At 42.8% G+C, this 121,896-nt stretch overlaps 4 protein-coding genes, 2 non-coding genes and 1 pseudogene across 10 annotated transcripts in view; 5 read left to right on the forward strand and 2 right to left on the reverse strand.

The window, feature by feature from the left end:
- LOC139543046 (retinol dehydrogenase 12-like) overlaps window positions 1–1,218 on the forward strand; it is an 18,129-nt gene extending 16,911 nt beyond the window's left edge. For both annotated transcript variants that reach the window (XM_071349161.1, XM_071349171.1), the window contains exon 6: window positions 345–1,218. In XM_071349161.1, the coding sequence (XP_071205262.1) occupies window positions 345–524 (180 nt within the window). In that variant the 3' untranslated portion in view covers window positions 525–1,218. The remainder of the gene's footprint in view (window positions 1–344) is intronic.
- Window positions 1,219–11,657: 10,439 nt separating this feature from the next.
- Window positions 11,658–28,117, forward strand: LOC139542998 (protein NLRC3-like; annotated as a pseudogene).
- A 2,426-nt stretch (window positions 28,118–30,543) lies between these two features.
- Window positions 30,544–35,848, forward strand: LOC139543151 (nucleolar protein 56-like). Its single transcript, XM_071349393.1, has 12 exons — window positions 30,544–30,656; window positions 31,560–31,649; window positions 31,745–31,859; window positions 32,103–32,267; window positions 32,484–32,682; window positions 32,950–33,137; window positions 33,425–33,576; window positions 33,767–33,867; window positions 34,231–34,379; window positions 34,626–34,747; window positions 34,981–35,112; window positions 35,356–35,848. The coding sequence occupies exons 1-12, from the start codon at window positions 30,654–30,656 to the stop codon at window positions 35,548–35,550; spliced, it is 1,611 nt and encodes a 536-aa protein (XP_071205494.1). The 5' UTR covers window positions 30,544–30,653; the 3' UTR covers window positions 35,551–35,848.
- On the forward strand, window positions 33,196–33,320 carry LOC139569024 (small nucleolar RNA SNORA26). The gene has a single exon (XR_011673860.1). It is a non-coding gene; the product is annotated as a small nucleolar RNA SNORA26 (small nucleolar RNA).
- Window positions 34,823–34,889, forward strand: LOC139569003 (small nucleolar RNA SNORD57). Its single transcript, XR_011673840.1, has one exon. It is a non-coding gene; the product is annotated as a small nucleolar RNA SNORD57 (small nucleolar RNA).
- Window positions 35,849–36,946: 1,098 nt separating the features above from the next.
- Window positions 36,947–74,410, reverse strand: LOC139543140 (ubiquitin-associated protein 2-like). 3 transcript variants are annotated; one of them, XM_071349381.1, is made up of 27 exons: window positions 74,330–74,410; window positions 68,733–68,870; window positions 62,093–62,170; window positions 61,174–61,284; window positions 57,675–57,843; window positions 57,126–57,215; window positions 56,921–56,987; window positions 56,686–56,783; window positions 53,439–53,497; window positions 52,546–52,616; window positions 51,539–51,704; window positions 48,739–49,030; window positions 48,346–48,602; window positions 47,769–47,962; window positions 47,217–47,481; window positions 46,825–46,861; window positions 46,558–46,726; window positions 46,249–46,279; window positions 45,857–46,133; window positions 45,584–45,675; window positions 45,149–45,199; window positions 40,325–40,415; window positions 39,692–40,072; window positions 39,491–39,595; window positions 39,143–39,213; window positions 37,636–37,818; window positions 36,947–37,342 (listed from the first exon to the last, which is right to left on the reverse strand). In XM_071349381.1, exons 2-27 carry the CDS (start codon window positions 68,826–68,828, stop codon window positions 37,247–37,249), a joined length of 3,597 nt encoding a protein of 1,198 aa, XP_071205482.1. In that variant the 5' UTR covers window positions 68,829–68,870; window positions 74,330–74,410; the 3' UTR covers window positions 36,947–37,246. The 3 variants fall into 3 exon arrangements, with proteins under 3 accessions (XP_071205482.1, XP_071205463.1, XP_071205471.1); XM_071349362.1 differs by having other exon boundaries at window positions 57,075–57,215; XM_071349370.1 differs by lacking the exon at window positions 74,330–74,410 and adding an exon at window positions 73,756–73,776 and having other exon boundaries at window positions 57,075–57,215.
- A 15,591-nt stretch (window positions 74,411–90,001) lies between these two features.
- On the reverse strand, window positions 90,002–121,634 carry LOC139564458 (DDB1- and CUL4-associated factor 12-like). 2 transcript variants are annotated; one of them, XM_071383995.1, is made up of 10 exons: window positions 121,213–121,633; window positions 109,974–110,264; window positions 109,522–109,794; window positions 107,926–107,986; window positions 100,232–100,425; window positions 100,054–100,119; window positions 99,623–99,785; window positions 95,467–95,478; window positions 94,701–94,879; window positions 90,002–92,876 (listed from the first exon to the last, which is right to left on the reverse strand). In XM_071383995.1, exons 1-10 carry the CDS (start codon window positions 121,270–121,272, stop codon window positions 92,718–92,720), a joined length of 1,458 nt encoding a protein of 485 aa, XP_071240096.1. In that variant the 5' UTR covers window positions 121,273–121,633; the 3' UTR covers window positions 90,002–92,717. The 2 variants fall into 2 exon arrangements, with proteins under 2 accessions (XP_071240096.1, XP_071240104.1); XM_071384003.1 differs by lacking the exon at window positions 95,467–95,478 and having other exon boundaries at window positions 121,213–121,634.
- Between the last annotated feature and the right edge of the window lie 262 nt (window positions 121,635–121,896).

A 121,896-nucleotide genomic window follows, 5' to 3' on the forward strand; every position in this document is an offset into this window, starting at 1 on the left:
ATTAAGGATGACTTATTTCCTGGCATATGACTAGCATTTGTTCACCAAAACAAAGCACTGCGCTATTGATGTATTTACTAGCAGTGGCTGTCTCTTTTATGCAGAGGTGGTTAGTGTGTGTGCGTGTGTGTGTGTGTGTGTGTCTTCTTAGGCCGGGATTCAATCTGATCAGCGCTTGATCCGTGTTAAAGTGCTTGACATTTCCGACTGAGCAGGCATCTGCAGCAATTAATGTGAACGGCGGAACATTGACTTTAAAATGTGCATAACTGACAGCGCGAACGGATTGAAACCCAGCCCTACTGTATACCTAGCCTCACCTTCTCCCATCTCTGTCCACACAGTCTTCTGAGGAAGGGGCAGTGAGCACCATGTACTGTGCGGTTGCCGTGGAGACGGAGGGAATAACAGGGAAGTACTTTGACAGCGACTGTTCCCTGGTTCTCCCTGCTCCCCTGGCCCGAGACCCCGCCCTCGCAGAAAAGGTCTTTGAGTTCTGCGAGAGATTGACATCCAAGTTCTGAGAGAGCGAGAGTTTATCTTGAAGTGTTTTATTCAATAGCAGACAAGTAAAATATAGTGTAAGGTTTTATAATCTGTGAAGGATACATATAAAGTTTTTTTTGTGTTTATGTGTGCGTCTTCAGTATTGTAGAGTCACCTAACAGCTCAGACACACCAATAATGTTTGCCGTAGGTCATGTGATATTTTCAGCTGACTGTATTTTCCTTCCCTGTGAGTAGGGACCTGCGTTTTGGTTAATCATGTCATATGACCTGGAATTTTAACCTTTTATTTGAAGCCTTTTCCAGGAATGAGAAGTAGACCAAAAATTAAAGCAATTGTCTGAGGATGGTGCTGGACCATCTGAGATATAAAAAAAGGGGACAGTTGTCATGTGTGGCTGCCGTGCTATGTTGTTGTCGTCTTAGGTCTCTATGTAGTGTTGTCTCTTGTCGTTATGTGTGTTTTGTCCTAAATGTTTTATTTTATTTTTAATCCTAGCCCCTGCAGGAGGCCTTTTGGTAGGCCATTATTGTAAATAAGAATTTGTTCTTAAGTGACTTATCTAGTTAAATAAAATGAAATATAAATGGTTAAAATTCAGGTCATGTGACGTGATTAACCCAAAGACAGGGCCCTAACTATGAGGTGTGTGTTTTAATGCGTGCCTGTGTGTGAAGAGGGAATTTTGTCAATAAACTTACTACCAGCAATGAGTGGTTGTTTCTTCACATTACATAGACACTGCCATCTAGAGGATGTGGTATGGAAGTGTGACACACGTATGGATACACAGCTATTTCACAAGACAAGCAAAGCTCTATTGAAATGATAATTTTCCTTTATTCATATAATTGAAACAAACTGGTCAATTATAGTAGATTGGCAGCTTTGATGTCTCCGGTGGTCTTCTGTCATTTGGCTGAGGAAGAGAAAGCACACACATGTTACAGCCTCAATACCTTTAAGCGCTGTACCTGCTTTGTGTTTTTACCTACAGTAGTACAGAGTTGCAGTAGTACAAAGTTTGTACATACATTGCACACTATACATACACTGAGTGTACAAAACATTAGGAACACAAACTGACCGGGTGAAGGCTAGGATCCCTTATTGTCACTTGTTAAATCCAGTTCAATCCGTGTAGATGAAGGGGAGGAGACAGATTAAAGAAGGATTTTTAAGCCTTCTTGAGACATGGATTGTGTATGTGTGACATACAGAGGGTGAATGAGAAAGACAAAAGATTTAAGTGCCTTTGAACAGGGTATGGTAGTAAGTGCCATCCGCAACGATTTGAGTGTGTCAAGCTGCAAAGCTGCTGGGTTTTTCACACTCAACAGATTCCTGTGTGTATCAAGCATGGTTCACCAACCAAAGGACATCCAGCCAACTGTGAGAAGCATTGGAGTCAACATGGGCCAGCATCCCTGTGGAACACTTTTGACACCTTGTAGAATCCATGCCCTGACGAATTGAGGCTGTTCTGAGGGCTAAAGAGGGTACAACTCAATATTCGCAAGGTGTTCCAAATTATTTTTAGACTCAGTGTCTATATTAAAATGGTCAAAAGAAAAGAAATTAAGTATTAAGACATTTAAGCTAGTCTAAACAAAAGTTCCAACTTAGTTTTTTGTAACTGGCTAAAGTTTGCACTTTTGGGACTATGCAATTGGTTCTGCCAGATAAGGAAATGTTTGCAAAAATATAAAATATTAAACCTGAAATATCACATTTACAGAAGTAGTCAGACACTTAACTCAGTACTTTGTTGAAGCACCTTCAGCAGTGATTACAGCCTTGAGTCTTCTTGGGTATGACGCTACAAGCTTGGCACACCTGTATTTGGGCAGTTTCACCCATTCTTCTCTGAAGATCCAGATATGTTCAATTGGGTTCAAGTCCAGGCTCTGGCTGGGCCACTCAAGGACATTCACAGACTTGTCCCGAAGCCACTCTTGCGTTGTCTTGGCTGTGTGCTTAGGATCGTTGTCCTGTTAGAAGGTGAACCTTCGCCCCAGTCTGAGGTCCTGAGTGCTCTTGAACAGGTTTTCATCAAGGATCGTTCATCTTTCCCTCGATCCTGATTAGTCTCCCAGTCCCTGCCGCTGAAAAACATCCCCACACCATGATGCTGCCACCACCATGCTTCACAGCAGGGATGTTGGCAGGTTCTCTAGATGTGACACATTATATTCAGGCCAAATAGTTCAATCTTCGTTTCATCAGAACAGAGGATCTTGTTTCTCATGGTCTGAGAGTCTTCAGGTGCCTTTTGGCAAACTCCAAGTGGGCTGTCATGTGCCTTTTACTGAGGAGGTGCTTCCGTCTGGTGGAGTACTGCAGAGATGGTTGTCCTTCTAGAAGGTTCTCCCATCTCCCCAGAGGAACTCTGGAGCTCCATCAGAGTGACCATCTGGTTCTTGGTCACCTCCCTGACCAAGGCTCTTCTCCCCCAATTGCTCAGTTTAGCCCGTGGCCAGCTCTAGGAAAAATCTTGGTGGTTCCAAACTTCTTCCATTTAAGAATTCGGCATTCCGTCAACGGGACAGCTGTAAATCATTCTGCGCGTGATGTCAAGATCGCAGGTTTTAGAGTAACAACAAATGTTGGTACATAGAAGTGTCTTATATCGGCTGAAAGCTTAAATTCTTGTTAATATAACTGCACTGTCCAATTTACAGTAGCTATTACTGCGAAAAAATGCGATGCTATTGTTTGAGGAGAGCTCCTAACAACAAAAGTTTTTTCACCGCGATAGGTTTGATAAATTCCCCTCTGAAGGTGAAATGTGTACTTACATTCTGAAATCTTGCTCTGATTTATCATCCAAAGGCTCCCAGAGATAACATGAAGTGTAGTTTTGTTAGATAAAATCCTTTTTCATATCCTTAAAAGGTCCATATATCATGCACGATCGATTTTGTATTTCCACTTGTTCAATTTGCAAAGAAAGGAATCTGTAAAACCTCACCCTAAACGTTGTTTCAACGACTCAAATTACGTTTGTATCTATTCCTCAGAGATCCTAGAAGGTAACAAGACTTCCCTATTTCATTAGAGGACACCATATCCTATAGGACACCATATTTGGTCAGAGAGCGACGCCTTCATGGCACGCCGATGACGAGAGCGGCCATCACTTTAACGAGTGTAGCTTTGTCAAATAAGCACCAATCGGGGTCAAACAAAGCTAGCTAGATAGCCAATGATCTGGGCTTTACGGGAGTATCCGGAAACCATGTATATGTTGTAAAATGTAGCTTTTAACCTTGTACGACAGCATGCCTTTTCATTTTGAACAAAAACTATAAGGATATTCAGAGTTATGAAGTTATGAAAACTGGTTGTTTTGCAAATGTTGAACTTATAATATGGCTACTAATACTTGTAAAGCTAAATCAAAGTCCAAGTATACAGATTTGACGATATTCTTGCAGAAAAATAGAATATGAATGTGAATGTCTCCTTCACGATTTGCCCAAATCTACCTGGGGACTTCACACTAAAGGTCTTGAGGATCAGTCATACTCCAAATTATCCATCTGAAACTTTGCACATACACTGCTGCCATCTTGTGAACACTATCGGAATTACAACCAGAGTGACGGCTATAACCGTGACCTTTCTCTTGCATTTCAAAGATGGTGGTATAAAAACACTGGTTGGTTTTTTCATTGTATTTTCTTCTACCAGATCTATTGTGTTATATTCTCCTACATTCAATTCACATTTCCACAAACTTCAAAGTGTTTCCTTTCAAATGGCACCAATAATATGCATATCCTTGCTTCAGAGCCTGAGCTACAGGCAGTTAGATTTGGGTATGTCATTTAGGAGAAAAATGTAAAAAGGTGGGCTATCCCTATTAAGAATGATGGAGGCCACTGTGTTCTTGGGGACCTTCAATGCTGCAGAAATGTTTTGATACCCTTCTCCAAATCTGTGCCTCTACACTTTCGTGTCTCGGAGCCCTACGGTCAATTCCTTCGACCTCATGGCTTGGTTTTTGCTCTGACATGCACTGTCAACTGTGGGACCTTATAAAGACAGGTGTGTGCCTTTCCAAATCATGTCCAATCAATTGAATTTACCACAGGTGGACTCCAATCAAGTTGTAGAAACATGTCAAGGATGATCAATGGAAACAGGATGCACCTGAGCTCAATTTTGTGGCCTCATAGCAAAGGGTCTGAATACTTACGTAAATAAGGTATTTCTGTTTTCTAAAATCTAAAAACCTGTTTTTACTTTGTCACTACTGTGTGTAGATTGATGAGTAAAAAAAATATTTTATCAATTTTAGAATAAGGCTGTAACATAACAAAATGTGGAAAAATGGAAAGGGGTATAACTAGTCAGTTGTACAATTGAATGCATTCAACTGAAATGTGTCTTTCGCATTTAACCCAACCCCTCTGAATCAGGTCAAGGGGTCTGAATACTTTCTGAATGCACTGTATATACACTACCATTCAAAAGTTTGGGGTCACTTAGAAATGTTATTGTTGTCCATGAAAACATACATGAAATTAGTTGCAAAATAAATAGGAAATATAGTCAAGACGTTGACAAGTTATAAATTATGAGTTTTAATTGAAATCCTTCAAACTTCAAAGAATCCTCCATTTGCAGAAATTACATCCTTGCAGACCTTTGGCATTCTAGTTGTTCATTTGTTGAGGTAATCTGGAGAGTTCACCCCATGCTTCCTGAATCACCTCCCACAAGTTGGATTGGCTTGATGGGCACTTCTTACATACCATATAGTCAAGCTGCTCCCACAACAGCTCAATAGGGTTGAGATCCGGTGACTGTCCTGGCCACTCCATTATAGACAGAATACCAGCTGACTGCTTCTCCCCTAAATAGTTATTGCATAGTTTGGAGCTGTGCTTTGGGTCATTGTCCTGTTGTAGCAGGAAATTGGCTCCAATTAAGCGCCGTCCACAGGGTATGGCATGGCGTTGCAAAATCGAGTGATAGCCTTCCTTCTGCAAAATCCCTTTTACTCTGTACAAATCTCCCACTTTACCTCCACCAAAGCAACCCCAGACCATCACATTGCCTCCACCATGCTTGACAGGTGGCGTCAAGCACTTCTCCAGCATCTTTTCATTTTTTCTGTGTCTCACGAATGTTCTTCTTTGTGATCTGTAGACCTCAAACTTAGATTTGTCTGTCCATAACACTTTTTTCAAATCTTCCTCTATCCAGTGTCTGTGTTCTTTTGCCCATCTAAATCTTTTATTTTTATTGGCCAGTCTGAGATATGGCTTTTTCTTTGCATCTCTGCCTAGAAGGCCAGCATCCTGGAGTTGCCTCTTCACTGTTGACGTTGAGACTGGTGTTTTGCGGGTACTATTTAATGAAGCTGCCAGTTGAGGACTTCTGAGGCGTCTGTTTCTCAAACTAGACACTCTAATGTACTTGTCCTCTTTCTCAGTTGTGCACCGGGGCCTCCCACTCCTCTTTCGATTTTGGTTAGAGACAGTTTGCACTGTTCTGTGAAGGGAGTAGTACACAGCGTTGTATGAGATCTTCAGTTTCTTGGCAATTTATTGCATGGAATAGCCTTCATTTCTCAGAACAAGAATAGACTGACACGTTTTAGAAGAAAGGCCTTTGTTTCTGGCCATTTTGAGCCTGTAATCGAACCCACAAATGCTGATGCTCCAGAGACTCTACTAGTCTAAAGAAGGCCAGTTTTATTGCTTTTTTAATCAGAACAACAGTTTTCAGCTGTGCTAACATAATTGCAAAAGGGTTTTCTAATGATCAATTAGCCTTTTAAAATTATAAACTGGATTAGCTAACACAACGTGCCATTGGAACACAGGAGTGATGGTTGCTGATAATGGGCCTCTGTACGCCTATGTAGATATTCCATTAAAAAATCTGCCGTTTCCAGCTACAATAGTCATTTACAACATGAACAATGTCTACACTGTATTTCTGATCAATTTGATGTTATTTTAATGGACAAAAGCTAGAGATGCTAGAGATGGCTATTTAACAGTCTGATGGCCTTGAGATAGAAGCTGTTTTTTAGTCTCTCGGTCCCAGCTTTGATGCACCTGTATTGATCTCGCCTTCTGGATGGTAGCAGGGTGAACAGGCCGTGGCTCGGGTGGTTTGATGTCCTTGATGATCTTTTTGGCCTTCCTGTGACATCGGGTGCTGTATGTGTCCTGGAGGGCAGGTAGGGTGCCCCCCGGTGATGCATTGGGCAGACCGCACCACCCTCTGGAGAGCCCTGCGTTTGGTGCAGTTGCCATGCCGGACTGTGATACAGCCTCACAGGATTCTCTCAATTGTGTATCTGTAAAAGTTTGTGAGGGTCTTAGGGGCCAAGACAAATTTCTTCAGCCTCCTGAGGTTGAAAAGGCACTGTTGCGCCTTCTTCACCACACTGTCTGTGTGGGTGGACCATTTCAGATTGTCAGTGATGTGTACGCCGAGGAACTTGAGGCTTTTCACCTTCTCCTCTCCCGTCGATGTGGAGAGGGGCGTGCTCCCTCTGCTGTTTCCTGAAGTCCACAATCAGCTCCTTCGTTTTTGTTGATGTTGAGGGAGAGGTTATTTCCCTAGCACCACTCCGCCAGGGTCCTCACCTGTAGGCTGTCTGGTCATTGTTGGTTATCAGGCCGAGTACTGTTGTGTCGTCTGCTAACTTGATGGTTGAGTTGGAGGTGTGCGTGGCCACACAGTCATGGGTGAACAGGGAGTACAGGAGGGGGCTGAGCCCACTCCCTTGTCGGGCCCCTGTGTTGAGGATCAGCGAAGTGGAGGTGTTGTTTCCTACCTTCACCACCTGGGGGCGGCCCGTCAGGAAGCCCAGGACCCAATTGCACAGGGCGGGGGTTCAGACCCATGGCTACAAGCTTAATGATGAGCTTGGAGGGTACTATGGTGTTGAAGGCTGAGCTATAGTCAATGAACAGCATTCTTACATAGGTATTCCTCTTGTCCAGATGGGATATGGCAGTGCGCAGTGTGATGGCGATTGCATCGTCTGTGGACCTATTGGGGTGGTATGCAAATTGAAGTGGGTCTAGGGTGTCAGGTAAGGTAGAGGTGATATGATCCTTAACTAGCCTCTCAAAGCACTTCATAATGACAGAAGTGAGTGCTACGGGGCAATAGTCCTTTAGTTCAGTTACCTTTGCTTTCTTCGATACAGGAACAAAGGTGGACATTTTGAAGCAAGTGGGGACAGAATACTGAGATAGAGAGAGATTGAATATGTCTGTATACACTCCAGCCAGCTGGTCTGCACATACTCTGGGGACGCGGCTAGGTATGCTGTCTGGGCCGGCAGCCTTTCGAGGGTTAACACGCTTAAACGTCTTACTCATGTCCGCCAAGGAGAACGAGAGCCCACAGTCCTTGGGAGCGGGCCGCGTCAGTGCCACTGTGTTATCCTCAAAGCGGGCGAAGAAGGTGTTTAGCCTGTCCGGGAGCAAGACAATAGTGTCCGCGACGTGGCTAGTTTTCCCTTTGTAATCCGTGATTGTAGTGACGTTTTGCCTGTTTGATTGCCTTACAGAGGGAATAACTACACTGTTTGCATTCAAGCATATTCCCAGTCACCTTGTCATGGTTAAATGCGGTGGTTCGCGCTTTCGGTTTTATGCGAATGCTGCCATCTCTCCACGGTTTCTGGTTTTGGTAGGTTTTAATAGTCACCGTGGGAACAACATCCCCTATACACTTCTTGATGAACTCAGCCACCGTGTCCGTGTATACATCAATGTTCTTCTCAGAGGCTACCCGGAACATATCCCAGTCTGCGAGATCAAAACAATCTTGACGCATGGATTCCAGTTGGTCAGATCAGCATTTAATAGACCTTAGCACGGGTACTTCCTGGTTGAGTTTCTGCCTATAGGAAGGGAGGAGCAAAATGGAGTTGTGATCTGATTTGCCAAAGGGAGGGAGGGGGAGGGCCTTGCAGGCATCCCGGAAGGGGGAGTAACAGTGGTCGAGCGTTTTAGCACCGCGAGTACTACAGTCAGTGTGTTGATAGAATTTTGGAAGCGTTTTCCTCAAATTTGCTTTGTTAGAATCCCCAGCTACAATAAATGCAGTTTCGGGATATGTGGTTTCCAGTTTACACAAAATCCAGTTTAGTTCTTTGAGGGACGTTGTGGTATCGGCTTGAGGTGGAATATACACGGCTGTGACTATAACCGAAGCGAATTCTCTTGGGAGGTAATACGGTCGGCATTTGCTTGTGAGGTATTCTAGGTCGGGTGAACAAAAGGACCAGTTTCTGTACGTTATCACAATCACAACATGAGTAGTTAATCACTCTTCTTCCTGGAGAGTTCTTTATTCCTGTCTGCACAATGTACTGAGAACCCGCTGGCGTCATGGAGCAGCCTCTGGGATAAGTTCAATTGCCCAGGGGGGTACCAACAAAGGATCCAATTTGGGAAAGTCGTATTCCTGGTTGTAATGCTGTTGAGTTACTGCCGCTCTGATATCCCAAAGTTTTTTCCGGCTGTATGTATTAACACAAAAAACTTTCTGGGCTAATAATGTAAAAATACTGCAAAGTTGCTTAGGAGCTAGAAGCAGAGCTTCCATGTCTGTCGGGACTCTTTTCCAAGTTTAAAATTATAAACATTCAACATTGGCCATGCTGTCAATGAAGCATGATTTGTGCCGCTCTCAAAACAACTGTTAACTCGGAACCTTGAAAACTTGACTTCAGTGAGTTCAAGACAACTGGGAAGTCGGGAATAAATTATCTTTGACTGGGAAAATACGTTTTGAACGGTCATCCAACTCGGAATTGTAAATCCAGCCTCCAGTTGTTTTGAAAGCACCATATATCCATAGAATGCCAGACTTTGATGACAACATTTGCCTACGAAGGACCGCCGCGCCATCTTCCTGTTCAAGTGAGCACAGCACAACAAGTCCAAAAATGTATTGTACGCTGCTGCATAACTTATGTAATATGCCAGGGAGATATGTATACTGTAGCTAAGAAAGTAATACTAAGTGTATGTTGTGTAGTAAGATGTTATGTGCCTCACCCTAGTAATTTGTTTGATTTAACCCCCTTTATTTATCCTACGGTTCTGACTTGGTACAGGGAGAACACTGAAAGAACGACCCATGTTCTGAATTCTGTCACTGTACATTTCAAAAGTGCAAACAAATAGTTATATCGACTACGTCTGTAGCTCGCTCATGAATGTCTTAATTGAAATGACGGATTGCCTCTTATCCACTTGTCGTCCCCTTATGCCATAGTTTGTACATCTCAATTGTCATTAGAAACCACATTTGTTTAAGCATGTCAGCCATATCAGCTATGTTTTCTTAAAAGGCAGTAAATGAGGCTGATTGAACTGTTTCGCTGCCAGACAAGGCTCAGCTGATAGCCAGGTGTAGTGATGGTAAGATGTTGGGACAGCTTTTGGGACAGCTTTATGTAGGCCCTAACAGTTTGTCACCGTTATCGTGCAATTCATTTATTGTTGAGGGTTGTGTTGTGTAATGGCTTTGCTGGCATGCATCCCATTTTTTTGGCCCCACCAAGATCTACATGCATGTAGCCTATTTGAAATTACGCTTGCTTCTTACATTCACCTTTTCATGTTAATTTAAATACTTTTCATTCAAATTCATATGGTTTGATTTCAATACATAAAAAACAATTAGTAGGTCGAGGTAGTCACAAAAAATAGATGGGTGTTGGTTAAATTGTGATTTTAATGAATGTAGCCAATTTGGAGCGGGAGTTTTTTTTCTTCCTGTGAAAGCGGAAATGTTTTTAGCAGATTGTAGAAACGGACCCGAGGCTTCATGAGCAATGGGATTTCCAACCGCTCAACTCCGCTCACTTGCTCTGCTGCCTACATGCCTACCTATACCTGGCTGAACCCCTTCCATCTCTCTCTCCCTCGCTAGTTTGCTCTTTCTTTGCCGTGAAAGATGCGAGAGTTTGTGTTCTCGAAATAGACTATGGAAAATACTTTCACCCGTTGCAAAAATACTGAAACGTAGGAGTCGATTACTAGCGGAATCGAAGCTTGGCATATACAATGTTGAATTCCACCTTGTAGTGCAGTCTTGTTTAGGCCTCAGCTCAGGCACCCCCATCTGGCGTTGTGTAAACTTTGGTTTTTCAGCACCTACTGTGCTCCTGTGGAAGTATTCCACAGCTGCTTTCACTTTGTCCACAGTGGGCTTCATCACCTTCAGAGCACCTCTTACAATCAGGTTGATTGTGTGGTTAAGACATGGATGACGGGGCCTTTTTAAAAATGTCATGGCTTTGGTTGTGTTAGCTGCATTGTTGCTAACACAACAGACCACTTTTCCCTCTACTTGCCATTCTCTGGCCACTCTCAACAGTTCCTCTGCCAAGTTCTCTGAGGTGTGTCTGTCGCTGAACTCAAAGACAGCTAGACATCGAAAAATCCTCAATGAAGTGACATGTAACCGACGTAAGAAGTGGTTACCCTTGATGTCCAGCAATCACTGGTAAGGCAAACTGCAGTAGCTTTTTGGACTCTTTCCCGCACTGAAGCCTGTGTGCTCTCATACAGTTGTGGAATTAGTGATTTTGAAAGTGTTTTCCTGCTTGGAATTGTGTACATTGGATTTAGACTATTGCTATAATTTCAATTTGGCCTTGTTTTGCTACAGACATAGACTTTGGCATAAACTGGTCCATAGACGACTGCGTTGCTGTGGGTCGCGGAGTAGGCCTACTTGACTGAGTGGATACATCTCCACGTGTGAAGGTGCTTGCTCCACCACTATCACTAGTAGGCCCACTAGTTTCTTGAAGCTGCGCTACAGCTAGCTTCACAGTTGGGTGCACAGTTCGCATATGCCGGTGTAGGTTGTGAGTAGAACCGGCTTTATATGAGATTTGTTTTGGCAAATTCTACACTGTGCTCTAACGTTGTCTACATGATTCAAATGCATCCAAATGCTACTGTGCTTCTGACTCATTTTCCAGCTGTTGTTTTCACAGCTGTTCTTCCTCTCTCCTCGGCTGCTAAGTGTGTGACTGTGAGTGAGTTGGCTCGGCCCTCCCTCACGCATCTTTGCTTCATTGGTTGACACTGCGTGTCTGATTGACAGGAACAACAGGTGAGGCTTTTAGTCTGAGCAGACAGTCAGAACGAACGTGTGCGCTTGAGCATTTAGGCCTGTATTATTTTATTTATTTTTTCGTTCTTTGAATTAGTTAATTCTATTCATTTAAATGTTTTGATTATTCATCTTTATTTTTTATATTTTTTATAAATAGATTCGGCTCTTCTGATATGCGAGCCGGCTCCCAATGTTCACCTACAAGAGCCGGCTCTTAGAGCCGAGTCGTTCGCGAATGACCCAAGACTGTATTCAAGCAGTCTTATTAATGTTTATCCGTCTTCGTTGTTTAATTTCAAATATTGATTTAACAAACTTATCTTATTGGTGAGTTATTGTTTTCTTACTTAAAACTGAAAATGTTTTTCTATATAAAGACTCACTAGGCTACCTTTTGTTTTTGGAAAATAAGTTATGGGCACATTCTAAAATGGCGGGTTGGACTGGAAAGTTATCCTTTGTAGAGGTTACTGGCCTTATTTTATGAAGCACGTATCACTGACGTCGAAATAATGTAGTAATACTTCAACTATGTAACGTTAAGTAGAAGTGCTCCGAAAATATTAAGTAGAAAATGTAAAGCTGCTTTCTGTCATTTGACAGACTCATTTGACCAACCTACTGACCGGTCCCTTACAACAAAGATTGCAGAAACTGCAGTCGACTGTGATAATTTGGACGCAGTAATTGCAGAATAACTGCAGTTATACTGCACTCTTACCGCAGTTACACTGCAAAATGACTTCAGTAAAAAAAAAAGCTGTGTTATTATGGACGCAGTATTCGCTGCTAACTTAGACTCTGACTGCAATCTTTTTTCGTAAGGGGTACAATAACAGTGCAAGTTAACGAACTCTCTGCTAGGAAGAGATGTGAGGCATAAAAACCTCTTGACTCCAAAAATTGGCGAAAATAGGTGAAACCAGAACAGAAGTAAGTAAATGTTGCATAACAACAAGCAACCCACATGACACAACCCAAAATATGTAATATCTGCCTGGTATAGCTTGTGACGTTCTTAGCATGTACATAGGTTATAGGGTACACCCTGAGCAAATACCGGTCTCAGGTGAAACGTTTAAGTAATATTTAACCTGACCTACAGTATTCCGTAAGATATTCAAAGATAATACAGCTCTTTATCCTATGTGCTGTAACTCTCAAGAGGCGTCAACCTGACAAATGGTCAAAGGTCAGTTTTTGCACAGATAAAAAGGGATTGTTCAGATGCCCTGAAGTGAAATGTACTGGATGTCAAAACAAGCAATGCAATGTTAAGGCATCGACTAAATCAAATTGATGGCCTTGACATTACTGTGTTTGTTTTCAACTAAATCAAACTGATGGCTATGATATTACTGTGTTTGTTTCAGCTTGTCACCATGGCACACTCCCTTCCTGACCTCTTGGATGACCTGGAGCAAGATCAAAAGAGTTGCAGCAATGATCAGGTGCTGGAGCGAGAGAGGGAGATGAAAAGGAGGTGAGTTGTTGTACTCTGATGAAACACCCACTGGAGAAGAGAATAACTGCATTTATACAAAACATTTACATCTCACAATACACAATAATTACCTATGACTAACCAAAATAAAAAGTGGCACACAAACACGCATATAATTGTCTCTCTCTCACCCCCTCTATTATTCTCTGCAGTGAATTGACGGCTGGTCAAGTCTGTCCAGTGTGTGAGTATGGGCTGAGAGACCCAGTCTCTTTTAACTGTGGACACAGTGTGCAGACAGTGCATCAGCAGCTTCAGGGACCAGCCTGGTCCATCAGGAGACCCTGCCTGTCCTCAGTGTGGAAAAAGACCCAGAACAACTCCTGAATGGAACCTACATTTGCAACAGCAATCTATTGTTAGACAACATGAGAGTAAGACAGCTTCTTTATATCAACATTTTACTTTGTGTAAGCACATCTACAGTTAACTGACGCAAAGTACAGAATCCAAGAAAACACAGGTTTGGAATAGGATCAGGCTGGGATTTTGTTTAAATTCCAGCCACTGTTGTTTGTAGTCTAAGACAGTGTTTCACACGCCCAGGCCTTGAGTACCCTCAACAGCACACATCTTTGTTGTAGCCCCAGACAAGCACACCTGATTTGGCCCCCCGAGTGGCGCAGTGGTCTAAGGCACTGCGTTGCAGTGCCAGCTGTGCCACTAGAGATTCTGGGTTCGAGTCCAGGCTCTGACGCAGCCGGTCACGACCGGGAGACCAATGGCGCGGCGCACAATTGGCCCAGCGGGGGCGGCTGGGGTGGAGTGATGGGTCGTTCGCGAGCGAGTCGGCTCTTGTAGGTGAACATTGGGAGCCGGCTCGCATATCAGATTAGCCGAATCTATTTATAAAAAATATAAAAAAATTAAGATCTAAATAATGAATAGAATTAACTAATTCAAAGAACGAAAAAATAAATAAAATAATATAGGCCTAAATGCTCAAACGCGCACATTCGTTCTGACTGTCTGCTCAGACTAACAGCCTCACCTGTTGTTCCTGTCAATCAGACACGCGGAGTCAACCAATGAAGCAAAGATGCGTGAGGGAGGGCCGAGCCAACTCACACAGTCACACACTTAGCAGCCGAGGAGAGAGGAAGGACAGCTGTGAAAACAACAGCTGGAAAATGAGTCAGAAGCAGTAGATGCATTTTAATAATGTTGACAATGTTAGAGCACAGTGTAGAATTTGCCAAAACAAAATCTCATATAAAGCCGGTTCTACTCACAACCTACACTGGCATATGCGAACTGTGAAGCTAGCTGTTACGGAGCTTCGAGAAACTAGCGGGCCTGCTAGTGATAGTGGTGTAGCCAGCACCTCCACACGTGGAGATGTATCCACTCAGTCAAGTAGGCCTACTCCGCTACCCACTGCAACACAGTCTTCTATGGACCAGTTTATGCCAAAGTCTATGTCTGTAGCAAAACAAGGCCAAATTTATATTGCATTGGCTAAAATGATTGCCACCGATTTCCAGCCATTTTCGATCATGGAGAACAGAGGTTTTAGAAATTATAGCAATAGTCTAAATCCAATGTACACAATTCCAAGCAGGAAAACCCTTTCAAAAATCACACCTCAGAGAACTTGGCAGAGGAACTGTTGAGAGTGGCCAGCGAATGGCAAGTAGATGGAAAAGTGGTCTGTTGTGTTAGCGACAATGCAGCTAACAACCAAAGCCTTGAAAATATTCAAATGAACCCATCATCCATGTCTTGCCCACACAATCAACCTGATTGTAAGAGATGCTCTGAAGGTGATGAAGCCCACTGTGGACAAAGTGAAAGCAGCTGTGGAATACTTCCACAGGAGCACAGTAGGTGCTGAAAAACTAGTCTACACAACGCCAGATGGGGATGCCTGAGCTGAGGCCTAAACAAGACTGCACTACAAGGTGGAATTCAAAATTGTATATGTTGAAGCGGTTTCTTGAGTCAAAGGATGCCATCATCTCTACCCTGGCCATTGTCAATGCACCTGTTGATGCTCTGACCCATGAGGAATGAGAGGTAACCACAGGACATGTGACAGAGTTGATGGACACCCTATGTTCATCAATGGACAGAAAGCTCCACAGAATGGAATATAATCACATGCTATCAGAAACCTCTGCTCTTGACCCCAGGTTTAAGAAGTTAGCCTTCAGTGATGCCAGAGCGATTGATGAGGCTCTTCAAAGAATAACCTCAGCAGCAGGGAGGGACAGCCCCAGCAGTCAGCTGGCTCAGACACCAGGGAAACAGGAAGAAGAGGGATCAGAGGGAGCAGAAGCACCAGCAGTAGTGCCACAAACGTCTGCTGTTTGGATGCTGTTTGACGAGAGAGCAACTGGGGATGCAGCACAAAGGAATCCCTCAGCTGATGCCACAATGGAGGTCCAATCCTATTTGGAGAAGCCCCTCCTCGAAAGATCTGCAGATCCTCTGAGCTGGTGGAGGAACAAGGCCTCTGTCTACCCACGGCTTACTAAAGTCATGACAGGGAGACTCTGCATAGTGGACACATCCGTTCCCTCTGAGAGGGTCTTCTCGAAAATGGGACAAATAATTACTGAGAGAGGAAACAGCATCAGCCCCTCAAGTGAGGCAGCTTGCATTTCTGATTGCAAATCTTTCAAAGCAAAATATGGTCAGCATTGCTGTGTGCTGCTGGTTATAACATGGCAATAAAGAAGAGAGAGAAAAGAGGGACCAGTTTAATGTTTTAAGTGGGATGCTGCAGTTTTGCACATTATTTATTTTTCTTTAAGGTGCAATATTATGTTGTTCAGATTGTATTCGTTTTGAATTGTTACATTTATATGCACTTTGTTTGTATACATTAAAAAGTTATACTTTAAATGCAATTGTTTAATAGCATTCTTTTTCATAACAAACCAATGCATTTTTAAATACATTGTGGTTAAGGTAGAGTATGATTTCATTTAATCATTTAATTCAAATTGGTGTTATAACAATCATAGTCAAACTATCGCAAACTGTTTGACTTGAAAAAATTTAAAACATATATTTTTTTAAAGAGCCGTTTGGGAGCCAAAAGACCGGGCTCTTTTTGGTGAGCTGAGACAAACGAGCCGGCTCACTGAATGCCCATCTACTGATCCGGAATGACCATCACTACTGGGATGCCTTTGTCCCATCACACACTAACGACTCCTGTAGTGGGCCGGGCGCAGTGCACGCTGACACGGTTGCCAGGTGTACAGCGTTTCCTCCGACACATTGGTGCGGCTGGCTTCCGGGTTAAGAGGCCATTGTGTCAAGAAGCAGTGTGGTTGGGTTGTGTTTCGGAGGACGCACGGCTCTCGACCTTCGCCTCTCCAGAGTCCGTAAGGGAGTTGCAGCGATGAGACAAGACTGTAACTACCAATTGCATACCACGAAATTGGGGAGAAAAAGGGGTAAAAAAAAACAACCTCACCTGATTCAACTAATCATCAAGTCGAGGGCTCCCGAGTGGCGCAGGGGTCTAAGACACTGCATGTCAGTTCAAGAGGCGTCACTACAGTACCTGGTTTGAATCCAGGCTGTGTCACATCCGGCCGTGATTGGGAGTCCCAGAGGGCGGAGCACATTTGGCCCAGCGTCGTCCGGGTTTGGCCAGGGTATACCGTCATTGTAAAGAAGAATTTGTTCTTAACTGACTTGCCTAGTTAAATTTAAGGTTTAAAAAAAAAAATAACGAGTTGAATCAGGTGAGTTTGTCTGGGGCTACATAAAAAATGTGTGCTGTTGGGGATACTGGAGGAATGGAGTTGGGAAATACTGCTCTAAGAGAACCCGAGATCAATCTGAATAGTTGCAAACCATATGATGTGAGATTCTGTTGGCAAGTGGAGTCTAATTCCTTTTTTGTTTCAAAGCATGTGTTGAAGAGCACAGACCACCACCTCTCCCGACCTGCATCGCAGCTCACACTGGAGGCGTTAGCGTTGTCCCACATTTTGAAAACTCCAATGTAGGAGGCTCTGTAAACATCAATGTCACTTTGCAAGCTCAGATGAGAGGTCAGTTGTTTGGTGCTCTTATGTACAGAATTGATCAGTTTCTCACAGCAGAAAAATAATCCTTCAGCAACAGGAAATGTGAAATATTGTGTGGATTATAATTAATGGACATTTTTGTAGGGGTTGATATTTTGTAGTTGGGGCAAATAAAGTCTGGACTTGTAAAGTGGAAATTACAAACTTTGGAAGCATTTTTAAACCTTGAATACACTACAAGTTTGCAATTCCCGCTGTGCAGGAAATTTCAAGCAGCAAAAGGGTGAACAAATTAAGATCCTACACCTACAGTTCTAGTCATACGGATGGCACTATTGAATCAGTCACACAAAGAACTGTACAGTAGATATCATGTGCTGTATGGAGCTTAAGCCCTAATTGTCTTTTTCATTATATTTCCAGAAGACACATCCCAGGCTGCACAAAGCAGTGTCAGAAAACAAGGGTAAGGTGCCAAATGTTTAATTTTTTTATGAAGGGAAGAAAAACTGTATACTCCATCTAAAGCCTTATTGTCTTTTCCACAATTTACTTTGTTAGTATTTATGTCAAGTAAAATTAAGAACCCATCATGGTAGTACTTTATAATAACACCTGGTAAAAAAACTTTTATAATGGATTAGTTAATAGTTTATTCATCATTTATTAAGTATTATTCCTACATGTATACATTTTTATAAGATATTCATAAACAGTATTTTATCAACACTGTTATAAATGATTTATTCATGATTGAGATCCATTTTAAAGTGTTTGATAATTGTATTTTCATACTTTCTATATAATTTATTGACCAGATATAAATGACTTGTTATTGCAATTACAAACCATAGCTAGCTAAAGTAGGACAGCGTGGAGTAGCTAAATTAGTTATTTGAGTGAATCCAGAAAAGGACACTTATTGCATTTCTTTCTTTTGTAACCTTATCAGACATTTATCCAACATATTAGCTCAACACAAATCCTCAGATGTTTCCTAAACACACAAAATTTAATTGAATTGTCATTTGGTTACATTTAGCACTATACTAATGGTGTCCCAGATTATCTAACCTGCTGTCCCAGTCTACCAAATGCGATCTGAAAATAGGGTTTTGACCCAGCGTACACAAATGGCTGTGTCATGCCTCCTGGGAATATGATATAAAAAATTATGTGTGTGTGATTAGGAAACATCTTCAGGATTTCGGGAAATGTTTCATGTGTTGGGCTAATATGTTGGATAGATGTCTGAAGAGGTTACAGAAGACAGAAATGTCCCACATACTCCGAATTCACTAATGATTAATGGGTGTGTTTATAAATATTTATCATCAAGACGTACTAATACATACTGCAATTGATGACTGATAGGTTTACTTACAAAGCATTTGCTAATCATTAGTTAAGTCTTTTGCAGGCAATGATCTAAAGTGAGGACTATCTATACCTTATAAAACCCTAAGGCTGGCCATGCCATAAGTAGCCATTCCAGCAGTAGCTGATGCTCCACAAAATGACCTGAAATATGCCTCGCTTATCAACAGTAAAAGAATATGGACACAACACCGAAGGCGCGGAAGACACATTTCAGTTGAAGACATTCAGTTGTATTTTCGGCTGGCGCTAAGGAGGCGCAAGTGTTAAACGCACGTTAGTTTACAATTTTGTCATGTAAAAAACTGGTGCACTAGCATTTTCCACCCCTTATGCCAGGTTCGGCACTGAACCTGTCGGGAAAAAACCCTCCGTTGGTTATGTGTCTTAGGCCTAATATTATATGCCCACGGGGAGCAATTATGGTGCCTGTAACTTTATTTAGACATAACTTGTTTTAAAATTGTCTCATTTTATTAGAATTTGATTAGAACTATTATCTGTCTTTTTTAGGTCTTATCAATATTGAATGTAATCTTGCTCATTGATAAAGTTTGGCATTTTCATGGCTCAGACAAAAAAAGCTTTTTACAGTAGGCCTATGTCAGCGTGAATCAGAAGAGGCTGGTGGGAGGAGCTATAGGAGGATGGGCTCATTATAATGGCTGTAATGGAATGGATGGAACGGTATCAAACACATTGTTCCATTAATTCCATTCCAGACAATAAAATGAACCCTTCCTCCTATAGCTCCTCCCACCAGCCTCCTCTGATTCACACTGACTAGTGCAAATGCTATGTTTAACAATATATTTCCAAAATGAAGCCATGCAATTACTTAGAACAATGTGGACTCCAAACATGTTCAACATATTTAGCAAATATGGGATAGGCCTACTTTTATTTCTGTAGGCTATTTAACAAACTAGGCTATAATGGACTAACATTCGAATTGGAGTTGATGACAACGCAATACATAAGACCGTAAATACACAACTTAATGCAACCACATATTTAGCCATGGAGCACGTTCTGGCACACCTACAACTTGTTTATTCATCAAAACCCAGCCCTTTCGCGCCACTGCCAGCTATTGCGACCTTAAACTTATAGCGCATAAAATGACCATTGCATTAGGTTCGTTAAAATAGAGCCCGAATGTTGAAGGAAATATTAACATTTTATTTACATAATCCAGATGTAGCAAAGAAAACAACACATTTTCTTTATCATTCTGTGTTGTGTCCGTATTGTTTTACGGTTAATAAATGTGGCATGTTTTAGGTCATTTTGAGCCCTTGGTGGAGGTGCTGCTAGAAACCATATAAATGATTTTATTATTCATGAATACATCATTTATAACAGTATTTATGAATTGGGAAAAATACAGTTTATGAATAGCTTACTAACATGTTTAAATGTAGGAATAGCTTAATAAATGATGAATAAACTATTTACTAATCCATCAAATGTTTTATTACCAGGTGTTATCATAAAGTGCTACCCTTGTCATGTATTTGTGTGTGTGCAATTGTGGTTAAAACACTCTCCCTTCCTCCCTCTCACTCTCTACAGTGAGTTGGGGGTCATCCATAATGCCAGCCATCAGTGTCCGGACACCTAAAACACATCCTTTCTGAAGCGCACTACCACACAAACTTGGACGCTTTATGGTGTTTCTCCCACATCCACTCATAATGCATTTAAATCAACAAAAAATGAAACTTAATTGACTCTTCTTTTTTTTTTTGAAGATAAACTACTGAAACAAAGACATTTCAATTAACATTTTTCCTTGTAGAGTAGCTAATGAGTAAGAAGTCTCATAAGTATTCAGTTTGATGATTGTGATGATTGTAAGGTACTAGAAGATTGAGGGCAACATTTTCATAGTGCAAAACATTGTGCAGATCGCAGAACTCATTAATCTTATTGTAATCTGGCAGCGTGATTTCATTTGAAACAATTTTAAAAATGTGCCTTTTGTAAAGAGGCAACTATTTATGCATTGCTCAGTTTACTAAACTCTAGTTAAATAATCGCCTCTTTCTAATTCACATTGTTAAAGAAATGTTCATGGCAGATCATCCTACACTAGCAGTATTGGAAGACTGCTGGGTATATAAACAATATCAAAAGAGGGTATTTGGCCCAGTGATTGGGAAAAGGGTAGATGAATATGGACTCCGGGACCTTGATATAGGGCCATCTGTGGCAATAGGAAATGTGCCACCATGGTTTTATACAAAGCCTTATGTTAATCTTAGCCTGATCAAAGAAAAGAAACAGTGGTTTGAAGAAAATATAGGAACAATAGTGGATCAATATATTGGTAACCAGTTTTATTCTTGCTTGGCAGTGTACACAGATGGTTCAAAGGAGTCCACGAATGGGAAGACTGGAGCGGGTGTATTCCTGAGTTCAATGTTAATCCATGCAACAAATTATTTATCTCTATATGCAACAGAAATGGTTGCTATAATTGTTGGATTGCAATGGCTAGAGGGGCAACCAAGAAGAATAGTAATATGTTCAGGTTCTACATCAGTTTTGTGCAGTTTAAGATCTGGGAAATTAGAACGTGAGGATTTATGGATAGAAATAATGACGATGTTGTTAGAGTTAACAAGAAATGCGATAGAGGTTCAGTTTTGTTGGATTCCTGCTCATACAGGAGTCAATGGGAATGATATAGTAGATAAAATAGCAAAGAAAGCAGTGAAAAATAATTTTGTGGATATAGGCCTACAGGTGCAATTAGAGAGAGGAGAGTAAAACATTCATATCAAACACTTGGATTGCTGTCAGAGGCAATGGGATGCAAGTGGTAAAGGGGAGACAGTTTTATAGAACAAGGAAATCTGTACGAGAGAAAATGTAATGGGAACAGAAAAGAGGACATTATGTTGTCTAGGAGGAGATTAGGACATATGGTATTGAATTATTCTGAAATTGATAGGGAACCATGGTACTGGTATGTGAGATGGGCGTATGGTAAAAGAAACGGTTGAACATGTAGTATTATGTTGTGAATTGTATGATGTAGAGTTAGTTTGCTAGGGTCTGAGGGGTTGGATGGGGATGGGATTTGGGTGGGGGGATGGAAGTAAAGGTTTGTAGGGCTTTATTTGATTTGGTTAGAAACACAGGGTTAGATAAGAGAATATCGATGTATTGGGAGGCTGTGACCGGTCTCACACTCCAGTACAGTAGGTGGCGGTGTATGCACCTTTCAGTTGGCTGCAATCCTCCAATACAATTTAAAGAAGAAACCTTTCCAAGTAAATCACAAGGCAATATTAAAACAAGGTTAACATTATTTTCTGCACTTTGCACAATGCTTTTGCACTACGGAAATGTCACCCCGAAAGATTTATCTTTATTTATTTTGGGCTTTTATATTCCTTTTCCTTGCAGTGGATGATGTGATGCAGAGAGTTAAAGAGGAGCATAAAGCCAGTCGGAAGGAGAAGTTTCAATTTGTTTTCGAGGGAAACACAGACTATGAAACTCCTCTCGAACGGATCTACACCAAGCTCTATATCACAGGGGGAGAAAGTCAAGGGGTGAATGATGAACATGAAGTGTGGCAGATTGAGAAAAGATCCAGGAGTAAAAAAGCAACAGACACTCCAATCAACTGCAATGACATCTTCAAACCCTTACCTGGAAAAGACCGACCCATCAGAACTGTAATGACCAAAGGTATCGCTGGAATCGGAAAAACGGTCTCTGTGCATAAGTTCATCCTAGACTGGGCAGAAGGAAAAGCCAATCAGGATGTGGATTTCGTCTTTGTTCTTCCTTTCCGTGAGATGAATTTGATCAAAGATGACCAGTACAGTCTTTCTGAACTTCTGAATGACTTCCACCCTGAACTTGCAGAGATAGAAGACACAAAGACATTTGCTGCTTGTAAAGTTCTGTTCATCTGTGATGGTCTGGATGAAAGCCAACTTGAATTGGATTTTCATAAAAACAAGAGGTTGACTGACGTTACAAAGACCTCATCAGTGGATGTGTTGCTTACAAACATTATCAAGGGGAATCTTCTTCCCAAAGCTCTCCTCTGGATAACATCACGACCAGCAGCAGCCAATCAGATTCCCCGTAAGTGCATCAACCAGGTGACCGAAGTACGGGGTTTCAATGACCCACAGAAAGAGGAATATTTCAGGAAAAGAATAAGTGATGAGAACCTTGCCAGCACAATAATCTCACACCTTACAACATCAAGGAGTTGCTACATCATGTGCCACATACCAGTCTTCTGTTGGATTTCTGCCCAAGTCCTTGTACAAATGATGATGACAAATGAGATTGGAGATATCCCAACAACTCTGACTGAGATGTACACTCACTTTCTACTCATTCAGACAAACCTGGCAAATGAAAAGTATCAGGGGCGAAATGAGGCAGATGCACAGAAGATCTTGGAATCAAGTAAAGACTTCATTCTAAAACTGGGGAGGCTGCCTTTGTTCAGGTGCTCAAATGCTAATCTCATGTTCTACGAGAAGGACCTGAATGAGTATGGCATTGGTGTCAGTGAAGCTGCAGTGTACTGTGGGTTGTGCACAGAAATCTTTAAAGAAGAGTCTGTGTTGTACAAAAAGAAGGTCTATTGCTTTGTGCATCTGAGTATCCAGGAGTTCTTTGCTGCTCTGTACGTGTTCCACTGCTGTGTGACAAAGAACGTCAAGGAGCTGGAGCCTTTCCTGAAAAATGAGCCAAAAGAATGCCCCTTGGATGAGCTTTCCTTGCACGGGCTTCTGCAGATGATAGTTGTTAAAGCCTTGCAGAGTAAGAATGGACACCTGGACCTGTTTCTCCAATTCCTTGTTGGCATCTCACTGGAGGCTACTCAAACTCTTACAATGCCTCCTGCCACAAAGTGAGAATGGCTGTGAGTCTGTTGAGAAAATGAGGAAATATTTTAGGGATCAGGATGTTTTATTAGGGGATTACTCACCCGAAAGATTCATCAACCTTCTCCAATGCTTGACTGAGATGAAAGACAATTCAGTACAATAATACATTCTAAAGTACCTTAAGTCAGAAAATAGATCCGAAACAGAACTGTCGGCGCTACATTGCTCAGCACTGACTTATATGCTTCAAATGTCAGAGGTGCTGGATGAGTTGGACATAAATAATTACAACACGGGTATCACAGGTCATCTGAGACTGCTTCCAGTTGTGAGAAACTGCAGAAAGGCAATGCAAGTATTAATGCAGAATTCACACATACCACATCATTATAAATAAGTATTTATCCAATTTTTATGATGTGCAACTTGTTCAGATTTGTATTATCATAAATTGACATTTTTGCAATGCTGAGGTCCTTTTTTTTTATACCTTTTTAGTTAGAAGCACTGGGATTTCATTTCTCAATGGCTTACCTGGAAAATCCAAATAATTCACAATACAGTGGTTAAGAGACCCTGATGTAACATCACAGGTTATATGAGTTGTATTTTCTCTATTCTTGCAGATTGTCTGGCATTGTACTCACAAGTCAGTGCTTTGAATTGCTGGCCTCCAGTATGCAGACTCACCCCTGAGAGACCTGGACCTGAGTAATATTGCGTTTCATGACAAAGAGCTGTTATTCTTTGCTGGATTGAAACCTCCACACTGGAAACTGGAAACACTAAGGTCAGTTATTTTGGAGAGGTCCAGATAAGATATCATGATAACAACCCAAAGAGTGACTAACAAACTGTTCAACAAAGTTTCAAATTGTCACCCTGAGAGCATGTTTTGAGAAATCAAACCGTAATGGGCACGCACATGATGAAAGCATGTCATTAAATGTGTACATGCTTTGTGTTCATGTTCACTTCACACAGATGCTTTCTTTGCTGAAATAAATCAATAATAGAGTAAGACGACCTATTTTTAATCACTTGATGTCTCTTTCTTTGTAGACTCTCAAGCTGTAAATTCACAGAAACGTCTTGTACAGTGGGGAGAACAAGTATTTGATACACTGCCGATTTTGCAGGTTTTCCTACTTACAAAGCATGTAGAGGTCTGTAATTTTTATCATAGGTACACTTCAACTGTGAGAGACGGAATCTAAAACAAAAATCCAGAAAATCACATTGTATGATTTTTAAGTAATTAATTTGCATTTTATTGCATGACATAAGTATTTGATCACCTACCAACCAGTAAGAATTCCGGCTCTCACAGACCTGTTAGTTTTTCTTTAAGAAGCCCTCCTGTTCTCCACTCATTACCTGTATTAACTGCACCTGTTTGAACTCGTTACCTGTATAAAAGACACCTGTCCACACACTCAATCAAACAGACTCCAACCTCTCCACAATGGCCAAGACCAGAGAGCTGTATAAGGACATCAGGGATAAAATTGTAGACATGCAACAGGCTGGGATGGGCTACAGGACAATAGGCAAGCAGCTTGGTGAGAAGGCAACAACTGTTGGCGCAATTATTAGAAAATGGAAGAAGTTCAAGATGACGGTCAATCACCCTCGGTCTGGGGCTCCATGCAAGATCTCACCTCGTGGGGCATCAATGATCATGAGGAAGGTGAGTTATCAGCCCAGAACTACACGGCAGGACCTGGTCAATGACCTGAAGAGAGCTGGGACCACAGTCTCAAAGAAAACCATTAGTAACACACTACGCCGTCATGGATTAAAATCCTGCAGCGCACGCAAGGTCCCCCTGCTCAAGCCAGCGCGTGTCCAGGCCCGTCTGAAGTTTGCCAATGACCATCTGGATGATCCAGAGGAGGAATGGGAGAAGGTCATGTGGTCTGATGAGACAAAAATAGAGCTTTTTGGTCTAAACTCCACTCGCCGTGTTTGGAGGAAGAAGAAGGATGAGTACAACCCCAAGAACACCATCCCAACCGTGAAGCATGGAGGTGGAAACATCATTCTTTGGGGATGCTTTTCTGCAAAGGGTACAGGATGACTGCACCGTATTGAGGGGAGGATGGATGGGGCCATGTATCGCGAGATCTTGGCCAACAACCTCCTTCCCTCAGTAAGAGCATTGAAGATGGGTCGTGGCTGGGTCTTCCAGCATGACAACGACCCGAAACACACAGCCAGGGCAACTAAGGAGTGGCGCCGTAAGAAGCATCTCAAGGTCCTGGAGTGGCCTAGCCAGTCTCCAGACCTGAACCCAATAGAAAATCTTTGGAGGGAGCTGAAAGTCCGTATTGCCCAGCGACAGCCCCGAAGCCTGAAGGATCTGGAGAAGATCTGTATGGAGGAGTGGGCCAAAATCCCTGCTGCAGTGTGTGCAAACCTGGTCAAGAACTACAGGAAACGTATGATCTCTGTAATTGCAAACAAAGGTTTCTGTACCAAATATTAAGATCTGCTTTTCTGATGTATCAAATACTTATGTCATGCAATAAAATGCAAATGAATTACTTAAAAATCATACAATGTGATTTTCTGGATTTTTGTTTTAGATTCCGTCTCTCACAGTTGAAGTGTACCTATGATAAAAATTACAGACCTCTACATGCTTTGTAAGTAGGAAAACCTGCAAAATCGGCAGTGTATCAAATACTTGTTCTCCCCACTGTAAGTCTTTGACTTTGAACAAAATGTGGAAAAAGTCAAGGGGTCTGAATACTTTCCGAAGGAACCGTATAGTCTAAGGCCTTCTCTGAAGGCTTTCAAGACCCTGCACTCAACCTCCAGCAGTCTGGTTGTAAAATCATGACCTCTCGCTGCAGTCTGTCATTCTGCAGCGTCACAGAGGAAGGCTGTGCTTCTCTGGCTTCTGCTCTGAGGTCTAACCCTTCCCATCTGAGAGAGGTGGACCTGAGCTTCAATCACCTAGGAGACTCAGGAGTGAAGCTGCTCTCTGCTAGACTGGCAGATCCACACTGTAGACTGGATAAACTCAAGTATGCTAACTGTGCAAAACTTGTCTTGGGTCCCACTCTCTCCAGATTTCTATGAAATATTACCTATAAATACAGTAGATTTGAAATAGATTTCCTTCCAAAACAGTGTCATTAAGTAAAATGTTGCTTTTCTATATACCCCTGCCTGACTTGTTCATCATCAACAGAATGGTTCTGGGCATATACCAGTCATTATAAACATTCATGACAAGTAAACAGCTGTGCAGCTTTCTACAGCTACTGAATATAATGAAGCATCTACGACTTTTGTAATGATATACTTTGTTTGTGCACCAGTCTTGTAACCACTGCCATAACTGACTGTTTGAGGAATCACTGCATTTCTCTTGTTGGTCTGAGAACAGACCGGTCCTGATATTGTGTTGCTTCATTGCTGCTCTACATACTGTAGTAAACGGCAACATCCGGTACTCAAACCAGGGTCTCCCAGCCCGTAGGCAAACCTGTAAACAACTATTCCAATAGGGTTAACCCAGTTGAGGTAGATTCGAATGAGTCTAATACCTAGGCAAGTGTCCTTACACCACAGGCGGTGTCCGTCACTAACCATTATTTTGCCTCTCCTACAGTTTGAACCAAAATGAAGAGTTGTGGTTTAAACCGGAGCTGCTTAAGAAGTGTAAGTGTCTTTGCTAATGATATTGCAATTCAATACAACTGCTATTGACCCGCTGGTTATGATAAGATTCTCTCTCCTTTGACTTCTCTTGCTTCTCCAGATGCCACTGAAGTCACGCTGGACCCAAACACAGCAAACAAATATATCTCACTGATTGGGGAAAACAACGCTGACATGGGTGGATGAAGAACAGACATATCCTGATGACCCACAGAGATTTGAGGAAATGCCACAGGTGCTGTGTAGAGAGCCTCTGACCAAACGGCATTACTGGGAGGCAGATTTGATTGGGAATTGTGACATAGGAGTGACATATAAATGTATTAGCAGGTGGGGAAAGGCAACAGATTGTAAGCTGGGAGCCAATGACAGGTCTTGGTGTATGTTCTTCGAAGAAAAGAACCGTTACCTTGCCCGCCACAATAATAAAGAGAATCATATTCTTTACCCAACCACCAGACCCGATCCCCAGAGAGTAGGAGTGTATCTAGACTGGCCAGATGGCACTCTGTCCTTCTACAGTGTCTCCTCTGACACCATGACCCACCTGTACACATTCCAGGCCACATTCACTGAGCCCCTCTACCCAGCTTTTGGGGTAATGGACTCATTAATGGACTCATCCGTGTCCCTTGTGGTTACCAGTAGTCCAGTGCCAGCTGAAAATCCTGCATAGTCTTGGATAAGGTACAATTCCTTATGTTGGAGGGTATTTTGTTTTATTACATTTTCATGACTGAATATGAATGATGGAAAAGTTGAAGGGGACATTATTTTTTCCATCATTGACAGTTGGCTTGTAACTTTGGGTTTAAAATAAAGAACAACTGTTGGTTGTTGTTGCAGTCATAGAAATGTAATGAATGAAATGGTAATTTGGTGGTGTAAAGTTCTTTCATATGACAGTGACAAGGGTTTTAATTTGCCTATGATTTGGCCATGTCTGTTTGTAAATAAATATTTGTGTTATCTCATAGTATATGCACAGTGTAAAGCACTAGCTAACTTTTCTGCCTGTTTGTCAAAATGCATATTAAGATTTTTTTTGGAATGGATTAAAAGACACTTGCTTCTATTTGAATTATCCCCTTGATTTCAAGTGTTGACAATCAGTAGACAGTGTTAGAATCGCAGAATCTTTAGCTCCCACTAACCCAACCCAGTGTTGGCATGGTGCTGAAATTCAACAGTTTTTGTGCATGCAGCATGACACACACACAAACTGCAGGAGCAGACCGCTGTCCTGGGGGGTTATATACAGTGCATTCGGAAAGTATTCAGACCCTATCACTTTCCACATTTTGTTACATTACCATCTTATTCTAAAATGGATTAAATAAAACATTTTCCTCATCAATCTACACACAATACCTGATAATGACAAAGCAAAAACATGTTTTTTTTTATTTTAGCACAGAAATACCTTATTTACATAAGTATTCTGACCCTTTGCTATGAGACTTGAAATTTAGCTCAGGTGCATCCTTTTTCCATTGATCATCCTTGGGATGTTTCTACAACTTGATTGGAGTCCAGCTGTGGTAAATTCAATAAATTGGACATGATTTGGAAAGGCACACACCTGTCTATATAAGGTGCCGGAGTTGACAGTGCATGTCAGAGCAAACCAAGCCACCAGGTCAAAGGAATTGTCTCTAGAGCTGCGAGACAGGATTGTGTCGAGGCACAGATCTGGGGAAGGGTACCAAAAAATGTCTGCAGCATTGAAGGTCCCCAAGAACACAGTGGCTTCATCATTGTTAAATGAAAAAATTTGGAACCAAACTGAGCAATAGTGGGAGAAGGGCCTTGGTCAGGGAGATGACCAAGAAACCAATGGTCACTCTGACAAAGCTCCATCTCTGCAGCACTCCACCCTTCAGGCCAGACAGAAGCCACTCAGTAAAAGGCACATGACCGCCCACTTGGAGTTTGCCAAAAGGCACCTAAAGGACTCTGTGACCATGAGAAACAATATTTTCTGGTCTGATTGTCAAAGACTCCAGTCACCCAAGTCATAGACTGTTGTCTTTGCTATCGCACGGCAAGCGATACCGTAGCGCCAAGTCTAGGTCCAAAAGGCTCCTTAACAGCTTCTACCCCCAAGCCTTAAGACTGCTTGAACAATTAATCAAATGGCCTACCAGACTATTTGCATTGACCCCACCCTCCATTGTTTTTACACTGCTGCTACTCACTGTTTATTATCTATGCATAGTCACATAACCCCTACCTACATGTACAAATTACCCCGAGTAACCTGTACCCCTGCACATTGACTCGATAGTGGTATCCCCTGTATATTGCCTCAGTATTGTTATTTGATTGTGTTACTTTTCTAATATTAAATTTTTTACTTTAGTTTATTTTGTAAATATCTTCTTGACTCTTCTTAAAACTGCATTGTTGGTTAAGGGCTTGTAAGTAAGCATTTCACGGTAAGGTCTATTCGGTGCATGTGACAAATAAAATTTGATTTGATGAAACCAAGATTGAACTCTTTGGCCTGAATGCCAAGCGTCACATCTGGAGGAAACCTGGCACCATCCCTACAGTGAAGCATGGTGGTAGCAGCATCAGGCTGTGGGGATGTTTTTCAGTGGCAGGGACTGGAAGACTAGTCAGGATCGAGGGAAAGATGAACGGAGCAAAGTACAGAGAGAGCCTTGATGAAAACCTGTTCCAGAGCATTCAGGACCTCAGACTGGGGCAAAGGTTCACCTTCCAACAGCACAACGACCCTAAGCACACAGCCAATACAGCGCAAGAGTGGCTTTGGGACAAGTCTCTGAATGTCGAGTCACCCAGCTAGAGCCCAGACTTGAACCTGATCAAATTTCTCTGGGAGACCTGAAAATAGGTGTGCAGCGACGCTCCCCATCCAACCTGACAGAGCTTGAGAGGACCTGCAGAGAATGGGAGAAACTCCCCAAATACAGGTGTGCCAAGCTTGTAGCATCATACCCAAGAAGACTCAAGGCTGTAATGGCTGCCAAAGGTGCTTCAACAAAGTACTGAGTAAAGGGTCTGAATACTTATGTAAATGTGATATGTTTTTTATTTTTAATACATTTGCAAAAATGTCCAAAAAACGTTTTTTTGCTTTGTCATTGTGGGGTATTGCGTGTAGATTGATGAGACAAAAAAAACGATTTAATCAATTTTAGAATAAGGCTGTAATGTAACAAAATGTGGAAAAAGTCAAGGGTGTCTGAATACTTTCCAAATGCACTGTACCTGGGAGTCTGTAGTGTCTGGAATAAACAGGGTATATTGGACTACATGGAAGCCAGTAATCAGAATGGTTAGTACATTTAGTACACTTAGGCTATACTACATTATATAAAGACCCATTGCAATCATGCATAAAGCCCATGGTAAGCCTCGCAGCATCGCAACCACAGACCGTATATATAAATCCCAACTCATCATTCATCAATCAACAAGTGGTGCCCGACATTATGTTAAATTCATTAAATCTCGCGATACAAAGTCGACCCCACCGTACTTCAGTCATGTGGCTGCGTGTTGGAAAGCAAGTGAAGTCTTTCTACAGTCGTGCAGCAGAGAAAAGGACACGTATAGCGTGTCGCAGCTGATATTTTGCAATCATGGTAATATTTTGATATTTTTGCACGACATTTGAATGTTTAACCATTTAAACACCAACAAATAACTACTATTTGTGGTTACACATGCTTAGGAAAATAAGATGTTCGTGGCAAAACTGCCATTTTCAACGCTGAACTAGCTAAGCTAACTAGCTAACGTATTTGGCATATGGATTCAATTTCAGGGTGGGAAGTTGACGAGCTAGCAAGTTAAGTGATTGCATAATGTGTCGTAGTAAAACATGTAACTATTGTATGCAGTAATTACTAGTTAACTACAGTAGGTAACGTTAACTAGTGTTCCCAGCAGAGAGGTGGGCAAATGTTGGCAGCCTCGATGGTAGGCCTCTGTCTCAGTGAAAATTCAGATTTTGCGAAAGGAAATCGTGACTATCACTTAATGAACATATTAAGCAAATAGATAACAAACACATGTTTATGAACATTTGTAATACACGGTCAGCATCTAATTTAATTCCCTTTACAAGGTGCGTAATGTTACTGCGTGTTGGTCCCATACAACACGTGGTTTGGCGCTGGTCTTGGTAAAGCATTTGGCACGGAAGTTCAACTAGGCTCACGTTACTTTTTGGGAAATACTATCAATTACCTGTATCATATCACATCGGCTGTGTCGTCTACTTGTGAAATGATTATTCTTGCCTAACATTGTTTAATTTGACCACTTGCCGTAATTTTACGCACCACGTGGATATTTCCATCATGGCTGCATACACGCGTGCAGCAGCGCTTTATCGCCCACGCCCGGTGTTTAAACAGGTTAACGCGTTTCGCTACCTACATTGTGATTTAATCATTTGGTTTCAGTCACGTTGTTTTTTTCTCTCCACGGTAGTTAAAATATGTAGCTAGCATTTAATAACCTGATGCGTATCTCTTCCACAGGTGCTGTTGCATGCGCTGTTCGAACATGCAGCAGGGTATGCGCTCTTCGTTGTTAAGGAGGTGGAAGAGATTGGCATGCTTTTGCCTCAGGTACGAATAAAAAATTTATCCACAAATAACATTTGACGCAGATATACCCATATTCGTTGACGGTTGGGGAGTTAATCTTTACTCCCACTCCCCAGGTTGAAGACTGCGTTCTAAACATTGGGAAATTCAATGGCATGGTGAGCCTAGCTGCTTTCTTCCCGTTCAAGTCGGCCCAGGCTGCTCTAGATAATATTAATGCCATATCAGAGGGTGAGTTGGTTGCTTTATTTCATTTACTCAATTGTAATCCAAGCTCAGATGTAATGATGTTAAATAAAATCTGTCAATCCACTGAATGACTGTGCTGACACCAATCATCAAACCTGAACTTCTGGGCCTGGTTAATTAATTATACCAGATGGCATTAGCCAATGTGTATGTTAACACACCCACAACTAATAATACTCTTATTTGTAGTCTATTATAATAAAAAAAAAAATGTAATTGTTTCAGGTGTGGTCCATGCTGACCTAAAGCTATTCCTAGAGACTAACCTGCCAATAGGGGGTAAGAAGAAGGCAATGCTGGGGGTAGGCGATGCCAAGATAGGTGGAGCTCTGCAAGAGGAGCTGGGCTTGGCCATCCAGACTGGAGGAGTGGTGGCAGAGATATTGAGAGGTGAGGACTCAACTTGGCTACAGTACAAGTTATTGTGTGATCTTTTAGGTTGACCAGTGTGCAGCTGGGGATGCCTGGCCTGTAGTGATGTCAAGATAATCAATCCCTGACCCTCGTGACGGTTTATACTGAAAATCTGAACGGCCGCCAATGACTCAGGTTGTGAAAATACCACCCTTGTGCATACTCACTGTCACTTACTGTTCTCCCCTGAAGGTGTGCGTCTTCACTTCCACTCCCTGGTGAAGGGGCTGACTGCCCAGGCTGCCTCCAAGGCCCAGCTTGGGCTGGGCCACAGTTACTCCAGGGCCAAGGTCAAGTTCAATGTCAACAGGTCCGACAACATGATCATCCAGTCCATTGCCCTTCTGGACCAGCTGGACAAGGACATCAACACCTTCTCCATGCGTGTGCGGTAGGTACAGCTGCTTTGATTACCAAGTCTCCCTCAAAGGAGATGTGGTACATAGTAGTAGACCCAACAACCATCCACTTACATTCTTGCTAACGGGACCAAATGATGTTTATACCAAATCTGTCAATCCCCTGAACTCTTCATGTTGAGTCTTCCATCGGTGCTGACGGTCCCTCAGTATAAATGTCAATTATGCCTTCAACCTGGTGGTTTTGACTGTCCAAAAATTCCCAACTTCTGCTCCCTCGTTCCCCTTCTGGTTTATAGTGAGTGGTATGGCTACCATTTCCCGGAGCTGATCAAGATAGTGACGGACAACTCTACATACTGCAAGATGGCCCAGCTGATTGGCAACCGAAAGGAGCTGAGCGAGGAAAGTCTGGAGAGCATGGAAGAGGTGGTGATGGACAGTGCCAAGGCCCAGTCCATCCTGGAGGCCTCACGTAGCTCCATGGGTCAGTAGCCATGTCCCACACTGTCTGTTATACGCAGGTATTAAAAACAGCCCCTTTTTTGCCCATCTAGGACCTTTAGGTGTCCTATATGACCAACACAGAGGGGTAGAGTATTATAGTTCTCTCATAAACCTGCAGTGAAGGCTCAAATCCTTCCTGCGGATCCTGTCGGGAGATACAAAATGTATATTTCAAACTTCCCTGTGGAGGTGTTTGTACAATGAACGCCTGTGTCCCTGGTATCAACGTTGCCGCTCTGCCTTTTCCCTTCCCGTGGCTTTTTGTAGGCATGGACATCTCTCCCATTGACCTGATCAACATTGAGAGGTTCTCTAACCGCGTGGTCTCACTGGCTGCCTACAGGCTGGAGCTCCAGGAGTATCTCCACTCCAAGATGGGCCAGGTGGCCCCCAACTTGGCTGCACTCATAGGAGATGTGGTATGTAGTGACCTTACAACTGTCCACTTGACACTAACGGGACCAAATGATGTTTATACCAAATCTGTCAATCCCCTGAACTCTTCATGTTGAGTCTTCCATCGGTGCTGATTGTCCCTGACACCTCTGCCACCAGTGACATGTTCACCGGCCAACCTCTGACATGTCGTCTCTTCCCCTCACCCTCTAGGTGGGAGCACGCCTGATCTCCCACGCCGGCAGCTTAACCAACCTGGCCAAGTACCCAGCTTCAACTGTGCAGATCCTGGGTGCTGAGAAGGCCCTGTTCAGGTACTGGGGCACCCCCTCCCTGCTGGGGAAACTGGCGGCTGCTGTGATGGCAGGGCTGGGGCGGAGCAGAGATGAGTGACCGGGGGTGACCCCCTCGGAGTGATCTCTCTCCGTTACGCACCCCCACAGTCTGAGCAGCCGCCCAGGGCACTAAGAGGTAGATTACTTGGCACTTTGTTCTAGTCTTGGGCCATGATAAAGAGGTTATGGCTGCATGGCTGTACTTTCATTGTTAAAATTAGGAAATGTCATGGCAACTAATACAAATTATTGAGTAATCAACACTTGCCTGTTGGGGAAACATTTGTTACCATAGCGAAGTTAACTTAAACTGGTAACCCAACAGCCATTCCCCGAACACAGGGCTCTGAAGACTCGTGGCAACACCCCCAAGTATGGCCTCATCTTCCACTCAACCTTCATTGGTCGTGCTGCTGCCAAGAACAAAGGGCGTATCTCCCGTTACCTGGCCAATAAGTGCACAATCGCCTCAAGAATCGATGCCTTTTCTGGTGAGTGATGGATGGGGTTTATCCTGTGAGAGCAGGGTGGCCTAGTAAAAGGTTGTTTCAGGGCCTGTTCATTATGACCCGCCTGGCATTATTTGCGATGATGTTCTTATTTTTCGTCAACAGTAATCCACCTCCGGGTGTATGATGGTGATGAGTTAAATACTGAGCAAAGCCAAGGTCTTGAGTATATTTTCTGGTGCCCCCTGCTGGCGAACAGTGTTATTGAGTTTCTTTCCAATCTGACAGATGTGCCCACCTGTGTGTTTGGTGACAAATTGCGTGACCAGGTGGAGGAGCGCCTTTCGTTCTACGAGACGGGAGAGGCGCCTCGCAAGAACCTGGACGTCATGAAAGAGGCTGTGATACAGGTGCGCTGACATTGAAATGGGATCTTTTTTGTGCGCGTTATTTTAGTACTTTCCTCAGGTGTTTAGCTTATTTGCTGTGAGTGATGATAACACTTTCCCTGACTAAAATGTGGAGGGTTTACTGATTTAATGAGCCTGACACTGCACTAAAGCACATCTCCGCTGCTTCTAGCAGCCCTAAGTGGCTAGTCTCCTAGAAGTATAACCGTGCTGTTTTGCTTACCCCCTCCTAGGCCGGAGAGGTGGCAGCTGAGATAAAGATCAAATTGGCGAAAAAGGAGAAGAAACGCAGGAAGCGGGAGAAGAAGCTGGCAGCCCTCTCCACTGGTGACGGCGAAGAGGGTGATGCCAATGGCGAGGCAGAGGTAATTATTGCTTCAGCTGTCCCGTCTAACTGAAGGCATGTTTTGATTTGAGATTTGACCCTTCCACATGGTTTTGTCTCAGTGTACGACATGCTAAACTAACTTGACTCCGAACCATTGGCTGGTCCCCTACAGTGGCCCAAATCACTGAAGTGAGTCGGACATTATAGCTCTCCATATGGAAATGAGCGTAGGCCATGGAGTAATTCTGAAACGTCCTAATGTAATGATCTATGTCTTTAGGCGACTGAGAACGGCGAGGAAAAGAAGAAGAAGCAGGCAGCGGAGGAAGAGGCTCCAGCAGCAGAGAACGGAGAAACACTGGCCAAGAAGAAAAAGAAAAGAAAGAGTGAGGCAATGGAGGTGGAGCCAGTGGCTGAGGAGGCTCCAGAAACCCCCCAGACCGAGAAGAAAAAGAAAAGGAAGAAAAAAGACTGAATAGCAGATTTGGCTGATTTTTTTCTTTAAAGTTCTGTACAGTTTTGTTGCTATCTTATTTTTAGCTTTCTACTTGAGGTTGTAAGCCAACTGACTTGTGTAATTAAGTTTCTCAATTTGGTTCTTTCCGCTCCCTAGTCTCAAAGTACTACAAGGCAGGTGAATATTCAGCTCAGTGCGTTGATGTTAATGTAGTAATCATCACACTTGTATGTAAATACTATCATGGACACTTTCTATCAAATATGTTCAATATAAATGTACTTTAAACCATTTTTCAAGTAAATATTATAAATGACCTGCCTGTTGTCTCTGAAATAATTCCACGTGTGGCTAGAATTGCAGCCAATTTGATATAAAAGGGGGTCATTATTCAAAGTTGTCTAAACCAGTTTGTCAACTTATCCCATTTACATTTAGCAGACACTCTTATCCAGAGCGACTTACAAATTGGTGCATTCACCTTATGATATCCAGTGGAACAACCACTTTACAATAGTGCATCTAACTCTTACGGGAGGGGGGGGGGGTTAGAAGGATTACTTTATCCTATCCTAGGTATTCCTTAAAGAGGTGGGGTTTCAGGTGTCTCCGGGAGGTGGTGATTGACTCCGCTGACCTGGTGTCGTGAGGGAGTTTGTTCCACCATTGGGGTGCCAGAGCAACGACCAGTTTTGACTGGGCTGAGCGGGATTGTTGCTTTTCTGTAATGGTTTGAAACTGGTGAAACACTTCAATTCGATGAAAAATATCCTGCTTGCTGCCCTGTAAATGAGGTCTCACTGAATACAGCTAATGGAATGTTGATGACATGAAAGCGTCTAACCTCACATTTTCCTAAGACATGGGCAGGAAGCTTAATTTAACAGTGAAATACCATGCTATTGAGTGAACATTTGGGCAGTCTTGATGCTATCTAGTGGCCAAAATCAATTATCCTGTACCATAATGCACATGTGTTATTCTACGAATATCACTTTACATGGGCAAGATTTCACCTGTATTAGTGTTTTCTATGCAACATTTATTTTGGTTCTAGGGGGGAATAATACAGAACTTTTATTTGTTGGACAATTGCAGTGAGCTCAAAGTATTGGGACAATAGTTTTTCATCCTTATTGGGTGAACCGTTTAAATTACAGTACTTTAGTCACAAGCTTGATGTAATCATTAGATTTTGGGGGGATGAAAATACCCTCTAACCTCAGTCATTTCAAATCGCTAGAGTAGAGACAAAACGCTATCCCAATACTTTCAGCTCGCTGTATAAAAGGTGGGGTAAAAACAAGCTATCAATTACCCTCAATAGAAAAGAGTTCACAGATGTGTGAAATTATGCTTAGCGGTAATGTACATCAGGTTCATGTGTGCATACAAAAATCATCCACGCCACATGCTTGTTCAAGTACTGTATATTCACCAACTTCATAATTACTTCTCCATGATATTTGATTCCTATCATCCTTCAAAAAAATCTTAACCAAATTTCATGTCCTACTAATACATATATACTGTATAAATACATACATAAATATATTTTACATACAACAGCCATACATTTTTAAAGGGGAATATTGAGTGGGGGGGGGTGGTAGTGTTTTAGCCTGGTGCTGTAAAATACTTTGTCCCCCCCCCCCCTCTGGTCTGATAAGTCAAGATAGGTGGGCATGATGCAGTGTGTACACACACAGCCCTGTCAGTTGCCCCAGTATGGGGAGCTGCCGTAGCTGGACTTGTTGACCTGGCTCTTCTGCTGCATGCTGCTAGACTGGCCTCGCTGGCTAGGACCTCCCTGCATACAGAGACAGAGGACAGCGTCACAGACTGGATATGGCCAGCACAAGTACCACACTGATATAGACATGTAAACCAGAGGTAGGCAAAGTGATGGCTAGTGTGGGTGCAGGCTTTTGTTAAAATAAAACTGATTCACCAAATCAGTCTTGATTGAAGACTTGAGTAGAATCGGGTGTTACTGCTTGGCTCGAACAAAAGCCTACAAGCACAGGGTAGGATTGCCCACCACTGATCTAACCAGTGTCTTCATGTTAACACAATGTTGTAGACTATGGGTGAATGTGTTACCTGTCCGTCCTGGGCCAGATGATGGTGCAGCATCTGGGAGTGGGGTTGCTGGTGGGCAGGCTGCAGGATGTGGAGGAAGGGGGCGGGAGCGTAGCCACCCGGGGCCCCTCCAGGACCCCCCATAGCCGAAGGCAGGTTGAAGGGAGGGGGAGTCCCCGCATGGAATCCCTGCTTATCAAAGGACTGGAAACAGACAATTGGAGAGCAAGGTCAGTGATTAGATTTATCTGGGAAAAAACGACCATGGAGAAAAAAAATACCATAACACCGTTATTAAGCTCTGACAAAGGACTAGAATTGAAATCATAACTGATAAGAGAGTATTGTGTTCGTGTATGATCCCAGGGAGATAAGCCCTGATGGACTAATGGGTATCGTAATGATGTACAATGGAAAAAATCTAAACGCAACATGTAAAGTGTTGGTCCCATGTTTCATGAGCTGAAATAAAAGATCCCAGAAATGTTCCATACACACAAAAAGCTCTCAAATTATGCCCTTATTTTTTTTTCTTCCCTTTGCCAAGATAATCCATCCACCTGACAGGTGTGGCACATCAAGAGGCTGATTAAACAGCATGATCATTACACAGGTGCACCTTGTGCTGGGGACAATAAAAGGCCACTAAAATGTGCAGTTTTGTCACACAAACAATGTAATTGGCATGCTGACTGCAGGAATGCTCATCAGAGCTGTAATGTTAATTTCTCTACCATAAGCCACCTCAAACAATGTTTTAGATAAATTGTCTGTCTGTCCAACCGACCTCACAACTGCAGACCATGTGTCAACATGTAGGTGAGCGGTTTAATGTCAACGTTGTGAACAGAGTGCTCCATGGTGTCGCTGAGGTTATGGTATGGGCGGGCATAAGCTATGGACAATGAACACAATTGCATTTTATCAATGGCAATTTGAATGCAGAGATACTGTGACGAGATCCTGAGGCCCATTGTTGCGTCATTCATCCGCCGCCATCACTTCATTTTTCAGCATGATAATGCATGGCCCCATGTCACAAAGATCTGTACACAATTCCTGGAAGCTGAAAATGTCCCATTCTACCATGGCCTGTATACTCACCAGACATGTCACCCATTGTGTATGTTTGGGATGCTCTAGATCGATGTGTACGACAGCGTGTTTCCGTTCCAGCTAATATCGAGGAATTTCGCAAAGCCATTGAATAGGAGTGGGACAACATTCCACAGGTCACAATCAACTCTATGCGAAGGAGACATGTCGCGCTGCATGAGGCAAATGGTGGTCACACCAGATACTGAGTGGTTTTCCAATCCATACTTAAAAAAAATATATATATCTGTGACCAACAGATGCATATCTGTATTCCCAGTCGTGAAATCCATAGATTAGTGCCTAATTAATTTATTTCAATTGACTGATTTCCTTATATGAACTGTAACTCAGTAAAATCTTAGAAACTGTTGCGTTTATATTTTGTTTCAGTATAAATAAAAATCTGAAACACAAACATAAAACATCTCACCTGGGTCTTGTTGTAAACACTTCCACTGATTTCTGGGACCCCGGAGTTGCCTGACGTCACAGAGATGCCGCCTAGCATACGATAAAATATTTAAATAGTTGAACAAACATTCGTATCACAGTCAAAAGCATGACTTAATGCCTCTTAAAATCAGAACAGCTTATGACTTTTGCCCAATACTGATATGAAATAATGTCATTGAAATGGCAATATTATTTATTTCACCAGGCAAGTTCTCATTTTTAATAATAGAAATACATTTTAAAAAACACCACAAGAGTTAGAACCGTTCAAGCATGGTAACGATATGGGGTCAGATGACCAGGATTTAATGGGAGGGTGATGTACCTTTACCGGGGCCTGTAGCAGCAGATTTGGCCTGGCTCTGGGAGGAGTTGCTATAGCCCTTGCTATAGTCTACTCCTGCTTGGCCCTGGGTCAGGTCCTCATACCCTGAGACCAAAACAACAACATACTGACATCAACTCTCTTTTCCACAGTGGTCAACTAGATTGTTGGTGTGTGTCTCCCTCTCTCACGGTAACCAACCTGAGCTGAAGGTGTGCTGGCCGTAGCCGCTGGGCTGCTGCTGCTGGAAGGGGCTGGCTGAGGGGTTTCCCAGACCCACACCGTGCTGCTTGGCTGGCCCCTGTCCCTGGGGCATGAACATGGTGTGGCCGTACTGGAAGGCAGCGCCAGGCATCCCGGGGTAGTAGGGCAGGCCTGTGTAGCTGTAGCCTGGCGGGAGGAAGGCCTGCTGCTGCTGGCTGTTGTGGTGGCCCTGGGGTTGGCCTTGAGGCTGGGGCTGGGGGGGTTGTGGCTGGGCCTGGTTCTGCCCTTGGCTCTGGCCCTGTTGGGGCTGCTGTTGGGCTGACAAGCTGCTAGGCGCAGGGGAGGTGGAGTCACCCCTGCCAAACTTTGTGACTTCACCTGCAGAGGAAGGGAAAGGAGGGAAGATTACCAAAAGCGTGAGACATGGTAAAGATGTCCCCCGGGGGTGTGTGATTGTACCTGTTACTATTTTAGCAGACTAAACATGAACGATATTCCCTTTATTATCCCCCTCAGCTCCATAGCCATGAAACTATTGTCAAACTAGTTTATAATTCCAGGACCTACTTCCAAAAGTTTCAAAACAGTTGACCAAAAAGGTTTGACAGTAGCGCTGCTAGAGTTGCTTACCTGAGTAGGGGTTATTGGCGAGGCTCCCATCTCTGCCAGAGAGTGCTGCGGGACCAGGGAATGTGATTCCGTAGTAATCCTGCAAAGAGGGCTTTACACAGAGAGAGACCGGATCAGTAACATAGAAATCCAAACCTGTCTAATTGGAATGAATGGCAGTAGAGTAGTAGCCTGGTTGCAGTCTCTGTTCAGCTATTACGTTCCACTGCTTGCCACTCCTGTCTCTTTGCCAAAGAGACTGGCCTTCCGGTAATCTTTAAATATGAACATTTATCATTAATGAACTTGAGGAGATCAGAGGATTTGATTCTGATTTGATAACCCTCACAGCTATCATCCAATCACAATGTTTATGCAAATTAGACTGATAGGAAAACATTCTAACTTATTTCATAGATATGATTGGAAACATTCTAACATTGGGCATTCTAATCTAATACATTTCATTGTAAACATAAACATTGGCGCGGGAAAAACAGAGGATTCGGATTCCCCTTTATTGCATTTTTAACACCAGCCAATGTGATCAAAACACACCAGAGCAGCTCTCGCAATTCAAACTTCCCCACCAGTTCACTGTGTGAACGCTGTAGCTTATTTTATATCTAGCAAGCAAGAACAAGGTGCTTTTTTCCCTCAAATCTATACAGTACCAGTCAAAAGTTTGGACACACCGACTCATTCAAGGGTTTTTCTTTATTTGTACTATTTTCTACATTGTAGAATAATAGTGAAGACATCAAAACTATGAAGTAACACATGGAATCATGTAGTAACCAAAAAAGTGTTAAACAAATCAAAATCGATTTTATATTTGAGATTCTTCAAAGTAGCCACCCTTTGCTTTGATGACAGCTTTGCACACTCTTGGCAATCTCTCAGACAGAAATACTCCTCAGCACCCCTCCACAGACAATCCCGCAGATGAAGAAGCCGGATGTGGAGGTCCTGGGCTGGTGTGGGTACACATGGTCTGCGGTTGTGAGGCAGGTTGGATGTACAGCCAAATTCTCTAAAACGACGTTGGAGGCGGCTTATGGTAAAGGAATGAACATTCAATTCTCTGGCAACAGCTCTGGTGGACATTTCTGTAGTCAGCATGCCAATTGCACGCTCCCTCAAAACTTGAGACATCTGTGGCATTGTGTTGTGTGACAAAACGGCACATTTTAGAGTGGTCTTTTATTGTCCCCAGCACAAGGTGCACCTGTGTAATGATCATGCTTATTAATCAGCTTCTTGATATGCCACACCTGTCAGGTGGATGGATTATCTTGGCAAAGGAGAAATGCTCACTAACAGGGATGTAAACAAATTTGTGCACAAACATTTGAGAGAAATAAGCTTTTTGTTCATTTTGAAAATCTCTGGGATCTTTTATTTCAGCTCATGGGATCAACACTTTACATGTTGCGTTTATATTTTTGTTCAGTATATATTGCTACTTCTGGGACACGCATTGTGATAGGCTACTGGTTCAGGAGCTATAAGAGGAAGAGAGAGAGGATGGAAGAGAGAGAGGCCAATGGAGATGCCAGCGTTTGAATTGTGCAAGAACGGAACAGTGAAGACAGAGATCTGTAAGTTATAAGTGAATTAGGCTGGGCTATTAAACTATCATTCGTATGCTAGCCTATATACACTGCTCAAAAAAATAAAGGGAACACTTAAACAACACAATGTAACTCCAAGTCAATCACACTTCTGTGAAATCAAACTGTCCACTTAGGAAGCAACACTGATTGACAATAAATTTCACATGCTGTTGTGCAAATGTAATAAACAACAGGTGGAAATTATAGGCAATTAGCGAGACACCCCCAATAAAGGAGTGGTTCTGCAGGTGGTGACCACAGACCACTTCTCAGTTCCTATGCTTCCTGGCTGATGTTTTGGTCACTTTTGAATGCTGGCGGTGCTTTCACTCTAGTGGTAGCATGAGACGGAGTCTACAACCCACACAAGTGGCTCAGGTAGTGCAGCTCATCCAGGATGGCACATCAATGCGAGCTGTGGCAAGAAGGTTTGCTGTGTCTGTCAGCGTAGTGTCCAGAGCATGGAGGCGCTACCAGGACACAGGCCAGTACATCAGGAGACGTGGAGGAGGCCGTAGGAGGGCAACAACCCAGCAGCAGGACCGCTACCTCCGCCTTTGTGCAAGGAGGAGCAGGAGGAGCACTGCCAGAGCCCTGCAAAATGACCTCCAGCAGGCCACAAATGTGCATGTGTCTGCTCAAACGGTCAGAAACAGACTCCATGAGGGTGGTATGAGGGCCCGACGTCCACAGGTGGGGGTTGTGCTTACAGCCCAACACCGTGCAGGACGTTTGGCATTTGCCAGAGAACACCAAGATTGGCAAATTCGCCACTGGCGCCCTGTGCTCTTCACAGATGAAAGCAGGTTCACATTGAGCACATGTGACAGACGTGACAGAGTCTGGAGACGCCGTGGAGAACGTTCTGCTGCCTGCAACATCCTCCAGCATGACCGGTTTGGCGGTGGGTCAGTCATGGTGTGGGGTGGCATTTCTTTGGGAGGCCGCAGAGCCCTCCATGGGGTCGCCAGAGGTAGCCTGACTGCCATTAGGTACCGAGATGAGATCCTCAGACCCCTTGTGAGACCATATGCTGGTGCGGTTGGCCCTGGGTTCCTCCTAATGCAAGACAATGCTAGACCTCATGTGTCAGCAGTTCCTGCAAGAGGAAGGCATTGATGCTATGGACTGGCCCGCCCGTTCCCCAGACCTGAATCCAATTGAGCACATCTGGGACATCATGTCTCGCTCCATCCACCAACGCCACGTTGCACCACAGACTGTCCAGGAGTTGGCGGATGCTTTAGTCCAGGTCTGGGAGGAGATCCCTCAGGAGACCATCCGCCACCTCATCAGGAGCATGCCCAGGCGTTGTAGGGAGGTCATACAGGCACGTGGAGCCCACACACACTACTGAGCCTCATTTTGACTTGTTTTAAGGACATTACATCAAAGTTGGATCAGCCTATAGTGTGGTTTTCCACTTTATTTTTGAGTGTGACTCCAAATCCAGACCTCCATGGGTTGATAAATTTGATTCCCATTGATAATTTTTGTGTGATTTTGTTGTCAGCACATTCAACTATGTAAAGAAAAAAGTATTTAATAAGAATATTTCATTCATTCAGATCTAGGATGTGTTATTTTAGTGTTCCCTTAATTTTTTTGAGCAGTGTATATTAGGCCTTGCCTACTACACTGAATCAAAGCGATCAGCATCTGTGAAATTCATCCAGAGACAAAAACAAGATCTGTCTGATGTGCCAATGAAATGAAGACGAACATCACCAAATGTGTCAGTTTAATTAAATGTGCAACAAACAAAAAAGTGTAGTGCCTAGGCCTATTTGAGACCCTGGCTGTTGACGTAGGCAACGGATCACAAAGCAGGGACTGGAGCTACTTTTCGGAAATGGCATTTTCAAGTGCATGCGCACTGTCCGGCAGCTCACATCAGCAGGAGGGGTAGCCTTATCATTAGGAGTGATGTCTAACGTGGATCGCTAAAATAATGATTATGATCACATTTATTCAACTTAAATATTAGGCCTATGGGGGACACCTAGACATTTGTCAGCCAAGCCCGAGTGATCAGTGTAGCCTTTTATCGTCCAGACATGTTGAAATATCTTCACGCTTAGAATAAAAACCACCAAGCTTCCATCGTCGACTCAATTGAATGAAGAAAAAAAAAAATCAGAATTACCGGGGGGAAGTTTGGAAAAACTAATGTCCATTCAGAAAGTTTCCTAAAGTAGCCTGTCTGGATTCCATCTCTTAATTAGAGGAGAGAAAAATAACATAACTGAAGTGAGCATAACACAATTGTAAAAATGTAAGCAAGTCCCGATCAGGAAATACGAGGAATGGCGACAAGTGCCAGTTTTGCGCTACTTTCCTCATTAATAGGATGTAACCGAAGCAAAAGTAGCTCGATTGAATCTTATGGACTAATACAGTATTTTCTGTATCATTATTTCTCGCTCTCTCTCTCAATACGGAGTCCTTTCTAGCCACTTTGAACAACATGATTTTGCATTGACACCGCCTTCTCACAAGGCAATGACCACAGCCTGTTATAACGGTATTATTAATTGTTGTTCTTCAAATTCAAATTCTATATTGCGCCAAATTTGCACGCAACCCATGTTCCATAACGTTGTCATGGAAAATAGAAATGCTTCCAACTACCAATCAGAAACTGCGCCGTAAATCCCCCCCTGTATATTGAACGTTGAGATTACCGAAAGGCCAGTCTGTTAGCTAAAAAGACTGGTACACAGACTAGTAGAGTAGGGTGTTCAATCAAAAACGCATCTTTTCACCTATTGGTAAACTTATGTGTAGATAATCCTCTAAGAAAACCATAATCCGTTCAAAAGTAATGTTTGTTTTTTTACCCTTGTAGGATGGCCAAAATTGGGCGACTAAATCAGACAAAAAAAGTGGTAAAAAAATAAATAAATCTGGAAAATAGCATTGCGTCAGCTAGGCTGGATGCTGTGCGAGAATTAAGGCCAACTGACAAGGCTCACTGTTGAACTTCTAGAATCCGGAGGACATAAAACAATATAGAGGTGAGATAGATATCGATTTTGAGACATGACATACAATATTTTTATATTTTATTATACACTTTTCATATTAATATGAAATTCCTGTTCTTTTTCATAGATTTCTCACAAAAACAATATGTAGGGAAGTGCCAAGTGCCAAGATGGAGGCAAGGTGGCTTCAAAACCGCGCCCCCTGTCAGTCATTAGTGCATATATAAATCATTGAGGCTCACCATAGGCAGTCTGGACTGTAGCATGTGGAGGTCCTCATAGCCGTAGATCTGCTGTGGAACACATGGCAAATACAGTCACTTGAATGGATCATACACCCAAATAACAAAATATGTTTCTTTACTTTGAAAGCAGGGAAAGGAAAAGCGGGATAACCTAGTCAGTTGTACAACTGAATGCATTCAACTGAAATGTGTCTTCCGCATTTAACCCAACCCCTCTGAACCAGAGAGGTGCGCGGGGCTGCCATAATCAACAACCACGTCTTCTGCGCCCGGGGAACAGTGGGTTAACTAACTGCCTTGCTCAGGGGCAGAAAGACAGATTTTTACCTTGTCAGCTCGAGGATTCGGTCCAGCAACCTTTCAGTTACTGGCCCAACGCTCTAACCACTAGGCCAGGAGAGACAGTGACACACAAACACACACAATAGTTACCGGGTAGGCAGGCAGCAGGCCTCCTGGGCCCATGATGTACTGGTTGGGCAGTAGTGGGGGAACCCCCTGAGACAGGTTAGGAGGAGCTTTACCTGAAAAACACAAGAACACACACTGCCCTCACACACTGCTATCTAGACAGAATTACAGTGTCACTTATAGTCTTTATGTTTGTGTTTTAATATGTAGGTGAACGTGACTGTACGAGTGTGTGTATACATTTGTGCGTGCGCACGTATATTCATGCATGTTTGTGTGTATGTTTGCGCGTACCAGTTGAGGAGGAGAGCAGCGGTGCGGTCCTGGGGGCCGAGGAGAGGTTCGATTGGGCCGTGGTCCCGTTGGCACTGAGCCCCAGTGCTTGGCTGGCGTGATGCCCGCTGCCACCCATGCTACTGACCATGCTGTTCATGTGGCTCATGGTGCCCATGATGTGATCCATGCCGCTGTTGACCTGGTGGAGTGACTGGGCTGGGGCCTGGGCTGGGGCAGAGGAGTAGGAGCCAGACGAGGCTGCCAGAGAGCTCACACTACTGTCTACACTGGTATACTACATAGAGAGGTAGAGTGAGAGAAAGAGAGAAAGTTAGTTACAGAGGAGGTTGTACTCTGCATGGTAATCTCTTAAAAGAAGTGTGTGTGTCTGTGTGTTGAACAGTACTCACAGTGAGAGAGGAATGACTAATGCTGCCATGGCTACAATGTAGAGAGAGAGAGAGAGAGAGAGAGAGAGAGAGCGAGAGAGAGAGGGGAGCGGGAAAGATACATTCATGAATGTCCTTAATATCCCCATTTGCCTTCTGCTCTTGATTTAGATATATTTACAATCAAGCATATTAATATAAATTGACCGAAGAAACTAACTGCATTTCTATCCTATAATGGCAAAACTTGGAATTCTGTATGTATAAATTGTCTGTAACTCACGTCAATGCAAGCACACATTCTAAGACGTAAAGGCAAGTGCGTGTTACCTGCTGAGTGGTGCCAGGCTGGCAGAGGGCATGTCGTGTGGCAGACTGGGGAGTGCTGAGCTGTGGGGGGGTATGGAGGAGTTCATGAGAGCAGAGGGGGCAGGGGCACTGCTGGTACTGATGCTCAGACAGGGAGACTCCGGCTTTGGCGTAGAGGAGGCTGACGAAGCTGGGGAGAGAAAGAGGGAAACAATCAATTAAAAAACACAAATCCTGAGGTCAACTGACAAAAAGAGCAGCACTGAATGAATTAAATGTGTAACTTACGGTCCATAGCAGACGTCCTCACACCGTTCAGACCGTTCTGTTGAGACGAGCAACAGTTAACATTGGATTCTTCACCCATGTCAACTTATCTTTATTATCCCAACAGTTCGAAATGCATTTATCATTCATATTTCATACAAAACAAATTATGTGTCTTATTATTACACAACCCAGGACACTGAGACTGTGTGGGAGGTCTGAGTCCTGTTCATTAGGGCACACCATAGCCAAAACCTTCTGCAAAAGAACACAAAAACAAGCGATTCTTATAGGACAAGTTCAGGTAGTCTATCCCGGTTTCTGGACGTTTTCTTCCATTTGGTGCCTAATGAATACCACCCTGTTGGCCTGCAGTGTTCGTTATGGCTTACATTAGCCAAACTTAGACTCACCATGATTGGCCCAGGTGCCTCTTTGCTCTGGGAGAAGGCCAGGTGTGAGTGAGGGGCCACAGGCCCACAGTCATAACCGCTCCCCACTGAGACAAAGGGAGACGTGGAAGAGGGCACCGAGGAGGAGATGGAGGAGGATGGAGTGGAGGAGCTGACTGTACCCATAGAGGGGGCCAGGCCGGGCATGGGCACCGATGGGGAGTGGTAGACGGGCTCAGAGGATGAGAGAGGGAGGGGGACGGAAAGAGGGGTGCTCATAGATTCACTGGAGACAAACCGAGAAGGAGGTTTAAGTTAAACTATGTCGAGACACTTTAAAATGTATAATAAGAAGACTTCGTATGGACTTCTAGGGTGAGCTAGCATGGTCTTCAATCTGTTGACTACCCCTGGGGTGTGTTCAGGAGTGCAAAATAACAGAATATACACAAGAAATTGTGCTGAAGAGATCAGACTGTCTGAGGCAAAATGTGGAATCATGTAAACTGGTTACTTTTTCTGTCTGTAACTTTCCCCTCACTGAATACACCCGCGGTGGAGATTGTGACCCACCTGAGGGGATTGGAATAGAGGCTAGTCTGGCTCTGTGGGGCCGGGGTGGACTCCCTGGAGCCCCCGGTGACACACGTCTCCACGGGGCCAAAGTCCGGCAGGGCCGCCTCCGAGCCAAAGTCCAGTGCTCCGAACTGAACGTTAAGACCGGGGACGTCGGCAGAGCCAGGCATTTCCACCGCCGACGAGGGGATCTGGAGTGGAGGGGAAAGCTGTTACTCAGAGGGGACTCATTGTCGGGAAACATCTTTATTATTCACAATCCTTGCATTTGAGAGAATCGGATTGTGTCAGGATCTGCACAGATTTGCTAATCTTGATCGCCAATCCCCTCAAACACCCTTAGCTTCTTCATTTAGAGCAGTGCTCTTCAACGCTGGAAATTGACCAATTAAGCATCAAGACCTTGATTAGATCAATCAGATGTGTTTGTACTCGCCTAAAACAAGAACCTTGATAGCCAAGGTTGACCATTCCTGTCCTACACACTGGGTGAAGCCCAATTCCTTCCTTGATTCCTCCTGTCCTTGAACTCACACAGGGAATCGAGGAAATATTTGTCTGTGGTTCCTTTTACCTTAGAGGTGGGAGGTATCCTTCGTTTCTGGGCCTTTAGCTGCGGAACGCGGTGCTGCTGCAGCGAGTTGCTGCCTTGAGGGTCCGGCCCGGCGCTGGGGGCAGGCTTTGCACCGATGGTGGCCAGGGGGCGTCCCTGGATGGGGGAGGGGGATTGGGCTGGGCTGGGCTGGCGAGCAATGGGCAGAGAGGGGGCGCCATGTCTCTGGGCCAGCTGGCTCAGCACCAGGGATGGCTCAGGCTGCAGCTTAAAGTCCCCTGGAGGGCGAACACACAAATACAGATCAGTCAGGCATACGGAACCACCACATACAGACACATGGCCATTTAACAAAAAAAGCAATATGACAGGTATTTGTCCGATAGATTATTTTGGTAAATCTGTGTTACTCACGGCTGAAGTGGGAGATGTGTGAGGAGGATGTGGCGCTGGGCTCTGGGGCCTTGATATCCCAGCTTGAAGTGGAAGGCGGTGGGAGAACAGGGGGGGCTCCTCCTAGCCCTGGGAGTCTACTCCCCAGAGAGGTGTTGCTGGCACCCTGAGTGCTGGGAGGGGGGGCTGCCTGGGAAGATGGGAGAGGACCCAGGCCCGGGCCCTTCAGCTGCTCCAAGATCTGGGCCCCCGGACTGGACTGACTCCTCTTAGACTGGCCCAGGTCCCCGAAACCTGCCCCTAGCACTGACGACTGGCAGACAGAAGGAGAGAGTTGAGTGAATGGGGCCCCATGTTAATACAAGCAAAATATGGCAACCAAGTAAGGGAAATACCACTTGACTTTTTCAAAATTTTGTTAGGTTACAGCCTTATTCTAAAATGGATTAAATTGTTGTTTTTTACCCCTTATCAATCTACACACAATAACCCATAATGACAAAGCAAAAAAAGGTATTTAAATATCTTAGCAATTTTTTTTTTTTTAATTACGGAAATATCACATTTACATAAGTATTCAGACCCTTTACTCAGTACTTTGTTGAAACAACTTTGGCAGCGATTACAGCCTCGAGTCTTCTTGGGTATGACGCTACATGCTTGGCACACCTGTACTTGGGGAGTTTCTCCCATTCATCTCTGCAGATCCTCTCAACCTCTGTCAGGTTGGATGGGGAGCGTTGCTTCAAAGCTATTTTCAGGTCTCTCCAGAGATGTTCGATCAGGTTCATGTCGGGGCTCAGGCTGGGCCACTCAAGGACATTCAGAGACTTGTCCCGAACCCACTCCTGCATTGTCTTGGCTGTGTGCTTAGGGTCGTTGTACTGTTGGAAGGTGAACCTTCGCCCCCAGTGAACCTTCGCCCCAGCACCCTGGAACAGGTTTTCATCAAGGGTCTCTGTACTTTGCTCTGTTCATCTTTCCCTCGATCCTGACTAGTCTTCCAGTCCCTGCCGCTGAAAAACATGCCCACAGCATGATGCTGCCACCATCATGCTTCACTGTAGGGATGGTGCCAGGTTTCCTCCAGACGTGACGCATGGCATTCAGGCCAAAGAGTTCGATCTTGGTTTCATCAGACCAGAGAATCTTGTTTCTTATGGTCTGAGTGTCTTTAGGGGCCTTTTGGCAAACTCCAAGCGGGATGTCATGTGACTTTTACCGAGGAGTGGCTTACGTCTGGTCACTCTACCAAAAAGGCCTCTGGAGCTCTGTCAGAGTGACCATCGGGTTCTTGGTCACCTCCCTGACCAAGACCCTCCTCCTCCGATTGCTCAGTTTGGCCAGCTCTAGGAAGAGTCTTGGTGGTTCCGAACTTCTTCTATTTAAGAATGATGGAGGCCACTGTGTTCTTGGGGACCTTCAATACTGCAGAAATGTTTTGGTACCCTTCCCCAGATCTGTGCCGCGACACAATCCTGTCTCAGACCTCTACGGACAATTCCTTCGACTTCATAGCTCGGTTTTTGCTCTGAAATGCACTGTTACATAGACAGGTGTGTGCCTTTTCAAACCATGTCCAATCAATTGAATTTATCACAGCTGGACTCCAATGAAGTTGTAGGAACATCTCAAGGATGATCAATGGAAACAAGAAGCACCTGAGCTCAATTTCGAGTCTCATAGCAAAAGGTCTGAATACTTATGTAAATAAGGCATGTTTTTTATTTGTAATAAATAAACATTTCAAAAAACTTGTTTTCGCTTTGTCATTATGGGGTATTGTGTGTAGATTGCTGAGGATTAGTTTTTATTTAATCCATTTTAGAATAAGGCTTTAACGTAACAAAATGTAGAAAGTCAAGGGGTCTGAATACTTTCCGAAGGCACTGTATATACAAAAGTATGTGTACACCCTTTCAAAGTAGTGGATTCGGCCAGGTCAGCCATAAGATCGAGCACACAGCCATGCAATCTCCATTGACAAACATTGGCAGTTGAATGGCCTTACTGAAGAGCTCAGGTGACTTTCAACATGGCACCAGCATAGAATGCAACCAGCACAAGAACTGTTCATTGGAAGCTTCATGAAATGGGTTTCCATGGCTGAGAAGCCGCACGCAAGCCTAAGATCACCATGCGCAATGCCAAGCATCCGCTGGAGTGGTCTAAAGCTCACTGCCATTGGACTCTGGAGCAGTGAAAACGCGTTCTCTGGAGTGATGAATCACACTTCACCATCTGGCAGTCCGACGGACGAATATGGGTTCAGCGCATGCCAGGAGAACGCTACCTGCCCCAATGCATAGTTCCAGTGAAGGGAAATATTAACCCTATTGCATACAATGACATTCTAGACGATTTTGTGCTTCCAACTTTGTGGCAACAGTTTGGGTAAGGACCTTTCCTGTTTCAGCATGACAATGCCCCATGCACAAAGCAAGGTCCATACAGAAATGGTTTGTCGAGATCGGTGTGGAAGAACTTGACTGGCCTGCACAGAGCCCTGACTTCAACCCCATCGAAAACCTTTGGGATGAATTGGAACGCTGACTGCAAGCCAGGCCTAATCACCCAACATCAGTGCCCGACCTAACTACTGCTCTTTTAGCTGAATGGAAGCAAGTCCCCGCAGCATTGTTCCATCATCTAGTGGAAAGCCTTCCCAGAAGAGAGGAGGCTGTTATAGCAGCAAAACAGACCAACTCCATATTAATGCCCATGGTTTTGGAATGAGATGTTCAACGAGCAGGTGTCTACATACTTTTGGTCATATGGTGTATGTATCTGAAAAGTTTTAAAGGGCACGAGTATGGCTCACCAGGGCGGCGTGTGCATAGCTGGTGCTGCCCGTGCCAATGGCCGACCCGTTGCGGGGGGGGTGATGGTGGGAGTTGGTGAAAACCAGGCTCTGCGTAGAGGGGGCATCCCCTCCTCCTCCTCTTCCTTCTCCCACTGGCTTCTGCAGCAGAGAGGGCAGGTCCAGACTACAAGAGACACATATCATTATTACAACAGATGATACTTTTTCTATTGCACACATACCCACTACGGAGAAAGTCTGATTAAAATCAACACAGTCATAACGGGGACCATGTCTCAAGGGAAGGATCCATACGCCCTTCCTACTTATTATGCACATCCAAATGTATCTACCAAAGCAGCTGGGCCAAACATATCACTCCATGGAATAAAACTGGCGAAGAGGTCAAGCTGTTATTTTGTGTACCACTGGGCTGATATTTTCCTCATATCTACACAACACCAAAAGCAGTGTTTTTATTTTATTTTTGATATACATCTTTTTTTTTTTACCCCTTTTTCTCCCCAATTTTGTGGTATCCAATTGGTAGTTACAGTCTTGTCCCATTGCTGCAACTCCTGTGCAGACTCGGGAGAGGCGAAGGTCGAGAGCAGTGCCTCCTCTGAAACACAACCCAACCAAGCCGCACTGCTTCTTGACACAACGCCCGTTTAACCCGGAAGCCAGCCGCACCAATGCGTTGGAAGAAACACCGCACACCTGGCGACCGTGTCAATGTGCACTGCGCCCGGCCCGCCACAGGAGTCGCTAGTGTGTGATGGGACAAGAACATCCCTGCAGGCCAAACCCTCCCCTAATCCGGATGACGCTGGGCCAATTTTGCGCCGCCCTGTGGGTCTCTCGGTCGCGGCCAGCTGCGACAGAGCCTGAACTCGAAACAGCATCTCTAGTGGCACAGCTAGCCAGCTTAGACCACTGCGCCACTCGGGAGGCCTCAAAAGCAGTGTTGATATGTGACGGGTGGGTGCCCTAGCTAGTCGTGCGGATGGTGAGCTGGGAGTTACCTTTGCCCAGGTGTGATGTGGTTCTGAGGTGCAGGTGCACTTGAGGCGGTGAACACTTTGGTCTCGGAGAGCTGAGGGGAGACAGAGAGTTATTGACAAATGTAATAGACCAAGTTGTGAGACATAAGGCTAACTATAGTTTTGTTAAACATTTTGAAGTCACACTGTATGAACTAGTACACTGTTGTGCAGGACTCTAAATTCAAACATTTAATTGGTATCACTGGTTTAAAAAGGTAAAGAGCACCAGAAAATACATTTTTGTTAAATCGATTGAGATATTGCCTATATGAATTCCAGCTACTTCTGAAGCACATGTTGTTCCCTAAAAACAAATATGTAACCCTGTAAATCCATTTGTTTATTATAAAAAGCTCAATTGTAATTGAAATGAAAATGAAAAAGTCATTTGTGGAATATTTGGTTTCTACATTATGTAAAATAACTATTTTCCTTTTGAGATGCATTACATTGAAAATTGTACACCGTCTCTTTAAGAACGTTTGTGACGACAACATGCAAGAGCTGTCATTCATTAATTGCTATGCTCATTGATCTCCTGAAGAAGCTATCCCTTTCCCGTCCTTCCTGTGCCCTCAAATGTTTGGATATACTGATAATGTTACCAGGTTGTTAGCTAGCTAATGAGGTAGTAAAAAGGTTACACAAATTATGTTGGTGATTTTTCTAGGAACACTGGTGCTCCCATTTTAAAATCCCAGTTCGCACACCAAAATATTAAGGAGCATGTGCGACCAAAATGGCCGCAGTTCACAGCCCTGGTCATGTATGTGTTCCATCTGGAAAATAAATATCCAAAATGTGAACATAAGACAAAGCTCCTTCCACCCCCTGACCACTACTACTCCCCAGTCCCCATTACCCAGACTCACACTCATCTCTTCGCTCCAGTCCTCAGCAGCCCAGTCTTCCAGAGTACTCCTCCAGGCCACTGCAGGGAGCACACCAGAGAGGGGTCAGAGCTCAGAGATGAATGGAAACAACACAGGGGCTTCTTGGAGAGGCGTTTGTGAACATGGACTGTAATTCAGCGGCATTGCTAGGGACATTTCCCTAGCAACAGTCTACAGGGTCCCATTAGAAATACAACAATAAAACATCCTGACCAATGAACACCTACCGGTCAAAACGTTGCAGAAAACTATACAAGAGAAAATGGGTCTTTCTATAAATAAAAAAGTGCCAATGTGTGACATCAGGGTAAACATTTCAAAATAGTTAGATATACAGCTTCACGTGTAGTTACAGAAATAAAGGTTTAAATAGGCACAATGGGACCATAAGTCCACCTAGCAACAACAAAACATCTATATGTGATTCAATATGTCACTTGAAATATGGACACCGCAAGTTTTTTTGTCTTGCCTAGAAGCAAGGTCCGTTTATGCATTTAGTCAACTTCTCTATCATTTATAGCCATGCTAAACAAACAGCTTCTATATTTCGGGTTGATATAATAACATAATACAATAATATAATACAATGGGTTCTGTCAAGAAAATATTGACAATATTAATAATAATCAATAATGAAATTAATATAATCAGTAAACACTTTAAGCATTGGTCTGCATGTCAGTCTGAAAATTAGCCGTCAAATGCTTGCTTCCTCCACTCCTTGCCTCTCCTCAAAAGTGCATTGGAACCCAAGGGGATGAACCTTCCTCTCAAAGCACATTGGGGAAGAAGAGGGGCGGTGAGAAATGGAGGAAACAATTGGAGAATCTCAATTGCATTTCCTTGAATATTCACATCCTCTCTCCTTGTCTCAAAACCCATTGGATAAGAAGTTGAGAGGGGAGGGACCTAGGACTGTTGCGGTGACCGTATTACCGCCACATTGGCGGTCACGAAGGCAGTCAAATTCCACGTGAGCGTTTAGTCACGGTAATTAGGCTTATCCAAGCCCTGACGCTGCTGCTGGTCATTAGTAGCCTACCAAAATTGCTATCTGCCTGGTACTCAGCAATCTATTGTCCCTCTAATCACTCAGACATCAATGCAAATCTAATCAAAAACTTAATGAGAGCCCATGAGCTCATGTTGCAACAACATTTCTATAGGATATGTTTTTGTTGATGCTAGTGGTTGTATTAATTTGGGATCTATCGCATCCCACAACTGTCCCAGACTGTTTTGAATATTTATTTCTCACGCAGATTAGAATAGGTTGACTTTTGTACTATGGGGGATAGTAGATTGACATAGGCTAGTTCTTTTTCTGTTCGTTAGGCCAACCTATCTTGTTGGCTGACGATAAGTAAATGTGGACAGTTCTTCCAACATCTTTAATATGCACCTCGGAATTGGACAAGGGCGTGCGCAGTTGCGTCCCTGATGTGTCTGTCTTCACTTGTAGCCTGTAAGAAAGACCTGATCACGTGATGGAGCCATGTGAGTGAGAGGTGATCCGGAGCGCGTAGCACTCAGGGAGAAGGGCACAATGGCCACTGGCCGCAAAAGGCATGGATTTTTTTAGGGGATGCCGCCATGAAATTCTAGGCATTATCAAGTGCTTGTCAAATTGTGAATGACGTAGTGTGTACAGCCTGCACAAAAAACAAAGCAGAACTCATGCCTTTCAAGAAACTTTTTTGAAATCATCATTAGCGGCCTTACAATGTATTAAGAATGTAAACATATAGGCCAACGTTTGTAGAACTACTAAAGTTAATGTAACTCTAAATTAAGCATGTAGGAATACTTATAAAACAAAAACGGCTCAATACAGAATAGCTGCATGTGCGCACTCCCTCAAATCATTTGGAGAAAATATCCTTTCTATTCAACATAAGGACAACTCCGATAATGCTATTCTGTTCTTCTGAAATAGACTACAGTTTCTTCATATCATGCTTCTTAAGACCTGTCTAAAATAAATAATGGATTTATTGTGAAGGTTTAGGCTATATTATATGGATTTATTACTTTTTAAAATGTAGACGTTCCAAAGGCCTGCATCAGTGGCTTGTAGGCTGTGTGTGGAAGCCAGGATATGCTAAATGTGTTTATGTTGATTAACGGTCAATTACCGTGAGACTGTCAGTTACTTGCTTGACAATCACCGGCTGACAACATTTTGTGACCAACACAGCCCTAGAGGGACCTTGACCTTCTCATTTAATGGGTTTTGAGAAAGAGACGAGAGGATGCGACGAATCAAGGAAATGCAATTGAGATTGTTTCCTCCTACTAAGCATGGCTGTGTGCTTGATTTTATACACCTGTCAGCAACGGGTGTGGCTGAAATAGCCGAATCCACTCATTTGAAGGGGTGTCCACATACTTTTGTAGTGTACTTCCATATACACTGAGTATACCAAACATTAGGAACACCTTCCTAATATTGAGTTGCACCCCCCACCCCTTTGCCCTCAGAACAGCCTCAATTCATCGGGCCATGGACTCTACAAGATGTCGAAAGCATTCCACAGGGATGCTGGTCCATGTTGACTCCAATGCTTCCCACAGTTGTGTCAAGTTGGCTGGATGTCCTTTGGGTGGTGGACCGTTCTTGATACACACGGGAAACGGTTGAGCATGAAAAACCCAGCAGCATTGCAGTTCTTGACACAAACCGGAGCGCCTAGCACCTACTACCATACCCCGTTCAAAGGCACTTAAACCTTTTGCCTTGCCCATTCATACTCATAATAGCACACATACACAATCCAAGTCTCAATTGTCTCAAGGCTTAAAAATCCTCCTTTAACTTGTATCATCCCTTTCATCTACACGGATCGAAGTCGATTTAACAAGTGACATCAATAAGGGATCATAGCTTCATCTGGATTCACCTGGTCAGTCTATGTCATGGAAAGAGCAGGTGTTCTTAATGTTTTGTATACTCGGTGTATACTTCCATTCATTTTTTAAACTGGTACCGGGCTACCTTCAGATGAGTATTGTGAGCGTCCTAGAGCAAAACAACTGACATGTAAGTGTTCCTGAGAGTCGCATCTTTCCGTAGAGGGGTCATATTAGTGTGTAGCCAAAACTGTTCGGGCGCTATAGACAGAAGTCGGCAGATCGGCAGTACCGACTTCAGCAAAACGAAGAACACCACTACTTTTTGAAGAACCCAGAGAGTTTCATGATCCTTCTCTGTGTGAAGCCTCACCTGTCCCATCTGTGCTGTTGCTGGCCCCTGACTCCCAAGCGTCACCTTGTGTGGTCCCTGTCCTCTGTTCTGGGGTGTAGTCTGCTGGGTTAAAGGTCCTGAGGAGAGAGAGAGAGAGAGAGAGAGAGAGAAAATGGGGGTAGGTGAGGTTTAGGTTTAAGAAGAACTGGTGTACGAGGAACCAGAAAAGGACAGTTGTGTGTGTACGAGTTTGTGTGTGTATTACAGAACTCACCCCATTCCCTGGGCTGAGAACCTGCTTCCCGCTGGTGCCCTGCCCCTTCCTCTGCCTCCAGATCCGACTGAACCACACAGACCCGCACAAGGTCAACACATAGTAAGCATAGCACCAGAAAAATTGTGTGAAGTTAAGAGAGCACTTAAGTTACCTGGGAGTGTTGACTGGAACATATGAGAAAGTGCCACTAATTGACACTCACCTCTACCCCCTCTTCCCCCCCTGCGACCTCGCTCTGACACTCTGTCCAAAGGGCCAGGGACCGCCTCCACACCATTTTCCTCTGGCCGCACTGCACAGGGAGACAGAGAGAGCGAAGGAGCGAGAAAGCGAGGTGGGGAGAGACAAAGAGGGAGACAGAGAGAGAGGGATAGCGATAGAGAAGGAGAGAGAAGTGGGGAGACCAACAGAGAGATGATTTAGTGATTAAGGTCAGTACAAAGCTATGTGCTGCCTAGTAAGCAATTCTGCTGAATAGTGCATTGATGACGAACTATTGCTTAATGACAAATTGGCTGGCTATTCATTCTTAGTAAGTGCTCTATGTAGTGTTCTCTAATCCAAAGTACCGCCAATGAGAATAAACACACTAACTGTAAATGTACTAACCACACCATGGTTGAATAACTCAAATCCTCGACAGCTTACTGACTTCTCATTCTTCCTGGCTCTTAGGTGATCAATTAGGCCTAGTGTTATAGTGCCTTGTTCATTGAAATATGCATAGAATTTGATTCCGTGGCCCCCTAACCTCTCTCAACCTGGCGGCTGCGGTTGCTGGCCCCCCTGCCTCTCCGATTGCTCCCCCCGCGGCCCCTGCTGCCCTCTCTCTCTCCTCCTCTCTTCTCCCGGTTCTCCTTGCCCTCCGTCGGGCCGTCCTTCGCTAGGGGTTTCTTCTTCCCAACTGTCTCCCATGAGGTCTGTGAGAGAGAGAGAGCGATAGAGAGCAAGAGAGAGAGAATATGTATGACCATAGAGACACAAATTTCCCTTAGATTACACAGACCCTACAAAGAATTTGAAAACAAACCCAATTTTGATCAACTCCCATATCTATTGGATGCAATACCACAGAGTGCCATCACAGCATCACGATTTGTGACGTGTTGCCAGAAGAAAAGTGAAGAACAAACACCATTGTAAATGCAACCCATATTTATGTTTATTTATTTTCACGTTTGTACTTTAACTATTTGCACATAATATGACATCTAAAGTGTCTTTATTCTTTTGGAACTTTTGTGGTGTAATGTGTACTGTAATAGTTTTTTTATTGTTTGTTTCACTTTTGTTTATTAGCCATTTCACTTGCTTTGGCAATGTAAACATATGTTTCCCATGCCAATAAAGCCCTTAATTTGAAAATTGAGAGAGAGAGCGAGATGGAGAGAGCGAGAGCTAAAGAGAGTGAGCTAAAGAGAGCTAGAGAGAGCGAGAGCTAGAGAGAGTGAGCTAAAGAGAGCTAGAGAGAGAGAGCTAAAGAGAGCTAGAGAGAGCTAAAGAGAGCGAGAGCTAAAGAGAGTGAGCTAAAGAGAGCTAGAGAGAGTGAGCTAAAGAGAGCTAGAGAGAGCTAAAGAGAGCGAGAGCTAAAGAGAGTGAGCTAAAGAGAGCTAGAGAGAGTGAGCTAAAGAGAGCTAGAGAGAGCTAAAGAGAGCTAGAGAGAGCTAAAGAGAGCGAGAGCTAAAGAGAGTGAGCTAAAGAGAGCTAGAGAGAGTGAGCTAAAGAGAGCTAGAGAGAGAGAGCTAAAGAGAGCTAGAGAGAGAGCTAAAGAGAGCGAGAGCTAAAGAGAGCGAGAGCTAAAGAGAGCTAAAGAGAGTGAGCTAAAGAGAGCTACAGAGAGAGCTAAAGAGAGTGAGCTAAAGAGAGTGAGCTAAAGAGAGCTAGAGAGAGCTAAAGAGAGCTAGAGAGAGCTAGAGAGAGCTATAGAGAGCTAGAGAGAGCTAAGGAGAGCTAGAGTGAGCGAGAGCTAAAGCTAAAGAGAGCTAGAGAGAGCTAGAGCTAAAGAGAGCTAGAGCTAAAGAGAGCGAGGGAGAGCTAAAGAGAGCGAGAGCTTGAGAGAGCGAGAGCTTGAGAGAGCGAGACCTAGAGAGAGCAAAGGAGAGCGAGAGAGCGAGGGAGGGCGAGGCACTGACTTTTGACCTCTCCTTATTGATCCTAATTTGCTTTGATAGAGAAAAAAGGGAAATGGAAGTGAGAGAAGGGGAGGGGATATGCGATAGGAGAGGAGAGGAAAGAGTGGCAAAGACCTACAGATTGCAGGAATAAAAGTTAAGTCAGATCCTACAAGTCTACAACTGCTTGAACTAGTCAACGTAAAATTTAAATGGACGGATGAAATCGACACGTATGTTTTTGGCCTCTATGTACTCCTCCTACTGCAGTGTCACAATGTCATTGACATATCAAAGGATGAATGGCCACAGGGCAGGCAGGCAGCAGTAGCTGATTATATCATGGGAGGATTACATACATAGGAGCAAAACGACCCACTTTCTATTTCAGGACTTCCAAGAAACAACAACAGCGTAACTGTGGCGGAGTGGAGATATCTCTCACTTCACCATCTGTGCTGCTGTGCTCTCCTCTGAAACGCCTCGATTATTTTACTACTGAATCAGGCGCTGACAGAACAAGTGACAAGTGTTGTTCATCCTAGATTCAGAGGCCATAATACTTTTTCTATTGTCCTCCTGTAAAAAAATAATAATAATCACAATATGCCTTTATTCAATCACCCAACATGCAACTGGACAAGTCCACCTGGCACAGTTGGCACAAGCCCCTATTTTTAGTTTACTTGGATAGATATGTGCACGGCACCCTTGGGCTTGATTGGAAGGGGCTGTGGCAAGGGTCAAGGGTCATTAAGAGATCCATTGCCTAAAGCGCATTTTTAAAAAGTCTTCAGGCTGATTCAATCCACTGTAGATAGAAGTATTGTATTAGGTACATTATGTCATCTGTCCATTACAAAACGTGAGAACATATTTTGGGGCGGCAGGGTAGCCTAGTGGTTAGAGAGTTGGACTAGTAACCGAAAGGTTGCAAGTTCGAATCCCCGAGCTGACAAGGTACAATCTGTCGTTCTGCACTTGAACTAGGCCGTCATTGAAAATAAGAATTTGTTCTTAACTGACTTGCCTTGTTAAATAAAGGTAAAACAAAAAAATAAAATTCCCATCCTATCAGATCTGTGCTCCAACTCTAACAGATGTAGATCAAATCAAGTTCTATTTGTCACACGCGCCGAAGACCTTAACGTGAAATGCTTACTTTTTCTTTCATTTAAGAATGATGGAGGCCACAGTGTTCTTGGGGACCTTCAACGCTGTAGACATTTTTTGGTACCCTTCCCCAGATCTGTGCCTTGACACAATCCTGTCACGGACAATTCCTTCGACCTCATGGCTTGGTTTTTGCTCTGACATGCACTATCAACTGTGGGACCTTACATAGACAGGTGTGTGCCTTTCCAAATCATGTCCAATCAATTGAATTTACCACAGGTGGACTCCAATCAAGTTGTAGAAACATCAAAGGTGATCAATGGAAACAGGATGAACCTGAGCTCAATTTCGAGTCTTATAGCAAAGGGTCTGAATACTTATGTAGATAAAATATTTTTTTATTTTTTTATAAATTTGATAAAAATTCTAAATACCTGTTTTCGCTTTGTCATTATGGGTTATTGTATGTAGATGGATTAAATAACTTTTTTTCTCATCAATTTTAGAATAAGGCTGTAACATAACAAAATGTGGAAAAAGTCAAGGGGTCTGAATACTTTCCGAATGCACTGCACGTGTACGTCAATATGCATGTGTGTGTTTTGTGTGTGTGTCTGTGTGTTGGAGTGTCAGCTTAGTATGTGTGAGAGTCCAGTGAGTGTACATCGAGTCTGTGCAAGAGTGGCTGCTACCACCAGCCACTCAACTCTCCTGAGTCAACAATGAGCATCACTAAACCAGAAAACTAAGGCAGAAAAGTTCAGCTGTTATGGTTCGTGTGACAGCTACTTCAGGGTCATATTTATTAGGAAAACAAAGCGTTTCTTATTGGACAAGTTCAGGTAGGCTAGTCCCTCCCTTTTTCAGTCAGTTTTCTTCCATTTGGTGCCTAATGAATACGACCCAGGTCTCAGGGAAGTTGAGGTGACTGAGCGACGCTAAGCTAGCGATGACTAGCCACCCGAAGGAAAGTGGCTGAAGGAAATTGAAAGGTAGCGTTAACGTCAGTCCCCTCTGCCCTACCGTATCAGAGGTGCTCTCAAGGAGGAAGTTGATAGCTCTGTTGACATCCTCGTTGCAGTCGTGGAGCGCTACCATGCACTCATCCTGGATCTTTCCTGTCACCTCCATCAGCTGTGGACATACATACACATCTGAATGATTTATTTGAATCCAATGAAACATAATAGAATATTAAGAACATCTTCCTAATATTGACTTGCACCCCCCCGCCCTCAGAACAGCCTCAATTCATCGGCGCATGGACTCCACAAGGTGTCGAAAGCACTCCACAGGGACGCTGGCCCATATTGACTCCAACGCTTCCCACACTTGTGTCAAGTTGGCTAGATGTCCTTTGCGTGGTGGATCATTATTGATACACACAGGAAACTGTTGAGTGTAAAACACCCAGCAGCGTTGCAGTATTTGACACAAAACCGGTGGGCCTACTAACATACCCCATTCAAAGGCACTTTTATCTTGCCTGTTCACCCTCTGAATGGCGCACACACACAATCCATGTCTCAATTGTCTCAAGGCTTAAAAATCCTCCTTTAACCCGTCTCCTCCTCTTCATCTACACTGATTGAAGTGAACTTAACAAGTGACATCAATATGGGATCATAGCTTTCACCTGGATTCATGTGGTGTGTCTGTTCTTAATGTTTTGCATACTCAGTGTACAATGACCCTGTCTATACAGACATTTGATACAAATACACTACACACACTGAGACACACACACAGACACACACACACTGAGACACACACACACTGAGACACACACTGAGACACACACACACACACACACACACACACTCTGACTTGACTGCACATGCAGTCACAGGTATTCTCTCTTAATGTGAAACAAATACCACAACACACACAGGCCATCATTCAGAGCTGTCACAATGGCCTCTGCGAATTCCTGCCCACTCACCTGGTTCACTTTATCCTCAAATTCAGCATCATTCTTGTCATAGATCATCTGGGCGAGTCGGATCTGCTCTGCAGTCGCCTGCAAAATGGATGAGAAGGAAGTGGGGGAGGTTATAAAGATGAGAAGAAGGAAAGGAACAGAGGGAGGAGAGAAGGAGAGGGAGAAGAATTGTTTTGGAGAAATGATTTACCACTTGAAGACCCGCTATGTATGATTGAGCAAGTTGTACTGTGTGCGTGTAAAATAGAAAAAGTAGCAGCCGGGGTGGTTCCAGAGGGGCTTGTCCCCCAGGTTAAGAAATGCTTGCCAAACAAGCTCTATTTTGGTGGCCTCTGGTACATTCTAATGCTAGATTGCATTTTCAACCAGCAACTATCAGGAAATAACACTGATCACATTTTTTCACACTTTTAGAGTGTTAGTTTCATCAGCTCTTGTACAATATGATACAGGAAAATGTCATTTTGACTGCACTGGGCCTTTAAAGAATACTTTAAGTCCTGACTTCCACCGGCTTCAAGCTTCCTTTTGAGAGGTATTTTCTCAGCTAACAGCAAGACAGGTATGATTGAAGAATGAAGCAGGTGTTAAACATGGGCTTTGCTAAAGAGAAAGCAGCAGTTGACTGCTCCATTGTCAACACTTTGAGTAAATCAGTAGACCTACAGTCAATGTTCCCTCTAAGCTGCGCGCGTAGTAGCCAAGAGACTGTCGCGCAGAAATATTAGCCCATAGAGAGAAGATCTAGAGCAGTGGTCACGTGTTTTAAGTCATGTTCAAAAAATAATAATCTGAGCGGTAGATCTCGGCTTGCATTTTGACTCAAAGTGACCACTGTTCTAGAGTTAAACGTTTCCCTTTACTGTGGCAATTGTGATCGAATCAATACAATATTAGCCACTTTCAATGCAAAACAAAACTATACAAGAGATTTTGTTGAATGCAGAACGCATCGGAGTAGGATTGTATTGCATTGACATGCACTACCCAGCCCATACTCTACACAGACCGGTGCGGCATAAACAATCAGAGCTCCAGTAGGCCTATACGCAAATAGACGGTTTGTTCATATCCTTTGCTGGTTAGTGAGTTATTAGCCCAGTTATAGATAATTTGTAGTTAGTAATAGGGGAGTGATAGAGCACAAAACATATACAGTACCAGTCAAAAGTATGGATACACCTACTCATTCAAGTGTTTTTCTTTGTTTTGACTATTTTCTACATTGTAGAATAGTGAAGACATCAAAACTATGAAATAACACATATGGAATCATGTAGTAACCAAACAAGTGTTAAACAAATCAAAAAATATTTTATATTTGAGATTATTCAAAGTAGCCACCCTTGATGACAGAATTTATGGCTTGCCATAACAAATACTTATTGACTCAAGACATTTCATATTTTAATTTTTAATTAATTTGTAACAATTTCTAAAAACAGAATTCCACTTTGACATTATGGGGTATTGTGTGTAGGCCAGTGAAACAAAATCTCAATTTAATCCATTTTAAATTCAGGCTATAACACAACAACATTTGGAAAAAGTCAAGGGGTGTGAATACTTTCTGAAGCCACTGTATATATCAATATCTTTCAAAATACCATATACAATTGCAGCCAAATATATTGTCACCCTTGCACTTTTCTTAAATAATATCTTATTTCTAAATGATATATTTAGATTTTTTTTTGTCTCCACACCTTATTGGATTTTCTACATTACAGAATACATTTTATTTCTGTAACCATCAGCTTAAATGTTTCATTTAGAAAATGAAAATGAAGACAAATGGCATGGATAAAACTATTGGCACCTCAGAGCTAGTACTTGGTTGAACAGCCTTTGGCCAAGCTAACTGCCGACAAATGCTTCTTGTAGCCTCAAATGAGCTTGCTGCACCATTCTACTGATGACCAAATTGAGCATTCACTCAAAATAACACCCCCCCCCCCCCTACAATCAAACATGGGGAGGTTTGATAATACTGTAGGGTTGTTTGCTACCTCTGGTACTGGGGGCCTTGAACGTGCACAAGTCATCATGAAATCAGCTGATTATCAGGTGTTTGAGTCCAATGTTCAACCAAGTCCAAAAATAGTTTTCCCATTGAAGATTGTGGGTCTTCCAGCAGGACAACAACCCTGAACACACATCAAATAGCACCCAGGAACGGTTCAAGATTTAACTATCGACTGCTCTGAAATGGCCAGCATAGAGTCCAGATCTGAATCACATCCAAGAACTTGTAGTAAGATCTGAAAACATCCGTTGGTTGAAGGCATCCCTCAAACATCGAATAATTTGGGCAGTTTGCTGCTGAATAGTGGGCCAAATTGCCAGTAATGGCTCAATGATGGCTACAATAAATGTCTTTCTCAGTTATCTTGCCCAAAGGCTGTGCAACTAAGTGGTAGCTCCTGGGCGCCAATAATTTTGTCCATCTTGCCAATAGTTTTGTCCAGAGAGAGTAATAATTTTGTCTGGAGAGCCTTGTCCATGCCTTTATTTTCTAAATTAAAAATAGCTAACTTAAGTTTCCAAAAATAAAATGTGTTGTGCAATGTTTTAACTCCAATAACAAGGTGTGGAGACCAAAAGTGTTTTTCAATTTTAACTTATTTCAGAAAAAAATTGGGAATTATTTAAGAAAAGTGCCAGGGTGCCAATATATTTGGCCACAACTAAGTATCATTAGCTTTTTAAAAATTAAATCCAGATTGATGCTCTCTCTCCACTAGTCCATCTAATGTTTCTGCAGTAAAGAGGATTCACCATCTTCATCAAATGTTTTCACAATTTATCTGCAGATAAATCACAAAAAAGTCTATCAGTATGCAAATTAGGTTGCCAAATTAACAGTTCTCGTACTGATGCAATTCGGTAGGCTACTGATGAGTAACTCTGATGAGTAAAATACCAGATGTGGAGGTCCTGGGCTGGCGTGGTTACATGTGGTGTGCAGTTGTGATGCTGGTTGGCAGTGGTGGAAAAAGTATCAAATTGTCATACTTGAGTAAAAGTAAAGATACCTTAATAGAAAATGACTTAAGTAAAAGTCACTCAGTAAAATACCACTTGAGTAAAAGTCTAAAAGTATTTGTTTTAAAATATACCTAAGTATCAAAAGTAAAAGTTTAAATAATTTCAAATTGCTTATATTAAGCAAACCAGACGGCATCATTTTATTTAAATATTTAATTTACAGATAGCCAGGGGCACATTCAAACACACATTTTTAAATGAAGCATGTGTGTTTAATTAATCCGCCAGATCAGAGGCAGTAGGGATGACCAGATATGTTCTCTTGATAAGTGCGTGAATTGGACCATTTTCCTGACCAGCTAAGCATTGAAATATAACGTGTACTTTTGGGTGTCAGGGAAAATGTATGGAGTAAAAAGTAAATCGTATTCTTTGGGAATGTAGTGAAGTGAAAGTAAAAGTAGTTAAATATAAATAGTAAAGTAAAGTACAGATACCACAAAAAAAACTACTCAACTAGTACTTTAAAGTATTTTTACTTAAGTACTTTACATCACTGCCGGTTGGACGTACTGCCAAATTCTCTAAAACTTAGTTGGAGGCGGCTTATGGTAAAAGAATGATCATTCAATTCTCTGGAAACAGCTCCAGTGGACATTCCTGCAATTAGCATGCCAATTGCATGCTCCCTCAACTTGAGACATCTGTGGCATTGTGTTGTGTGACAAAACTGCACATTTTAGAGTAGCCTTTTATTGTCCCCAACACAAGGTGTACCTGTGTAATGATCATGCTGATTAAATCAGCTTCTTGATATGCCACCCCTTTTTTTTCGTTTTTAAAAATGTATTTCACCTTTATTTAACCAGGTAGGCCAGTTGAGAACAAGTTCTCATTTTCAACTGCGACCTGGCCAAGATAAAGCAAAGCAGTCCGACAAAAACAACAGCACAGAATTACACATAAACAAACGTATAGTCAATAACACAATAGAAAAAATCTATGTACAGTGTGTGCAAATGTAGAAGAGTAGGGAGGTAAGGCAATAAATAGGCCATAGAGGCAAAATAATTACAATTTAGCGTTAACACTGGAGTGATAGATGTGCAGATGATGATGTGCAAGTAGAGATACTGGGGTGCAAAAGAACAAGAAGATAAATAACAATATGAGGATGAGGTAGTTGGGTGTGCTATTTACAGATTGGCTGTGTACAGGTACAGTGATCGGTAAACTAATCTGACAGCTGATGCTTAAAGTTAGTTAGATGCTTAAAGTAAGTCTCCAGCTTCAGTGATTTTTGCAATTTGTTCCAGTCATTGGCAACAGAGAACTGGAAGGAAAGGCGGCCAAAGGAAGTGTTGGCATTGGGGATGACCAGTGAAATATACCTGCTGGAGCGTGTGCTACGGATGGGTGTTGCTATGGTGACCAGTGAGCTGAGATAAGGCGGGGCTTTACCTAGCAAAGACTTATAGATGACCTGGAGCAAGTGGGTTTGGCGACAAATTTGTAGCGAGGACCAGCCAACGAGAGCATACAGGTCGCAGTGGTGGGTAGTATATGGGGCTTTGGTGACAAAACGGATGGCACTGTAAAAGACTACATCCAGTTTGCTGAGTAGAGTGTTGGAGGCTATTTTGTAAATGACATCTCCAAAGTCAAGGATCGGTAGGATAGTCAGTTTTACGAGGGTATGTTTGGCAGCATGAGTGAAGGAGGCATTGTTGCGAAATAGGAAGCCGATTCTAGATTTCATTTTGGGTTGGAAATGCTTAATGTGAGTCTGGAAGGAAAGTTTGGAAGTTTGTTAGCATGGTGTTCAAAGAAGGGCCAGATGTATACAGAATGGTGTCGTCTGCGTAGAGGTGGATCAGAGAATCACCCGCAGCAAGCGCGACATCATTGATATATACAGAGAAAAGAGTCGGCCCGAGAATAAAACCCTGTGGCACCCTCATAGAGACTGCCAGAGGTCCGGACAACAGGCCCTCCAATTTGACACACTGAACTCTATCTGAGAAGTAGTTGGTGACCCAGGCGAGGCAGTCATTTGAGAAACCAAGGCTATTGAGTCTACCAATAAGAATGCGGTGATTGACAGTGTCGAAACCATTGGCCAGGTCGATGAAGACGGCTGCACAGTACAGTCTTTTATCGATGGCGGTTATGATATCGTTTAGGACCTTGAGCGTGGCTGAGGTGCACCCATGACCAGCTCTGAAACCAGATTGCATAGCGGAGAAGGTACGGTGGGATTCGAAATGGTCGGTGAGCTGTTTGTTAACTTGGCTTTCAAAGATTTTAGAAAGGCAGGGCAGGATGGATATAGGTTTATAACAGTTTGGGTCTAGAGTGTCTCCCCCTTTGAAGAGGAGGACGACCACGGCAGCTTTCCAATCTTTGGGGATCTCAAACAATACGAAAGAGAGGTTGAAGAGGCTAGTAATAGGGGTTGTAACAATTTTGGCGGATAATTTTAGAAAGAGGGTCCAGATTGTCTAGTCCAGCTGATTTGTAGGGATCAAGATTTTGCAGCTCTTTCAGAACATCAGCTGTCTGGATTTGGGTGAAGAAGAAGCTGGGGGGGGCTTGGGCAAGTTGCTGTAGGGGGTGCAGAGCTGTTGGTAGGGGTAGTCAGGTGGATGGATAATCTTGGCAAAGGAGAAATGGTCACTAACAGCGATGTAAACAAATTTGAGCACAAAATGAGAGAAATAAGCTTTTGTGCGTATGGAACATTTCTGGGATAGTATTTCAGTTCATGAAACATGGGACCACTTTACATGTTACGTTTATATTTTTGTTCAGTGTAGCATGACATTTGTGTGTGTAGTCTTCAATGATAGACTGCGACAGAGCAGGTAAATGTTGAACCGGAATGCAAAACTGCGCTGAAAAGTTACTGGTCCTGTCGGGAAGTGACTGATGAGATCCACTGGCCCAACCTTTTTACTGGCCAGCGTTGTGAATGTTGGACCCTGCACGCGAAATAAAATAAATGAATGTGCCAGAAAAACAATATTCTAAGTGGATTGACTCATTGTCACCACATTATATGGGACCTGCAAATTCACGCCCTCTCCCTCAGTGTAAATAAATATGACTGCAACCACAGCGCACACACCCAGATGCCAAGAGGCAGTGTTTCCCTGTCACCGCTCACTTTGTGACCGACAGGCGCCTATCCTAATAATAGATCGCTAGAAGATGCATATTCATTCACAGTCACTTTAACTCTACCTAAATGTACATTGTACCTCAATTACCTCGACTAACCTGTGCCCCCTCACATTGACGCTGTACCGGTACCCCCTGTATATAGCCTCGCTGTTGTTATTTTACTGCTGCTCTTTAATAATTTGTTACTTTTATTTTTGATTTAACACTTATTTTTCTTAAAACGGCATTGTTGGTTAAGGGCTTGTAAGTAAGCATTTCACTGTGGTATTCGGCGCGTGTGACAAATAACGTATGATTTGATCTAGCAGGGGAGCGCTCTGCAGACTTATTTCTAAGAAGCAAACTGAAAAGTAGCCTAGTTAATTTAAGTGGAACATTTACACGGCTGAAAATCAGTCTGTAAATCAGTTGTATAGCCGACAACTGGCGCTAGTGGAAAACACATGTTGTGTGTGTGTGTGTCACTCACCTGGAGCTGTTTCTGTGGTTGAGTTGCGTGTGTGGCAGCAGGCAGCGCTTTGTCCCGAGTGCCCCGGGCTTTGTCGCCGCCCAACGATGTCATCATATACAGTATATACAAAACAATGTATGTACAAAATAGAAAAATCTGGAAGACAGGGAGAGGGCGGAGAGGGGTTGGTGGGGGGGAGAAAAGCGTGGATAAAAATTAATGTCACTTACATTATTTGCCCTATTCACTGCAGGCAGGTATAAGATAAGACAAATAGGCCTACTGTTATACGTTAGGCCTAGGTTGTTCAAATAGTCCTGATTCCCTTTGTAGTTTCTTCTGAGCTGAAATGCATTCCCTGGTGTGTGTGTGTGTGTGTATATACTCATGAGTAGCCTGTATCAAACACGTCCCCACATCAACACGGTTGGAGGGATTGTGCAATCCTGAGTGTCGGGTGCAACTGTTAAAACAGTGTAGAGTAAACGTGTATTTTGCATTGGTGAAATTATTTTGACGTGATATGAAAGTAGAGGGATTTGTCTATGTTTCTAGAACCTTACCATAATTGAGAATCAATTCACATTTAGCTAGATTAAGTATTTGACTGTTTTGGCTTAGAGACAAGTCGCCTTTAAACAGAACGTGTAGGGTCCTTGACTATAATGAATAACGTTAGGCTCCTTTATTCCATTAATGGGCTAGTTCTATATACAGTGCATTCGTAAAGTACTCAAACCCCTTCACATTTTCCACATTTTGTTACGTTACAACCTTATTCTAAAATTGATTAAATTGTTGTTTCCCCTCATCAATCTACACACAATGCCCCATAATGACAAAGCAAAAACATGGTGATTTTTTCTTCTTCAAATTTATTTTTTAAAAATACATATATTATAATAATAAAAAATGTATATATAATATAGAACATTTACATAAGTATTCAGACCCTTTACTCAGTACTTTGTTGAAGCACCTTTGGCAGCGAATACAGCCTCAAGTCTTTTTGGGTATGACCCTAAATCAAATCAAATGTTATTTGTCATATACAAATGGTTAGCAGATGTTGATGTTAGTGTGAGTGTAGCGAAATGCTTGTGCTTCTAGTTCCGACAGTGTAGTAATATCTAACAAGTAATCTAACAATTCCTCAACAACTAACTAATACACACAAATCTAAAGGGGTGAATGAGAATATGTACATGTAAGTATATGGATGAGCGATGGCCGAACGGCAAAGGCAAGGTGCAATAGATGGTATGAAATACATGTGATATGAGTAATGTAAGATATGTAAACATTATTAAAGTGCCATTACTTAGAGTGCAGTGTATAAAGTGACTAGTGATCCATTTATTAAAGTGGCCAGTGATTGGGGCTCCATGTTGGCAGCAGCCTCTCTGAGTTAGTGATTGCTGTTTAGTAGTCTGATGGTCTTGAGATAGAAGCTGTTTTTCAGTCTCTCGGTCCCAGCTTTGATGCACCTGTACTGACCTCTCCTTCTGGATGGTAGCGGTGTGAACAGGCAATGTGAACACTGTGTGAACAGCCTCCTGAGGTGTCTTTTATTGAAGAGGTTGAAGAGGCGCTGTCGCGCCTTCTTCAGCACACTGTCTGTGTGAGTGGACCATGTCAGTTTGTCTGTGATGTGTACGCCGAGGAACTTAAAACTTTCCACCTTCTCCACTGTTGTCCCTTCGATGTGGATAGGGGGGTGCTCCATCTGCTGTTTCCTGAAGTCCACGATCATCTCCTTTGTTTTGTTGACATTGAGTGAGAGGTTGTTTTCCTAACACCACACTCCGAGTGCCCTCGTCGTTGCTGGTAATCAAGCCCACTACTGTCGTGTCGCCTGCAAACTTGATGATTGAGTTGGAGGCATGCATGGCCACGCAGTCGTGGGTGAACAGGGAGTACAGGAGGGGGCTGAGCACGCACCCTTGTGGGGCCCCTGTGTTGAGGGTCATTAAAGTGGAGACGTTGTTTCCTACCTTCACCACCTGGGGGGGCGGCCCGTCAGAAAGTCAAGGACTCAATTGCACAGGGTGGGGTTGAGACCCAGGGCCTCCAGCTTGATGATGAGCTTGGAGGGTACAATGGTGTTGACTGATGAGCTGTAGTCAATGAACAGCATTCTTACATAGGAATTCATTTTGTCCAGATGGGATAGGGCAGTGTGCAGTATGATGGCGATTGCGTCGTCTGTGGACCTGTTGGGGCGGTATGCAAATTGAAGTGGGTCTAGGGTGGCCGGTAAGGTGGAGGTGATATGATCCTTGACTAGTCTCTCAAAGCACTTCATGATGACAGAATTGAGTGCTACGGGGCGGTAGTCATTTAGTTCAGTTGTCTTTGCCTTCTTGGGTACAGGAACAATGGTAGCCATCTTGAAATATGAGGGGACAACAGACTGGGATAGGGAGCGATTGAATATGTCCGTAAACACACCAGCCAGCAGGTCTGCATATGCTTTCAGGACGCGGCTACGGATGCCGTCTGAGACAGCAGCCTTGCGAGGGTTAACACGTTTGAATGTTTTACTCACGTCAGCCACGGAGAAGGAGAGCAACGCAGTCCTTATTAGCGGGTCGCGATGGTGGCACTGTATTATCCTCAAAGCGGGCAAAGAAGGTGTTTAGTTTGTCTGGAAGCACGTCAGTGTCCGTGACGTGGCTGGATTTATTTTTGTAGTCTGTGATTTCCTGTAGACCCTGCCACATACATCTTGTGTCTGCGCCGATGAATTGCGACTCCACCTTGTCCCTGTACTGGCATTTCGCTTGTTGGATTCCCTTGCGGAGGGAATAGCTACACTGTTTATATTCAGACATATTCCCCAACCTCTTTCCATGGTTAAATGTGGTGGGTCGCACTTTCAGTTTTGCACGAATGCCGCCATCCATCCACAGTTTCTGGTTAGGGTAGGTTTTAATAGTCACAGAGGGTACAACATCTTCAATGCACTTCTTTATAAATGCACTCAGTGAGTCAGCGTCTAGGTCAATGTTGTTCTCTGAGGCTGACCAGAACATATTCCAGTCTGCGTGATCAAAACAATCTTGAAATGTAGCTTCGGTTAGTTGGACCAGCGTTTACACACCTGTATTTGGGGAGTTTCTCCCATTCTTCTCTTCTGAGCCTCTCAAGCTCTGTCAGGTTGGATAGGGAGCATCACAGCACAGCTATTTTCAGGTCTCTCCAGAGATGTTCGATCGATCGGGTTCAAGTCCGGGCTCTGGCTGGGCCAATCAAAGACATTCAGAGACTTGTCCCGAAACAACTCCTAGGTTTTCTTGGCTGTGTGCTTAGGGTCGTTGTTCTGTTGGAAGGTGAACCTTCGCCCCAGTCTGAGGTCCTGAGCGCTCTGAACCAGGTTTTCATAGAGGATCTCTGTACTTTGCGCCGTTCATCTTTCCCTCGATCCTGACTAGTCTCCCAGTCCCTGAAAAACATCCCCACAGCATGATGCTGTCACCACCATGCTTCACCGTAGGGATGGTATTGGCTAGGTGATGAGCAGTGCCTGGTTTCCTCCAGATGTGATGCTTGGCATTCAGGCCAAAGAGTTTAATCTTGGTTTCGTCAAACCAGAGAATCTTGTTTCTCATGGTTTGAGAGTCCTTTAGGTGCCTTTTGGCAAACTCCAAGTGAGCGGTCATGTGCCTTTTACTGAGGAGTGGCTTCCGTCTGGCCACTCTACCATAAAGGCTTGATTGGTGGAGTGCTGCAGAGATGGTTGTCCTTCTGGAAGGTTCTCCCATCTCCACAGAGAAACTCTGGAGATCTGTCAGTGACCATCGGGTTGTTGGTCACCTCCCTGACCAAGGCCCTTCTCCCCCAATTGCTCAGTTTGGTCAAGCGGCCAGCTCTAGGAAGAGTCTTGGTGGTTCCAAACTTCTTCAATTGAAGAATGATGGAGGCCACTGTGTTCTTGGGGACAATCAATGGCGCAGAAATGTTTTGATACCCTTCCTCAGATCTGAGCCTCGACACAATCCTGTCTCGGAGCTATATGGACAATTCCTTCGACCTCATGGCTTGGTTTTTGCTCTGACATGCACTATCAACTGTGGGACCTTATATAGAGAGGTGTGTGCCTTTCCAAATCATGTCCAATCAATTGAATTTACCACAGGTTGACTCCAATCAAGTTGTAGATCAATGGAAACAGGATGCGCCTGAGCTCAATTTCAAGTCTCATAGCAAAGGGTCTGAATACTTATGTAAATACATATGTAAATACATATGTATTTACATATATATATATATATGTATACATATACACACACATTTGCAAAAAATCATTATGGGGTAGTGTGTGTAAATTGATGAGAAAAAAAAGTATTTCAATCAATTTTGGATAAGGTTGTAATGTACCAAAATGTGGAAAAGGTCAAGGGGTCTGAATACTTTTCGAATGCACTGTATTCACACACGTCCAAAACTACAATATATAAACTGAGAAGATCACATACTACCCTGCCTGGTTCATATCTGAGGACAATGCAGCTGCAGGTCAGTGGCTAAGTGACCATAGCTGCCATTGGCAACTTCCAGTAATGCAACAAAAAAAACACGGTCTCGATTATTGATTATCTGTAGCTGAAATGACAGCAGCATCAACATCAGGTTGACTTTGCGAAGGCAATACACTACCGAATAGCCAGCCAGGGCCTATATTTTTTTGTTTACAACTCTCATTCGAGCGCATTCCCATGCAAGATAATGTAATGAGATATTGTGTCAACTCGACAGAGATTTCCCTGCTGTTGTCCAATAATACAAGTTACCGCAGCTACGGGGTTTGGCATCATCCTCTAGCTGGTTACTCATAAAACATGTTTCATCTACACAATATATGACAAACACACTCGAATAGTAAACATGCATACATTTTTATATAACACTTGTAAAGAATCCGTCAAATGTGTGCAAACAATAGAGTACAGTGTTATGGATAGCTTGCCATAATATTTAGCTAAGTTATAATTAATGATAAAGAATGCATGCCTTTATATGACATTTACAATCACTTAACTGTTTAATTGTCTTGACACTTTTGATGTTTTTAACTTAAATGTAACGGCGCGCGTTTCAAATACACCACGGGTGAGGATTTTAGTCCTACTGTAAATGACAAATAATACACAAAAGTGACCGACAGTGGGACCCCTTTGTCCTAGCTAGCGAAGTATCTAGCTAACGTTAGCTAGTTAGCGATGCAGTTTCGGCAATCTACGGCAGATAAAATACCAAAACACGACGGGCTGACATTCCTGCTCACACGTTGAATGTTTAACGTTACTAACGGGGGTTCTTCCCAAGGGACAATCATAAACAGCCGTTCTTCGGGTATCATAACACGCTAGCTAACCACAAAGCTTTATCAATTCTAACGAAAATGGCCACACAGCACACAATCCAACCCCCGACATTACTTGTCGGGAAAAAGCCAAAAGAAAATAACGAATTAAAGACTGAAAAGCTGGTGTAAACAGACAAATGAATCGGTGACATTACACTTCAAGAGGGACAAGACTATGAAAGGGTTTACATTTGCTCAAGTATAAAGAAAAACATTGAGCGCCTGAACTAGATTTGCTTTTTATTACCTGCTAACACGATTCACTCAGCCAGCACAAGGTCACGTGATATACGGCGTTGCTGTAGTCGCCCTCCTCTGTGGTCGTGAAAGACAACTGCGCAGACGCGCGTGTTTCGTCCTCTTGGGGTCATTGACATTCACAACAAGCGATCGATTCGACAGTCTTTAATACAAAAATGTATTTTTTTATAGCCAGGGCCACCTATGTACACTTGGCATAATTGGTCAATAACACTTATTAGCTTATGTAGCTCGTGACAGAAACCCTGTCTGTACAATTAATTGAACTTCATAATGTACTGTAGGACTTACCTGAAGATACAGACCCTATCATTATGCTTGGTTACACTGAGCTGCACTGGGGTTTGAACGCATTCATGGTTAGATGTATTTCTTGAAACCCCTTCTCTGTTTGTAGGGTTTTCAGCCTTACATTCACCCACTATTGGCTTCATGTGAACTACAATTCCGACACTGTGTTTTAATGTTTAGAAACGTCAATAATCATCCATTTCAAACTGGTTTTCAAAACATATGCTGATATGCCCCTTATCTTAAAAAAAGGTTTCACTCCAGATACAAACGTATACATACGAACAACAACTTACAGACACACAAAAAATAACATCTCATCTGCCCAGATCTGCATGCTCATACCCCCATCCCTAGCGCCTGCATTATTGTTTGCCACTTGGCCTTAAATTGTACCAATTCATTTTTCTTGGTCACCCATGCCCTTTATCTTTAATATCAGCGAGAAATAATCTTTCAAATAAAAAATATACACTTACTGTGCAATTTTGCACAGATCCACACGGCTGTACGTGTGTGCCTACCTGGTGCCTCCAGATATTTCCGAAGCAAACTTCTCCAATGACGTCATCACGCTGCACCACTCTGTACAAAAGGCGAAAGAAAATGCAGCACGTGTCCCTACTCAATTCTAGTGCATATTAGAGTATCCTAGCATCCATATAGCATCCTAGAGCAAACTCAAACTGATATCGTCATTTAATATAGTAATTTTTTTGTTTTTCTCCTAGCATATTTTCTAATTTCTACTTATTTCTACTTGTTTTCATTTCTTGTTGTATATGTATTTTTGTGTTCTTCAATGTCTTCCTCAAATAATTGCTGCAACTGAAGCAGAGAATCTGAGAAGAAACATAGGGTTTTTAAAAGGTGCAGTCTTGGTTCAATAGCCAGTCCCAGGACTGCTAAACTAGTTTTTCCAAATGTGTCCCCTACCCATGAGACATTCATTTGTCCTGAGCGCCTCGCACTCCTACACAGTAAAACGGTGCCATGTGGGAGGAAGCGTATATGGCCATCTGCCACTCCTGTACATGTCAGTAAAATTAAAAAGGCCACCAAATGTAATAATATCGAATAAAAACACAGATTTTAAGGAGCATGTTACAAACTGGACTTTGGCTATGTGTAGGAACACTTTGTAGAGATGATCATTCAATTAAACAACTACATTCCTTATTTTGCCATTGCATTTCTTCATGGAAATTGTAAATGTATAGATTATTACCTGTTGGAAAGAACCGAGACAATCCAGCCAGACTACATGGGGAGATTAATCTTCTCCATTCACCATTGCCTCTGTGGCTGTGACAGTGAGCATCAGAATTGGGCAACAAGCTATTAAGATGACCCTGACGGCAGGCACCTTCAAATATGTCTCCCTTAAGGATTCGCCCCTGTGATGCAATTAAATTGTTGAACAATTACATCTCTCCAATGTTGTTTTTAAGTGTGATGTATGATTTAGCTGTTGGGCTCTCCTTTTTATGTTTGTGTGCGTACCATACAGTATTACCGTTTATCTGAAACCAGAGTTACTTTGGTGAAACTCATTGCATTAAAGACAGTAATAAAGAATGGTATGTTATTGAAAGATGTCACATGCTTAGGTATAGTTCTCTGCAGGGATGCGAACTATGGTGTCAAAGAATGTGTTAAGTGTTTACAGTTACTGCATGTACTTGAGTTGCATTATATGCTTGCAAGAGACAAATGACATCAATAAATTTATTTATTTTTTACTCTGAATGTCATGCAGTGCAACCTTGTCCACGGCCAGGAGGCATATCCTGTCCTTAATGGTCCTCAGCCAGGACCACCACTGGTCGATGAACAGGCTTTCAGGAGAGATAAAGATCAGCTGCACCGGACCATCAGGAATTCCTGCCCCCCAAAAAGATAAAACAAGTACATGTGATCGATAGATAGATCGATACAGATGTATTGTTGGATCTTACTCTGTGCAGTGTCCTTTGTCATGTCACCATGAACGGCAGCAGCAGACACTCCAAGGACCGTGTTGTTCTCCAGGTTGAAGCTGATTAGTAATTGCACAAAATCACTGTTGATTGTAATGCAATCATCCGGCAGTGAAGTGTAGGTGGAAAGTTTGTGCAGTAATATGGAACTGATTTCATGTCTACTTTAAGATACTTCTCTTTTTACTGCTGCTCTTTAATTATTTGTTACTTTTATTTTTTTTATTTTTTTGGTGGTATTTTTCTTAAAACTGCATTGTTGGTTAAGGGCTTGTAAGTAAGCATTTCACTGTAAGGTTTACTACACCTGTTGTATTCGGTGCATGTGATAAATACAATTTGATTTGATTCGAAATATGTTTAATTTCATGGCATTTAGAAATGTTGTCATAAATCATGTCTAATGTACATTCCACTATACGACATGTGCTCTCACCTTTTCCATTAATGGGCTAAAGAGCCCAAAACATGCACTGTTGCAGTAGCCAGTTGGCAAGAGTGCACAGACACTTTAGCCATTTAAGAGGTTCCTCAAGACCTCTTTTTGTTGTAGTCTGAGCATTTATATCTTGGAGAATGCTATTAAATTCTTCCTCTTACATTCCATTGTCATATGTCTGATTGAGGCTGAGTTTTTCTAAACATTGTTTAGGACCCATTGTGCTACAAATGCTACAGTAAGTGTATATTTTTGTTGACGTAAATTTTTCCTCGCTAATATGAAAGATATGCTCCTTATGTTTCCTAAACAGTAGTGCAAGCGATGCATGTTAACGTTAAGACCGAGTGTCAGGGCTCTTAACAAAATGCACCCCCTTAAAGAAGATACTACAGTCAATAGGCGCTTAAGCAGTTGGCGTATATGAATGGGTAGGTTACATTAAAGACATCGTGGAGCTAACGCAAGATATAGGTCAGAAAACATACCTCAATGGAGTGATGGGATATGCCACTGTACTCCAAATTTTACCTTTATCCACACTTATACATCAAGAAGATTGAAATACTGCAAGTTTTCTATGAAAACTGCCCTTTTCGTCCTCATGCTAGCTAGTAGTAGCCACAGCAGCCATTTTGGTATGAAGATGGAGCTGCAGTGGATAGCAACCGTTTTACGGGCTCCTGACCAATTATGCTATTTTGTGTGTTTTTTTATGCTGACCTTAACTTTTCTTGTAAATAATATTTCCGCCATCATTTCCTATGACAGGAAACAGCTTTCGGACATCCGAACAGCGATCACTAACCTCAATTTGGATGAAGACTTCTACTTCAGCGAGTCGGCAGCTGTGGATGTACTGCTTATTCCAGACCAAGCCCTAATCCCGGGACTTGAAAGAGGAAGAGACGGCACATGAGAGGCAAACAAGAGGGCTGCCTGACAAGACTACGTTGGCGAGTAAATAAACACCCTCTACCCTCCGTTCTATTGGCGAACGTACAATCACTAGAGAACAAACTGGACGAGCTTCGTTCTTGACTATCCTTTCAACGGGACCTGACGAACTGTAATATTCTATTTTTCTCGGAGTCGTGGCTGAACGAGGACATGGATAATATTTACTTCTAGATGGTTTTTCTATGCATTGTCAATACCAAATGGCAGCTTTGGGTAAGGTTAACGGGGGAGGTGTGTGTCTAAGGTCAACGGGGGAGGTGTGTGTCTCTTTGTTAACAACAGCTGGTGAGCAACCAAAAACAACAGTGTATCTGCATGGAGAGAGTCTCCTTGATGTATGGGGGAAAGGTGTGTTTATCCCCAGGACACACCCAAGCCCAGGTGTGTCCCATTTTGCTGACAACCCTCCCAGCTCCGCCCACCAACATCCTATTAAGGAAAACAAGAGCAGAGAGAAAGAATTTGGCAGACCGAGTGGGAGGGTCGTCACAATATCCCAACCAGAAGCCATGGATTACAGGCAACATCAGCACTGAGCTAAAGGCCAAAGTTGCAGATTTCAAAGAGCGGGACACTGCTCATAAGAAATCCCGCTACGACCTCCGACGAGCCATTAAAGAGTCACAACGCCAATACAGGACTAACATTGAATACTACTACGCCGACTGTGGCGCTCGTCGGATGTGGCAGGGCTTGCAAATTATCCCGGATTTCAAAGGGAAACCAAGCCGCAAGCTGTCCAGTTACGCAAGCCTACCAGATAACCTAAATTCCTTTTATGCTCGTTTTGAGGCAAGCAATACAAACCATGAATGACAGCACCAGCTGTTCCGGACAACTGTGATTTTGCTCTCCGTAGACGATGCGAGTAAGGCCTTTAATCATGTTAACATTCACAAGGCCGCAGGGCCAGACGGATTACCAGGAAACGTACTCAGAGCATGCGCTGACCAGCTGGCAAGTTTCTTTACTGAAATTTTCAACCTCTACCTGACGCAGTCTGTAATACCTACATGTTTCAAGCAGATCATCTTAGTCCCTGTGCCCAAGAACACCAAGGTAACCTGTCTAAATTACTTTTGCCCATAGCACTTACATCTGTAGCCATGAAATGCTTTGAAAAGCTGGTCATGGCTCACATCAACACCATCATCCCAGACACACTGGATCCACTCCAATTCGCATACTGCCCCAACAGATCCACATATGAAGCAATCTCTATTGCACTCCACACTGCCCTCTCCCACCTGGAAAACAGAAACACCTATGTGAGAATGCTGTTTATTGACTAATAGCTCAGCGTTCAACAATATAGTGCCCTGCAAGGTCATCACTAAGCTCAGGACCCTGGTACTGAACATCTCCCTCTGCAACTGGATCCTTGACGGTCCGCCCCCAAGTGGTGAGGGTAGGCAACAACACATCCGCCATGCTGACCCTCAACACGGGGCCCCTCCTGCGTAGCCACGCACGACTCAAACGCCATCATTACGTTTGCTGACGACACAACGGTGGTTGGCCTGAACACCGACAATGATGAGACAGCCTATAGGGAGGTCAGTGACCTAGCAGGACAACCTCTCCCTCAACGTCAGCAAGACAAAGGAGCTGATCGTGGACTACAGGAAAGGAAGGGATGAGCAAGGCCCCCTCCACATCGACGGGGCTGTAGTGGAGCTGGGCGAGAGCTTCAGTGTCCACATCACTAAGGAATGATCATGGTCCACACACATCAATAGTCCACACACATCAATACAGTTGTGAGAAAGCCACAACAACGCCTCTTCCCCCCAGGAGGCTGAAAAGATTCGGCATGGGCCCTCAGATCCTCAAAAAATTATACAGCTGCACCCTTGAGAGCATCTCGACTGGCTGCATCGCCGCTTGGTATGGCAACTGCTTGGCATCAGACTGCAAGGCGCTACAGAGGGAAGTGTGTATGGCCAAGTACAATGCCTTCGGAAAGTATTCAGATCCCTTGACTTTTTCCACATTTTGCTACGTTACAGCCTTATTCTATAATGGATTACATTTTTTAAATCCTCAGCAATTTACACACAATACTCCTTAATGAAAAAATGAAAATGGGCTGTAATTTTTTTCTGCCAATTTATAACAACACTTATTTACATAAGTATTCTGACCTTTTGCTATGAGACTTGAAATTGAGCTCAGGTGCACCCTGTTTCCATTGATCATCCTTGAGATGTTTCTACAACTTGATTGGAGTCCACCTGTGGTAAATTCAATTGATTGGACATAATTTGGAAAGGCACACACCTGTTTATATAAGGTCCCACAGTTGACAGTACATGTCAGAGCAAAAACCAAGCCATGTGGTCGAAGGATCTGTCCGTAGAGCTCCGAGACAGGATTGTGTCGAGGCTGAGATCTGAGGAAGGGTACCAAAACATTTCTGCAGCATTGAAGGTCCCCAAGAACACAGTGGCCTCCATCATTCTTAAATGGAAGAAGTTTGGAACAACCAAGACTCTGGCCGCCCGGCCAAACTGAGCAATCGGGGGAGAAGGTCCTTGGTTAGGGAGGTGACCAACAACACGATGGTCACTCTGACAGATCTCCAGAGTTCCTCTGTGGAGATGGGAGAAACTTCCAGAAGGACAACCATCTCTGCAGCACTCCACCAATCAGGCCTTTATGGTAGACTGGCCAGACGGAAGCCACTCCTCAGTAAAAGGCACATGACAGCCCGCTTGGAGTTTGCCAAAAGGCACCTAAAGGCTCTCAGACCTGATGAAACCAAGAGTCAACTCAAGGGAAAGATGAACGAAGCCTAGTACAGAGAGATCCTTGATGAAAACCTGCTCCAGAGCACTCAGGACCTCAGACTCAGGCAAAGGTTCACCTTCCAACAGGACAACGACCCTAAGCACACAGGCAAGACAACGCAGGAGTGGCTTCGGGACAAGTCTCTGAATGTCGTTGAGTGGCCCAGCCAGAGCCCAGACTTGACCTCGATCAAACATCTCTGGAGAGATCTGAAAATAGCTGTGCAGTAACGTTACTGTGCAGTAACGCTCTGCATCCAACCTGACAGAGCTTGAGAGAATGTGCAGTGAAAAATGGGAGAAACAACCCAAATACAGGTGTGCCAGCTTGTAGTGTCATACCCAAGAAGACTTGATGCTGTAATTGCCGTCAAAGGTGCTTTAACAAAGTACTCAGTTAAGGGTCTGAATATTTATGTAAATGTGATATTTCTGGTTTTTTTACTTATACATTTGCGAAACATTTCGAAAAATCTGTTTTTTACTTTGTCACAACAACAATTTAACCAATTTTAGAATAAGGCTGGAACCTAACAAAATGTGAAAAATGTCAAGGGGTCTGAATTCTTTCAGAAGGCACTGTATATCACTGGGGCTGAGCTCCCTGTCATTCCAGGACATCTATATTAGGCTGTGTCAGAGGAAGGCCATAAAAATGGTCAAAGACTCCAGCCTCCCAAGTCTAGTATACCCCATAGACTATTTTCTCTGCTACCCCATGGCAAGCGGTACCAATGCACCAAGTCTGGAACCAACAGGACCCTGAACAGCTTTCACCCCCAAGCCCTATGACTGCTAAATAGTTAGTCCGGGTAAACTATTGGTTAACTATTTAACTATCTGCATCTCAACTTTTTTGCACTAACTCTTTTGACTCATCACATACACTGCTGTTTATTATCTATCCTCTTGCCTAGTCACTTTACATGTACATATAGTGCCATCAGAAAGTATACCCCTTGACTTATTCCACATTTTGTTGTGTTAGAGCCTGAATTCAAAATGTATTAAATATATTTTTTTCGGACCCATCTAACACAATATTCCATGATAGCAAAGTGAAAACATGTTTTTCGAAATTTTAGCAAATGTATTGAAAAATAAAATTCACATAAGTATTCACACCCCTGAGTCAACACATGATAGAATCACCTTTGCAGTGATTACAGCTGTGAGTCTTCCTGGATAAGTCTCTAAGAGCTATCCACACCTGGATTGTTCAATATTTGCACATTATTCTTTATAAAATTATTCAAACTCTGTCAAGTTGGTTGTTGATCATTGCTAGACAGCCATTTTCAAGTTTTGCCATAGATTTTCAAGACAAAATTGTAATTCAATGTCATCTTGGTTAGCAACTCCAGTGTATATTTTGCCTGGTGTTTTAGGTTATTGTCCTGCTGAAAGGTGAATTTGTCTCCCAGTGTCTGTTGGAAAGCAGACTGAACCAGGTTTTCCTCTAGGATTTTGCCTGTGCTTAGTTCTCTTCTGTTTATTTTTTTTGTTATAAAAAAAAAATCTAGTCCTTGCCAATGATAAACATACCCATAACATGACACAGTCACCACCATGATTGAAAACATGAAGAGTGGTACTCAGTGATGTGTTGTGTTAGATATGTATTAAGAATATAGTTTGCAGTTTTACTTTAGTGCCTTATTGCAAACAGGGATATATTTATTCTGTACATGCTTCCTTATTTTCACAATCAATTAGGTTAGTATTGTGGAGTAACTAGAATGTTGTTGATCCATCCTCAGTTTTCTCCTATCACAGCCATTAAACTCTGTAACTGTTTTAAAGTCACCATTGGCCTCATGGTGAAATCCCTGAGTGGTTTCCTTCCTCTCCGGCAACTGAGTAAGGAAGGGCGCCTGTATCTTTCAGCCTCATATTGATACACCATCCAAAGTGTAATTCTAAACTTCACCATGCTCAAAGGGATATTCAAGGTCTGCTTTTTTTACCCATCTAACTATAGGTGCCCTTCTTTACGAGGCATTTGAAAACCTCCCTGGTCTTTCTGTTTGAATCTGTGTTTGAAATTCACTGCTCGACCAAGAGACCTTACAGATAATTATATGTGTATAAATAAGCATTTCGCTACACTATAAGCATTTCGCTACACTCGCAATAACATCTGTTAACCATCTGTACGTGACCAATAAAATTTGATTTGATTTGGGTGTAGGGTACAGAGATGAGGTAATCATTCAAAAATCATATTAAACACAGTCCATGCAACTTATTGTGACTTAAGCAAATGTTTTATTCCTTACTTAGGCTTGCCATAACAAATGGATTGAATACTTATTGACTCAAGACATTTCAGCCTTTCATTTTAAATCAATAAAATAAAACAATCTGTGACACAAAATCTCAATTTAATCAATTTTCAATTCAGGCTATAACACAACAAAATGTGGAAAATGTAAAGAGGTGTGAATACTTTCTGAAGGCATTGTATCTACACTGAACAAAAACATAAATACAACATGTTTCATGACCTGAAATCAAAAATCCCTGAACTTTTTCATACACACAAAAAGCTTATTTCTCTCACATTTTGTGCACAAATTTGTTTACATCCCTGTTAGTGTGCATTTCACCTTTGCCAAGATAATCCATCCACCTGACAGGTGTGGCATATAAAGAAGATGATTAAACAGCATGATCATTACACAGGTGCACCTTGTGTTGGGGATAATAAAAGGCCACTCCAAAGATGTCTCAAGTTTTGAGGGAGCGTGGAATTGGCATGCTGACTGCAGTAATGTCCACAAGGGCTTTGAACTGAATGTTAATTTCTCTACCATATGCTGCCTCAAATGTCTTTTTAGAGAATTTGGCAGTACATCCAACCAGCCTCACAAGCACAGAACAGGTGTAACCACGCCAGCCCAGGATCTCCACATCCGGCTTCTTCACCTGCGGGATCGTCTGAGGTGGGAGGGGGGGAATTGATTCTGATTGGCTAGCTCACAAGTGGGTGGGATATGCCCTCCAGGGTCCACTCGTGGCTGCACCCCTGCCCAGTCATGTGAAATTCATAGATTAGGGCCTAATGAATATATTTCAATTGATTGATTTCCTTATATGAACTGTAACTCAGTAAAATCTTTGCAATTGTTGCATGTTGTGTTTATATTTTTGTTCAGTAAATACTGGAGATATAGTACCAGTCAAAAAGTACCAGTCAAAAGTTTGGACACACCGACTCATTTAAGGGTTTTTCTTTATTTTTACTGTTTTCTACATTGTAGAATAATAGTGAAGACATCAAAACTATGAAATAACACATATGGAATCATGTAGTGACCAAACAAGTGTTAAACAAATATATTTGAGATTCTTCAAAATAGCCACCCTTTGCCTTGATGAAAGCTTTGCACACGCTTGGCATTCTCTCAACCAGCTTCACATGGAATGCTTTTCCAACAGGCTTGAAGGAGTTCCCACATATGCTGATCACTTGTTGGCTGCTTTTTTCTTCACTCTGCAGTCCAACTCATCCCAAACCATCTCAATTGGGTTGAAGCCAGGTCATCTGATGCAGCACTACATCACTCTCCTTCTTGGTCAAATAGGCCTTAGACAGCCTGGAGGTGTGTTGGGTCATTGTCCTGTTGAAAAACAAATGATAGTCCCACTAAGCGCAAACCAGATGGGATAGCCTATCACTGCAAAAGGCTGTGGTAGCTATACTGGTTGATTGTGCCTTGAATTCTAAATAAATCACTGACAGTGTCACCAGTAAAGCACATCCACACCTTGTCCTACATGCTTCAGGGAACCACACATGCGGAGATAATATGTTCACCTACTCTGCATCTCACAAAGACACGGCGGTTGGAACCAGAAATCTCAAATTTGGACTCATCAGACCAAAGGACAAATTTCCACCAGTCTAATGTCCATTGCTCATGTATCTTGGCCCAAGCAAGTCTATTTTTATTGGTGTCCTTTAGTAGTGGTTTCTTTGCAGCAATTTGACCATGAAGGCCTGCTTCACGCAGTCTCCTCTGAACAGTTGATGTTGACATGTGTCTGTTACTTGAACTCTATGAAGCATTTATTTGGGCTCCAATCTGAGCTGCAGTTAACTCTAATGAACTCTGGGTCTTCCTTTCCTGTGGCGATCCTCATGAGAGCCAATTTCATCATAGCGCTTGATGGTTTTGGCGACTGGACTTGAAGAAAATTCAAAAGTTTTTGAAATTTTCTGCATTGACTGATCTTCTTGTCTTTAAGTAATGATGGATTGTCATTTCTCAATGCTTATTTGAGCTGTTCTTGCCATAACGTGGACTTGGTCTTTTACCAAATAGGGCTATCTTCTGTATACCACCCTACCTTGTCACAACACAACTGATTGGCTCAACCGGATTAAGAAGGAAAGAAATTCCACAAATGAACTTTTCACAAAGTACACCTGTTAATTGAAATGCATTCCAGGTTACTACCTCATGAAGCTGGTTGAGAGTGTGCAAAGCTGTTGTTTCATAGTTTTGATGTCTTCACTATTATTCTACAATGTTGAAAATAGTAAAAATAAAGAAAAACCCTGCAATGAGTAAGTGTGTCCAAACTTTTGACTGGTACTGTATATCAAGATACTTTTGAACCTCTATCGCTGACTCTGCTGGTGGAAAACAGTAAATGCACTGAAGCGTACAGATTCCTCTCCTTTCCTGCCTAAGCAAGTTCTGTCTGACTCTGGCATCATAACTGGGAAGAATGGGATAAGTTATGCTTTTAATCATCATTTTATCTTGGCAGGTTTTTTATTTGAGAGAAATAGTGTCAATTGACTACTCTTCCCTCTGCCAGCCTCTAGCTGACTCGACGGTTAAGCCGTCAACTTCTAGTCAATCTTTGTTTTCAATTTAACAATTTACTATCTGTGATGTGCTAGATGCCTTAAGATTGATGTAAAAAAGAAAAATTGGAGTTGATATGCTTGATCCAATTTGCTGCAGCTCTCTGCCCCCCTGATTGCCGAATCTTATAAATTGTATTTTTAACCTGACGATTACAGTATATCTGGTACTATCCCCAAGGTTTGGAAGGCGTCCAATGCACTCCCCCTTCACAAAGGTGGTGACCCTTGTGAACAAAATAATTATCGTCCTATTTCTAAACTTTCTTGCCTCGCTAAAATTTTAGAATCTTTGATTAATTCTCAGCTAAGAACTTTCTTATCATTGAAATGTATTCTTAATGTACATCAGTCGGGTTTTAGACCAGGTCATAGCACTATCTCTGCTGCATCCCTAGTTATAAATTATGTGGTTAACTGTATGGATAAAAGGCAACATTGTGCTGCCCTCTTCATTGAGCTGTCAAAGGCTTTCAATACTGTTGATCACGCACTGATGATTCAGAGGCTGGTTTAAAAATTACTTGACATATGGAACTCAATGTATATCTACTGATGGTGTTAAATCAGGTTTCCTGGATATTACAAAATTTGTTCCACAGAAGTCAATTCTGGGTCCTGTACTTTTTACTGTTTACATGAAAAATATCGACTAATCTGTAAAAAATTGTAACCTGCACTTGTATGGCGATGATACTGTTGTGTATGCTATTGCCCCCACGGTTGACCAGGCTCTAACTGAACTAGAGTCTGCATTCATTATATTACAGAAAAACTTTATTGACCTGAAATTAGTACTGAATACAGGTAAAACTAAATACAGTATATGCTGTTCTCTAGAGCGCATAAAAATAAGTCTGATAATTTAAGCATACAGTTGAAGTCGGAAGTTTACATACACTTAGGTTGGAGTCATTAAAACTTTTTGAACCACTCCACAAATTTCGTGTTAACAAACTATGGTTTTGGCAAGTCGGTTAGGACATCTACTTTGTGCATGATACAAAGTTGTTTACAGACAGATTATTTCACTTAAAATTCACTGTATCACAATTCCAGTGGGTCAGAGGTTTACATACACTAAGTTGATTGTGCCTTTAAACAGCGTGGAAAATTCCAGAAAATTATGTCATGGCTTTAGAAGCTTCTGATAGGCTAATTGACATCATTTGAGTCAATTGGAGGTGTACCTGTGGAAGTATTTCAAGGCCTACCTTCAAACTCATTGCCTCATTACTTGACATCATGGGAAAATCTAAAGAAATCTGCTAAGAAAAAATTGCTACAAAAAAATTGTAGACCTCCACAAGTCTGGTTCATCCTTGGGAGCAATTTAACAAACACCTGAAGGTACCACGTTCATCTGTACAAACAATAGTACGCAAGTATAAACACCATGGGACCACGCAACCGTCATAACGCTCAGAAAGGAGACGCGTTCTGTCTCTTGGAGATGAACGTACTTTGGTGCGAAAAGTACAAATCAATCCCAGAACAACAGCAAAAGACCTTGTGAAGATGCTGGAGGAAACAGATACAAAAGTATCTATATCCACAGTAAATTGAGTTCTATACCGACATAACCTGAAAGGCCGCTCAGCAAGGAGGAAGCCACTGCTCCAAAACCGTCAGACTACAGTTTGCAACTGCACATGGGAACAAAGATTGTACTTTTTGGAGAAATGTCCTCTGGTCTAATGAAACAAAAATAGAACTGTTTGGCCATAATGACCATCGTTATGTTTGGCGGAAAAAGGGGGAGGCTTGCAAGCCGAAGAACACCATCCCAACCGTGAAGCATCATGTTGTGGGGGTGCTTTTCTGCAGGAGGGACTGCTGCACTTCACAAAATAGATGGCTTTATGAGGAAGGAACATTATGTGGATATATTGAAGCAACATCTCAAGACATCATTCAGAAAGTTAAAGCTTGGTCGCAAATGGGTCTTCCAAATGGACATTGATCCCAAGCATACTTCCAAAGTGGTGACAAAATGGCTTAAGGACAAAAGTCAAGGTATTGGAGTGGCCATCCCAAAGCCCTGACCTGAATCCTATAGAACATTTGTGGGCAGAACTGAAAGTGTGTGCGAGCAAGGAGGCCAACAAAACCTGACTCAGTTACACCAGCTCTGTCAGGAGGAATGGGCAAAAATTCACCCAACTTATTGTGGGAAGCTTGTGGAAGGCTACCCGAAAAATTTGACCCAAGTTAAACAATTTAAAGGCAATGCTACCAAATACTAATTGAGTGTATGTAAACTTCTGACCCACTGGGAATGTGATGAAATAAATAAAAGCTGAAATAAATCCCTCTACTATTATTCTGACATTTCACAATCTTAAAATAAGGTGGTGATCCTAACTGACCTAAGACATGGAATTTTTACCAGGATTAAATGTCAGGAATTGTGAAAAACTGAGTTTAACTGTATTTGGCTAAGGTGTATGTAAACTTCAGACTTCAACTGTATAAAAGCAATAGATACCATTAATAAGAAGGGCTAGAAGCATCTTATTTTTGTGAGCTACCGAGTCGCTAGGACATGCAAGTCCCATACTATTGTGGAGGACTTCATTCTTCCTGCTCCCATGGATATGGCTTGGACAACACTGGGGGAAAAGTCCCCCAAAAACTATACAATGTCTTCATCAAACAACACTGTTTCACGACACATCAGTGACATGGCAAGAGATGTTTTGAAACAATTACCGCTTCGCATACAAGCCAGTGAATTATATGCGTTACAGCTGGATGAGTCAACAGACGTGGCGGGCCTGGCACAGCTCCTGGTATATGTCCGTTACGTTTATGGGGGGTCAATTAAGGTAGACATCCTCTTCTGCAAGCCACTGGAAATCAGGACAACATGAGAGGATGTTTTTAAAGTACTGGACAGCTTTGTGACATCAAATGGACTTGGCTGGTCAAGATGTGTTGGTATCTGTACTGATGGCGCAAAAGCCATGACAGGGAGACATAGTGGAGTGGTAACGGGCATGCAAGCAGTTGCTCCCAACACCACGTGGGTACACTGCAGCATCCACCAAGAGGCTCTTGCTGCCAAGGGAATGCCTGACAGCTTGAAAGACATTTTGGATATTAAAGCAAGGCCCCTGAACTCTCGTGTATTTTCTGCATTATGCAATGATATTGGCAGCGACCATGTAATGCTTTTACAAGTGCTCTGGTTATCAAGGGACAAAGTATTAACTTTTTTTATTTTTATTGAGAGACGGGTGTAAAGTTTTCTTTACTGACCATAATTTTCACTTGTCTGACTGCTTGCATGATGACGAGTTTCTCACACGACTGACCTATATGGGTGATATTTTTTCTCACCTGAATGATCTGAATCTAGGATTACAGGGACTCTCCACAACTATATTCAATGTGCGGGACAAAATTGAGGCTATGATTAAGAAGTTGGAGGTCTTTCCTGTCTGTATTAACAAGGACAACACACAGGTTTTTCCATCATTGTATGATTTTTTTGTATGCAAATGAACTCAAGCTTAAGGACAATGTCAAATGTGATATAGCAAAGTACCCGAGTGAGCTGGGTGTGCAATTACGCAGCTACTTTCCCGAAACGGACGACACAAACTATGTTCGTTATCCCTTTCATGACCTGCCTCCAGTCCACTTAAGACATCTGAACAAGAGAGCCTCATCGAAATTGCAACAAGCGGTTCTGTGAAAATTGAATTTAAATCAGAAGCCACTGCCAGATTTCTGGATAGGGATGCGCTCAGAGCTTCTTGCCTTGGCAAATCTCGCCGTTAAGACACCGATGCCGCTGGCAACCACGTACCTATGTGAGAGTGGATTCTCGTGGACCTTTACTGATTGTTTTTTTTTTGACGGAAATGTTCTTTCTGCTTGCATTTTGTATTTAACCTGTGTACTTTCTATAATTTAGGGCTCATCTATAAATAAGACCATTGTCTCAGTATGACTCCCTGATAAAATAAATGTTAAACATTTTTGTTCAGTGTACCTCAATTACTTCGCACACCTGCACATCAACTCGGTACTGGTACCCCGTGTATATAGCCAAGTTATTGTTACTCATGCATTTATTCCTTGTGTTATTATTTCTCTCTTCATTGTTGGGAAGGGCCTGTAATTGAACATTTCACTGTTAGTCTACACCGATTGTTTATGAAGCAATGACAAATGCATTTATATTTGCTCTTCTGGCAACTGTAGGCCTACTGCATGCATCGCTCAATGACCAGCAATTTGAGTGATGAAAGAAATGCAGTGCTGCCCACAACATGGCACAAATACAATTAAATAAACCACACAAACAGCAATATGAAATAAGATAAATATTACATCAATATACTTTTTTTATTTGTATCATTATTTTCTTTAAAGATTTAATAGGGTGTTTTGGCTGTTGTTGATATCATACAATATCCTCAGGTTTAGTCATTTGTAAAAAAACAAATGAAAAAAACAAAACATGAGGTGTGTATAAAATAGGTCACCACCAAAGTAAAGGCAAAGGTCAGTCCACACGCCTCAAACATATACATAAAAACGTATGCATTTTACCCTATGCATTTCACACACACATTTATATATCAAACACTCTTTTAAAAGTGATGGTTATTTATTTGTTCAAATTATAGTTGTAATTGGGGTCTCGTTTTTGTTCTCGCATGATCATGAACACTTAAGAAAAGTTCCATGTAAAAAAGCTAAATAAAATGTCAGCATGCAACAGTCTTTCACAGAAAGACTAGAGAAAGGCAACAAATTAACTCAAATCTACCCTGCTCTTCACACATAAGGAAAAGAGCACCTACACTCATCCCTTGATACATACATAAAAGTATAGAAACTGACAAAAACGATGGTGCCTCCAGAGGTAATCAACTCCAACCCCTAAACCCTATGCACTTGTCCAGGGCCAGGTTTCCCGATAGCAATGGAACTTAGTATTTTAACGATGCAGCTTTCCAACAAAACGGCCAAAGATGTAACATGAGTTTCCCAAAACACAAAGCAGAGAGAACGTTCGCTAAGTGCGTTGTTGAGGCTTGTGTTGATGCGGATAGGATCTAAATAAAGACAGCGCTGTTCTCGGATCAGCGTTCTCCCTTTCAAATCATACCATTCAAATGATTCCACAATAGTGACAATGGATGAGCTCCTATTAGAAATCACCTATGGCTACAAACATTGAGGCGGCTTATTCTAATGCTTACCCTATAATGCACTAAATCAAGATTTGAAATCATGGGCCTCCCAAGTGGTGCAGTGATCTAAGGCACTGCATCGCAGTGCTTGAGGCAACACTACAGACCCGGGTTCGATCCCAGGCTGTGTCACAGCCGGCCGTGACCGGGAGACCCATGAGGTGGCGCACAATTAACAGACCAATTGGATATCATGAAATTGGGGGAGAAAAAGGGGTAAAGGTACCAAAAATAATATACTTATTTAAATCATTGCGCTAATGTAGACTACACATTAAATCTATTGAGGCAAAAAATGTAAAGTCGTGTATAAATAGCTAAACTCAATTGATAAATGTATTTCAATATATAGGTCTATATGTAGCCTAGTGTATTTATCATTTAATTCAGACATCTCGGTTTTCGTTTGAAGAATCTTATATCCTTCGCTTGTTGATAACAATTGCCAAGACATTGGCAACTTTGTATTTGTAGTCACATTCGTTCTGAAGTTATCAGTGGTAACAGAAAGACAGATAAACATCTTGATTTTATGTTGAGCGGAGATCTGTGTAAAAAAAAGTGACGCGGAAGGGCAAAAAAAACATTTAAAAAGACGCACTTTGCTGTTCTACGAGTGGTCTGAGGCAGTCGTTAAATAACTACCCTTTTCTTGTGCAACTTTAGTGACGATGGTTTTGGGAAACGGACATTTAACGATGCTCCTACGTAGGTTCTAACAACGAACCAAGCCTTAAGATGCATTGGGGAAACCGGGCCCAGACCCGTTACTATTGGGAATGTCTCAGCAAAAGGCCAACAACTCCACGTGGCCTAACAAGGGAATCCCTGGACAACCACTGCCATGACCAGACCACTAACTGGGGGAAGAACCAGAAGACATTGCGTTCCGCACGGGACTGGTGTTGAATACCCCTGCCTAAGACCATAGCTAAGGGTGATAGTGAGAGGGGGAAAATAAATAATAACGCTAATAGCAATAACAAGAACAAGTGTACGTTTTTCAAATCAGTCAGAATCTAAATAAAATAAGCAGTGTCCATGATTATTCAGAGCAGAACACCTATGTGTCATTTAGTATCTAGAGTCATCCCTCCTTCACATCAGTCAAAAAAAGAAGTGGCCGGCGCTATCTGATTGGTTGTACTCATCCACTGCTTCTTCTCACCTCAGGTCTGATTGGATCGTTTTTCCATCGCTACGGCTCTTTAGTTGCCATGGCACAGGGTGGTCCTATACCAGCCAATGAGCATGTCCTCTCTACATTTCTTAGAAAAGTGTAAGTATTCTCCTGTTTGTTCGAGCCTTAAGAACTTATTGTCCTCTTTTATATCACACCCCTTTTTTTTCAGAGAGAGAAGGGAAGGGGAAAAAGTCTCCCGAATGTCCACGCAAGGAAACTGTCGATGCCAGTAGGGCATCTGAAAGCAAAATAAACAACTTTCCTTAAGGGGAAAAAACAAAAACAAAAAAAAACTGTCCAATCCATGGAGTGTATGTGACTGTTGAAAATTGTAATAAAACGTTACACTTTCATTTGAGTTTCTCAGAGGCAGACCTCCCAGCTCGCTACAACATCACTGGTTAATCATCAATATATATTGATGGGGAACTGAAAGGGGGAGCAGAGACTAGGGAACTGAAAGACAGGACAAAGTACAAGGGAGGATGGAGGGATGCAACAAAGAGATGGTGACGAGATACATGTTGGTGAGGGAGGGAGGGAGGGACAACATTGAAGGGATGACTGAGTGAGTGTAACACCAAAAGGAGGAGCAGAGGGGGACTGGGGTGGGGTAAGGAGAGATGGCGAGACACGAGAGAAGGCTAGCTCCAGAGTCCTGCGTAGTTGCCGTGGAGGCCCGAGCACAGCGGTCCGCCGGCCACAAACAGCTTGGTGCCAGAGTCGTCGTAGCAGTGTGTGTACACAGCGTTGGGGAACGAGTTAATGTCCGAGAAGTAGCTCCTCCACGTCTCGTCGTGATTCTGGGGGATGAGAGAAAGAAACAGGTGTGAGAGAGGGAGGGTGTGGATGGCAGAAAAACAGAGGAAGTGAACACTGAGGGAGAAATTATTCTTATCGTTTTGTGCCAGGATCTTGTCAAGGCAGGTCCAAGAGAGACTAATCACTGAGGAGAGGTGTCACTTAACAGTTTACTTCCAGAATGTTTAAATATATCCTGTATAAGTTTATTGCAACGTTTGACCAGAAGATCTTAGTTTTCGACCCAACTTTCCACCAAAACCACATCTTCTTTTTGTGTAAATCTTAAATAAGCTGTTCATAAATATGTTCTGTTTCACGACGGTACTGTTTCAATCTAGAAATGCTATGGAGACACACGAGCCACAGCCAATATAAAGAAATCAGTCAATTCAAATAAATTCATTAGGCCGTAATCGCATGACTGGGAATACAGAAACGCATCTGTTGGTCACAGAAAACTTAAAAAAAGGTAGGGGCATGGATCAGAAAACTAGTCAGTATATGGTGTGACCACCATTTGCCTTGTCCAGCGCGACATCTCCTTTGCATGGAGTTGATCAGGCTGTTGACTGTGGAATGTCATCCCACTCCTCTTCAATGGCTGTGCGAAGTTGCTGGATATTGGCGGGAACTGGAACACGCTGTCGTATACGTCAATCCAGAGCATCCCAAACCTGCTCAATGGGTGAGATGTCAGGTGAGTATGCAGGCCATGGAAGAACTGGGACATTTTCAGCTTCCCGGAATTGTGTACAGATCTTTGCGACATGGGGCCGTACATTATCATGCTGAAACATCAGGTGATGGCGGTGGATGAATGGCACGACAATGGGCCTCGGGATCTCGTCACAGTATCTCTGTGCATTAAAATTTCCAGCGATAAAATGCAGTTGTGTTCATTGTCCATAGCTTATGCTTGCCCACACCATAGCCCCATCACCACCATGGGGAACTCTGTTCACAACGTTTTCATCAGCAAACTGCTCACCCACACAACACCATACACGCTGTCTGCCATTTGCCCGGTACAGTTTAAACAGGGATTCAACTATGAAGAGCACACTTCTCCAACGTGCCAGTGGCCATCAAAGGTGAGGATTTGCCCACAAGTCTGTTACAACGCCAAACTGCAGTCAGGTCAAGACCGTGTTGAGAACGACGAGCACGCAGATGAGCTTCCCTGAGACAGTTTCTGCAAAATTCTTGGGTGGTGCAAACCCACAATTTCCTTAACTGTTCATGTGGCTGGCCTCGACGATCCCGCAGGTGAAGAAGCCCGATGTGGAGGTTACATGGCCTGCGATTGTCTGTACTGTCAAATTCTCTAAACCGATGTTGGAGGCGGCTTATGGTAGAGAAATTAACATTAAATTATCTGGCAACAGCTCTGGAGGACATTCCTGCAGTCAGCATGCCAATTTCATGGTACCTCAACTTGAGACATCTGTGGCTAGTTGTGTGACAAAACGGCACATTTTAGAGCGGCCTTTTATTGTCCCCAGCACAAGGTGCACCTGTGTAATTCTCATACTGTTTAATCAGCTTCTTCATATGCCACACCTGTCAGGTGGATGGATTATTTTGGCAAAGGAGAAATGCTCACAAACAGGGATGTAAACAAATTTGTGTACAAAATTTGGAAGAAATAAGCTTTTGTGCGTTTGGAAGATTTCTGGGATCTTTTATTTCAGCTCATGAAACATGGGACAAACACTTTATATTTTGTGTTTATATTTTTGTTCAGTATAGTAATAGGAACTTAACTTGAAGTGTTCTGCTAAGAGGGGTATACTTTACAAAGTGGAATAACAAATAAAGCGTACCAGCCAGCCCTTCCCTGTGGTGAGTTTAAGAATGCCCTCCCCTGGGCGCTGCCGGAACCCGCCGGCCGGGCTGGAAGGGTCCTCCAAGAACCTCTGGGCTCTGATATCATAGAACAGCAGGGAGCCTTGTCCCGTGCCCACTGTCACTATGTGCTCATAGAAACTCACAGAGCGGATACCTGGGAAGGAGAGCAAACACACAGACAAGTTAAACCTCACTTTTAATAGCTTCATAAATGTAAAAAAATAATCTATCACTAACTTTCTGTTCAAAAGTACTGCCTCTGCACTTGTTTGTAATGCCGCATTCAAATGCTCCCCGGAATCTCGTATTTCCCGACATGAGTGCTTTCAAGTGCGTTTGAAGTCAAAAGAACCCTTCAACCAATGAGATTTTAGCTAGCTGGCTAACGTGGCTAATAATAATTTAGCTAGCTTTTCTTACGTTTACAATACAACCAAACTATCTACATTATTTACATTAAAATAATGCACCAATAATGTAAATTGCTTAGTTTTATCTTTGGTTGAAAAGGTGAAAGGTCAGTGATGAAATGCCACAAGTCGTTAACTCCGGTATCATAATTTTCTCCCGACTTTCCCACTCGTAATCCCGACTTGGAAGGCCATTCAAGTGACATTTCTGAGTTGGAAACTCATATTTCCCGATAATTCCGACACCACTTGAAGGCAGCATAAGTGCAGGGCGGGTCTTGGAGAATGTTTGGGTTTTGTTTTGCTTCTTGGTGGAATGTGTTTGTAGTACCTCGTGTTGCCTCTGGAGAAATGAAATGAAATGAAAATTAAAAAGAGTTGACAGAACATTTGTATGCTATTATGTTGTTTACATACAGCGCATTCGGGAAAGTAGTCAGACTCCTTCCCTTTTTCCACATTTTGTTACGTTACAGCCGTATTCTAAAATTGATTAAATTGCCCCCCCCCTCAATCTACACACAATACCCCATAATGACTAAGCGAAAATATATTCAGACCCTTTGCTATGAGAATCAAAATTGAGCTCAGGTGCATCCTGTTTCCATTGATCATCCTTGAGATGTTTCTACAACTTGATTGGAGTCCACCTGTGGTAAATTCAATTGATTGGACATAATTTGGAAAGGCACACACCGGTGTATGTACGGACCCACAGTTGACAGTGCATGTCGGTGCAAAAACCAAGCCACGAGGTTGAATACATTTTCCGTAGAGCTCCGAGACAGGATTGTGTCAAATAACAGATCTGGGGACGGGTACCAAAACATTTATGCAGCATTGAAGGTCCCCAAGAACACAGTGGCCTCCATTATTCTTAAATGGAAGCAGTTTGGAACAACCAAGACTCTTTCTAGAACTGTCCGCCTGCCCAAACTGAACAATCGGTGGAGAAGGGCCTTGATCAGGGAGGTGACCAAGAACCCGATGGTCACTCTGACAGAGCTCCAGAGTTTCTCTGTGGAGATGGGACAACCTTCCAGAAGGACAACCATCTATGCAGCACTCCATCAATCAGGGCTTTATGGTAGAGTGGCCAGACGGAAGCCACTCCTCAGTAAAAGGCACATGACAGCCCACTGGGTTTGCCAAAAGGCACCTAACCTCTGATTCTCTGGTCTGACGAAATCAAGATTGAACTCTTTGGCCTGAATGCCAAGCATCACGTCTGGAGGTAACCAGGCAACCCTCCCTACGGTGAAGCATGGTGGCAGCTAGGGTTGCACATTTTGGGGAATATTCAGAGGTGGAAACCTTCCGTGGGAATTAACAGGAATATGGGAATTAATGGAAAAATATGCAAATTAATACTATTTAAATATAAATGTTTCTTGCATTGGATATATTTACAATATCATATGGAGACCGAAACATAAACCTTTTACCTTATCATAAGTAGACATAATCGCAAATGATTAAATCCTTCCAATAGAAATAAAAAAACGAATTGAACCTTAATTAAATGACTTGACTCGTCACATGGGATGATTTCACTGAACAACAAAAGGGAATATTGAATGATCCCCAACGATCCATCGCATCTCCCAAAAACATTTTTCAACATACATCTGTAAAATGATAGTCTAGAAACTAAAGTTTTGATTGTCTTCCTCTCAGGCTTCCAGGTGGTTGATGAGATATGTTGGCACGACTGCCATATTGCATCTCCATCCCAAAGCCCTTGCTTGGCAGTGTACTTCGCCAGACTGCCAAGAACCTTGCCCTCATCCAGGCCAAGGTGGCGAGACAAGGTAGCGATGACACCATAGGCCTTGTTGATCTCCACACCAGACAGGATGCTCTTGCTAGCATACTTGGGGTCCAACATGTACTCTGCGGCATGTATGGGCTTCAGGCAGAAGTCTTCACACTTTTTGATTTCTTCTCTCACATCTGCAAGCATAGTCTGAACATCAGACAGGATGGCATTGTCTCCCTCAATCCGTGCAATGGCTACTGCTATAGGTTTCAGGAGTTTCAGGCTGCTTACCACTCCCCCAAAATACATCATCCAGGAGGATCCTCTTGATGGGGCTGTCCATATTGGCAGTCTGTGCTATGGCCATTTCTTGGAGCGACTCCTTCCCCTCTAGGAGACTGTCAAACATGATGGCAACACCACCCCAAAGGGTGTTGCTGGGCAGCTTCAATGTGATGCTCTTATTCTTCTCACTTTGCTTGGTGAGGTAGAGTGCTGCTATAACTTGATAACCCTTCACATACCTAACCATTTCCGTGGCTCTCTTGTAGAGTGTATCAATTGTTTTCAGTGCCATGATGGCCTTGAGGAGCAGATTCAATGCATGAGCAGCACAGCCAATGGGTGTGATGTGAGGGCAGGACTCCTCCACTTTAGACCAAGCTGACCTTCATGTTCACAGCATTGTCTGGTCACCAATGCAAATACCTTCTGTGGTCCAAGGTTATTGATGACCGCCTTCAGCTCATCTGCAATGTAGAGACTGGTGTGTCTGTTGTCCCTTGTGTCTGTGCTCTTGTAGAATGCTGGTTGAGGGGTGGAGATGATGTAGTTTATTATTCCTTGCCCACGAACATTCGACCACCAATCAGAGATGATTGCAATACAGTTTGCTTTGTCTATGATTTGATTGACCTTCACTTGAACTCCGCATACAGCAAATGAGTAGATAAAGCATGTCTGGTTGGAGGGGTGTATGCTGGCGAAGAACATTCAGAAATCTCTTCCAATACACATTGCCCGTGTGCATCAGAGGTGAAGCTGTTGCATACACAGCTCGAGCAAGACATTCATCAGCATCTCTCTGACTATGTTCCTCCATTGAGTCAAAACCAAATCTTATTCCAGGAGGACCATGAGCTGTTGCTATCGATAAGGTGTCTGGTTCATCATTTTCACCTCGAATAGAAGTAGAGGGACTTCTGTCAGAGGTTGCTTGTTCTGAGCGCTGAGGGAATTTTATGCACTTGGCCAGATGATTCTGCATCTTTGTTGCATTCTTCACATATGATTTGGCACGGTATTTGCAAATGTACACAGCTTTTCCTTATACATTAGCTGCAGTGAAATGTCTCCACACATCAGATAGTGCCTGTGGCATTTTCCTGTAAAGATACATTTAAAAAATAAGTTAAAAAAATACAATTCCATGTACAGATAAATAGTTAAGCAGTTCTATTAAAACAACTAATTTGTAAGATAAATGTTTTAAAATGAAACGTGTATGGAAACAGGTCAATTAACACTCCTCAGTTAAAAGCCTCAAGCAAGATAAAACCCACATGGTAGCAAAAACTAACTGGCAGAAATTGTTAACAAGTTAAAAATGACTTAAACACACTTTGCCGTAGGCTACTATTTGCTAGTAACAGAAATGTATATCTTATAAAATATATTCACCCCAACCAGTTTTGTAATCAAAACTTACCAGATAGCATGTAGTCCTTGGCTCAGAGTGCAGTAGTGTGGGCGCAATAGCATCTCATTAGTGTGCAAGATCTTGAGAATCAGCTGTACATGTGATGGAAGAATGCACTGTGCATGCAGAGGGTTGCAATTCCATTGAATTGGGGATAGTTTAACCAAAATATGCCACAAGACCTAGAATTGCCTTATGAGTATCCCACAAAAAAGGTTCACTGTTCTAAGCTTACTTTTTTGACGAATTTAAGCAAACTTCCCCAAATTCCAGGGCTTAAAATCACCGGAAAGTTTCCGACTCTTTGCAACCCTAGTGGCAGCATCATGCTGTGGAGATGTTTGTCAGCGGCAGGGACTGGGAGACTAGTCAGGATCGAGGGAAAGATGAACAGAGCAAAGTATAGAGAGATCCTTGATGAAAACCTGCTCCAGAGCGCTCAGGACCTCAGACTGGGGCGAAGGTTCACCTTCCAACAGGACAACAACCCTAAGCACACAGCCAAGACAACACAGGAGTGGCTTCAGGACAAGTCTCTGAATGTCCTTGAGTGACCCAGCCAGAGTTCGGACTTGAACCCGATCGAACATCTCTGGAGAGTATCTACAGAGAAGAATGGGAGAAATTCCCCAAATACAGGTGTGCCAAGCTTGTAGCGTCATACTCAAGAAGACTTGAGGCTGTAACTGCTGCCAAAGGTGCTTCAACAAAATACTGAGAAAAGGGTCTGAATACTTATGTAAATGTGATTTCATTTATATTTATATATATTTATATATATATATATATATATATAAATTCTAAAAACCTGTTTTTGCTTTGTCATTATGGGGTATTGCGTGTAGATTGATGAGGGAAAAAAACGATTTAATCCATTTTAGAATAAATCTTTAACTTAAAATGTGGAAAAAGTCAAGGGGTCTGAATACTTTCCAAATGCACTGTATCCATTAATGCACCCTTTGTATGTGCATTTGCGTATGTGTATATGTCGGTATCAAACAGTGTAGTGTGGTGTCAATTCCTCACCGCTTCCTCTCTCCCGGGAACTGACTGATTTGATGTTGTGAGTGGGCTGGCGGGGGTCCAGGAAGGACACATGGGCCTGAGAGCCCACTGCGTACACCGACCAGTCCTCACCATACGCCAGACACACATTCTCCTTGCAGTGAGGCAGCTTCGTTGACAGCAGCTATGGACAACAGATACATAGACTTGTTAGACAGTGCTGGTCATATAGCTCAACAAGGCTAAGGACAAACATGCATACAATTGTCTTGACCAGAATCGTTTGTTTTTTGTGGTATGTGAGGACATTCAACAAAATGCAGTAGGGTTCAACACTGACTTATGAGAACACCAAACAAGTCTTCATAATCTTCAATGTCTGCAAGCACCATCACAGAACCAAGCAAACATTGATAAATAAGCAGAGCGGACCCAGAGATACTCAAACCGACCTTGCTCAAGTTTTGCTCTGCCTTCCAAAGGTGAAAATAGCCATCCAGGGACACTGCACCAAGCTCCTGAGAAAAAGTGAGAAGAGATAGCATGTAGGTCCCAATTACAACACAGATTTGTACTGGGGAACACAGGCAATGGTTTGTCTCTGAGGGCTAGGAGGGTGGTGTGGCTGACCTTGTGGTTGTTGTTGAAGGCCAGGGCCCTCACTTTGCAGTTGTACGGGTTAGTGTATTCCTTGGGGATGTCCTCCAGGGCACGGTGTGAGATATGAGAGTAGCAGGGGACCCCCTCCTCATCCTGCTGTCTCATAGCCTGGCTCAGCACCTCTTCGGACACCTCCCACAGTCCCATGGAACCGTCCCGGGACCCTGGGGAGTAGCAGCATATTGATTGGTTGGTGGATTTCATATGGAGACATTATATACATGAAAAACTATCGAGGATGAACAAAAGTTTGAAGTTCTCCCGATGGCAATTTGTCACTTCAAATCTAATTTTATTGGTCACATGCGCCGAATACAACAGGTGTAGACTTTACTGTGAAATGCTTGCTTACGAGCTCTTTCCAATGATGCAGAGTTTAAAAAATAGTAAAAAAATAGTAACAAGGAATAAAATACAAAAGAATGAAGCAATAGCCAGGGAGTACCAGATCAATGTGCAGGGGTACGAGGTATTTGAGGTAGATACAGTTGAAGTCGTAAGTTTAGATACACCTTAGCCAAATACATTTAAACTCAGTTTTCAGAATTCCTGACATTTAATCAGAGTAAAAATTCCCTGTCTTAGGTCAGTTAGGATCACCACTTTAGTTTATGAATGTGAAATGTCAGAATAATAGGATAATTATTTATTTCAGCACACAGAAGTTTACATACACTCCATTAGTATTTGGTAGCATTGCTTTTAAATTTTTTAACATGGGTCAAACGTTTCGGGTAGCCTTCCACAAGCTTCTCACAATAAGTTGGGTGAAGTTTGGCCCATTCCTCCTGACTGAGCTGGTGTAACGAGTCAGGTTTGTAGGCCTCCTTGCTCGCACACGCTTTATCAGTTCTGCACACAAATGTTCTATAGGATTGGGGTCATGGCTTTGTGATGGCCACTCCAATACCTTGACTTTGTTGTCCGTAAGCCATTTTGCCACAACTTTGAAAGTATGCTTGGGGTCATTGTCCATTTGGAAGACCCATTTGCGACCAAGCTTTAACTTCCTGACTGATGTCTTGAGATGTTGCTTCAATATATCCACATAATGTTCCTTCCTCATGATGCCATCTATTTTGTGAAGTGCACCAGTCCCTCCTGCAGCAAAGCACCCCCACAACATGATGCTTCCACCCCCGTGCTTCACGGTTGGGATGGTGTTCTTCGGCTTGCAAGCAAACCCCCTTTTCCTCCAAACATAACTATGGTCAATATGGCCAAACAGTTCTATTTTTGTTTCATCAGACCAGAGGACATTTCTCCAAAAAGTACAATCTTTGTCCCCATGTGCAGTTGTGCAGTTGCAAACCATAGTCTGGCTTTTTTCTGACGGTTTTGGAGCAGTGGCTTCTTCCTTGCTGAGCGGCCTTTCAGGTTATGTCGATATAGGACTCATTTTACTGTGGATATAGATACTTTTGTACCCGTTTCCTCCAGCATCTTCACAAGGTCTTTTGCTGTTGTTCTGGGATTGATTTGCACTTTTTGCACCATAGTACGTTCATCTCTAGGAGACAGAACACGTCTCCATCCTGAGCGGTATGACGGCTGCGTGGTCCCATGGTGGTAATACTTTTGTTTGTACAGATGAACGTGGTACCTTCAAGCGTTTGGAAATTGCTCCCAAGGATGAACCAGACTTGTCAAGGTATACAATTTTTGCTTCTGAGGTCTTGGCTGATTTCTTTAGATTTTCCTATGATGTCAAGCAAAGATCCACTGAGTTTGAAGGTAGGCCTTGAAATACATCCACAGCTACACCTCCAATTGACTCAAATTATGTCAATTAGCCTATCAGAAACGTCTAAAGCCATGATGACATTTTCTGGAATTTCCCAAGCTGTTTAAAGGCACAGTCAACTTAGTGTATGTAAACTTCTGACCCACTGGAATTGTGATATAGTGAATTATAAGTGAAATAATCTGTCTGTAAACAATTGTTGGAAAAATTACTTGTGTCATGCACGAAGTAGATGTCCTAACCAACTTGCCAAAACTATAGTTTATTGACAAGAAATTTGTGGAGTGTTTGAAAAACTAGTTTTAATGACTCCAACCTAAGTGTACGTAAACTTCCGACTTCAACTGTATGTAAATAAAAGGGAGGGTTAAGTGACTAGGCACCAGAATAGATAAGCGTAAGAATAAAGAACATAGTAGCAGCAGCATATGATGAGTGTGTGTGTGTGTGTGTTTTGTGTGTGTTTGCACATATGTAGTCTATGTGAATGTGTGTGGGTTTTGTGTGAGTGTCAGTGTAGTGTGTGAGTGAGTATACACTATATATACACAATAGTATGTGGACACCCCTTCAAATTAGTGCATTTGTCAGCCACACCCATCACTGACAGGTCTATAAAAAGAAGCACAAAGCCATGCAATCTCCATGGACAAACATTGACAGTAGAATGGCCTTACTGAATAGCTCGGCGACTTTCAACGTGGCACAGTCATAGAATGCCACCTCTCCAACAAGTCAGTTCGTCAAATTTCTACCCTGCTAGAGCTGCCCCAGTCAACTGTATGTGCTGTTATTGTGAAGTGGAAACCTCTAGGAGCAACAACGGCTCAGCAGCGAATTGATAGGCCACACAAGCTCACAGGACGGGTCCGCCAAGTGCAACATTCACTACTAAGTTCCAAACTGCCTATGGAAGCAACGTCAGCACAAGAACTGTTAGTCGGGAGCTTCATGAAATGGGTTTCCATGGCTGCACACTTGCACACAAGCCTAAGATCATCATGTGCAATGCTAAGCGTTGGCTGGAGTGGTGCATCACGCTTCACCATCTGGCAAGATCGGTGTGGAAGAACTTGACTGGCCTGCACAGAGCCCTGACCTCAACCCCATCAAACACCTTTGGGATGAATTGGAACGCTGACTGGGAGCCAGGCCTAATCGATAACCTAACTAATGCTCTTGTAGTTGAATGGAAGCAAGTCCCCGCAGCAATGTTCCATCATCTAGTGGAAAGCCTTCCCAGAGGAGTGAATGCTGTTATAGCAGCAAAGGGGGGGACCAACTCCATATTAATGCCCATTATTTTTGAATGAGATGTTAGACAATCAGGTGTCCACATACTTTTGGTCATGTAGTGTATAGTGTTGTGAGTGTAGACTCACTGCAAGATAGGGTCAATGCAAATAGTCCATTGAACTATTTAGCAGTCTTTTGGCTTCGGGGAGACAAGCTGTCTCCGAGCCTGTTGGCCCGAGAGCCGATGCTCCGGTACTGTTTGCCAGACAGTAGCAGAGTGAACAGTCTGTCTTGGGTGGCTGAAGTTCTTGGCAATTTTCCGGGCCTTCCTCTTGACACCGCCTAATATCGAAGTCCTGGATGGCAAGGAACTCGGCCCAGTGATTTGCTTTGAGGTCGAGGGCGGTGCATTTGCCATACCAAGCGGTGATGCAGCCAGTCAGATGCTCTTGATGGTGCAGCTGTAGAACTTTGAGGGTCCGAGGGCCCATGCCTAATTTTTTCAGCCTCCTCGGGGGGGGGAAGAGGCATTGTCGTGCACGCTTCACAACCGTGCGGGTGTGTGTGGACCATGTTAAGTCCTTAGTGATGTGGACGCCAAAGAACATGAAGCTCTCGACCCGCTCCTCTACAGCCCTGAATTTCTCTTGTTGTCCCCAATCAGCTGCAGGGTCTTACTCATGTTGAGGAGAGGTTGTTGTCCTGGCACCACACTTCCAAGTCTGACTACCTCCCTGTATACTGTTTCATGATCGGTGATCAGGCCTACCACCGCCGTGTCATCAGCAAAGTTGATGGTGTTGGAGTTGTGCGTGGCAACACAATCGTGGGTGAACAGGGAGTACAGGAGGGGACTAAGCACACACCTCCTACCCTCACCAACTGGGGCCGGCCCGTCAGGTAGTCCAGGATCCAGTAGCAGAGGGAGGTGTTTAATCCCAGTGTCCCGAGCTTGGTGATGAGGTTGGAGGGGACTATGGTGTTGAATGCTGAGCTTTAGTCTATAAACAGCATTCTCACAAATACTGAACAAAAATATAAACGTAACATGTAAAGTGTTGGTCCCATGTTTTATCTATTTAACAGTCTGATGGCCTTGAGATCGAGAGACTGAAAAACGGCTTCTGTCACAGCTTTGCTATACCTGTACTGACCTCGCCTTCTGGATGGTAGCAGGGTGAACAGGCTGTGGCTTGGGTGGCTGAGGTCCTTGATGATCTTCTTGGCCTTCCTGTTACACCGGGTCCAGTAGATGTCGTGGAGGGCAGGCAGTTTGCCACCAGTGATGAGTGGGCAGACCGCACCACCCTCTGGAGAGTCCTGCGGTTGCAGACGGTGCAGTTGCCGTACCAGGTGGTGACAGTCCGATAGGATGCTCTCAATGGTGCATCTGTAAAATTTGTGGGTTTTAGGGGCCAAGACAAATTTCTTCAGCCTTCTTCACCGGGTGGACCATTTCAGATTGTCAGTGATGTGTATGCCAAGGAACTTTTCACCTCCACTGCGGCCCTGTCGAAGTCCACGATCAGCTCTTTCGTTTTGTTGAGGGAGGTTATTTTCCTGGCACCACTCCACCAGGGTCCTCACCTCCCCCCTGTAGGCTGTCTCGTCGTTGTTGGTCATCAGCCCTAACCACTGTTGTGTCGTCTGCAAACTTGTCGATTGAGTTGGAGGCGTGCGTGGCCATGCAGTCATGGGTGAACAGGGAAAACAGTTGAGGGCTGAGCACACACCTTTTTTGAGCCCCTTGTGTTGAGGATCAGCATAGTGGAGCTGTTATTGCCCACCTTCACCACCTGGGGGCTGCCCGTGAGGAAGTCCAGGACCCAGTTGCACAGTTGGGGTTCAGACCCAGGGACCCAATGATAAGCTTGGAGGGTACTATGGAGTTGAAGGCTGAGCTGTAGTAAATGAACAGCATTCTTACATAGGCAGTCCTCTTGTCCAGATGGGGTAGGGCAGCTTGCAGTGTGATTGCATCATCCGTGGACCTATTGGGGAGGTACTCAAACTGCAGTGGGCCTAGGGTGTCGGATAAGGTGAAGGTAATATGATCCTTAACTACCCTCTCAAAGCACTTCATGATGAAGTGAGTGCTATGAGGCGATAGTCATTTAGTTCAGTTACCAGGAACAACGGCGGACATCTTGAAGCAAGTGGGGACAGCAGACTGGGATAGGTAGAGATTGAATATCGCCTTAAATACTCCAGCCAGCTGGTCTGCACATGCTCCGAGGACGCAGCTAGGGATGCCGTCTGGGCCGGCAGCCTTGCGAAGGTTAACACACTTAAATGTCTTATTGCGTCCACGGAGAACGAGATCTCACAGTCCTCAGGAGCGGCCCGTGTCTCCTGCACTGTGTTATCCTCAGAGGGCAAAGGTGTTTAGCTTGTCCGGGAACAAGAAGTCGGTGTCCGCTACGTGACTGGTTTTCCCTTTGTAATCTGTGATTGTCTGGAGTCCCTGCCACATACATATTGTGTCTGAGCCGTTGAATTGTGATTCCACTTTGTCTCTATACTGACATTTTTCCTGTGTAATTGCCTGTAAACTATTGCTTTATCCATTCCCTTGTTACTACATTTCTTGACCAAGGATCCAATTTTATTTCATTTGTGTGCGCATGTTCTGGGATTGTCCCCTGGTATTCCATCTGGCCCGGAGGCCTTACGAGTGTTAACATGTTTAAACGTTTTACTCACATTGTGATCTCGCTCTGTGGCCAGTCATTCGGATCAACAGGGGCTTTCATGCAGTACTCTGTGTTGTTTTCCTTGAGGCAAGTGTAAAAGGCATTTCACTCATTTGGGAGTTCTGTGCCACCGGGCATCTCACTGCTGAATTTCCCTTTGTAATCCGTTAAGGTCTTCAAGCCCTGCCACATCCGACAAGTGTCAGAGCCGGTGTAATAGGATACCACCTTACTCCTGTATTTTTCTTTTGCATGTTTGATGTCTTGTCGGAGGTTGTAGCAGGCTTTCTTGTATGCGTTCATGTCTCGTTCTTTGTAAGTGGTAGCTCTAACCTTTAGCTCTAACCTGTTATGCAGGGTTTTTGGTTTGGATACGTTTGTTAAGTCACTGTGGGGACGACAGTCTCTGCACTTATTGAGGAAGCCTGTGACTGACGTGGTAAACTCCTCCATGCTATCAGATGAATCCCAAAACATATCCCAGTCTGTACTAGCAAAACAGTCTTTTAGCCTTGCATCTGCTTCATCGGACCACTTCCGTATTGAGCACATTACTGGTACTTCCTGTTTCAGCTTTTGTTTGTAAACAGGAAGCAGAACGATGGCGTTACGGTCTGATTTGCCGAATGGAGTGTGAGGGCTTTCTATGCATTTCTGTGGGTAGAATAAAAGTGGTCTAGTTTTAGCACCCCTAGTGGCACAGGAGGCATGTTGGTGGAAGTGAGGTAGAACGGTTTTAAGTCACCCCACGTTAAAGTCTCCGCCAACCAGAAATGCTGCCTCTGGGTGTGTGGTTTCTTGTTTGTTTATGGCCCCATACAGTTTGTTGAGTGATAAAGTGGATGGATGTAGACAGCCATGATAATTATGGATGAGAACTCTCTTGGTAGATAATAAGGTCTGCAGCTTTCCATGAGGTATTCTATAATCAGGTGACTAAAAGCTTGAGTTCCTTCACACTGGAAGCAATGCACCCGTTTTTGTTTATGAAGAGGCACAGCCCCCCCCGCTTAGACTTGTCCGAGGCTGGTGTCATCCAATCGTACCGCCGCATGGAGAAACCACTGAGTTTTATGTTCATAGATTGAGCCAGCCAAGTTTCTGCAAGGCATATAATATTGTAGTTTTTCAAGTCCCTCTGATAGGAGACTCTTGAACGAAGCTCATACATCTTATTCTTGAGTGACTGGACATTTGCCAATAAAATGGGAGTGCCGGTCGATCTTCTCTACGTCTCAGTCTCACAAGGATGCCAGCCTGTCTACGCCTGTGGCGTTTTGGTAGCCCATGAAGCAAAGGAATAGCGTCCTGTGTGAACAAGGGAACAGCTGAGTCTGAGTTGAAGTCAGATTTGAAGTCAAAATCGAGGATAGTAACTGTCGATGCGATGTCCAAAAGTTCTTGGTGGTCATACGTGATAATAGAATCAACTTTCTGTACAAAAAACATTAAGATAAACTTTTTTTAATGTCTCTAAATAGCATTTGCGTTGAAAATAGTAAGATGTCAGACTTCATTAAGCGCAATCTGTGCCATTTAAAGGCCTAGTGTAGTCAACCAAGTCATTTTTACTGTGTTTCATATACATTTCCACATGGAGATTGGAGTAAAAATGTGAAAATTATGATAATGCCCTTTTAATTTAAGAGCTGTTCGAAAAGACCGCCTGAACCTACAGCCTGCTTTGGTGGGATGGAGTTTAGGCCTTCCATGGTGACATCACCATGCAGTAAATGAGTTAGACCAATAAGAAAGAGAATTCCAAACCTCTCTGGCAACAGCAGCTAATTTTCAGTTTTCCCCTGCTCAGTCAGACCACCCCCAGACAATCGTAGCAAAATTCTTGCTTGAGAAATTGCCCTTTGCTAAGAAGCGATTTGTTTATTATTTTTGACCATTTTAATTGAAAACAATCACAGTAAGGTACTTAATTACACAGAAAGTATTTGATATTGAGATAAAAACGGCTGCATTGGACCTTTAACACTTACCAGACACCGCCATGCTGTCGCTAATCCATGCAATGGAGAAGATCCAGTCATTATGGCCATCCTGAAAAATAGAGAACCCTCCCATGAAAAATATATATGTTTTCATTGTATTCCAGGAATTGTATGACAGGGTCCAACATGAACTTTTTTCCCCCTCACTGGTCCGTCAGGCCAGTTGGCCAAAAATCTACTAGCCCGAACAGAATTTCTACTGGCCAAGACATTGGGTGGTTTATAAATACATTCGTTGACATGCTTGTTTCATTCAGCTAGTAATAGGCTACATTTGGTTATTATGGTATATTAAAAAGCTGTGTAATATAATTTAGCAATGTAAGACATTACTCTATTCTTAAATAATTGTTGTATTAATTGGATTAACTTTTGTCTCTAAAGTAAGTCATTTTAAAATAGGACGTTTCCCCTTTTAAGACAAGGGCTTTTCAAAAGAGATATCTTGCTAAATTACAGGGTTTTTTCTGGATCAAAAACGGGTTAGGTGGTGGGTGTGGCAATGAGCACGGTTGGACCGTCAAAATTTGAGAACATTTTAGAGGGCCCCATCTTGGCAGTGTAGAGAAATTGTAGCATGTTAAGCCAATTTCCTGCAATTCTACACATTTCTCCATGAAATGTTTGCTGTTTTAAAGCAAATTTCCTGCAATTTTACACAAATTTGCCTTGCAGCTGAGAGAAAATGTAGTAAATTTCCTGTGAGTCTACATATTTTCCCATGGAGCTGAGAGAAAGTGTTGCCTTTTTAAAACTAGTTTCTGGCAATTCTATGCATTTTGCCATGGTGTTCTTTTGCTCAAACATAAAATGAATACTGCTAAATTGATTGTTTTTCAAATTTTAAATTCTCCCTGAAAGTCTAACATTTATTTTGGTGATTGCTAGTTCTCAAAGATTATATTATTTAAAAACATAGGTCCATTATCTTTTCGGCATACTTTATATCTGGTTTTAGTCGTTTAAGTTTACACTCAAAGCATTTGTCCATCCAGAAAATTATTATAATATATATATATTTTTTTACACTGTTTGGACGTTGGCCCGGCCAAGGACTACAATGGCAGAAGAATCAATGCAATAGTCTCACCAAGAAGAATGCTAGGTGTCTTATTAGGTGCTTATTTTTGCAGACTATCAACAGTAGCAACTCTTTTCTTTTTGTAAATCCCTTTCCATAAAATAAATAAGCTCAGCGAGTGGATTGATGAGCGCTTTTTATTTTATTTTTTACTCTGGACAGCTTGCGTATGCCGTGTGAATGGATCAATTCATGTAATGCTCAAGAAGGTGACTCACGAGGAGTGTGGTTGAATAAACAGCCAATCATATTGCTCAAATACAAATAGCATGAGTTTTCCGCATTTAGTCTTCAATGTTTTTCATTGGCAGACTGCGACAGAGCAGGTAAATGTCGAACTGGAACGCCAAAATGCACTGAGAAATTACTGGCCCAATCAGGCCAGTGACTGACAAGATGGACTGCCCCAACATGTTTTTACTGGCCCCGGGCCAGCGGGCCATTGTTAATGTCGGACCCTGTATGATCAGACTTTCTTTTAGACTGTCTCAGCCACCACTCACATCTCCCACGCAGACGGGGTCCAGGGTGGGCAGCCGGTAGACAGCCAGGCTGTTGGGGTTGTCTCCACCCGTGGCCAGCAGAGTGCCTGAGGGGTTAAGCTCGATGGCGTGGATCCCACAGCCTTGCTGATCCAGCCCGGACACTGAGCCACTTCCGAGGAAGGGGGCCCCTATTGTCCCCCCAACACCCCCGGAGCCACCTCCTCGGCCCTGCCGGTCCTTCAGCATGGGGATGCGTGTAATCTGCCCTGTCAGAACATCTGCCACAAATAGCTGTGGATAGGAGGGAGGAAACCTTTCGTTAGAGAAATAACACAAGGTCTGGAATCATGTCCTTTTTATTCATAATAGGTCAGTTCAAGGTTTTCCGGTTAACAGGAAATGTTTTTAAAGTTTGTCCATTTTGAAAGAAGAAAAAAAAAAGAGTAAAGTAAAAGAGGGCAGTCTCTCACCGTATTGCACTTGGTTCCACACACCACCTGGCGGTGGTTGAGCCACTGCGAGGCGAACACCTTGTTGAGGCGGCCCAGGGAGAACTCTCGCTCCTTCAGGATGCCCGGGAGGCGGCCGGCAGCAAAGCCCCGCAAGCTACGCTGGAGACGCCACTCATGCTGCTGCTGAGGCCGGATCTCCCGGCCCTGGAGTGCGTACACCACCGAGCGCAGACTACGCCACCACTGCTGGGCGTGCCGGGACGAGGAAGACACGCGTATCCGCTTGCACGCAGACTGGCACCAGCCCACCTGACAGAGGAGAGAAAAAGATAAAAGGTTAACAAGGCTTAAATGAGACGAACAGCACCATGTAAATCAAGTACAGTAGCTAGATTTCCATCCAATTGGCGACAGATTTTTATCCACATTTTTCCCCCACCAGTGGTATGTTTCCACCTAATGGACTTGTTGCGGATTAAAATCAGTGCGAACGCTAGCGAACTGTTTCGGGTGGCAAGAATGCGGACACCTTAAGATGAAGTTTTTTTGAAAACGGAGGAGACTGATTAGTTGCATTACTTCAGAGAATACAAACATCTTCCATAGTGAGCAAGAGACCGAGAGTGGAGGGGCACAGTATAGGCAGGTCGGCCACCACGCAGACAGTCAGAACTGTGCACTAGGCCTATCTATCGGCAATCAAAAACAGGAATCCCAATGTCTTGGCTTGTGATGTCTAGAAACTTCAGTAAAGCAGAACCTTTCATCAATGAATAGGTTAGGATATTGAGATGAGCGAGATGCAACACTTATCTGCGCATGTGCATGGATTCAATTCAAGCTGTTCAGTGTGGTACCCAGGGTACCAAAACAGTGGAGAAGTTGTGGAAATTGACCCACTATTACTTTCTGAATCTATGTTTAAAAATATATAAAAACAATTCGGATACAGATTAAGGATCCCGATTCAGTTTTTATTTTTATTATTGCGTTCACACCCCTACTGGGAACTCTGAAATAAACAAGCTCCGACTGGGAAAAATATTTTTGAATGGTCATCCAACTAGGAATTACAAATCGGAAACTCGGCATGATCCTAGAGCTCCGACTTGTCAGTGATCTTCAAGTCTGAGGTCACAATTTTTCCCAGTCTGAGCTCGTTTTCTTCAGAGTTCGCAGATGTCTTGAACACACCAATAGGCCCTAGCTCAGCTGTCAGAAGACGATCAGGGAAGTGGAAGAAATTAGGCTCCAGCCTAGGTTAGGTTTATTTTTAATATAAAGAAATCAACTTAATGCGGTACATTTACCCTCTGCACCTTCTCGCGTTTAAAAAAAAAACAGAACCCTATCTCTCTGCCCAGTCTTAATCCCTCCTTACAATCATGACCCCCTCCCTCCCGCTGCACTCTCTCCCTTCCATGCACAGTACACTCATCCCCTTGAGGCTATGGTCATCACTCCCAGCCCACTGACCCAGATACAAGGAGCCAACTAGGTCAGGATCTAAGCGCACACACACCGTCAGAGACACTTTATAAAAAAGCAGGATCCGTACACACACACACACACACTGATATTGTTTTTAAAAAGCCATTAAATAAATTGTTGCCGGCCAAATTCTCCGGGAGAAGAAAAAATAAAATCCATTGCAAAATAATGCTTTTTTATTAATTCATGGAAATACCAGTTGATGTGCTCCAACTTCAAAGGCAATTATATTTCATAAGCTAATAAATCCTCAAGCTGCCTGGAAATTAGTGTAGGGTGTGTGTTTCTATTTTTACTGACGCAAAATACTTAAATTGGTGACGCTTGTTTTGATTTTCCCCGTTTCCAGTGTGCCCGCTGAGAGGGGATTCTTTCTCCAAAACAGAGTAAAGACGGCCTCAAGATCACGCCTTCTTGAGGACAAAGTAACGAGGCTGATACGCATCGCAAGCAGCTCCAAGGAGTTGGACAGTTTTGACTTCCCAACAGTAGCAGCCACTTTGAGAAGGCCAAGGTCCGCCGCAAACGCTAGTAAATTAGAGGCAAATTGTGTTCGTCGGGCTCGGTCCTAGCAGTTCTGCTGCCGCCCTAGGCAATATCCACATATGCCGCCCGGGTGTCATGTACCCAATAAACAACATTTACTATAATCATCCAGTAGAACTGTAAAAATAAAAAAAGAGTGCGATATCATCTGAGCTTTGGAAACAAGTGCTTTTATAAATGCATGGCGAGGGCCTCGTTTCACAGGAGCATTGTAAAATAATCTCTCTCTCTCTCAATGAACCAGCCTTAATGAATTTTGTTTATTTACATATCGAATTTGGCTGTCCAACATCAGTTTTACCAGTTCTTTATTTTGTGTCTGCCTAAAGTGGCCTTATTCCGCTGCTGTGGTGCTGAATCGCAGCGGGAATGGGGTGTGGGGAGGCCTGCCCTGGTGTTCGTAGACAGGCATGTTTTGTTATTTTTTAGGCCTAATTAAAATGTTCATGCCTAGGCTAAATTAAAGTTAGAGGCCTGGGTTGTATTTGAAAAGAGCTGTGTTTTCTTTATTAAAAATGTTCATACAAATAGCCTATAAGACAAGAGTTCACAAATATACAAATATATTTTGAAGTTACTGTGTAGGCGACTTGCTCTTCTGGGTTAAATGTTTATTAATTTTTTTTTTTTTTTAAGAGATTCATTTATGATTTATAGCAGGGATGAAGGCACAACTTTTCAATACAACCTGTCATGTTGGTATAGATCATTCTACTTTATTATTACAACTTTTAAGGCTAATTTCTATTCTGTTAAAATGATTTACAATAATCTAAATGTGATTTTGAGCACCGTAAGTGGATGCACCCAATGTGGATGCACGTAATGCTTTATGCACCCAATGTATATGCATGTCCGGTAAATTACAACAAAAAAAGTGTCTCAAAAGCTAGAGGAAAATGTTATGGATGTGACAGGGTGCCAAAAGACAGACAGCAAATGACACTGCACTCCATTTCAAATTTACAACGTTTTAGGAATTTCATTCCAGATCATTAATGACAGATGTTTCATTTCAAATATTAAATGTTATTATCAATCACTTGAGTAACAGAATAAACAAACAAGAACTCAAACTCAATTCCAAAAGTTTTTTTATAAGCTCATGGCTTTGTATTCTCTCTCACCCTTTAATCTGCCAGCACAGGCTCTATGAAATGGTACCTCCTCCCCGTTGTCCACAAAAGGACCCAGAGTGTGGACAACTTGACCTGCAGCCACCCAAACCGTGTCTTCCTTGGCTGGCAAGATGTATTTAGGGGCGGCAGGTAGCCTAGTGGTTAGAGTGTTAAACCAGTAACCGAAAGGTTGCTGGACCAAATCCCCGAGCAGACAACGTAAAAATCTGTTGTCCTGGCCCTGAACAAGGCAGTTAACCCACTGTTCCCTGGTAGGCCGTCATTGTAAATAAGAATTTGTTCTTATATATATATATTTTTTTTAAAATTTACACAAATCCTGTGTGGTTGGTTTCCCCTCAAGAACTGCATTTCAACAGCATCAGAGTCAGTTTTTATCTGTTACCAGTCCCACAAACTGCCTGTACTGTATATACACAGAGTATACCACAATCCATGTCTCAAGGCTTAAAAATCCTTCTTTAACCTTTCTCCCCTTCGTTCATCTACACTGATTTGAAGTCCATTTAATTAACAAGTTACATCAATAAGGGATCAAGGCTTTCACCTGGTCAGTGTGTCATGAAAATAGCTGGTGTTAATGTTTTGTAGACTCAGTGTGTACCTCTAGACTAACCCTAGACCCAGGGATTGATACACCCATTTCATTCCCTTGTTTATTTGAGCTAGCTGGACTCATTCCTCACTCATCCCTAATCATCTCTACTGTATATTTACATATGTCAATATGTTGATGTCTTTCCTACTGTATGAAGGGTTAAACTTTGTTTTCATTACGTGAAATGGTAAAAAAAAATATGTTTCATTTCATTATAACCTACCAGTGGCACAGGGTTTGTACTTTCGTAGACATTTGTCAGATCGTAAATCACCTCAGACTTGACAGCTGCAGTTCACAAGCACTGGCAGGGCAGACTACACCGATACAGACCAATATTGTCACTGGGGGTACCCGTACTTACTCAAGGAAGTAAACAAACTCTGCATGACCGGTGAACATGTATGGATTTTTAAGACCTTAATAATGTTTATGAAATGAAGAACTTTACTATTCCATGCAATGCTCCAGTTATCAGAACGCATGATTGCAGTTCATATGAGAACGCGAGTACACCCGAAATAGATCACACACACAGATAAGAAATGGCCTGTTAACACTTCGGTGGCAGCAGGAAGGGCATGAACATTTTATCATGGCCATGTTACGCAGTGATGCTGACTAATGATTACTGACAAAGAAAAGTGATATATAATTGGTTTCCTATGTCCTTGATGAAAGTTAGGTTGGCATAGAAAGTCTGCATACAATCATACTTGAAATGCGTCCACAATAAAAACCTTTAATCAAAAACTTTACGGATGTGACTGCCTGTCCAAGTCAGCATTCTATCTTCACTAGATTGTAGAATTCTATACTAGCACTCAATGGACAAACATTTGAGCTAAATTAGCTAGCTAGCTTTCACTTACCAGTAGACAGAGCTGGCTTTCATGATTATTACCCAGTGTCCAGCATGCTGCTAGCACTGGTTGTGCTGAGAAGTCTGAAATATGGTCCAACTAGCAAAATGTTGCACTAGGAAGATATTCTCAATCCCTTGCTGAATGAAAATCGCCCACAATTCCAGTTCATTCAGAAGCTCAAGCTAGCAACATCAAAGCAAAATTAATGACAGACCCACAGGTGTTTCCAACTCTACACAAATGCATATCGTCAGCTGTCACACAGACAGACAACCAGGAATCAATATTATTAACTGTTACGATATGCATTTGTCAGCTAAATTACACATTTATTCTATATCACTCAACTCTCATTTATGAGTCTTGTTTGTATTGAGAGGGATATAGCTAGGGATATAGATGTATTGTTGATGTGTTGCTGTAGTTGTGTATGGATCAGAGGGACAGATAAAGTGTGCGAGACAAATTATCAATAGGCATATGCGTCATAATTACCTGGTGAAATTTGACCTGCAATATGTAAACAAAGCTGCTGTACTCATAAAACCTTACTGTGTATCACTTTGAAGTGATCCAAATGGCAAATTCATCTTTCATCTATATATATATATACATACATACACACACACACACATACACAGTCCTTGTCAAAAGTTGACACACCTACTCATTCCAGGGTTTTTCATTAAATTTTACTATTTTCTACATTGTAGAATATTAGTGAAGACATCAAACCTACGAAATAACACATATGGCATCAGGTAATAACCAAAAAAGTGTTAAATTAAAATATATTTTTGATTCTTCAAACTTCGCCTTGATGACAGCTTTGCACACTCTTGGCATTCTCTCAACCAGCTTCATGAGGTAGTCACCTGGAATGCATTTCAATTAACAGGTGTGCCTTGTTAAAATATATTATTTTGTGTAATATATTTCCTTCTTAATGCGTTAGAGCCAATCAGTTGTGTTGTGACAAGGTAGGAGTGGTATACAGAAGATGGTATTTTATCAAATAGGCTTTGTCCGTATTATGGTATGAGCAGCTCAAATAAGCAGAGAAAACGACAGTCCATCATTACATTAAGACATGAAGGTCAGTCAATGCGGAACATTTATATATATATACACACACACATATATATATATACACATACACGTATGTGGACACCCCGTCAACAAGTCAGTTCGTCAAATTTCTGCCCTGCCAGAGCTGCTCCGGCCAACTGTAAGTGCTGTTATTGTGAAGTGGAAAAATCTAGGTTCAACAATGGCTCAGCCGCGAAGTGGTTGGCCACACAAGATCACAGAACGGGACCACCGAATGTTGAAGTGAGTATTGTGAAAAAAAAAGAAAACAAAAAAAGAAAACAGAAAAGAGCCGTTAAATTCTACAACCACCTAAAAGGAAGCGATTCCCAAACCTTCCATAACAAAGCCATCACCTACAGAGAGATGAACCTGGAGAAGAGTCCCCTAAGCAAGCTGGTCCTAGGGCTCTGTTCACAAACACAAACACACCCCACAGAGCCCCAGGACAACAGCACAATTAGACCCAACCAAATCATGAGAAAACAAAAAGATAATTACTTGACACATTGGAAAGAATTAACAAAAAAACAGAGCAAACTAGAATGCTATTTGGCCCTAAACAGAGAGTACACAGTGGCAGAATACCTGACCACTGTGACTGACCCAAACTTAAGGAAAGCTTTGACTATGTACAGACTCAGTGAGCATAGCCTTGCTTTTGAGAAAGGCCGCCGTAGGCAGACATGGCTCTCAAGAGAAGACAGGCTATGTGCACACTGCCCACAAAATGAGGTGGAAACTGAGCTGCACTTCCTAACCTCCTGCCCAATGTATGACCATATTAGAGAGACATATTTCCCTCAGATTACACAGATCCACAAAGAATTCGAAAACAAATCCAATTTTGATAAACTCCCATATCTACTGGGTGAAATTCCACAGTGTGCCATCACAGCAGCAAGATTTGTGACCTGTTGCCACAAGAAAAGGGCAACCAGTGAAGAACAAACACCACTGTAAATACAACCCATATTTATGTTTATTTATTTTAACTTGTGTGCTTTAACCATTTGTACATTGTTACAACACTGCATATATATAATATGACATTTGTAATGTCTTTATTGTTTTGAAACTTCTGTATGTGTAATGTTTACTGTTCATTTTTATTGTTTATTTGACTTTTGTATATTACCTACCTCACTTGCTTTGGCAATGTTAACACATGTTTCCCATGCCAATAAAGCCCCTTGAATTGAATTGAATTGTGTAAAAATTGTCTGTCCTCGGTACCAACACTCACTACAGAGTTCCTAACTGCCTCTGGAAGCAACGTCAGCACAATAACTGTTCGTCGGGAGCTTCATAAAATGGGTTTCCATGGCCGAGCAGCCACACACATGCTAAGATCACCATCCACAATACCGAGTGTCAGCGATGGTGGTGTAAAGTTCACCGCCATTGTACTCTGGAGCAGTGAAAATGCATTCTCTGGAGTGATGAATCACGCTCCACCATCTGGCAGTCCGATGGACAAATCTGGGTTTGGCGGATGCCAGGACAACACTACCTTCCCCCAATGCATAGTGCCAACTGTAAAGTTTGGTGGAGGAGGAATAATGGTCTGGGGCTGTTTTTCATGGTTGTGCTAGGCCCTGTAGTTCCAGTGAAGGGAAATCTTAAAGTTACAGCATACAATGACAGTCTAGATGACTCTGCGCTTCCAACTTTATGGAAACAGTTTGGGAAAAGGCCCTTTCCTGTTTCAGCATGACCATGCCACAGTGCACAAAGTGAGGTCCATACAGAAATGGTTTGTCAAGATCAGTGTGGAAGAAGATGACTGGCCTGTAGAGAGCCCTGAACTCTACCCAATCAAACCCCTTTGGGATGAATTGGAATGACAAATGCGAGCCAGGCCTAATCGCCTAACATCAGTACCTAACCTCACTAACGCTCGTGACTAAATGGAAGCAAGTCCCTGCAGCAATGTTCTAACATCTAATGGAAAGCCTTCTACCAACTCCCATGATTTTGGAATGTGATGTTCGATGAGCAGGTGTCCACATACTTTTGGTCATGTAGTGTATATTAAACCAGACCTAAAAAAAGTGACATTTTATTTGGGACTTACTCGGTGGCTTTAAAGGGCGAATTGGCTCTGGAAGCCAAAACAGCCAAATACTCCATCTAAATGTGAATCGATTCTTAATTGCAGTACGGTTCTAGAAACATAAATCCCTCTACTTTAATATGACAAAATACTTTCACAAATGCAAAATACACACTTAGGGTACACTGTTTTAACACAGTTTTTTCAATGACAACGTTTGTGGGCTCAGTCTTCCGTTTACACACAGGTGTTCGGAGACGCTGATAGCTTATTAGCACAAGTAGTCCACTGTCGTCCGTAACCAAGAGCTGTAACATGGAAATATGGCAGTGTGGGAACCCTAACCCTATAAAAAGGTGTGTATCAATTTAACCTTTTGTTTTTTGACAATAATTTCTTGTCGCTATGTAAGATAAGTTCCTCGTGCTTCGAAAACCGCACCACAAGCGATGTGTGTTAATGTTCAGACAGAGCACCGCGGCCCTTAAAGCTGCAATATGTAATTTTTCGGGTGACCTGACCAAATTAACATAGAAATTAGTTATAGATCTGTCACACATTGAAAGCAAGTCTAAGAAGCGGTAGATCTGTTCTATGTGCGCTATTTCTATGCTTCCAGTTCTAAAGTTTAGATTTTGCGTCTTGTACTTTCAGTTTTGTACACCCGCTTCAAAACAGCTGAAAATACAATATTATTGGATATGGAAAAGATGGTACAATGATTCCCTACACTAGAGGTCGACCGATTAATTGGAATGGCCGATTAATTAGGGCCGATTTCAAGTTTTCATAACAATCGGAAATCGGTATTTTTGGACGCCGATTTTTTTTAACACCTTTATTTAACTAGGCAAGTCAGTTAAGAACACATTCTTATTTTCAATGACGGCCTAGGAACGGTGGGTTAACTGCCTTGTTCAGGGGCAGAACGACAGATTTTTACCTTGTCAGCTCAGGGATTCAATCTTGCAACCTTACGGTTAACTAGTCCAACGCTCTAACCACCTGCCTCACGAGGAGCCTGCCTGTTACGCGAATGCAGTAAGAAACCAAGGTAAGTTGCTAGCTAGCATTAAACTTATCTTATTAAAAAAAATCTAGCAATCATAATCACTAGTTACACATAGTTGATGATATTACTAGTTTATCTAGCTTGTCCTGCGTTGCATATAATCGATGCGGTGCGCATTCGCGAAAAAGGACTGTCGTTGCTCCAACGTGTACCTAACCATAAACATCAATGCCTTTCTTAAAATCAATACACATAAGTATATATTTTTTAAACCTGCATATTTAGCTAAAAGAAATCCAGGTTAGCAGGCAATATTAACCAGGTGAAATTGTGTCACTTCTCTTGCGTACATTGCACGCAGAGTCAGGGTATATGCAACAGTTTGGGCCGCCTGGCTCATTGCGAACTAATTTGCCAGAATTTTACGTAATTATGACATAACATTGAAGGTTGTGCAATGTAACAGGAATATTTAGACTTATGGATGCCACCCGTTAAATAAAATACGGAACGGTTCCGTATTTCACTGAAAGAATAAACGTTTTGTTTCCGAGATGATAGTTTCCAGATTTGACCATATTAATGACATAAGGCTCATATTTCTGTGTGTTATTATGTTATAATTAAGTCTATGATTTGATAGAGCAGTCTGACTGAGCGATGGTAGGCACCAGCAGGCTCGTAAGCATTCATTCAAACAGCACTTTCGTGCGTTTTGCCAGCAGCTCTTCGCAATGCTTCAAGCATTGCGCTGTTTATGACTTCAAGCCTATCAACTCCCGAGATTAGGCTGGTGTAACCGATGTGAAATGGCTAGCTAGTTAGCGGGATGCGCGCTATTAGCGTTTCAAACATCACTCGCTCTGAGACTTGGAGTAGTTGTTCCCCTTGCGCTGCTTCGAGGGTGTCTGTTGTCGATGTGTTCCTGTTTCGAGCCCAGGTAGCGGCGAGGAGAGGGATGGAAGCTATATTGTTACACTGGCAATACTAAAGTGCCTATAAGAACATCCAATAGTCAAAGGTATATGAAATACAAATCATATAGAGAGAAATAGTCCTATAATTCCTATAATAACTACAACCTAAAACATCTTGCCTGGGAATATTGAAGACTCATGTTAAAAGGAACCACCAGCTTTCATCTGTTCTCATGTTCTGAGCAAGGAACATAAACCTTAGGTTTCTTACATGGCACATATTGCACTTTTACTTTCTTCTCCAACACTTTGTTTTTGCATTATTTAAACCAAATTGAGCATGTTTCATTATTTATTTGAGGCTAAATTGATTATATTGATGTATTATATTAAGTAAAAATAAGTGTTCATTCAGTATTGTTGGAATTGTCATTAATACAAATAAATAAAAATCGGCCGATTAATCTGTATCAGCTTTTTTTGGCCCTCCAATAATCGGTATCGGCGTTGAAGAATCATAATCGGTCGACCTCTACCCTACACTATACATGCTTGTTTTGTCACCAACTGAAATTTGAATTTTAGCAACCAGGATATTTGTGTGTGTGTGTGTGGGGGGGGAATTTCTGCATAGTGCAGCTTTAACAAAACCCACCCCCTACAAAATATGCCTTCCTCCAATGACTTACTTGTGTAATGTAATGGAACCAAGTCATGATCAAGGGCTAGAAAATACTCTCCCTCTGGCTAGAAAAAAATCACTGTTTTTATTACTTTTAATTCTACCCTGTGATGTCACAGAGAAGCATATTTTTTATCACTTTATCTTTTTATGACACTGGTAGTGTGCTGGAGATGATGAAAATGACGTTTAAAAGTGCCAGAATTGCCCATTAACATTACCTTCCTAATAATAATAAAAATAATACCTAACAACCTAGTCCAGTCTAAAATAATATAAGTTAGCTAACTAACTACAATAATTCCTATTATATTACACTACTCTCAGATTTACTCTGGTATATCTCTATTGAATGACATGAAATCATATTTTTTCACCGTCCCCTACAACCCAATAGTTCATCCAATGCATAATTGCCTAATGTGGTACTGGTAGGCCTAACGCTAGACCTAACCAACACGTCACAAGTATAGCTAAATGTATTGTTAAAAACAGTTAGTTAACAAGTTAGGGAAACTGTCAATGTAATAAAATAAAAAACAAAGGAGGGACAGTCAAAGGAAATCATTAAATAGATACGCGAACGTTAGCTAACTAGCCAGTGTGTGCTAGCTAGCTGTTACATTATTGGCTAACAAGCTAATTTAGCAACACAGATTGAGTTCCGGTAGCTACCTAGCTGTCTATGAAGCTACAGTTATTTTATTACATTTTCAAAAACAAATTGTGCATTTTAGCTGCGTGGCATGATCTATCAAGCTAGCTACCTTCCAACCTGTTAGCTAACGTTACTAAGTCAAACATTCAAAACAAAATGGTAACATTAGCTGGTTTGCCTGAATCGCCACTGTTTCCGCCTACCTGTTGTTGGTCCTTGGACTCCCCTGCCTTCCTTTTCCTGTTAACTGTTTTTCTCGCCATAATCTGACACACACAAGTCCCTCACCCACATGGAGGGTAATAATGACGCTAGGTACTGGGTCATATAATGGCGATTAGCTATTTTGTTGTCTGGCTCTGACCGTAACAGCATGCGGCGGGGAAGGAAGATCACATAGGGTGATGTTGACTAGCTAACGTTGGTTTCCCCTCCGGCTTCCAAAACTAAAACTATAGCTACGCGCGTAGGTTAGCTTTTAACCTAAGAAAATGTGCTTAAGTGGAGGGTAAATGTAAGGCTCTCCTCCATCTCTCTTTTTATATTTTATCCACCCTTCTCTTTCTTTACAAATCGCGTCACCAACCGTAACAACATTGTGCCGCGCGCAACCGCAGTACAATTCAACAGCAACAAAAACGTCGAACGTGCACATACGCTAAAGCGTGCGCGTTCATGATCCATTTGTAATTGACGTCATACTTACGCTCCTCAGGTTTGAGGAGTTAGCGAGGTAACTTTGGTCAACTCTTAGTTCGACTCAACTCAGGATAACCGCTCATTATATTGAAAACATTGACGTTTTCGTCATTTTTTTTTTTTAAATTTAACCTTGTTATCTAGATAAGTCAGTTAAGAACAACTTCTTATTTACAATGACAGCCTAC

This window comes from Salvelinus alpinus, chromosome 2, assembly GCF_045679555.1.
Source record: "Salvelinus alpinus chromosome 2, SLU_Salpinus.1, whole genome shotgun sequence".
Taxonomy (NCBI): domain Eukaryota; kingdom Metazoa; phylum Chordata; class Actinopteri; order Salmoniformes; family Salmonidae; genus Salvelinus; species Salvelinus alpinus.

Bases quoted from the DNA above. Each gene is read 5' to 3' on its own strand.
- LOC139543151 (XM_071349393.1), top strand. The intron at 34,748-34,980 runs GTGCGCTGACAT...ACCCCCTCCTAG, and splicing joins TGAAAGAGGCTGTGATACAG to GCCGGAGAGGTGGCAGCTGA. The intron at 35,113-35,355 runs GTAATTATTGCT...CTATGTCTTTAG, and splicing joins ATGCCAATGGCGAGGCAGAG to GCGACTGAGAACGGCGAGGA.
- LOC139543140 (XM_071349362.1), bottom strand. From the start codon at position 68,828: ATGATGACATCGTTGGGCGGCGACAAAGCCCGGGGCACTCGGGACAAA. The intron at 40,416-45,148 runs GTGAGCCTCAAT...CTCTGTGTAAAG, and splicing joins TACAGTCCAGACTGCCTATG to CCCTCTTTGCAGGATTACTA. The intron at 37,343-37,635 runs GTAACACATTCA...CTCTGTATGCAG, and splicing joins ATCTGGCCCAGGACGGACAG to GGAGGTCCTAGCCAGCGAGG.
- LOC139564458 (XM_071383995.1), bottom strand. From the start codon at position 121,272: ATGGCGAGAAAAACAGTTAACAGGAAAAGGAAGGCAGGGGAGTCCAAG. The intron at 107,987-109,521 runs GTGAGTGGTGGC...TCTATTTTTCAG, and splicing joins ACCCCGTCTGCGTGGGAGAT to GATGGCCATAATGACTGGAT. The intron at 100,120-100,231 runs GTCAGCCACACC...ACTTTTTCTCAG, and splicing joins CCTTCAACAACAACCACAAG to GAGCTTGGTGCAGTGTCCCT.